This window comes from Panthera pardus, unplaced genomic scaffold (assembly GCF_024362965.1).
Source record: "Panthera pardus isolate Hobbes unplaced genomic scaffold, ASM2436296v1 HiC_scaffold_17, whole genome shotgun sequence".
Lineage (NCBI taxonomy): Eukaryota > Metazoa > Chordata > Mammalia > Carnivora > Felidae > Panthera > Panthera pardus.
Window position 1 is genome coordinate 11,402,122 of NW_026526732.1, and position 144,179 is coordinate 11,546,300.

Sequence of the window (144,179 nt, forward strand, 5' to 3'; positions counted from 1 at the left end):
ACGCGATAATTTCCTGATCTCCACATCTTTAATTTAATCGTTATCTGCTAAGTCACCTTTTCCATGAGAGATTACGTATTCACAGGTTCTGGGGATTAGGGTCTGTACATCTTTTGGGAGCTGTTATTTCACCTATCACAATGACTTTGTTCTATCTATTAGTATTTGCTGAAGGGATTATAATACACATCTTTTATTTATCATAGTCTAGCTTGCATTAATATTTAATCACTTTGTGTGTCATTATGTGTTAGGTAAGAACTTAACAACCATATAGTTTTATACCCTCCAATCCTTTGTGATACTGTTCCCACACATTTTACTTTTCTGTGTGGTATGCCTCCCAGAGGCATGTGGTATGCCAATAACTTTGTTATTATTTTTTCTTTAAACAGGAAATTTTCATTTAAAGGAATTAAGAGACAATAAAGAGTCTTTTATATTTAACCATATATTTACAATTTCTGGCATTCTTCCTTCCATCAGGTGAACCTGTTTCTGTCTTATACAATTTTCCTGTAGCCTGAAGAAATTCCTTTAATCCCATTATGAAGGTCTCCTGTTAACTAATTCTTTCAGGTTTTGTTTAGCTCATAAGGTCTTTATTTCACTTTCATTTTTGAAGAACATTTATGCTGAATGTAGAATTCTAGTTTAATAACTTTTTTCCCTTTACCACTTTAAAGATGCCATCGTATTGTCTTCCTGCTTTGCATGTCTGATGAGACTGCATTCATTTTTTTTGTTGTTCTTTTGTATAGAAGGTGTCTTTTTTTTTTTTTTTCTTTTTGGTTTGTCTGCATTTGTGATTTTCTCTTATTTTTGGTTTCCAGCACTTTGAATATTATGTATCTTTGTGTGGAATTTTTGTATGGGTTATTGGGTTTCACTGATTTTTTTTGGTTCTGTACATTTGAAATTTGGAAAAAAAAATGGAAAAAATTCTGCCATATTTTCTTAATTTTTTGTATCTCAATTTTTCCTTCATTGTTTTAAGTTCCAATTACATATATGTTAGATTTTTTGATATTATTCCACATACTATAAGGGTCTGTCCATTTTCATTTAGTCTATTTTCTCTCTGTGCTTCAGTTTCCTTGGTTCCATATTTGTCTTCAAGTTCACCAATATATTCTGCAATGTCAAATCTGCTTTTAATTCCATGCAATGAATATTTGACTTCAGATCTTTTATTTTTTAGTTCTGGAAATTCCATTTAATTGTTTCAAATATTTTCCCTTTCTCAGTTTAGATCCCTTATCCATGGAGTCATTTGTTCATATTTTCTTTTAAATATCTCAACATATTTACAAACCTGTTTTACAATTTTTATCTGATAATTCTAATAGCTATGTCATCTCTGAGACTGTTTATATCAATGTTTTTTTCTACCAAGGATTATGAATCACATTTTCTTGCATTTCCATATATCTAGTGCTTTTTGATTATCTGCTGGGCATTGTATATGCTAACCTATCGATAGTGTGGATTATGTCCTTTACTTATAAGGAATATTAGCTTTTGTTCTGTCAAGCAGTGAGTTAAGAGGCTTAGTTTAATACAGAGCAGAAGCGCTCTTAAAGTGTGAACTTTCATAAGTGAATGCCCAGGGTGTCCATCTTGGGATCTCCACTTTGCTCGGTCAATGTCCCATGTCATACCATGATAAGACCTCCAGAATCTTGGTTGGACCTCCCCATATGCTAGGCTTTCTGAAGTCTTTCAGTGAGCACGCACTGCATCGTTTTGTTTGAAGACTCACAGTGACCCCATGCAGATTTCTGGGAATCCTTCACTTTTCGCCTTCTCCTGACCTGCAAATTCTGGCGGCCGCAGTAACCCCAAGCAGATATCTGTTTCCTTTTTCCAGTGAGACCACCAATCTCTGTTTTGGTTTTACTTTCATGTGCTGCACTTTGTCAAGTGCTTCCAGGCAGAAAACTGGGGTAGATGTGAAGTTGATCTCTTGTACTTCCCTTTTTTCATGGATCACAGCCTTGTGATTTGTAGTGCCAATGTTTGAAATTATTTGCTTCATACAATTTGTGAAGTTTAGTGGCTGTTTACAGTGGCTGAGTAAGTCTGATACTCATTCCTCTATCACGGCCCAAACTGTAAGTCTATCATCAAAGCTATTTGAGTTTAATTCCAATTATGAAAACCTGCTAGTTCCCTTCTTGGTGGCTAAACCACCACAAGGTGCAGAGTTGACTAACAGTGGGCCGGCTACGTTGTATGTCATGTATCTATAGACAGATCTTATTTCACATGTGATTTAGTGATGGGCCTAATAGTGTAATCTCAAACTATTGTTGAGTATAAATATTAAGACATCTGCAATAACTGTGATGGGATTCTTATTGATGATAAGATCACAGGCATTGCTAATATTACTTGACTTATAATTTCTATTTGGCCTAGTTTCAGGTTCATTGATCTTTTCTTCTTCAGTGTCCAATTTGCTATTAAGGCTATCCAGTGAATTTTTAATTTCAGATATTGTATTTTTCAGTTTTAGAAATTCCAATTCTTTTTTTGCCCCCCACTCTCTGTTTTTATTAAGATTCCCTATCTTCTAATGCTACTGTGGTTTGCCGTCTACATTGATGGTTAAAGGAAGTGCAAAATCTCAGTAAGGGTACATAAATGTATTTTTTTTCCTCTCCAAATTCACGGGTCGCCTGGGCTCTAAAATATTAGTAACAGTTACCTCTGGGTGAGGATTATGGGAGATTGTTTTTTTCTTCTTTGTTATTTTCTGTTTTTCTCTCCTAACATTTCTTCAATGAGCACGTATTACTTTGTAATTATAAAGAACAAATGTAGCTGAAAATCTATTAACACTTAAGTGGCATGTAATATTCTTTTCAATAATGTTAATGTGAATTGAAAGTATACTGTATAATTTTTTCATTATTGTATATTCTATTTAAGGTGAAATGATTAAACAGACATGTCAAAATGATGGTGATTTTTCTTAAGGATGGAAAACATAGAAAAAAGCAATATGATTAAGATCATATTGATATCTTTTGTAACTGTTTTTTCAATTTTAACATATTTCATATCCTCTAATAAATTCATTTCATATATAGAAAAACCATTACTTTAAAAATGATAATTTATATGACCAGTATAACTGCAAATACTATGTGGTATATATGTGCATCTTTAGTCTATTACATTTTATTTTTCAGTGTTGGAATTCATAATAATTATGTCTTGTCATTGAGAGGAGATAGTTACTTGATTATTCATTACAGTTAACCACAAGTATCTAACCGGATTATTTAAAGGTATGAGTTATGTCGTGGGAGTAGGTTAAACTCTTGAGAAGTGAGTATTTTTTCCTTCAGGATATGTATTAAATCACTATTATGTGAACTGAGGTCATAAGCCAGTACTGATTAACTTCCAAATAATCATTTTAAGCAATCATTACTTAATATAAAATGATGCCACTTTCCTTTAGCTGTGTGTCTAATCCTGCTAGGCTTGGGCAGTGGCGTAGACAGAATAGATGCTGAAGGAAGCGGCATTTCTAGATAAATAGTGAACTCTATTTAAAAGGTGACCTATTTACAGATTTAAAAACACGAGACAGGTGACTGTTAAGTGAACCATCCCGTGGGACTTTAATAAAAGCACCAAGTCCTTTCTCTGAAGGTGAGCCCTCTTACAACTTGGGGTCTGGGGCAGTCCGTGGGATTCCAGCAGGTTCCTCAAACACTGCCCTTCATGGGGGAAAAGGTGCCCGAACTCTGGATTTTGTCTGCCTCTCCAGTGCTTCACTGCCGTGTTCTGGGTGCCATTACTAACATTACTCGGTTGTACATGGCTAAGTGATCCAGCCCGGGACCATTGGTGCATTTCCCTTAGCGCATCTGGCATACAGATTCATTTCTAGGGGTATGGAAACAGCACTCCATCTTGAGCCCGAGCCCCAGTGATTTGTAGTACATTCTGTATTAATTGCTCACTATTCTGGGAACTTCACATATCAATTTGACTCTGTCATATAGTGCGATCATTCACCACAAATGTGTTGGAAATATATCCTTGCAGCAGCAACTGCTGAAATGAACAGATATTCCTTTTTATCGTAAAATGAGTTATATCCTAGGCCCTCAGGCTTGAAAGGGGGTGTGTGCAGCCACCTACATCAATAACAAGGGAAAGAGAGACCTTCATGTATAAGTTTAGGTGAAACATCTGGCAAGTGGGCGATATTTAGATTGTAGGAAACATAGATGCTTGGCATCTTCCACGGTGGAGACGGTCAGGTCCTCCAGAAGCACAGTCGGCTCACAAAATGTGGTCGGGAAGCGTGCTCTCTGCTCGTCTCAGGAGAGGCCCCAGGACAGTGAGGGTGGCTGGGAGATTCCTGGGGCTTCGCATCACTTTTACGTCAAAATGAAGAGCAGTGAGAACAGGTTCCATCACTATTTTCCTCTCCAAGGCACTCCAGTTGCAAGAACTTTCTGGAATTTCTGTCAGGGCACAAATTCCCAGAATTGCATTTGGGCCCCTCACCTGTACTTCCTCTCTCTCCGCTGACCTCAGAACGCAGGTACCTCTTTATTCTGGGTCCTCCACAAAAGAGGATACGCCGTCTACTACTCTTAATCATTCAGACTCCCCTTTCTTGAGTATATAAAGCTGTTGGCAGGGGCGCTTGGGTGGCTCAGTCGGATGAGCATCAGACTCAATTTTGGCTCAGGTCGTGATCCCCACATCAGGCTCTGTGCTGAGTGTGGAGTCTGCTTAAGATTCTCTCTCTCTCTCTCTCTCTCTCTCTCTCTCTCCCCCCTACTTGTGCTCACACACTCTCTCTTTAAAAAAATAATAAATAAAAGCTGTTGTCTTGCTGATAACTACAGGGAGAGAGATAGGTATAGTATAAAATGACAAATCAGAGAGCTCGTAAGAAATCTAAAAAAAAGTAGAGTAATGGTCCCCCCTTCTCTCCTGGTCTACACAGAAATAAAAGGTGAGGCAAGATATCTCTTAGGGCTTGCCTATTTCTTTGCGTGTTCCTTCCAAGTTATTTCCGTCCACACCCCTCCCTTCTATTCTTTAGGATGAGCTGAATCCTGATTTTGCCTGACCGCACAGAACACAGCTTGCCGAACCACCCAATTATAGGAGATAACCGAAGCTCTGGGCAAAAATATGGATCGAAAGGCCCCACTCATGAGGTAAAACGTCAGCCTCTTCAGAGGAGAGAATCTGCTTGTCTGTGTTTTAAATAATTGCTCAGGTAATTTATATTATCAGAGAAACTTGGGAAACATGGTAGAGACCGGCTCTTAGCACCAAGTAAAAGTCCCTCTCCACTTTTCTATACACTTCTGGACTTCACACGGAGTGGGGGAAAGGTAAGGCTACACAAGCTGGTGTGCAGGGCACCTGGGCGGCTCAGGCGGTTCAGCGTCCGACTTCGGCTCAGGTCACGATCTTGCAGTTTGTGGGTTCAGGCCCAGCGTCGGGCTCTGTGCTGACAGCTCGGAGCCCGGATCCTGTTTCGGATTCTGTGTCTCCCTTTCTCTCTGCTCCTCCCCCACTCATGCTCTGTCACTCTCTCTCAAAAAGAAAATAAACATTAAAAAAAAAAAAAAAAAAGGAAGAGTAGGCCTGGTGTGATCTCCTGTCGTATGTGTGGAAATTGACGGAAACGTCCGTGAGAACACAGCCCCCTGTCACTGGGGTGCGGAATGGGTTTGGGTTTTGGTCTATGCAGTTCAGTCTTTGATGGTCTTCTACCCATATGTTGCAATACACAATAAATATTGTCCCTATTTTTAGAACTAATAAGAGCTTTTAAAAAAGACAGTCGCCTTTCTCAGCAACAGCCTGTTAAGCTTTCTCCACCTTCAGGAGGCCAGCACAGCCATTTGCGACTGATCACAGACAGCAGCTGAGGCCACCCCTCTGTGAACTGAATTTGATTGACGCTTTCATTCCTGTGTCTGGTTCCTTTTTGGCCATGATTAGATTTTCTGAGCCTCTTTTTTTCCTGTGGCCTTTTCAGGGAGCTCTGCAGAGGCCCCTGCTTCTCAGGAGAGCCATTCAGGGAGCCTGGAGATGGGCCGGAGCAGGGCTGCATGAAAAAAAAAAAAAAAAAAAAACAACAACAACAGAAAAAACCCAAACGCCAAACTGCATAAGAAAACAATCTTCCTGCCATCCAGCAAGTAGCAAAGTGCTCTTTTAATTGTAGCCGTTGCTATAATTTAAACGGAAAGTATTTTACATCCATTTTTCTCAAACTGCTCTAATCATAGTAGTTTTCGTTTTGCCTTAATGTAGCAAATACATCCGACTACTTAATTTTGCTCCTTTAGAAGATCGCACTTTACAATTAAGCGTCGCAGGCTGCTCTTGTGTGTTTCCAGAGTAGAAATAGACTGAGACATCTCCCTTAGTTATGCTATGACTTTAAAAAATTAAACTGTACTTCCAAATGACTTACTTCATTCAACTCCAAATGAAATAATGGCTTTAGATGTCTCTTGTATTTTAAATTTAGATAATTAAATTCAACACAAATCACATCGGGTATATAATAGTCAAATATCATTTTAAGAGATTATTATTTGAATGGATCATTTTCTCAGGGGCTACTATTTGTAGCTAAGTGAATAACACTGGATTCTGCCTATCCTTATTAATGCCTGGGTATCTTTTCTTGTTTTCAATCCTACAGATAAAAATCTTTTTCCAAAGACAGATATATAGGGAGAGACAAAAATTCCCACGGGGATATTGTACTTTTTTTTTTTCTCCTAGGATAGATAAATTTCTCCATACACTTATCTTGAAATATTAGCTTACCCATTGTCCAGAGAGTGGCACTAGATTGAATGATTTTAAGTGCACTTTGAGATTATAATTTTTCCTGTAAACATTGTGTTTCAGGTTAATCAGCATCATGGGTGGGTCCTCAAATGATCGCAGATCCCGTGCGCCGTGGGGGGGGGGGGGGGGGGGGAGGGGCCGGGGCAGAAGTAAGCAATCACGTTGGACGGGAGTCTGAACTTGATAATGTTAACCTCTCAAACTTGATGCAGTCCTCTTCCGATTATTCTCTTGCCAAATCTGGACCAAGAGCCTGAAGAAGTGTAGCAAACCTGCCACAGAACAGAAGACTTGCCTACGGGTGTCGGTCACGGTCGGCCACGTCGTCTTGTAACTTTTGCGATAACCTTACGCTGCTTGACGTGACTAGTTTACCTGTCTGTTCTCACTCTTTTCATTTGAATTAAAATTTATGAAATGCACGAAGAGTATAATTAAGAGAAGTTAGCACCATTGGGCACAGATGTCAGCCTCAGGCCAAAGAAAGGACTCATACCTGAAGGTAGAAGGTCTACACTTTTTCATTTTTCTGTGCTCATTGCGATCTGGGGAAAGGCACTGAACATTTCAGGGCTATGTCCTCCTCGTCTGCAAAGTGGAGATATGCTGGTGTGGCCCACGATGGACTTCACCTCTACCTTCACATCGAGCTAGATCACTTTTCCAACTGTGGTTCCCCCTCATTGTGTCCTACCGTGAATTGTTGTTTAAACATATGAAACAAGTCTAAAAGCGTCTTTAAATATCTATCGAATGCAAAGCATTGCCTTTAAGAGATTTGACATAGATCTTGGCCATCTTAAAAAAGATAGGATTTCGAGGCAGGATTCTGACATGAAGAGGGGAGAGGCAGTTATTTTTGGAAATCCTAAAAATTAAGCCTTATCTTTCCTGAAGAGAGAAAAATAGCTCTTAAATTTATGTTGACATGAATATTAAAAAAAAAACAAATTCCTCCTTTGGTTCTGCAGGCAGGCCTCAGATGGACTAGGGCTGATAGGCAGTTTGCGGCAAAGGCTTTCATCTGTAGCTTGGCTTAACTTTTTCTGAATTACATTAAAAAAAAATCGCTAAGCAGGTAACAAATTTCCTTAACTGGTTGGATGCAGCTTTTGCCTGTATTTAGGGTGTGTGATGCCTATTTTTAAAAAGCAGGACATAAATAAAAGATATAAATAAAATATCATTTCACTAACGTTTTTCTTTTTCTTTTTTCCTCCGGCTTTTTCCAAGGGTGTTGAAATCTGCTGAGATTTATTTTGATGAAGGTAAGTCGCTTCTCGTTATCAGGCAGTAAAGATGTTCTGTTATTGTTTACTGTTTCAGCAGCTCTGAAAGGTGCCATCTGAACACTTGTGGTTATAATAGGCAGAAACAATGAAAAGCCATTTTTTTGCTGGTTATGTCCAAAGCTTTGATTTACCTCTTCAGAAGGTGAAAGATCTATTACTGACACCTAAGGTGGTTTTGAAAGATAACGGGTCACGGAGCCTCGTGAGAGACTTTCGAGGTTTGATCTTGGGAACAATGGTTAGTAGATGGAGGACGGTTTTCAGAGATGTAGATCATGGTCACGGACGCTGTGAGGCTTGTGCGGACCAGGCGACCGCTAGGTATAGTAATCCAGGTCAAGCAGAGAAGGTATAAAGTCATCACCTTGAGTTGCTTCTCGGAAAATGCCATGTGTTAAAGGGAGCACGTGTGTCTCAAGGGCAGTAATGCGGCCTGATCGTGTCCATATATAACAGACAACCCTAGACTGGGGAACAAGAGGACCTACCTGGGTCTGATGCTGGCCATGTATGTGATCTTGAGCAAGTTGTCTGCATTTTCTGGAACCCAACCCGGACTAGATCGATGACCAGGGAGCTCAAATCCCCCAAATGAATTCATTTTATTTAAATATGCATTTATTGAATATCTAGATGTTAGGCATCTAAATGTGAATAAAACTCGGTTCTGGTGGTGGTGTTGAGCTAGATACAAAGGTGAATATGGACAGTGCAGTGTAGTGAGAGACATATTGGAGAATGGATATGGAATGACAGACACACAAATTTGGAAGCCATTTCTTTAGGGGTAAAAGGACTATTCAGGGGAAGTGAGGTTGCTTCTGGACGTCCTACGTGATGGTTCAGAGAAAACAGGCTAACAGGGAAACAAAAGTGTTTCCCATAAAGGGCCAGACAGTAAATGTTTTTGGCTTTGCAGGCCACTTGGTTTCTGTGACAACCACTCTACTCCGACATAGCACACAGGCAGCAATGGTAAGCGAACATACGTGACCGTGTTCGGATAAAACTTTATTTATGGAAACAGGCCAGCTTTGGCTGGCTTGCAGTCTTTAGTTTGATGACTCCTGCTACACAAAGATGATTTGCGAAGATGAACTTCATCAAACACCCTGGTTAACTCATTGTGGCGCTTTTTCCCATCTTTGGGATTTTTACGAACGTGACTTCACAGACTTGTATATGAGGGTGTATGTCTAAACCTGGGCACGTGCATCAGGAAACTGCTCATATCCTTGCAGCACTTACAATTTCTAGGCGTGGGAGCCCCGCTTCCCTCTCCCACACTTGCAGCTCATTGTCTGCCAGAGCTATGAGGCCATGCATGGGGAGCGGGGCAGGCGTGACTCTCCCCTCCCCTAGGTTCTCAGTCAGTGACTGACTAGACGTGGCGGAGGAGTGTCTGGGCTCCTGCCCCCTGGGGGGCGGGTTCCCTCTCAGCATGGGCTCCATGGACTGTGTCTGAGCTCTCCAGTGGGATTAAGTCCAATGGCCCGCTGTTGTACCTTGCGTCACAACACGCTCTTATTGGCTTATTTCCTCCCCTGTGTCCCGTACCTCCTTCGCCTATACGTCCACGCTTATCTCCTAAAGCACCACCTTGTACTCAAACCCATACACTGACATTCGTTCTGGAGGAATGCAAACCAAGACGGTATTTGGGACATGAAGGACATAAACTCACCTCTATGTGATTACTTAGAAACTCCTCATTTAAGCGAGGCTGTGGGAAAACAACAACAACAACGACGACAACAACAACAACAAAACGGTTCATGAGTTCAAGCCCTGTGTTGGGCTCCGTGCTGACTGCTCAGAGCCTGGAGCCTGCTTTGGATTCTGTGACTCCCTCTCTCTGTGCCCCTCTCCTGCTCATTCTCTGTCTCTCAAAAAATAAATAAATGTTAAACAAAAATTTTGTTTTAAGAGATGGTGTGGAAAGCCCTTCTCCAAGTAGGGTCGCAGTGCCATTATTGAAGATTTTATTTGGATGCAGAGACCCAATATTTTTCTTAACGATTGACAATTTCCCTACTTATTGGTTAGGGTCAGTAGCAGAGGCCCCCATGATCTCCCTCTTGATGACCCCCACCCCTGCCTGTGGCTGATGATAGTACCCCCCCTGCCCCTCTCTCAGGCACCTACATTCATCTCTTTTCCTCCTTCTTTAGGGCCAGGCACAGGTGCATCCTGGATATGTTGAGTGATCAGGGTTGGAGGAGGTTTGGAGAGATGGGGCTTACTGGGACGGCTTGGGAGGAGGTGAGGCCGGACACACTGCAGAGGAGGGGTGTGGCCGTGATGGGCCCCGAATGACTGGCTGAAGAACTTGGATTTCATCTTGCACCTAAGTTGAGCTACTGGCCATCTTTGAGGACAGTGGCAAGAGAGCTCAATAACATTCAATAAGTACTTGTCGATGACCGACATACGCTACAAATAGTGAACAGGTGCAGCAGCGAGGACAGGGAGATGCTGAAGCGTCATCTTAAAAGTCACTTTAGGAAACCCCTCCTGATCCTGCAGGTAGACGGCACCCCTCCGCATCCCACTGTTCCTTCTAATATGGCACCTCCCTCACTTTGGTGCATTTATGAAACACCACCCGTCTCCACCCCTACAGCCTGTCTTATCCACTTCCGCATTGAGCTTTGTGCTACAGTTAGCCATAATTAATGGGCTTGCCCAACTTTTTTTTTTTTCCTTTATGTGTCACTAGGTTAATAAAAACATTGAGCTCAGACTCTAGGGAGAGAGAAGTCATAATCAGTCAACACGCTTCCTGAGAGGGGTAGTCTTCTTGCCCAAAGATCATCGATCATCTTTACCCTAATGCCCGAGACCTCAGGGCTCTTTAAGTGGAGCTTAGTTAGTAAGCTGTCTCTTTCTCCCTCTGCCAGATAAACGCCCAGAAAACTCTTAGACCCCTGGTTTATGGATCTGCAACCTTTTTGAGTAAGGGGAACTCCATTAAGTATTCATTGTGAAGATTTTCAAACATACACGAATGTCTTAATAATGAGAACAGTAATAATGAATCCTCATATGCCCTTGACTCAGATTCAGTTGTCCAGAGTTTCCCTTTCTTGTTTCCTCCATTCACTTCTTTTCATTTTTGCTTAAGTGTTTTAAAATAAATCCCAGCCAGTTCTCATTTCACCCATACATACGTGAATATGCAGCTCTTAAAAACATGGCCATTTTCGGGGCACCTGGATGGCTCAGTTGGTTGAAGGTCTGACTCCTGGTTTTGGCTCAGGTCACGATCTCACAGTTCCTTGAGTTTGAGACCCATGTAGGGCTCGGCCCTGACAGTGCAGAGCCTGCTTGGGATTGCCTCTCTCTCCCTCTCTCTCTGCTCCTCCCACACATTCAGTCTCTCTCTCAAAATAAATGAACTTAAACAAAAAAGAAACAATGGCCATTTTCTCTCATGTTACTAACAAAATTAAAAAATTAACCATAATGGGTATCATCTAATGCCCAGTACTACACTTGTTTCCCTGATTTTTTTTTTCTTTCCTTTTTTAAAGTTTGAATCGGGAATTAAATGAAATCCACATGTCATTTCCTTGTGTTTTCCTCAATTTCCCCTCTGTGAACTCAGCGTTCTCTGCGATGTGACCTTACTTCTGCTGGGGACATCTAGACTTGTGACAATCCTTCTGTGACAGTTTTTCTCCACCTCCTCTTTCTTTTTGCCCTTTCTTAGTAGCAGAAAATTAGGCTGAATGTAGATCGTTTGGGCGGGGTACTGAATTTGAACCTGTGTTTTTATGTTAGAATGCTGGTTCTCGTCTTTGAAGATTTGGCCGGAAGGTTAAAGCATCGTGAAAAATAAAACTACAGGTGTAAACCTGTAGTCTTTTTACCCCTTACAGCTTTGGCCTTATTACCTCAAGCAATAAGTCTGACCCTTTTTCCTTGGTGTATTGAAACTAAAGAGTAAGTAGTTGATCCCCACTGTTCTTCCCACAAGTTTTCAGCAGGGTGAGGCCAATTCACTGCTTGTTTTAGGCTTAAAACTGCTCCTGACATGTAGGGATGAAAGGTGGTGTGTAATTGAAGTCGCTGGGTATTGTGTGCCTAAGATGGGAGAGTGAGTTGAATTTCATGGGCTTTTCTGAAGCTTGCTCTCTTAACTGAAAATGTTGGCATTTTCTGCGAAGTCCGCTGTATGTTTATGGAGAAAGAGAGACTTCTCTTCAAGCACGGTGTGACATTTCTACAAAAATCAATGATTTAGAGGTAGGTAACCGAAATGAAATGTGCAACTTCACTTTCCATCTGTTGGAAAGCCTGCTGGGCTGGTTTTGAAATCTTCATATATGTTTGGTGTCCCTTCGGGGGGTAAAAATTATATTGACTCTGCACTTTGGAACATGTAACAAATATCTTTCGGAATGTGGCAAGAAATAGAACAGCCACCTAGTCCTATGTTTTCCAAAATGGATTTTGTAGTAATGTCTTAATTAAACGAACAAACAAACAAACAAACAAACAGAAAAACACCCACTTTTAGGACTAGGGTTTGCTTTTTCCTTTCTTCTTGAAAGATTTTCATCTTTATTAAACCTGATTACCTAATCCAGTGGAGGGGACGGTCATGAATGTGGCTCAGCACTGCCTTATCCGTGTGTCAAGCCGAAACTTGCTCTTTGATTATTAGAGGTAGTGAAGCTTATAGGAGCATGATGATGTTTTAATTTGAATTTTGAAAATTAAAAAAGCCTGGCGTAACTATTGACACAATGAACAGGGAGAGCTCAAGCCGCTTTGAAATCCAGCCCCTCCCCCAGGATCCTCGAGAGGTTTTATATCTTCTTTAAAGTCCTTAAAATATAAAAGGATTAACTTCTAAAGTGACTGATAAAGCCAGAGAGAAAAATACGGAAGAGTATGGAAAGGGTCTAATGAAAACTCAGCACAGGGCTGGCACTTAATTCCATCTCACAATAATAAGAGAAAAAGCATAATGGAGAGTGAGAAGCAGAGCCATTTACATAATAACTTCCTAGCAACAGCTGTAATGAACAAATACGGGCAGATGAGTCAATTCTCCAAGACACCACCTCACACCACCTCACATCAGAGCTTAGAAAAAAGGGGGAAAGGAAGGCACAAGTAAATATGGAGAGCCCCTGAATTCGGGTTCTTTTCTATGCAGTTGCAGACTGGATCGCTTGCTCTTTGCTATTGTGGCTTAAAACCCGTTTGGCAAAGGAAGAAGCAATCTGGTGAGAGAGAGAGAGAGAGAGCGCGAGCTTCCTGAGGCCATCCAGGCCCAGCTGCGGGGGACGGGAGCTTCCAGGGGGAGGTCAACCTTTGCTGCAAGTGGGTGTTTAGGGCTGATGGCTGTGAATTTCCTGGCTTGGCCTCCAGGGGCACTACATCAAAATCCTCCCCCTCCTCCTCCCCCCTCATCTCAATCCTCAGCCATCACAACCATCATGTGCTGAACACTTCCTCGCTCGGTCAGGCACGGGCGCTCCACGCTCCACGTCTGTTTCTTGCAGACCTCGGCAGTGCTCCTGTAAACGTAATATGATCGTCGCCACTTTACAGATAAGGGAAGCGGAAGCTCAGAGCAGGAAAAGCGATTGTTGGTGAAGTAAAAATAGTTCACTTTTCATGGAGCGTGTGTCCTGACCCGATGTGCCCGGCCACCGTGCCGAGCGCTTTCCACGGGCTGTGGGATGCGACCGAGCTCAGATGGTAGATGAGGAAGGAGAGACCCCGGGAGGGCAGATGATTTGCCTGATGGTCGCATAGCTGCTCCCGGTGAGAGCCGAACTCGAATTCAAGCGGTTGAGTCAGGAGGGGGCAATGTTAGGAGTCAGACCTAAGGGTGCCTGATGCCAGAGCTGGCGCTGGTGCAGCCGCTCACAGGGCGTGCACTCACATTTGGAGAGTGTAGCAGCCAACGATCAGACTGGATGTCCTCATGGCCACGCCAGCGGATGGGACAAGATTATGAGCGGGCAACCTGGGCTTCTGACATCTAAGTCCAATCCTGGCCAAAATCATAGAGTGTGCGTGTCTCAAAGTGTGGGGTGTGTGTGTGCTTCTTTTGGTGGCACTCCAACTAGACAGTATCTCTCACCCCGGGACTTACCGTCAATACGTACTTAACTCACCTGTGCCTCGTTCGAGTAACTGGCCGGATACCCCGAGAAAACTCTTTGTGCCACAACTTTAACAACTAAGAATGGATCAAAGGATTCTCCTTCCAAAGTAGCACACACATTTTTTTTTTTTTTAGATGCAGATGTTTTCAGTTGCTTTAACCAAAGATACGAACTTCAGGCCCTTGACGGGGGAGCAGGGGATATCTTGGTGTGGGTGTGTGTGCGGATGCACAGGGGGAATGGCTCAGAAAGGAATTTTCTGGGCAAAAGAGAGACCTGAGTCTCTCTCTGTCTCAAAAACTGTCAAGCAGGCCCCTGTTGCTTATTCCGTCTACGTTGTGTGATCCCCAGACCTACTCTTTTTCTCCCTATTGGTTAACAGGAAGATTCAGCGAGGGGCAGGGATCTGGGGAGATGTAGCCCAAGGAAAGTGGGTCCAGTAGGCTGAGAGACAGGGGACAAATCCCTATTCAATTTCCTAGATTGTGCCCTTTGTCAGAGTTGCCTACAGATACGTTGCCTGTGTTCCAATTTTGCAGAATTACCTTCCCTGGTTAGCACCTACCCCCCCCAACCGCAGGCTCTGCAGAAATCCTCCCCGACCTACACCCTCTTCCTTTCCCCTCTCCTTCAAGCGGTTCATCCTCCTCCGGCTCTGCCCGCGATTTGGGGTATCTGAGGGAATTCGCCGTTTATCGAGCAGGTCCTAAGCACAGGGTGAATGTCTCCACATGCCTTATTTTAAGCTGGCTCCTTGTCCCAGGGCACCTCTGAGTTTCTCTTCACACAGGCAGGCTCCTCGGCCTCCCCGCCACCTGGAGGTGGGGGGTGGGGACTGGGGCGCAGTCAGCAGCCTGGGCGCGGGGGCCCTGGCGCGCAGGGACGGCCGGTACCCGGCTCCCTGTGATCTCGGCCCGGCCAACGCTGCTCCACGGGGCTCGCTGGTACTCACACCTGAGGCCATTAAAAAAGGCCCAAGGCTTAACTGGCTGGCGCGCGGGGGGATGAATTACCCAGTAACCTCAGGCGCCGGGGCTGCGCAGAGACAACAGAGAAAACTGGGACAGCGGAGGTGGGCGGGTGGGCGGACGTCCCCCGTGGAGTTCACCTGGCGTGTGGGGCACCACCTCCTGGCAGCCTTCCCTCGCATCCGGGGCGGGTGGAGGCGCTCCCCCTGCGGCTGCAGTCCTGGGGTGGCGGGGACGCGTGGGGTGACAGCTGCCGACTCCGTTCTCCAGCGCTGGTGTCTGAAGGTCGTGAGCTAGGACTCTCTTAAACATGTTTTTCTTTTTTTTCTCTCCCTCACGTTTTCCCTCTCGGTTCCTTGCTAATCCTGGGATTGGAAAAATTCTTTGATTTCTAGCCTTGAAGATGGTCCGGGGTGGCGGGGGGGGGAGGGTTGGGATGGGGGGGGAGACCCATCAGGCTTGTTTTTCCAGCTTTTGTTTGGGGTCCATAGGAAAGGTTTTGCATCGACAGAATGGTGCCCTGGCAAATTTCTTCTTTCTTCTTTCCCAGGTGGGAAAAAAAAAAAAAAAAGTGCAGTTTACCTTCACAGTGAGAACCCCCCCCCCCCCCCTCTTTTGGAGAATTTCGTTCACAGCCACTAGCATCCTATATTAATAGACCAGAAAGGGCTACATTTCCCACCATGGAGGTTTCCCTCCGAAGCGACAGTCCCGTTGGGAGACTGTGGTGGGGGCTTAAACTGAGCACCTAAGGTCCTGGGCCGGCAAGCACTTCCCCACCTCTCATCTTTTTCCCTAAAACCTTTCAATGGAACTTACGCTTCTCTGGGTAGGAGCAGGGCTTCCAGTTGGAGTTCCATGGCTTAGTTCGGTTCTTTAGAGAAGATTCTAAGACCCCCCAGTTGCATCCAGAGATGCATTGGCGGGCCTGGGTTTCAGAGGAAAGCGTGAAGCCTCACGCACATGCTGCGCACCGTGGTTTCAAATCGGGGCTTTGGAGATGAAGCCGTGAAGCCTCCCAAACCCAAGCCCTTAGCCGAAATCACCGGCTTCGATTTGCACGTTGGCTTTGCCACAACGTTTTCGCTCAGCCCCGTTCCAGGGGCTGTGACGTCTGGCGAGTAAGAATATTTTCTGATGTTTAAGCCCTCTTGCTCTTTCCAAAAGTCAGCTGCCTGAGACAACGGAGGCACCTGTGCTGTGGTTTGCACGGTATTACTTCATGTACTCAGGGGCTCGCTGTTTTCTCCAGCCTAAATAAATCTGGTGTCACCCTCTATTAAGTTGAAAAAAAATATCTTTCCGCCGACTGAAATACGAAAAGAAAATGCAGAAAGCTTGGGCTTTTCCTTTTGTTGTGCCTTCTCTTTTCAATCCTTGCAGAGGGTTGAAATACGTATTTCGGTGTTCAGCCAGTGAGGCTGTGTTTTATTAGCGGCGGTTTGGCATCGTAGGCTTGAATTTACCATTTGCTGTAGGGTTGATTGACCCGGTCACAGCCAGGACCGGAGGAAGCCACTATATTTCGCTGCACCTGTCGTCATCTTTCCCCTCCCTTCCATACCGGAAGGCAAAGCAATGTCTCTAATTGCAAGGGGTGAAAAACATGCTTATTGGTTTTTCATTAATTGGTAAAAGAGAATTAAGTCCGTTGGCAACAGGTGCCTATTCTACCATGCGTCGGGGAGGGAGGCACCGGGTGACGCGGGCCTTTGCCTGTGCCTGTGGATCTAGGGCGAGCCGAAATCATAACCACTACCAACCCCCTAGCAAAGCCCATTTAGTTCCAGCAGTTGGCTCATTTGGCAACTGTTTGAATCACTACCCAGGGTTTCACAGATGCATTTCTGCTGCAGAGACCCTTCTCTTAGTCACACAGTAAAAGAAAAGGAGAAGAAAAAGAAAGGGGAGGCTATCTAGCAGGCGCACTGCTCATTGCTCAGGGTTGAGCACCCGCAGGCCTGATTGTTACAGAGTTTGTGGGAAGATGGCCTTTTCCTCCATGACCAAAACTGGTAAAGAACTATCAGGTGATGAGGAACCAAAAAGAAGGCTGGCATCTTTGAAATTTTTATTATTATTTTTTAATGCTGAGTTATTTTTTAGAGAGAGAGCGAGAGAGAGAGTGAGCCAGTGGGGGAGAGGCAGAGAAAGAGGGCGACACAGAATCTGAAGCAGGTTCGAGGCTCTGAGCTGTCAGCACAGAGCCCGACGCGGGGCTTGAACTCACAAACCACGAGATCATGGTCTGGGCTCAAACTCACAAACCACGAGATCATGACCTGAGCCGAATTTGGATGCTTAACCAACTGAGCCACCCAGGTGCCCCTGAAATTTTTAACTAAGGGTTTTGTACTAAGAGCGTTACATGAGGCCCAGGTAGCTTAAGGCCCCTTTAGACCTTTCTGCTCTGAGAGCCTTCTTTTAATTACTTACAGGAAAGAAAGCTCTTCGACTGCTGGTTGAAATATATGTAAACAGATCAGACATCCCACAAGTTTTTGATCTTGAACACTGCTGTAATTGAGTATCCCACATAGAATGTTAAGGTGAGGGGTCATTCTTTTTGAAATATATTCTAAAATCTCTGATGCAGAAGCATTCGTCTCCTTGTTAAAGATGTTAGTCATGAAGGAAGTTCTTATCTTGGAGACTTTGATAGTTGATACAAATCTTGAAAGCTCTATTTTCTTGAACTGATTTTGTCAAGGCAGATTTCATTTGGAGTAATAATTGTCCACCCTGGTCTAACGATATCTCAAGGCACCACTAATTCTTTGGTACTGAAAACTTTTCTGTTTTCAAAACTTTTCATAGATCTTTTCAAGACAACATTTTGTCCCATCACCTTGTCTCAAGACTTTTGATGGTTCTCCATTGCCCTTTGAATCTCGGAATGGCAGGGACCATCGAAGGTGGAAATAATCTCCCCAATAATCTTTTTTTCTGTCCCCAATTTATCGTTTCCAGCACTAGGGACTTCGCTACCTCATGAAGTAATTGGTTTCATTTTAGGCAGTCTGAGGTATTAACATATTTGATTTTGTATTGTGGTGAGCTCAGTTCCTTGAAGGTTGCACCAGTTGGACCCGATTTTGCCCATGAGAGCAACTATCACAATATCTGATCTCTTTTAGATATGATATTTGAAGACCTTACTCTGTCTTACATTATTCTCACCGATGTGGGCTCGGAGTCCTTTCACTATTTCACATGTCTGGTGGCAAGACTAGGAAAGCCCTGGGGATGGTTTCATTCACCATTGCTTCTCTCAAAGTGCACAGCCACATCAAGCCCACACTTACCAGCTTCCGAGAGCTGCCCTGCCAGCCTATTGTATCTTATCCACATTTGTTTCCAGGACTTCCCAGTACAAACCCCCCCAACTCAGGCTGTCTCTTCACTGTTGCCTACATATAGGAATGATAATTCTTTTTGGTCAGTCTGTAAGAAACAAGAGAAATCTAAGTTATGGTAATATAATAACATCATGATTTCAGGATATGTGGAGTGCTGATGCTGGATGAATGAATCATAGTCTCTGCCATCTTGGGGCTAACAGTAAGCTGCTTAGATGGACGGTAAAAAAGAGAACAAAGAGATTAGTGATTGCAAATTTCAGTAAGTAAATTTCAGCCACAAAGCTGAGAGCCATGGGGCGCTGTGCTGGAGAGTTATGCCTTGGGTAGGTTTGTGTATAGGAAACCCAATTTAGATAGGATTGTCACGAAGGCCTCTTTAGGGAGACAGTATTGAAGTGATGTCTGAAGGATGGTAAGAAGCTGGGGCTCTCAGAAGAGTGGAGGAAGAAGAGGAGAGGAGAAAGAGAAGGAGGAGGGAGAGGCGAGGGAAGAGGAAGAGGAGACAGCTGCAGGTGCAGGCATCAGAGGCTGCAAGGGCGTCCGTGCTCTAGGAACCTAAAGAAGCAGCAAGGGGCTGGGGTGTGGAGAGAGTGTTAAGGGCAGAGGCCAGATCTTGAAGGGCTTTGCAAGCCATTGGAGGATTTGAATTTGTCCCTAAAAGCAAAGGGAAGTTCTACTCTGAAAGTAATAAAACAAAAGTGTGCGTGCGTGTGTGTGTGTGTGTCTGTGTGTGTATGCATGCATGTGCGTGCTTTTGTGCAAGAGGGAGAGGGGAGGAGAGAGGGAGAAAGAGGAGGTTCAATTTCAGAAAGATTACCCTGGCAGCAATGTGAAGAAGGATTCGTATGTCCAGCCCTGAGATGGGTGCTATGGTGGGGGAGCCTGGCCGTGGAGGGGGCGGTGGAGAGCATGCCTGTCTGGTCAGAGGTTGTCCTGAGAGTCACTGTGTATGAAGTAAGAGCACTGCAGGAGAGCTCAGCGTGCGCCTGCCCACCAGGCGGGGCTTGTTCGGAGGAAACTCAGGCAAGAAGAGCTTGCACCTTGGTAAAGCTCCATGGTAAAGAGCTGGCACCTGAGGTCTGGGACCGTTGGTCAGTTCCCTCCACTGTCTTGCTCTCTCCTAGGGACCTGGAAAGCCACCTGACAGTAGGGTCTTAGTGACCCCAGAAGGAAGGATTGCTCTATTTGGAGGAGGAGATAGACTTGACGACAGGTGCATACGTGGGTCTTCCTGAGTTGTGGGTGGGAGGCACCCGGGAGAGATGTCAGGTGAATGGAGACCAGACTGGCTTCCTTCAGTCCGTGCCCCTAACCCTCATCTTTTCAGTCTGGCTTCCTGGCTTCTCAGAAGTTCGGTGACGATCAAGGTGGTGAAGAGGGAGGGTAGGTTTGTTCCTCACCCCAGCCTCAAGGAGGGGTATTCCTTCCCTAAGCCCCCTCCCCCATTTCCTTCCCATTGTTTTCAACCCCCTCTGGCCCTTCCTTAATTGTACCTGAACTATAGTCCACACCACAACCCAGCGAAATGAAAGGAAGGATTTAGGCGTATGCATGCCTCTAACCTTGACCTCTGCAGGGAGGGCCTCACTCTATTAAGCAGACATCACAGGAAGAAAGAGTCCTTGTTTTTAGTTATTAGGCTTCTGCACTTGAGGAGAAACAGCCTGCTCTGGGTCCGAGTGGATGAGGCCCAGGGAGAAGGGCAGTTAGCGGTGGGAGAGCGGGAGCTTAGAAGTGGAGAAAAGCCATTGAGAAAGTTCATCCAGCGGCTCCTGGGTTGGCTCAGTGGGTTGAGTGTTCAACTCTTGATTTCAGCTCAGGTTATGTTCTTACAGTTGTTGGGATTGAGCCCCGAGTTGGGCTTTGCGCTGACAGTACGGAGCCTGCTTGGGACTCTCCCTCTCCCTCTCTCTCTGCCCCTCCCCTGCTCATGCTGTCCCCCTCTCTCAAAATAAATAAACATTAAAAAAATCTTATCCGTTTCTGCTGGGCGGCTTCTGTAATGAGACTCCTCCCCTATTTCTCCAAAAGAAAAAAAAAAATCAGCTGAATATAAATTTCCCCCTGATCTACAGAATTGGACTTCTCTTTGGCTGCCATGAGTTAAAATGCTTTTTGCCAGCTCGATGCCGAGGGCAGGGTGTGTCTGTGGGGCGCTGTGAAATCAGTTCACAAACTTGCGAAATAGAGGGTGTGCCCGCCGCACGCACATGTGTTTATATTGGTTTTGTCTTGAGTTTTGGTTGCCTACAGTTTTTGGTTACTCACGAGGCCCGTGCGCCTTAAAATTCTGCATTATCGTTGATTCACGAAAGAGAAGAATCTGGTACTTCCAGAACCCTGGCACGGTATTCTGTAATTGCATTATATTTCATAATTGTTTGGAGCTGGATTATTTGTCCAATTCCATCACACATGATTATTTCCTTCTCTTGCCTTATAAATTGGATAAAGCTCTTATCAGTATTCGCTCAGCCATAGGAAACAGACTGAGTTTTTCAGGCCCTCACATCGTGCTTAAAGAGAATTTTAACGTATCTAAAAATACCAGGCCCGGCGCTATTTGTTTAACACTGTTATTGCAGAACTTTTTTTTCTTTTTTTCAACTAAACCAATCCCAGCTGCAGAAAGCAAAGATTACAATGAATGAAAATCCAGAAATCGGGAGCACTGCTAGCTGGCAGATGGTAGATGGAGAAAACTCAGCGGCTGCTGCCTGGGGTCAGTAGACAGGGTCTTTGGCACAGAAGGGGCAGCTCGCCATTCCCGCCGGTGGACGGCCGGGAAACCGGCCTTCTTGGGTTTCCTCGTGGAGGGTCTCAGAGCCTGCCCGTGTAGGGACAGAGGCACTTTGTGTGGCAGGCAAGGCTCTGGACCAGTGGGGATATTGGTACCATGTGGCCCCGACGTCCATCTCCAACGATCTCTCCATCACCTGTATTTATAGACACCGTGATGCACGCTCGAACATACTTTTGCTTCCCACCAGCCTTAGGGAGGATGCAGAGATGGTGGGATTTCTGTGTACAGATGAGTGATTCCCGTCTACAGGCTCAGAGAGGGCTCATAGTACAAATGCAAGTCGGAGACTTCACCGGGCCTTGAACCTTTGCTTTCTGACTCTGCTCTGAGCGCTCTTTCCACAACATTTTGCTGGCTTATTTTGCTCCCTGGGGCAAATGCTTCTAGCTGTGCAATAAAAGCCTTGAGTCAGGGAAAGGCTGAGATGGCTGGGTTTGAACATTCTTGACGTCAACAGAGATTTTAGCAGAGAGAAAAGAGGAGGGTTTGGGCTTTCACCCAAGGGATTGGCTCAAGCTGTTTTGTGGACGTTGTATAGACCAGAACATTCAATAACGCGGCCTTGGATCTGGACAGGTGTAGGTAGCTGAGACCCACACCTGGGCTTGAGGTGACATTTGCATGACGTTCCTTTGGATTTGGGTATTCCTAGCTTCACGCCCTGGGTGTTACAAAGTAAGTAAGGATTTAAAAATACCCTGAATCGTGAATGTTCACGATAAGGGCAGCAAATCCTTTTAACGGAAGGAACCATGAGCACTGCCTGAGTTCGGGAAATCTGATATAATTTCAAAGAGAACACTCACTATTTTAATTTTTGTTGTTAGCTGTAATGTAATATTCTTAACAATCCTAATGTATCCCTAACCAGTTTTTACAGAGTTAAACAGTCTGGTTAAAAAAAAGAAATGTCAAAAAAAGTTAAAATTTCTAAAACGGATTCCTGGGTTGGATTTATTTAAACTCTACTTATGTATTAGTATATACAAATAACAAATATAAACAATGTCACAAAGCAAGAAACACAACCCATGTTTAAAATTCTATTATTATTCAACTAAGAAAAAGCTGTTCTATTTTTCATTTGAAAGAACAGCTTTCCTAAGTGAGGAGTCACTAAGATTACTGATAATATAGCATGATGAATTTCACAATGTTACAAGTGCTTCTTAATTTCTCTTGTGTTTCTTCCCTTCTGCTTTTCGACTTTGCCTCCCATTCAGTTGTACAAGTTTTCTGTTCTTTTCTGAATGGGCCATCTTTCTTTTTTTTTTTATTAAAAAATTTTTTTTAATGTTTACTTATTTTTGAGACAGAGAGAGACAGAGCATGAACGGGGAGGGTCAGAGAGAGGGAGACACAGAATCCGAAGCAGGCTCCAGGCTCTGAGCTGTCAGCACAGAGCCTGACACGGGGCTCGAACTCACGGACCGTGAGATCGTGACCTGAGCCGAAGTGGGACGCTTAACCGACCGAGCCACCCAGGCGCCCCAAATGGGCCATCTTTCTGTGTTTTCATCTCTGCTTCCTGTCCACCTTGGGCCTGGCTCCCTCATTGTAAAGGTCCTTGATTTGTATATGACATCTCCACTCTTCTTTTAGTAGCTACGACTGGTGGAACCATCTCGACCGTGGATGTGGTCCCCCCTCGAGGATAATGCTTTGGTCCCCGGCACCTGAAGCCTCAGGTAGCTTTCAGCCTTCGTGGCATTCACTGCTGACCTGCCCTGGGATCTGAGTTCCCCGATCAGGGGCTTGGCCAGGTCTAGCTGACCAATGTGATGGATGGCGCCAACATTTCCTTTGTTCTTCTCTTTCGAATTCAAAAGGAGACCTCAAAGGGAAATCAGAGCTATTGCAAGTCTCCAGGCGGACAGGTTGCAAATCAGGAAGACTTTTAAATGAAGATACAACCGAGGGTGTCTGGGGGGCTGTCAATTAGTATCACATGGAAAGGTGTTTTGGAATCTAGCCTAGACCCCTCTCGACTTCCACCGAGAATCTCCATGGGGGCCTCCGCTTTGGAAAAAGTTGTCGGGGGATGCTGGCCGACCTCACATTGAAGAGCCACTGGTTTAGAAAAAATTACCCCTCGAGTTGTCTGGAGGCCATCGGACATCTGGGCTGTGGGGGTATTCCTCCCGGCTTTCATCCCCTGCGGCACACATTGTTTCCTAGGGCATCAAGGTATCTCTCACTCAGAGCGCCTGACATAGTGCTGGAGGGCGGACCCGTGGGTGCTCACTCAGGAAAACAAGTATTCAGCAAGTTCCGTCATCCTTCACTGTGCAAAAGAACGTAGGCACCTTCACTGGGGAAGGGCTGGGCCGAGAGCCATGGGCTGGTGATAAGCAGACAGATTCTACTCCCAGCTCTGTTTTTAATTAGCTCACTTGATTTCTCTGGGCTTTGGTTTTCTTGCTGCTAAAACGATTAGATTGAGTAAGGGTAAGGTCCTCTGAAGTTCTAGGCTACTTTGAGTTCAACTTAAAAAAAACCTTAAAGTGTTAGACAATTGACCTATTTTTACTGTAGAAAACCATAAAACGTTGGGGTAAGCAAAAAGGAAAGAAAAACCTCATTATCCCATGACCCCGCCACCCTGAGATGACCTTTACATATAATTTTTTTCGTTCTTATGCGATGATAAACACAGATTTGGATGTGTGCACATAAACATAAAAATTCATATATTTTAATGTGATAGTATTTTCCCAAAAGGTGTTCGTCCTGTGTGCTACCTTATGATCTGTCTTTTTAGTTAATATAATAGGAACACGGGAAGACCTTTCCAGGGCACTAAATGCACATTTGACACCTTTAACTTGGGGGCAGATAACTTAGTGATCAAGAGCCTGGCCTTGGAGACTATCACTGGCTCTGCTGTTCACTAGCTGTGTAACCTTGAGCAAATCACTTCACCTCTCTAAATCTCAATGTCCTCCCGTGGAAAATGGCCATAATAATAATACCCACTTCATAAAGTGTTCTGAGGGTTAAATCAGACAGTGCATGTTAAGTATTCAGTGCAGTGCCTAGTAAGGGCCCATAGCAAGGACCCAATAAATGGTAACTAAGAATGCTGCATATCATTTCATTTTGTTAACGTGCATAGTTTAACCAATTCTCTATTATTGCTTATTTTCCTTTGCAATTATACACGATGCCGCACTGATTGTTTCATAGATAAATATTTGTATCTATTCTTAAGGCATACTTCTAGAGGCAGAATCACTATGCTAAAGGACACTTACTTTTAAAGATGTCGATATGTAAACCCAACGGGCCCAGTAGAAGGTTGTAACAGTCTAGGAGAATGCCCATCCCCCACATCTGAGGGGCGCATTAGTTCTCCTTTATCTTAATTTATATTTTTTTCAAATGCTTTTTAATTTTTTTTAATTTTATTTATTTATTTATTTTTTGAGAGAGGGAGAGACAGAGCATCAACAGGGGAGGGTGACACAGAATCGGAAACAGGCTCCAGGCTCTGAGCCGTCAGCACAGAGCCCGACGTGGGGCTCGAACTCACGGACCGCGAGATCATGACCTGAGCCGAAGTCGGCCGCTTAACCGACTGAGCCACCCAGGCGCCCCATATGCAAACAGAAGAAAAACTGGGTGAAAGTGCCATCTTTTAATTTTGCATTTATTTTCGTAAACACACTCACTTTGCCCAGGCTTCTGCAGTGTTTGCCTCGTTATTGAGGATTCGGGACGATGTTCACCCATCTAGAGATGCAGCCCTTTGCTTCAGGTATTAATTCATGAGCGTGAGCTCCGCAGTCAGGGGCTGGGGTAGGCGCCGGTGGTGAAGACAGCAGTCCCAGGTCCTTGCCCTCATGCATGTAAGGTTCAGGGAGGAAGTGGATATTAAAGGAATAATTAAAACCTGCGACAAAGGAGGAAGACAGGACCATCCTGGGAGACTTCCTGGAGACGGTGATGAGTGAAGAGAAACTCAAGAGGACTAAGGTAGGTACAAATGGGGTTTCAGGCATGGAGAAACATTTTCCTTAGTTGGTTCTTTGCTTTTTTTTTTTTTTTTTTTTTTTTTTTTTTTAACTTGGCTCATGGTCTATGTTGAAACCTCAAGGTTTTTAAATGAGTAAAATTTATAAATGTTTATATTCATGTGTATTTTCCACCTTTGGTGTTTTGCTTGGCAAGCATATCCAATTAGGTTTTTCTTGTAAAATTTTGATACTTCTAGAACCTTTCATCCTATGTGAGACAGATGCATGTTTAAAAGAAACACCAAAGATTGTACTTCTAGAAGTATCTTGTGGGGCTAGGTTCATGGACAGTAAGACTAACATTTAAAACCTGTGCTCGGTGGTGACAGAAGCTGGATAAGAGGGAAAATGTGATTCACAGGAGACCTGGGAAGAGGAAAGTTTATTTTCAGACCTCTCTCTTTTGAGCTATTTGATTTGTGGTACCTCATACTGTTAACAAATCTCTATGGCCCCAGGTCTTGGTGCAAGAAAGTTTTCTATCAAACTAATTCATGCTAACATGTGAATGGCTGAATAAGCTGTCTGTTTTTAGTCTATTTAAATTTAACAGAGCACCATAACGAGGGATCAAAGCTTACCCAAATAAATGGGAGAATTTCAGACATCCAAGTCAGACTGAACGTAGGAAATAGTTTTGGATAAACGAATCCTCCCTGTATTCCTAGACCTATCCACGAAAGCATCAGACTTACTCACCTTAGATGCTAAAGGCTGAGAGGTATTGAGTATACTGGGTAAGAGAATGAACCCAAGAGGCAGAATAGCAGGGTCTGGTTCTAGGTCTTTCATTGACTCATTATGTGACTGTGGGCAAGTTTATTAATCTCTCTGTGCTTCAGCGTCCTCATCTGTGACATGACAATGAATGTACCCATCGCATAGGAATGGTGAGAAGACTGAATGACTTATTAAATGTCTGGTACCCAGACCACTGCCTGATACAAAGCCGGTGCTCAACAGATAATAGTAATTGTTGGGGCGTCTGGGTGGCTCAGTTGGTTAAGGGTCTGACTGTTGATTTCGGCTCAGGCCATGATCTCACAGTCATGGGATCCAGCCCCGTGTCAGGCTCCACACCCTGCTTAAGATTCTCTCTCTCCCTCCCTCTACTCCTCCCCAACTTGTGCACACACACATGTGCATGCATGCTCGCGCTCTCCCCACCCCCCCCCAAAAACAGTAATTGTTATTTCGACTGAGGACCTTTCCTTAAGGAAAAACTAGAAAGCTGGAATCTTCCCTTTATGCATGCCCTGGGGATTTCAATATTTCATTCCCTTGGTTTTCCTCTTACCTACCTCTTTGTTTCTTTGTTTGTTTCTTTCTTTTTTTTCCTTTCCTCCTTCCTTCCTTCCTTCTTTCTTCCCTTCCCTTCCCTTCCCTTCCCTTCCCTTCCCTTCCCTTCCCTTCCCTTCCCTTCCCTTCTCTTCTCTTCTCTTCTCTTCTCTTCTCTTCTCTTCTCTTCTCTTCTCTTCTCTTCTCTCTTTTTTTCTTTTCTCTCCTGACTCCTCCGTGCCTCACACTTCCCTTGCACATGATTTACACAACCTGATTCTTGTCATCTTTTATCCCTCATTCCTCTCTCCCTGGACCGCCCTTGCTCTCTCACTTCATGTATCACCTCTTTGAACTGGTTTCCCAAATGTGTATGACCAGCCCACGATACCAGTACGTAGCATTTGGATATTTTGTCAGTTAATTAGCTGGAAAATCCAGAATATATGGCTTCAGGTATGGTTTGACCCGGGGGCCCCCATGGTATAATGAAAGCCCTGGATTTTCTCATGTTTGCTCTGGCCTTCCCTGTGATTGGATCCATTGTCTGACAGCCAGGAGCTGAGCTAGAATCAACAGAGTGCTCATGCTTCTTTGCCTACCATACTACTGATGGAGAAGGGAGAGCCTCTGTCTCTTATTTCTGAAGGGAACCAGTTTTGCCACAGTGCACAGCTTAATATCTGGGCACTGCTTTATGGAAAGAAGTGTGAATGGATGCCGATGTGCAAAGCAGCAGAAATTCCCTGCAAATGTATCGCTTTTCCTCAAATTTATCACAACACAACCAAGAGTGTACTTAATTCCTCTGTTTTGACTTGGCTAATTCTATTGGGGCAGTTATCATTATCCATGATCCCATAGGTTCAAATGTTCAGTATACACATTTGTGTTCCCTTCTTGATGACGTCACTTGTGTTCCAGTTCGTAGATCCTAGAATACACTCCCACCTTGATGTTGATGCCTCACTGACTGGTCCCGTTCAGTATAAGACCTATCTGCTCTGTGCCGTGTTCTGTGGACATTAGGATCCACACTGAATTCATCTGCCCAACTCTTATAACAAGGATATTCATAGTATTCATGCATTTCTTATTCTATTCTGTTTTATATTATTATTTATCTCTACCTTATGTCCTTTCCTACTGTTACTGCCCAGTTGGACTTGGAATGCCTCAGAAGCATATCTCCTATTTCCCTGAGTCTTTCCACACTGTCTGGTGTAAGCTCTCTGTGGTATGGAGACTCAGTTAAAGCTCCTGTTGACTGGGAGAGACCGGACCCCATGGAAGCATGCTGGGGTAGGAGTCTCTGCAGTCAGCATGTACTTTGGGTCGGCCCAAGTCTTCACAGAGCCGCCCAATGATGTGCACTGTGGAATTGTGTGTCCACAGCATATGAAGAGATGTGATCTGGAAAATGTTCAGGGGTCAGATATGTTGGAGGAACGGCGTCTCAAACAAGGTTAGCATTTTCTTCACTATATGAGTTTTCAGATCCTTGATAGTGTAATATGTGTGTGAATCTGCATAAAAAGGGTTGTGATGGCTAGACTGTATACCCCCCAAATTCATATGTTAAAGTCCTGACCCCTTGTGGAACGTGACTGCACTTGGAGTAGGGTCTTTTCCCCCAAAATGTTTATTTATTTTTGAGAGAGAGAGAGAGAGAGAGAGAGAGAGCACACATGCCACAAGTAGGGGAGGAGGAGGTGGCAGAGAGAAAATCCCAAGCAGGTTCTGCTGTTGGCACAGAGCCTGATGCAGGGCTTGATCTCATGAATCATGAGATCATTACCTGAGCTTAAATCAAGAGTTGGTCATTTATTTTCATTTTTTCCCCATATTTATTTTTTTAAATTAAAATCCACGTTAACATCCAGTGTAATGATGATTTCAGGAGTAGAATTTAGTGACTCATCACTTACATATAGCACCCAGTTATGATAATACCCAGTTGAAATGCCCGTCACCGATTTAGCCCATCCCCCCACCCAACACCCCTCCAGCAACTCTCAGTTTATTATCTGTATTTAAGAGCCTTTTATTTAACAGCCTTTTGCCTCCCTCTCTGCTTTTACCTTATTTTTTCTTCCCTTCCCCTATGTTCATCTGTTTCGTTTCTTAACTTCCACATATGAGTGAAATCATATGATGTTTGTCTCTCTCTGATTGACTTATTTCACTTAGCATAATACACTCTAATTCTATCCATGTTGTTGCAAGTGGCAAGATTTCATTCTTTTTGATGGCTGAGTAATACTCCATTGTATGCTGATACCACGTCTTTATCCATTCATCAGCCAATGGACATTTGGGCTCTTCCTATAATTTGGCTATTGTTGACAGGGCTGCTATGAACAGTGGGGTACATATGCCCCTTCTAATCAGTATTTTTGTATCCTTTGGATAAATAGTAGTGCAATTGCTGGGTTGTACGGTGGTTCTATTTTTAATTTTTTGAGGAACCTCCATACTGTTTTCCAGAGTGGCGGCACCAGTGTGCATTCCCACCAGCAGTGCTAAAGGGTTCCTCTTTTTCCACATCTTCACCAACATCTGTTGTTTCCTGAGTTGTTCATTGTAGCTATTCTGCCAGATGTGAGGTGGCATCTCATTGTGGTTTTGATTTGTATTTCCCCGATGATGAGTGGCGTGGAGCATCTTTTCACGTGTCTGTTAGCCACCTGAATGTCTTCTCTGGAAAAGCGTCTATTCATGTCTTTTGCCCATTTCTCCACCGGATTATTTGTTTTGGGGTGTTGAGTTGGATAAGTTCTTTATAGATTTTGCATACTAACTCTTTATCTGCTAGGTCATTTGCAAATATCTTCTCCCATTCCATTGGTTTCCTTTTAGTTTGGCTGACTGTTTCCTTCACTGTGCAGAAACTTTTATCTTGATGAGGTCCTAGGAGTTCATTTTTGCTGTTGTTTCCCTTGCCTCAGGAGATGTGTCAAGTAAGAAGTTGCTGCAGCCAACGTCAAAGAAGTTGTTGCCTGTTCTCTCCTCTAGGATTTGGATGGTTTCCTGTCTTACGTTTAGGTCTTTCATCCATTTTGAGTTTATTTTTGGGTATGGTGTAAGAAAGTGGTCGAGGTTCATTCTTTTGTGTGTCACTGTCTGGTTTTCCCAACACCATTTGCCAAAGAGACTGTCTTTTTTTCCATTGGATATTCTTTGGTGCTTTGTCAAAGATTAGTTGGCCATATGTTTGTAGGTCCATTTGTGGGTTCTCTATTCTATTCCATTGATCTACTTGTCTGTTTTTGTGCCAGTACCATACTGTCTTGATGATTACAGCTTTGTAATACAGCTTGAAGTCCAAAATTGTGATGCCTCCAGAATTGTTTTTCTTTTTCAACATTGCTTTGGCTATTTGGGATCTTTTCTGCTTCCCTACAAATTTTAGAATTGTCTGCTCCAGCTCTGTGAGGAACACTGATGTTATTTCAATAGGGATTGCATTGAGTATGTAGATTGCTTTGGGTAGTATTGACATTTTAACAATATTTGTTCTTCCATTCTACAAGCATGGAACGTTTTTCCACTTCTTTGTGTCTTCAATTTCTAACATAAGCTTTCTATAGTTTTCAGAGTAGAGATCTTTTACCTCTTTGTTTAGGTTTATTCCTAGATATTGCCTGGTTTTGGTTGGCCATTTAACTGACTGAACCACCCAGGCACCCAGAGATAGGGTCTTTAAAGACACTATTAAGTTACATTGGGGTCATATGGAGGGCCCTAATCCAAAATGACCGGTGTCCTCATAAGAAGAGATTATGGCATAGACCTGCACAGAGAAAAGACCATGTGAAGACACTGGGATAATATGAAGAATATGGTTGGTAGACCCCAACCCTGCCTACACTTTGCTCTTGGACTTCTAGTCTCTCGAATTGTGAGAAAATCAATTTCTGTTGTTGAAGCCTCCAGTCTGGGGTACTTTGTTATGGCAGTCCTAGCAAACAAATACAGGGGTGTATTTTAGTGTGTTTTTCCAATGAACTTGACCATACAGTTCCTCTTTTGAACCAACAAAATTTCCTAAGGTGACATCTGCTGTCATTCCTTAGGCTGCAAGAGTTGTTGGCACTGCTGGGCATGGCAGATGCCTCCTAGGGACAGACTGACTGGTGCTGTGTGCTCTGCCCTTTACACACGTCCATACACTTGGGAGCTCTGCTGTGTCTCATACCCACATTCATGTTCTGATAAGCTGTAGAAAATGGTGGGTCCTAGTTTTGATCTTCATAAGCTATGGAAGACTCTGATTTCTACAACCACACAATCTTAGTTGGGAGTCTCTGGGAGTCAGAGATGGTGTTTACTATGTATGCTATAAAGTGGACACTTAATCCTGAAATTAGGAAGGAGATTTAGATAGGCATGCAATATATTTCTTTTTCAAAAAAGATCTGTATTAAAATCCTCGCTTTGAGTAGAAGTTTCTTTCTTTTCCTTGACCAATGTGTTGTCCTTCTGGAGCATACTGTCTCTTTTTTAGTGAAATGTTTGCCCTATGACATAATGGAAAGGTTGAATGACAAGGAGATAAGCTCTTTTCCTTCCTCATGAATATTTTCTGTTCACCAAGATTTCTCCTGGTTTCTTTCTTGTCGTTGTTGTTCTGTATTTCCCTATTTGCTAACAATAATGGTAGATTGGAGGATGGCCAATGAGACAGAAAAAAAAGACGGTGCTATTTATTTATCAGAATGTGTCAACGGATGTTTGAGAGTGGTGTCAATGTCGAGCACACATGGTAAGTAGTTTTTGTAAGACTTTCATGGAGGAACAGAGAGGCTCTTAAAAACGAAATAATCGTTGCTATTGGAAGTATAGCGAGAAGAGGTGGGACTCCTGGTTTTCTCTGGTCAATGCAGCACTTGTTCATAGGGTCAAACGAACTTCTCTAGAAAAGTCACAGCACAGGCTTCTCCGGAGAAGAGAGTCAGGTAAGGACTTTTACTCTCTTTTATAAGTGCACGGCTGCATATGTGTTTATGGACTCAATGGAAAATAGCACCTCCAGTGAGGATGTTGATGGTGGAGAGTGGGACCAGGGAAGTGGCTGTGGACACTGGGTTTGAAAGGTGGTCCCCCAGCCTTCTGGCGCTCATATGGGGTGACCGGGACTGACCAAACACAACTCAACACGGACGGTCTCTGGACGTCAGGAAATTAAGATGCATATCAAGGTTTGTATATCAGTCTTTTGAGGTCAGACTACTACACTGAGCTGGAGAATCACCGTTGGATGTTTGTTAAAATACAGATTCCAGAACTCTTCTCCCCAAGATTTGGATTCGTTACATTGGAGTCTGCATTTTTAGCGGGTGCCCAGGTTATTTTGACATAGTGAGTCTTCAGACCCAGCTTGGAAACAACTGGCCTAGAAGCTTCCATTCCTGGGCGGTGGATGGGCCCGGCTGTCTCTCTCCTGCAGAAGGGCTGCCGGGAAACCAGGCAGCCTGGCTGTGTTATTGAGATAATACTGCAAACGGAACCCAGATGAGTCATATGTAAACTTATTAAGTTCAAATGTTTTCATAAGCAACTTGTCCTTTCCAAAAATCAGGTTATAATAGATCTGAGAGGAAGTCTTTGGGTTTGCTTGTCAGAAGCGATACCAAATGTAGATTTGGGGACGTTGCCACCCGAGCAACGGATTCTGTCATCGTAAGAGCGCAAATCTTTTTGGCAATCAGATGACAATTACACTGGACTTCTCTTGTAGGGGCCCAGCTGCGTGTTAACACATATTTGTGGCCTCTTATTTGGAATGCAATAAGCTAGATGCCTATTAAAAGCCCTTCATTCACTTTAAAATGGTCTCAGGAGATTATTTCTTTCTGTCCCACAGAGTTTAGAGACTTGCCTGAGGAATGGGCCTCAATCTTTGCTAAATTAGCTCTTCAGGTATTATTCCTCAAGAAGGGGCATCTAAGTTGTTCACAAATGACAGAGTCCGTACTCGGTGGGTCCCTTATGTAATTTGCAGCCCTGTGTTTAACCTAATCCTAAAATGGCTTAGAGTTTATGCAAAACTAGTTTAGTACTGATCACTGCTGTACTCTCTTTCAAGCTGCTGATAAAATAATGTAAGAAAATTACAAAACTTTTCTTAAGGTTTCTTGCTGTTTCATTGGTCTTTAACACCTAGACAGGATTTTTTTTTTTTTTTTTATGGTTTTTAAAACCTCAACACGTATCTCAGGCCATGAGGGTTTCTCAAAGTCCAATTCGTAATGCTATTGCCAAAATCAAAGTGGGAGAGACATGTTTTTTGTCAAGTCAAAATCCAGTTTAAGTGATATAAAACAAGGCCGTTCTTCGGTTAAGCATGTATGTAAGTAGTGATGCAGGAATTAGATAATTTGGATGCTTCTCTATCTGTCATGGGAACTGAGAAGACACATACCCACTTTTATGTTGATGACATAATCTTAATATCACTTATTGGAACAGCTGTAAAACACTGATGAGCCTGTTGGCTGATTATTATCAGAAAGAATCACTATCAACTAAATGAAAACTGAAGTTGCCGTGGTTGGCCGAGATGTCTCAAGAGTTGAGCCGGATTTTGTCATAACTGGAGAGTTTTAAATGAAAAAGCAACTCATTTAATGTTAAAGAATGATAATGAATGAAGGTTTTGTCACATTAAAGAGTGTTTTTGTATTCTTGGGTCTACCTATGGGAGCTAATATTGTGGTGGGCTCATCAGAATTCTGAGCTATCGAAAATCAGAAATTCTCCTGGGGCCATGTTGGGATTTAAAAATTATTGAGGTAGCCAACCAGTAAGACTTAAGCTTAAAAAGTTTCAGACCAAAATCTTTTGTTTTCTTTTTTGACATAGAAATTTGGGAGTTGCACCCCAAAATCTATGGGCACTTGGCAGGTTAAAAGTCCAGTTTTTTGAAAGTCTTTGGCCCAACATCTAGGCCATTGGTTCTTAACTGGGGTTATTCTCCCTACCCCCAGGGACAGTGGACATTTTGCTTGTCACACCTGAGCAGAGGTACTACTGACATCTAGTGGGCATCTAGTAGGATACTAATCATGCTACAGTGCAGGGGACAGCGTTCTCTCTGCCCTACCCACCTCCCCCCCCACTCATGTCCTAGAGTTTATCCCCGCTCTGTGTCAATAATACCACAGTGGAGAATCCCTATTCTAGTCCATTGTGGGGCCACACTGGGTGTGGTTCTGGGCTGGCATCCCCTCCATGACTTACTGATAATGAAGACCTTGTCAGCGACGTTCACTCCAAAAGCGATTCAGAATTTGCCAAAAGGTCAACTGAGTTTTGATTTGAGTGGTATGGTCCAAGGAAAATTTTGCCCATTCACTCCGCTAGAGTCTCTAAAATCTTTCTCTGCATTGCATAGATGTTGAGAGAAAACAAGCAGACAAACTTAACATATGTGCATTTTATTATTAGTTTTCCAAATATTTCCTAATTGAGGTGATGAGATGATAAGCCCCTAGGATGGATTCAGTTAATGAAGGAAAACTGTAGAGTGCTCTCTGAGTCTCCTGTTGATGATGATGGTGGAAGGTTTTCTTATAGCTTTTTCTGTGGCGGTATTTAGGAAGACTTCATATGAGGAAGATTTCTGTGACTTTATACATCCCACATGTATAACTGTATGTATCCTACAAGCTAACAGTGTTGAGTTCCTGAGAGATACAGCACAAGGAAGATTCCAAGCCTGCTTTCCACATTTATTAAATCTCCCCAGGTGACACAGGAACCTCAGTGGCCTTCATAACCTGGACCAGACCCAGCCTCGAAGCTTTAGACCTTTACCTTTCCATCCCCAGGTGCTGGCCTGGCCCAGTGTCCAGACCCAAAGCTCTTCATAAGGGATCAGCACCCTGAGTCCCAAGTTTCATCTTCCAGAGAGAAGGCTGAGGAAGCTGGAAGTTTCTTTAACCCGCAGCTTGCTTCTGAAGATTCTGCGGCAGGCATTAGGTGAACATGAGGCCATAACAACCTCTCTGAGAGGCCTTTGTGCGGAGTTTGGGCTGAGGTGGTGAGTAGGGTGTGGGATGGAACCCACATTAGAGGTGGAGACATCCCTTACCTATCACTTTTTATATAAGCATGCCAGCAGTAGCATCATCCTGGAATATGGTACCTGGAAGATCAATTAATCTCTTTTCAGTGTACTTGGATAGTTCCTTCTACTAGGAAACCAATGTCAGCTAATAGAAAGCCAGTTGGAATGCATGGTTGTAGCAACTGATTAAACTCAGATGCCTGCCCCTTAATTGGTTTTGATCTGTTTTTTGTTTTCTGTTGTTGTTGTTGTTGTTTTAAACCTCGAATTTTTCTACATGATTTAATGATGTAAGACAACCTATCTAGTTGGGAGTGTGAGCAGGGTAGAAAGGATAAGTAAGTGTCAGGTAAAAAAAAGATATGAAATTTTTCGTTTGTTTTCTGAGAGAGGGTGCAAGTGAGTGAGGGGCAGAGAGAGAGAGAGAGAGAGAGACAGAGAGGGAGGGAGGGAGGGAGAGAAGGAGAGAGAAAAGCAGGGCTCACCCAAAGCGGGGCTTGTGCTCACCCGAATCGGGGCTTGGACTCATGAACTGTGAGATTATGGCCTTAGCCAAAATCAGATGCTTAACCAACAGAACCATCCAGGCCCCCAGTGTATGAAGTTTTAAAGTTAATGCCTTTTTAGTAACATGAAACTAACCAGGAACTTTTGCTAGCTGTGGTATGAATAAGGAAATCATGGATCATTTGTGTAATTTTTTTAGGGTGCGAGTGGTTCCCATGGATGTGAATGGCTTCCCCAGCGATACTTTCTTATCTGCCTTGCTCATCTCTCAGGGACTGGATGCGCTCTGCCATTCCTACTGTTAGTATTCTTCTCCCTTCTCCAATTCTACTTGTACCCTTGCCCAAGCTTCGATAATTTTAAGACCCACAAAGCCTTGAAATAGGTTAATTCCTTTGCAGAGAAGATTGGCTGTTGGTTGTCCCTACGCTTGTTACAAACAGCACTGCAGGAGAGCAGAAATCATGTTCAGGTCCTCAGTTTCTGAGATGACTGGTTTTAATGCTGCCAGTGTGGACTGGGTCCTCCTCTTTCTATCCTTAGCATCTTCTGCTGCACTGGAGCTTCTCTTTCCCTTAATTCTAGTTCTATCTGCCACAAGGAACCTTGGGGATTACCCATCCCCTCCCGTTGGATAATGGGACTAAGGCCCCCAAAGCATGAGGACCGTTGTAAATTCTTCTTGCGGTCTGATGCCCTTCCTATAATACTCTGCGGGACCAACTCCCAAAGCATTTGAAACTGAGTTCTGGCCATTGTTATTTCACAGAGCAAAGTCATAATAATTCAGGTGTCCTAAAGTTAGAATTTATGGTCACTTACCTTTAGTTAGCCAAAGTGTAATCTTGTGCCAGATATATAGAAAGGGTTTGCTAAGTCAGCATTTCCTACGGTGTGCTATTCTGTCAAATGCTGGAAAACACAGTTTTATCATCAAATAAACAACGTGTGGGAACCACTACATATTATGCCTAGCTCTTAAGAGATTCAAAATGTACATTATTGGTACATTATAGGCTCAGAGCATTCTTGCAGAGTTCGAATTTATGTATTTATTTAACTCCGTATTTCCCAAACGTGCTTAACCATAACTTCCTCTACCCCCTCTCTATCCTGCCCTCCACCCCTCCATATATATATAATCAGCTAATAACATTCTGGGAGTTACGATTCCCTGGAACACAGTTTGGGAAAAGATGTTCTGAGCAAAGACATGGGGGGACTCTCAGAGTCCCTGACACTGTAAAGTTATCTGGAAAACCGTATTTTGCCATTCTGCATGGAGTCAGCCTGCATTTTGCATCCGTCTCCACGTAATAGAACATCTACACGCATCCATTTTATCTGGATACTTTGAGGGCTCAGTATTTTTCTGGTCCATAATCTCTCTGATGGCACCAAGTTATAAACAACTGGCAAGACAATGTATTTTAACCACAAAATGAAACTGCAGTTCCTGCAAAAAAAGCCGGGATTTCATGAAGTCCATGAAAGTGATGTTGGAAAACAGCTCAAAGCTTATGGAAAGCCACCTACAAATGAAATTCCGTGAGAGTTAACCTACATAAGAGCCAAAGAAGAAAAACTCAGGAAGAATGAAGACTAGACGGATCTTCCCAGCAAAAAAAGTTCTGAATCTCCAATGAATTCGAGAGGCTGCAGGCAAAATCCATCATTCCATTAAATATGTTTTTGCAAGATGACCTTCTTCATATTCATGCTTTGGAACTCAAATGCAAAATAAAGGGTATCAGAGAATTTTATCAGAAATTTAGTAAAATTGGTCTGCTCAAGGGTCATTTGCTGTTTATCCTAAAAATTCATGCCTTACTAGTTTACCTCCAAAATGAAGTCTTCAAAGCTATCACCTTCATCATCATTGACCACTGAGTTTTGGCCACTGCATTTACTTTAAGTGCCCCTTTCCCCCTGGTATTAACTATCCTCAAGGGAGAACGGTGGGTTTTGAGAAATAGTACTTCAGAGGACAAGTGGTTTTAGGGACTCTCAGACGTTCCGTATGTTACCTGGGGATGTTGCTGATTTAAAATGGGTATTATTTTTTTTTAAATTTTTTTGTGTATTTATTTTTGAGAGAAAGAGAGAGAGATAACATGAGCAGAGGAGGGGCAGAGAGAGAGAGAGGGAGACACAGAATCTGACGCAGGTTCCAGGCTCTGAGCTGTCAGCACAGAGCCCGACGCGGGGCTCGAACTCACAGACCGTGAGATCATGACCTGAGCCGAAGTCGGCCGCCTAACCGACTGAGCCACCCAGGCACCCCTAAAATGGGTATTATTGAATGCCGAGGCAGCTCCACTGAGTAGGTGTTGTGTGGTGATGGTGAGCATGGGCCTCATGGGAGTCAGACGGTGGCATTCAAGGCCCAATTTCATCCCCTGCTGCTTCTGTGACCTCGGACGCTGTTCTTAGTCTCTCTGAGCCTCAGTTTTCTCTCTGAGATGGAACAGGAAAAGCACTCGCCGGATGGGAGCATAGTGAGGATTTAAGGAATCACCTGCATTGGTTTCCTAGAGCTACCATAGCAAAGTGCTGCCAACTGCGTGGCTAAAACAGCGGAAATCACTTTCTCCCAGTTCTGGAAGCTGGAAGTCTAAGATCAAGGGGGCAGCAGGACTGCTCCCTTCTGAGGGCTGTGAGAAGTCCGTGAAGCCAGGCTTCTCTCCCAGCTTCTGATAGCGTTGGCGAGTAGATGGTGTTCCCGGTCTCTTCAGACCATCTTCTTCCTGTGCACATGAATCTCTGTGCCTCGATTTCCCCTTGTATAAGGGCACCATTCATATTGGATTAGGACTCACACCAATGACCTCATCTTAGCTTGATTACCCCTGTGAAAACTCCACATAAGGTCACATTCTGAGATGCAGAGGGTTCAGAGGCCAATGTATCTTTTTTGGAGGATACAGGTCAAACTGTAATAATGTTTAGGAGGAGGTGTTAATAACACAACACGTGGTAAGCCTTCATCAAATTTGAATAATGATTCTTGGGTTCATCCACATGAAATTGCTGATATTGACCATTTTGCCCTATAAAAAATGCAGATATAATATAATTAACCTTTTTTTGCTTTCCTTTACTTCCCGTGGTCTCCGGCTAGACGCTCTTTGTCCTTGACACAGATCCCTGCTTTGGGCAACCGGCAAGAGGCAGGCTCTGCTAACCGCAGAAGGAGAGAGTGCTGGACTGACTCCTTTTGCCACTTGCATTCAGAGGCATTCATCTGTCTCGGCTCTGGAATTTCTTCTCAAATCTTTACCTCCTGAATGTAATAGATGTACCATGAAGCTTACCTGTCAGGCCCCCCCACTTGTAAGGGATCTTTCCAAGGCCCTGGGAGAGGCTCCCCAACATGTATGTGTTTTTGTAAAATTTGCAGAAATAACATATTTCATCCCGGCCAGATTAAGATCACCATCTCTTTGCTCTCCAACTTCTGTCACGCTTTCCCTCATCTTGGGTAGCACTAGGGTGGCCCTGAAGAAATTTTTAAAAATAAAACTTAATTTTGTTAGAGCGCCTTTGGTTCACAATAAAATTGAGCCCCAAGTGCAGGGATTTCCCATATACCCTCTGCTGCTGCCCGTGCACAGCCTCCCCCACTGTCCCTCATGAGTGGGACGCTTGTTACAACCAGTGACTATGTCAACATATCCAAACCCACAGTTTACATTAGGGTTTACTCTTGGCGTTGTACCTTCTCTGGGTTTGGACAAATGGATAATGACATGTATCCGCCATTATAGTATCATACAGAATAACTGTGCCTTAATAATACTCTGTATGCCACCTGTTCTTCCCTCCCTTCTCCCGACACCTGCCGACCACCGACCTTTTTCCTTTTGGCACAGTTTTACCTTTCGCAGAAGGTCATATGGTTGGAGTCATACAGTATATAGTCTTTTCAGATAGGTTCTTTCTCTTAGTAATACGCATTTAGGGTTCCTCCATGGCCTTCATGGCATGATAGTTGGCTTCTTTTTCAAACCGAGTACATTCCAACGTCTGGAGGTACCACAGCTTCTTTCTCCAGTCACCTACGGAGGGCATCATGATTGCTCCCACGTTTTGACAGCTATGAACAAAACTGCTATAAAGCCCTGGGCAGTCTTGAGGTAACTTGAAGGAAAGGAGACGGGAGCGCATGTACAGTGGGATTCGTGGGATTCACGTCTATGAGTTGCGGTCACGCCACGTGTCACCAAGCACTCTTAGCTATCCTGGTGTAGGAATGTGCCAGGTCGTGGCCCGGATGTGCCGGGGTGGACATCACCCAGCCATAGGACTGTGTTCTCCTTCCCTGCTTCCCGAAGTGTGTGGCTCGGGGGGGAGAAACCAGATTTGAAACGTATGGAGTCAGAGGCCAGTTAGTGAAAATTTCATCAGATGTATGACCTTGTAAGTGGAGGAGTTGGTTCTTATCAACACCTCGTCAAATGGAAGTTCTCTCTGTCAGGAATATATCTGTTAAGGCAGCACCTTCCTATCAACTCTGCTAGAGGAAAGATCGAACTATCATTCTCTATGTAGAATACATATAACCTTTTTGTCTTGTGAAGAGGTGCTCAAAGAACATCCAGCCCCCCCCCCCAAAAAAAAAGTGAAGGAAAAAGAAAGTATTATAGAGTTATGAGAGTTATTTGGCTTAAAAAAAATATGGTTTTGTTGGATTTTCATCCTTGGTATTTGTCAGATTAAATTACATAATTTGTTGAGATTTCTTTTCTCAGTTATATATTAAATATGCTTACATAGAAAATTTTAATTTTGTATTCTTTTTTCTTAAAGAGGGACTCAGACTGTGGAGCCTTCTAGTCTGCTGAGCCTAGATCCTTCTGTGTCCCTGGGCTCCTTTATCTTAAGATCTAGCTGCTTTTTGTGTGGCATCTGAACAACTCTTTTTATTACATCTGGGCCATTTTAATACCCAACAATAAAGCAAATATTAATTTTAATATGCTCTTGACTTACAGAGAAAGTAAAGGCAACTGTATATAAATTTGTGTGTCTTTGTATGAATGGAGGGATCTGTATGAATGGAAAGATGGAGAAATAATCTTTTATCATATAATTTTACAAATGTTGCTGTTATGCTCGTGGAACAATTAAACAATGCTTCATAATTCTGTAAAACTCCTATATTTTCTTGATGTTAAGATAAATCCTTGATCTTTTATCACAACATAGGTGAGGTCTACTTTTAACTAGGGAATATCTGACTCTGGTTAACTATATTTTAATTTATTTAATATAAACTCTCTATACCTGCTTTTCAACTTACTCATAAAATGTTGAAAAAGATCATATAAATAATGACGTGGTTTTGTCTGTGGAGGATGCTGTTAGGACTGGCCCTAGTTCACAGCTAGTAGAGAGATGGTATACATTTCTAAGTAGCTCTGTTCCCCAAGCCCCACTTTTGTTGTCATTTATTTGTTACTTGAGATTCAATTTGGTTATTTTACTTGAGCTGAACACATTTTGGCCTCATTTAGGGGGGCAGCCTTAGCTGCAGATAGATGAAAATTTGCATATTTTCGTTCTAGAAAGAGACACAATAAAGGATTTTGGATATTTATGTGGCTAGTTAAAGTTTCTTTTAATGTTTATTTCTGACAGGAGTGTGAGCGGGGGAGGGGCAGAGAGAGAGAGGGAGACACAGAATCCCAAGCAGGCTCCAGGCTCCGAGCTGTCAGCACAGAGCCCGACGTGGGGCTCGAACTCACAAACCGTGAGCTCATGACCTGAACCGAAGTTGGAAGCCTGACTGACTGAGCCGCCCAGGCACCCCATTGTGTGGGGTGTGCCTAGAAAAAGGCTGGGCTCCCTTTTAGTTCTGTTAGTTTCCTGAGTATTACTGAACGTGTGCAGCCAGCCTTTGTTGCCAGCAGCAAAGGGACCGCTGCTGGTTTGCATCAGTCTGTGTCAGGACATTGAAACCTTTGCTCCCATTCTTCTTTCCAGAGTGGAATGCATATGGTGTCCACGTTGTATCTCATGCCTTTACCGTAAGAGATGTCGACATTATACAGAGCCAGTGAGGATTGCAAATCCGAAGACTCCTGAAACACATTTTCTGGCATTGCCTTCAATTGTGCAAATCTTACAGAGTTGTCCTTAAATTATGCAAATTGTGTTATAAAAAGGAAACAACATAAGAAGAACTATGTCGGTGTCACATCAAAATGACTATAATGCCATATAAAAGAAAAACGGCTTTTAAATTTGATTTCATTCACTCATTATTGGCAACATGCTTTGAGGTACAGAGAACTTCTCTAGTCACACAGGCCTAGCTGGAGTTCTAACCCACAAAACGTGGCGGGTCCCAAACATCCCTCAGGGGTGGTAAGCAAATCATTAATGTTTTCAATTCTCAGCTCCTTCCTGAGCCACTGCTGTATGTTTGGCATGGTTTCCAGCCCTACAGAGGCAGTGGTCAGTGTGGCACAGAAGTCCCTGTTCTCAGAAGGTTTCTCTTTTAGCGTGATGGGAAATAAACCAGTGAACAAATGCGTGTGTCACACAGGCATCACACAAGCAGGGTGAGGGAGCGGAGACTGAGGGAGACGGTACTTTAGGGACAGCTCTCCAAGAAGGCTTCTGGGAGGTGGTGACATTGGAGTAAGGAATCTACATGCAGGAAGAGAGGACGTCATGTATGTTTCTAAGAGAAGAGTTTTCCAGATGGAGAGAACGTCAAATGTCTTGAGGTGGGAACAAGCAGGGTCGTTTAAGGAACAGCAAAGGGCTGGCGTGACCAAATGGAGTGTCGGGGCTGGTGATGTAGGCGGAGAGGAAGCCGGGGAGGGGAAAGGTGCGATTTATTTGGTTTTCAGTTTAAAAAGACGGCCTGCTGTCCTCTGGAGAGGATGTCCTATGAAGAGGACACGACTGGGAACGGTGTTTATTCGTTAGTGTTTGCAGATAAACCATCCCAAGATGTGACAGTTTAAGGCAATAGCCATGTATTTTGGCTCCCAAGACTGGGCGATAATAATGTGGGCTGAACTTTGCAGGTCGTCTCCTCTGTGCTGAAACCTTTCAGATCAGAAGGGCAAGGTATTCATGAATGTTGTGTGGGTAGAGAGGCATAATGCGGGAGCTGGTACTTGACTCTCTCAGACAGATGTGGCGGGTGTGGACAGTGTGGTGAGGGCCTTTGGGAGGAGGGGGAAGCATGAAGAAAGAAGCTGAGGGGTGAATGCACATGGTGTGTTGGTCATAGGGTGGGAAACCAGTCCAACTGGAGATGATGAATCTCGGCCAGTGCTGCATAGGTGGGAGGGTGTGGCCAGGCTTTGGAGACACTGGACAGCAAGAAGATTTAGTTCTGAAGTCAGAGGAAATAGCCACAGAAGGCTTTTGACTATGAGAGCCACATAGAAGATGAAGGGGAACCTTGCCATTGTGCTTGATGATGGGGACTGGGTGGGGACTAGGAACTTCCCCCGCCGCTGGGAAGCCTGGCACTGAGAGAGCCCCCCTCCCAGGAGTGATCACCATGGAGTTGGGAAGAAGATAGGCAAGCTAACTGGTAAAGTGAGGCGGAAGGACTTGCCGATGCTGGATGAGAGAGGGAGGGGAGGGGTTCACAAGAGGTGATCCTGTGGCATTCCCGAAAGTGTGTTCTCTGTTCCATAGTATAATGCTATGTACTGCTGTTCTCATATCATCATGATGGTCAAATACAAAGAAATGACTCTAGGGTGTTCAAGAAGGAAGAGATTTAATACAGGGAATACTTAGCTTTTAGAGAGACGGGAGGTTGTAGGCGTCTCCAGGAACCATCAGAGGCAGCTGCCTCCAGCACAGAAAGTTTAAAAAGAGAGAAAAACATCCCTGTCTTGCCAAAGCCCTCACTCACCACGCCCCGCCCGTCAGAGGAGCACTACCATGATGACGGTTTCTCTGGTGCTTCCCAAAGCATGGATGAGTGCTCCTCCTGGGTAGAATCTGGCTGGGAGTCCTGCAGGCAGAGATTCTGGAATTGTAGGTATTAGATTTCCAGCTCTGAAACTCGGGGGGATGAGGGCAACAGAGACCGATTCATGTGGGTCATTCCTTCCTTCCTTTCAATTCCAGTTGCAATTCCTGCAGAGAGCCTTGCCATATTTTGTAAGATTTCTTTTAGCAGAGTTTGGTCAAAATCCACTTTGGCACTTCCATCGAAGTTGCAAAGAAGAATTTAATTCTAAAGACCATTCAGCGGTGTTTCTTATTGTTTCCTCTTACGGAGCAAGGCTGGATAGAAAATTTGGTGAAATAGCTTATTGGGTTGGAGGTAGACTCATTTGTACCTGCCCTATATGTGTTTTCAGCATGTACATTTGTGTATCTATACATCTCTCTCTATATATATTTTTATATATTGATTGAAATAGAGATACTGATTTTTAACTTGCTAGCTGATTGAATTTCAGACTCTCCTGCTATGGACTGTAACATCAGAACGTACAGAGACGGAGAGGCGTTGCTCAAAAATATTTTTATAGAGCTCTACAGGCCAGCTTTCCTAATTTTTTTCTCCTTAAAGCTTTGGTGGAACAAGAAAGGAAGAATTAATAAAGGAGAACAGAGACTAAGAAAAGTTAGAAAGAAGGCTCATCAGAAACCAAGAGTGAGAGGTAGATTTCTGGGGCGCCTTCTTGAATCTTCATTGCTATTAAGTGTGTCGAGAATGCTCAGTGGTCATTCTCACACCGTCTCCCCCACCTTGATTTTTCTATCCCTTCATTTTACAAATGTTTATTAGGGGGCCTATTGTATGCCCAATATTGTGTTAGAATTGGAAGTTGAAAATCTAGTCTTAACTCTCAAAACCTCAATTTAATGCGAGGGAGTAGATATATTGATACATAATTACCATACAGTGTGAGCCTCGCATAGCAGGACCACAAATTTACAAATATTTCAGGAGGGTAAACTTAGCTTCTCTGTGTTCTATTAGTGTCTTCTCTGTAAGTCACCATGATGGTTAACTTTATGTGTCAACTTGACTGGGCTATAGGATGGATGCCCAGAACATTATTAAACCATTATTTCTAGGTGTGTCTGTGAAGGGTGTTTCTGGATGAGATTTGAACCGGTGAACTGAATAAAGCAGATGGCCCCTCCAGTGTGAGTGGGTATCATCCAATCCTTTAAGGGCCAGAATAGATCAAAATGCAGAGGAAAGGAAGGGCAGCTGGGTGGCTCAGTAGGTTAAGGTCTATGCTGTCAGCGGGGAGCCTGCTTGGAATTCTCTTTCTTCCTCTCTGCCCCTCCCCCACTTGTTCTCTCCCTCCCTCTCTCTCTCTCTCTCTCTCTCTCTCTCTCTCTGTCTCTCTAAATAAATAAACTTAAAAAAATTCAGAGGAAGGGTTTGCTCTCTTTCCACTTGAGCTGAGATCATCATTTTCTCCTGCCCTTGGACATCAGGGCTCCTGGTTCTCAGGCTTTTAGACTCAGAACAGGACTTATGTTGGTCCTTGGTTCTCAGCCTTTTGGTCTGGGACTGAATAACTTCACCGGCTTTCCTGGTTCTCCAGCTTGCAGGTGGCAGGTTCTGAGACATCTTGCCCTCCATCATCGTGTGAGCCAGTTCCTATAATAAATCTCTTGTATCTACTTACCTACCTACCTATGTATCTACTTATCTACCTATCATCTGTCTGTCTATAATATATCTATCAATTATCTATCTATCTATCTATCTATCTATCTATCTATCTATCATCTATCTATCTATCATCTATCCGTCATCTGTCTGTCCATCTATCATCTGTCTATCTATCATCTATCTATCTATCTACCTACCTACCTACCTACCTACCTATCTATCATCTATCCGTCATCTGTCTGTCCATCTATCATCTATCTATCTATCTATCTATCTATCTATCTATCTATCTATCATCTATCTTATTGGTTCTGTTTCTCTAGAGAACCATGACTAATAAAGGCCCCATCCAACTCGATCTGTGTTTGTGTCTGTGTGTCTCTATGTGTTTTAGACTCTAACGGGCCAGTTATCTCAGTCTAGCTAGTTAATTTCGTTACTAAATTAAATAGTAAACTAAATACAAAATACTACCAGTTAGGTAAATTGTCTCACTTTCTTCTAGCATAAATAATCTCTTACGAGTAATTTAATTCCTTTTCAGTTATATGTTTAACCTTTTTGCTTTCTTCCCCCCATTGCCACCCATTCTAAAATGGCATGAGCACATGGTTGCTGGTGGTGGGGAAGAGAAATGGCTCATAGGCTTCTGTACTGGTCCCTCTGTGGTCCTTTATGTCACCTGGCCTCTTCATGTACTATCTTCTCTCTGGGACAGATGTTACTTTGGCCCGGTGCTCTTCCCTCAATGACAGGGCTCCTCCTCAGTGCTCCCCGGCGTTTCCCCCAGGCCTTGGCAATGTAGTGACTTTCCCCCAACTTTCCCACATTACCACCCGCCCCCTCCCACCCCCCCATCTCCTCACCTTGCTAAGAAGCACCATCAGCAGCTACCTTCCATTTCCTGATGGGGCAGGTGGGAGCTTCTTCTGCCTAGAGAGGTAGAGGGAACCATGGAGGTAACCACTCAGGTTCTCTTTCCTTTACCATGGCGTGTACCATTTTTACTCAGTGCAGATACCCCACATTGCTAGCGGGCTAGCCTGCCAAGCATTTCCTCTTCCATTTTTATTCCAAATAGAAACTGGGGCACAAAGCCCATCTCTTTTATTTTTTTTCTCAACCTAAGCCTTCAATCCACAGGTGAGAAGCCATAATCTGTATATTTTACCAATTGTACCCTGTCTTCCTCCAGTTTTTCTTTTTCTTTCTATCCTTTGCTAGGCTGGAAAGGTCAGGATTTCCATTTCTTCTTATCCCTGGAAAGGACATCCTCGTTGACATATGCTCATTCTTGCCATGGGAAATAAGTTTTATTGGCCTGACTTCAATGGTAGATGGTAGGCAGGGAGAAAACGAGGTTTACCACGGTTTACCAATATGTGTACAAAGGCACACATCTTGTGAATACTGAATCACCATCTCTGTGGTACATGCTATCTGGGAGAATCAGTGGGAGCTTCACAGAACAAGTAATTCTTTATTTTTTTTTTTAATATTGATTTTTGAGACAGTGCAAGCAGGGGACAGAAGATCTGAAGTGAGCTCTTCGCTGACAGCAGTGAGCCTGATGTGGGGCTTGAACTCATGAACTGTGAGATCATGACCTGAACCAAAGTTGGATGCTCAACCAACGGAGCCACCTAGGTACCCTCAGAACAAGTAATTCTTAAATTGGGACTTGAGGAATAAGCTAGAATTTTCTAAGTAGACCAGCATAGGAAGAGCATTCCAGGATAAAGCACAAATATTTTCAAAGTCCTAGAAGTACACAAGTTTGATAAGCTCAGAAAAAGAGTTTTTGGTCTCTGTTATTTCAGAAAGTCCTGGACAAGAGTCGGTTTTTGTTGTTGAGAGTAAACCAGGCAGCACAAATGAGCTGAAAATCAAAATGTGTGGCTCCAATTTAAGACAGACTCTGAACTTGTGCATGCCTCTTTCTTCTCCCCAAAAGTTGCCTTTCAAATGACAATAAAGGGATAGCAACAGCAACGATAATGATAATAATACAGAAACAAATGACAAAAATGTAGGAATTGCCTTTTATGACCTGACCCTTTATATTTTTAAATTATAGTTCCTGGAGTGAAATCTGAGGGAAAAAAAAAATCACATGTAACACCTGAACCCATAAAACATTGAAGAGAAAACATAGGCAATAAGCTCCCTGACATAGGTCCTGGGGATGACTTTTTGAATCTGTCACCAAAACTAACAGCAACAAAAGCAAAAATAAACAAGTGGGGCCACATCAAACTATAAAGCTTTTGCACAGCAAAAGAAGCCATCAACCAAATAAAAAGGCAACTTACTGAATGGGAGAAAATATTTGCAAGTCATTATGTCTGACGAAGGGTTAATATTGAAAATATATAAAGAATGCATATAACTCAATAATAACAACAAAAATAATCTAATTAAAAATGGGCAGAAAGTCTAAATAGATACTTTTCTAAGGAAGTAAGATAGATGGACAACAAGTATGTGAAAAGATGCTCACATCATTAATCATCGGGGAAATACAAATTAAAATCACAATGATATAGTACCTCACACCTATTAGAATGGCTATTATAATAAAGAAAAGAAAGGCAAGTTAGGGGTGCCCGGGTGGCTCAGTCAGTTAAGCATCAAGACTCTTGATTTTAGCTCAGGTCATGATCTCACAATTCGTGAGATCAAACCCCACGTCGGGCTCTGTGCCCGATAGCATGGAGCTTGCTTGGGATTCTCTCTCTTCCTCTCTCTCTGCCCCTCCTGTGCACTCTCTCTGTCTCTCTCTCTCTCAAAATAAATAAATTTAAAAAAACAAAAGGTAAAAAGTTTGGGCTTTGAAATTCTACAGAACTAGGTTAGAATTCTAGCACTGCACATAGTAAAGAAAAAAATCATAAATAGTAAAAGAGTGAGTGAGTTTTCCTTGGAAGAAAGAGAATACCCCTGAGAGCCCTTTGGCATCCACTACTCTCTTGCTTATTCCCCCCAGCCAGAAGATGGGTAGTTTGACTTCTAGGGTCTCAGTTTCTGCAGTTCTGCCCTCACCTCTCTTCCCGGCCAGAAATACCCTGCTAATCATTTATTCTCCAAATACTGCTTTTGTATATTTTATTTTTGAAAGAAATTTTTTTCATGTTTATTTATTTTTGAGAGAAAGACAGAGTGTGAGTGGAGGAGGGGCAGAGAGAGAGGGGAACATAGAATCTGAAACAGGTTCCAGGCTTGGAGCTGTCAGCACAGAGCCCGATGTGGGGCTAGAACTCGTGAACCATGAGATCAGGACCTGAGCCGAAGTTGGACACTTAACCGACCGAGTCACCCAGGTGCCACTGTGTATTTTATTTGTAACATAACCTTCAGTCCTGTACTGTCTCTGCTCTTCTGAACCCTGAAGTCTCTTCTGGCCCCATAGTTCCACTATCTGACCTATCCTGGACTTTCAGCCATACCTCACTTTCCCTCTCCTTCCTGTTTCTACCTCTTTCAACCCAGAGTTGCTGAAGAGTGTCACCAAAATGTGTTGATTGAGTCTCCTGAGAGTTCTTTTGCTACATCATACAGAAAGTGGGAGTGTTCTTTTTCCCTAGCTAAATTCTTTTTCTCAAACTCTCAACCCAATGCCCCTCAAGCTTCCATGGAAAATGGCCTTGACTCAACTTTAATGTGAAGAGTGTTCCCATTTATTTATTTTTTAAGTTTATTTATGTATTTTGAGAGAGAGCATGCATGCAAGCAGGGGAGGGGCAGAGAGAGACAGAGAGAGAGAGAGAGAAATAGAGAGAGAGAGAATCCTAAGCAGGCTCTGAGCTGTCAGCCCAGAGCCCCACGTGGGGCTCAGACTTATGAATTGTGAGATCATGACCTGAGCCGAAACCAAGAGTCAGATGCTTAACTGATTGAGCCACTGAGGCACTCCAAGAGTGTTTCCATTTACATTTGGCTCCCTCAACATCTTTCCTCTCCAGCACTTGTCTGTATTTTCTCCTGTCCTTTCCTGTGTCAAGGGAAGAAACTGCCGTTCACTCTTACACCCTCCTGTACCCAAGCTGTGGGTTGAATTCCCTTCTACCTTCTAGCACAGCTGGCACCATCAGTGTTCTGCACTTTTAACCCCTTTCCTCAACCTCTCTCTTGCCAGGGCCTGTTCTTTGTCTTTATATATATTAAGATTTCCCAGTCGTAAATCTTCCCTGTACTCTGCCATCTCCTTGAGCAACTCTTCTAAATTCCCCTTCTTTCTGCCTCCAGAATTCTTGAATGACTGGCCAACTCTTCCTGTTCCTTATCCTGTGCTTCTTCTAACCCTTAAACATTGGCTTTGCCTCCAATCGTCTATTGGTATTTCTTTCTTGAAGGCCATGAATGAACTTGACTTTCCGTATCTACGATCTTTTCTCAGGTATAATTTCCCCAGACCTTGTTTTAGCATTGGATATTGTTAATTAGCCTTTCCAGTTTTAAATCCTCTCTGCTCTTTGTTTCCGTGGCAACTCATTTTATATGTTCTCCCCTTTTTGTTTTCTTTCTTCTTTTTTTCTTTTCTCTTCTTCCCCAAATGAGCACATCTGTTTATGATGATGATGATGATGATGTTACTAGTATTGCCATGATTATTATTACTAATATATTTTCCTTGAGCCCTAAATATCCACCAGACACCCCTCCAGGTGCTTTCCATATGTTAGCATAGTTAATAACGACCACAACCCTTGGTGACTACCATTATTCCCCTTTTACAGATGAGGATACTAAGGCGTGGAGAGGTTAAAAAAAAAAAGCCAGGCATTCTGACTCTGAAGTCCAAGTTCTGGACCATTTTGATAACCTTTTGTACTCACCGTGACGTTTTCCAGGCTATCTCCTCTCCTTCTAGGCTTTGGCTCTCACTCTAGGTGAGTGTCACTCTATTTAATAGACTCTAGGTGACTCTCACTCTATTTAATACTCCTAGGTGTATGGTGAGCATCTGTACCTTTTTTTTTTTCTCTCTAGCCTCACACTATGACCTCGACAGTGCAGCTTTGACACCCATGTCCCATCAAGACTGTGTATTGCCTCCCCCAACAGTTTCACCGACCTGACATCATTACATTTGTTAACAGTCCCACCTGCTTCTAAACTTGTCATTGTCACTGATGTTTCTGCAGGTAATCACACCTGTAAATTCATCTCATCAACATTGCTGCCTCTGCTGACATCATCAACTTCATGCTCAGTGTTCTTCTCCTTCTAGTGGCCTCTAGGCCAGTTTACCACTCACAAGAAAGCAAGATTGATGATGTCTGAATAAAATATATAGTTGCTCTTGAGTGGGCTCTTTGGCCAATTTCTCTGTGTTTGATATGTCACCAAAGGGTTGCTCCCATTTTAACATCCCTTTTACTCAACTCTGTGTCCGTGGGCAAGAGCCTTAGCCAGGCCAGGTCTTAAACATAAATGTTTACAACTTTGGAAAATAATCTCCCATTTGCCTCCACAAAAAGGTGCCAACAGCTCCGTGAGTTGGCTTCCAAACCCTCTTGAAACGAACGGATTTTGTGTGACTGATAGAAGACTGAGACAAAATGTCTTCCCATGAGATGGAGTTGGCTGTATGCCAGGCTGGAAGAGCAGACCCCGTTGAGGGGGAACCATGGAAGTTGGTCTTCATGATAAGTCCTCTCGACAGTGTGCTGAACCCTGACTTTGGCCTGTTGGTTCAGCTCTTGTTCTCATACCTAGTTGTGCCCGGGGCACTGTATCTTGGATTTCCCTCCCCATCCTTACCATTGTGGCACATGAGTCTCCTTCTCTAGATTCTTAACCCTAAGGTTTCTTTTCTCAATGATCTAGTCTAGTGTATAGAGTACTGTAGTGTATACACTAGACAGAGTGCTCCCTCAGAGCCTGGGGAACCTGGGGGATCCCATCTAGCCCCTGCCTTCTCTCTACGCAGCTCTTGAAGAGGCCTTGGTAGGTGTGAAAGGACATGAGTGTGGAGGAATTATTTACGTGGAGTCCTTGGTGTGGGGTTTCCTTCCTTGGTGTCCTTGGGTAAAGCTCTCAATCCCCTGGAACCTTGGTTTCCTCGTGTTTATGACTTGTCTAGTAAATAACACTTGCCTTACCTATCCATACCTTAAAGGATCTTATAGGTAAAGTCTTTTTTTTAGAGGATAATATTAAAAAGGGGGGAAATTCCTGCAAAACTAGGAAAGGTTTTGCAAATTTTAAATGCTGCATTTGGATTAAAAGAACTTTCCCAAATTTAATCAATATTTAATAAATGAATAGGTCTCTATAATTATTTGTCGCTACTTCTTTCCCATCGTGGCTCCTTCAGTAAACAATTCCAAAGGTTACTGTTTTAGGCAAAAACACTATAAATGTGCATAACAAATCTCATTCTTTCTAATGTGAAATGGGTACACACTAGGGCATATTTTGTGTTATAACTGTGGGATGCTTTGAAAGTGTAACATTGACTGAAAAATACAGGTTCTTATTTTTGTTTTATATTTGTTCTTATTTTTCATGTTCTACATCTGAGAGCTACAAGAAAAAATGCCCCAAGACCAAGGTAATGGGGGCTCGTTTATGTATTCAGCCCTTTATGCCCTGCAATATAATTCAATTGCTTGAATGTATTTTGCATGATTTTCCCATAGAGCATGCTGTATTTAATAGCATCTGGCACATCTCGGAGAGCCCCATTGCATATCATGAGATGTTTAAATTGTATTGAATACTTTATAAAAGCAATTTCCATTCTGTTGTGTTCTTTTTGCAGATGGTGATCTGAAACAGTTAACAGTGATAATACTCTTTACTTTCTTATTTGTGACTTATCACTGTTGCAGATGAAGAAACAACATTTATGGATCACTCTTTCTATTCCCTGATTTTGAGGCTGACTTCTCCTTAGACAATACACCGGATTTCACATTTAGGTCTCTAGTGCCAGATGGAAGCTAGGATTTGTGCGTGTGGACTTGATTTGTACCTGTAATAGTCAAGTAGAGTGCTCGATTTAATAATGACTGGTACCTACAGAGACCAATGAACTCGATTCTTAAGGTAGTGGAACCAACACAAATACCATTTGAAGAATGTGTCTGTCTTGCCCAATTTCAAATGCCCATGAGCACACACTTATTCAACGAACATTGAGCAAAGTGGTTGACTCTATGGGGATGTACTGTTAATAAGGCGCACTTCCTGCTCTCAGGGATTATATAATCAAGCAGGGAGGAGTTAGGCAATGATAACAGATATATATCAGATGCCTCCTTTGTGCCAGGTATTGTATTGTTCAAGACAGTACACTCGTATTTTCTTTAGAATATTTCAAGGTAACTCAAAAAATGCACAAGTTGAAGCTTTCAGGGGGAAAATAAATGCTATGAAAGTCACTGTGATAGATTTAATAGCCTTACCCAGTAAGCTCTGTCTTGGTAAACTGGACATTCTGGTTGGCAACCCAATCGTCACCTATTAATTCATTCACCAGTTACCAAAGATGTTTCCAACATTCTGCTTCCAAGATGCAGAAGCTAATGTTTTGATCTAGGGAAGAGAAATAAAACTAATATAAGGAAAGTTTCTTCTAATTCATTTAGAGAAATGTCCAGATTATTTACATCTTCATGATGGGATTTTTAAATATAACTGCATATGTATTCACACACACACATGCTAAAATGCTTTTTGTATATAAAGTGTAACCATATCATAATGAAGTTGATGAAATACAAGAACACACACACACACACACACACACACACACACATCTTCATATATATGTATGTATTTCTATAGCTCTCAAATGTCCATTGTCATTCTATAGGCAGATAGATGTTACTGAAATCACGCAGTTGAGGATAGAGAAGAAAAAATATGTCAACATTCATCTATTTGTTCATTCCATCATATAGTCTTTAAAAATATGTACGGACTAATACATATAAATGTTTAAAGAGTATCTATTATGTGCTAAGTAAATACTGGGTGTTGGAAAGAGAAATGAATTAGGCAACATCCCTGCCCTCAAGGAACATGAAAACAAATGCCTTTAATACAGTGTGAGGAGAATTTTTGCAGAGGTGAGCAGTGGACAGAAAAGGATGACTTCTGCCTTGAGGGCAGGGTGAGTGGTGTGGACCATACGAGTTAAGCTTTCTCAGAAGAGAAGATGGCAAACGTGGGACAAATCAGAGCTGTCCAGGCAGGTAACAGGTATGAATGCACTTGGGTGGTGGCACTAAGGTGCAGTGTGTGTGTGTGTGTGTGTGTGTGTGTGTGTGTGTGTGTGTAAAGGCTCATGGGCTCGAAATCTCACTCTGCGTGTCCCATGGTGGGTCATTAGATCGGAGCACAGGTGACTGGAGACAACTGGCCAGAGATGAAGGCCAGATGATGGAGGGTTTGCGCATGGGTGATGCTGAAGAATTTGGACTCCAGGAAGTTCTCTAGGCAATGAAGGGCCAACAAAGTGTTTTAAGCTATGTCATGTTTTCATTTTATAATGATGCCTCTGCGAGTAGTGTTGAGGATAGATTCAGAAGGGGTACATTTGCAGACAACTATTTAGTTAGGAAACTGATCAAACCACAATTAGTGAAGGGCCAGGGGGATGTTCAAGAAGGGGGCATTGTGTAGGGATGAATGGGTGGAGGCTGGGATGAGGGAGAGGAAGGTTCTTAGGGCAAATGCCTGATTTTGGAAAACCAGAAGGGTGGCGGTGTGTATTTCTCAGGAGAGAGAAATGGCGAGAGAGACGATCTTTGGGTGCAGGGTAGTAATTGAGTTTTGTGTCTGTTGAGGAGAAGGGGATGCCGGGCCGTGTGGGAGAGAAGTCCTACAGGCAGGGTTTGCAATATATGACTCACTCTACTCTGCAGCCCGGGAATATGAAGGTAAATAAAACATGAGTTTCTGCAAGGAATTCACAGCTCAGTGGAAGACTGAGTGTCCACATTCTAGAAGAACGCAAGCCCAGGCTGACCCTGAGCTATGATGGAAGACATTCCCAAGCTTCTGCTCCTACTTATCTTTCTGCCTCCAGCCTCTCGGCAGCTCTCCAGCTCCCTGAAATCCAAGCCCCAACCCCCGGCCAGACTTTGGAATACATATTTAATTACATCACTCCCTAGTTAAGAAAACCCTTTGATGGCTCTCAATTAACTGTGGGAGAAATCTCACACTCCTTAGTGTGTCCTTTAGGGATCCTCAGGGCTCACACTCCACGCACCCCATAAACACGGATAATTGGATTCTGCATTTGACAGGCTATCCTTGTGCTTGTGCAGTTCACGATCCTGAACTTGGCCTGATGCCTTTTCTCGGCTTGGCCGGGCATCCCTCGCTGCTCCGCGGGGACAGTGGTCCTTACTGACACTCGGCCTTGACTTCTGTCGCACCTAGAATAATTGCTGTGTAATAGAAGAATATGTAATGAGGGGTGGATACTAGTTGTGAGACCCGGGTTCTTGTCTCGGCCCTGTGCTTTCCAAATCACATGGCCCGTGGTCAGTCATTAAATTTCTTTAGATTTCATTTCTTCATCTGTAAAATGGAGGTAAAAATGCTCTTGCAGTTTTCCCTGGGTGATGGAGAAGTTCAGAGTGATAAATAGACATAGAGTAACTTGGAAACGAAATGCTTTATAAATGTATTTTATATGGACATTTCACTTTAGGCATTGAAATGCCCATTTCTAAATAATATGGCAAAATGTGCAATTAATGACGTCCTTCAATTGCAAACCTTTTTTCTTCCTGAGACATTTTTGATGAATGCATACTGCAAATAGGGAGGAGCCATCTATCACCAGCCTAAATCGATCACTTGCTTTGTACTTGGGGCCCCGCTAGGTACTGAAAACTTATCATTTATTTTCTCCTTTTGGAGATTATGCGTATTTATATGTCGCAACTGACTAAGAGACCGTGTTCTCTTCTATTTTGGAGAAATTCAGCTTGATCTCAGATTCCACAACCAACTTTTCCTTAGATGTGGCTGCACCATGGGTAATAGATAAGTTCTGGTACTTTGGCTGGCTAGTCCTCAAATATTTATGATTTGTTCTTCTTCTCCCTGCGTTGGGAGAAGACGCATTTAGCATATGATGGCACTTAGCATATCCCTCCGTGAAGACGGTGCAGCTGGAACGACGGTGACGGGTAGCCCCCTTGGCAATGACATTCAACTTTTTATCTGCTTGTCCATGCATTTGCAAAAGTGAATGCACAAACACGGAGAGAGAACAGACGACGAGGCTGCTGTGCAGATAAGCGTTTGAATGTGTCATCTGAAATGCGAGTCCTAATTGGCCCTAGACAGCTGTTAAAAACATTCCTGTGCCTCTGAGTTGACCAGAGCTTCTGCGTCGGAAGTAATTATTTCTTTTTTCTTTCATCTAGGTTTCTGCACCCACCAGCAAATATACGCGAAATATACGCACATCTCCGTTTTCTGAAAATTCGTGTTTTCACCCGCCACCCATCCTTAGCTGCTGACCTTTGGCTTCCGGCATCACTTAGCAACACTAATAGCAACACTTATCTTACCAATATCGTAGCTGGTTTTATCGAACATTCCACGCGCCAGGCTCGGTGCAGAGTGCTTTGTTCGCATCATCTCTTTTATTCTTACAATGTAGGTCGGTAGGAACAATTATATTAATAGATAAGCACTAGGATATCCCTACTTTCCTGATGAGAAAAAGGAAGCATGGAAAAGTTAAATAATTTGCCCAAGGGCCCCCACCCTACACCAGGTAGGGGGAGGGCAGAGTGGAAAATCCAGAACTTTCCGATTCTGAAGCCCGGACAGCTAACCACTGAACCCACACGAGGTCCTGGGGCCCTGTTTAAGGGACGATGCATTAGTTTACGTCACAGGCTGCTTCTCTCTCCTCCTGTCTTTCTCTCTGCCTAATTAAATCCCAACATGCACCTGCCTGAAAGCAAAGCGTCTGAACCGGAGGGCTTTGAGTGGGTGACCAGGGGTGATGAGTGATCCCCTGTGTCCCTGGGGCTGCCAGGCCTGTCCTAAGGTGGCTGGTGGCTCGGGCCATCGCTGGCTGTGAGCGGCACCTGTTTACTCCACGAGGTACACAAAGTTGAGGGTCGGTTAGAGTCTACGCCAAGTCTGTCTCCTTCGGGAAAGCCTTCCCGGAGTTGTGGCTCCTCTGCTCTCATGACATTACATTCACTGAATCCAGCTGCGAATGGATCATTGTTCACATTCACTGATCTTTCTAGAGTCTGAGTGTTGACTTCAATTAGAATAAAACTTCCTGAGGGCAGTGCCAGGCACATGGGAGTTGCTTGTTGATAGATGAGCATTATTAATAAATAAGCAAATAAGCTTCTGCCCTGTACAGTGACCTGTTATCATCCTGTGACTAGGTTTCTAAGTCAAAGCGAAATGGAAAATTGAGGTAATTATCTGGGCAATTTAGCAGGAAAATAGTGGCCGGCTAAATTTTTCAGATAATGTGTGAGTGCTTCCCGTATCACTGAGATTAGGGGATCTGCCCTATGTTTGCACACCTGGTCCTATATATTAGGATTCAGCTTTCAGCCCTTTAGGAGAGGACTCTGGTTGTTTATCCAGAGAATTCATCTAAATTCACGTCTCCAGCCTGGCCTCTAGGAACGTCTGCAGCACGGTCATGCATCACGCAGTCTGCAACAACCCTTGACCGCCCTGTTGGAGAATCAGGTAACCCATGTATAAATATACATGGGTCACATGCCCCCAAAATGTTCATATACGGTGGTGGGGGGGGGGGATGTTTGCAAATGCCGTGATGTGCACGCCACACGTGGCCTGGGTAAAATGCTTTCTTTATAGAACCATCCCAGGCGCAACAATCCTCATCTAATTAAGGCACCAAAGCCCAGTCCACCAATAGCAGCAAAGGACACAACAACACCGAAGCATCTCTTTCTCCCCAAAGGCACGTTATTTTGTGCTGGAGACTCTCCATAGGTGGAAAAGCACAAAGAGAGACAGCACAGCATTTGGGCTCTTCCATTAGGGCAGAGCGGTGGGGGGTATGAGTAGGGCAAGAGGGTGGGAGACGACTTATTTCTGTTTCTAAATCACACCTGCCACTGGCCTCTTTCCTTGTAGCAGTCGAGATACCCACGGGCGTTTCCCTTCCTGCCCAGCTCTGCAGTTGGGTATTTCCTCTTTGATTTCTCAGATCAGTCTGTGGTAGCTGGTATAAGCCAAACAGATCCTTAGAGCACTTAATAAATCCAGAAGAGGCATATAGGGGAGCCCTTATAAATATATAATAGCCACCTCTGGATAACACTTAGACATTTTAACTCCCTGAAAGTGATGTATTTGGAGGGTCCCCAGTCGCAACCTCATGAAAGGAGCTACACGGGGGACGTGGAAATGGAAGAACATAATGCATTTAACATGGCTTTTTCGGACCACTCTTTCATCAACTATTGATTTGATTGCAAAAGCCTTTAGTTAGTGCAGGAATTCCACTGGTAATAATTAAATTTTCAAGGGATCCGCTGGTAGAAGCAATGAGGGGAGCAGCGGAGGGAGGGGCTGCATTGTGGAGTGGGTTCCACGAATGTTAATGACTCTGTTAGAGTTACATAAAATTAACAGAAATTAGATCTATGGTTATTGAAGAGCCTCCTTTATATTGAGAAGAGCCATTTAAGTATAACGATTGGGGATTATGGTTCAGTGGAGCCTTTTAACTGTTCATTTGCCTGCCTAACTGACCACCGGGCGGGCGCGATAAATTCAGGATCTTGTCAAGCGGCCCCCGGTTTCCCTTTCATTTGGATCCTTTCCCCAGTTCTCTCCGGAACATCACAGCGAGGGTCAGGGCCGGGTTTTGTCCTTTGCTAAGTGGGGTGCCCTGCAACTAGTAATTCTTGTGGAGCCTACAGTAGTGAACTGTCCCCCCAGCCCCATTTGCCTGGATTTCTGTCTACAGGACCTTCCCCCTCATTTCCGAAGAATCGAATGGGACTGTCGCGTTCGTTAGGGTTTCCCTCCCACACGGCCCCACAATCGCTGTAAAAGGTTACCATGATCCGATCGTGCCTTATCTCAAGGTGGAGGTGGGTGAACGTTCTGACTGCCAACAGCAACGTTTAAGACAATGGAGGGCAGCTCCTGCAATCGATGGGGTTTTTTTTTCTTCCTATGGAAATATTTCGTATGCTAATGTGTGCTTCTGATGGCGAGACCCGACTTTTTACTGCTAACTTCAGCACTGCTTGCCGAGTGTGTTAGCTCAGGTTTCCTGGGAAAAGATATTCTTTGTGAGTAATGAGCTGAGAAGTGAGGGGAAGGATGTAATCTGACTGCTCATGATGGAGACTTGACAAGAAAGAGTTAAAACCCAGTCTATTGTCTGAGACGCGCTGAGTGTTAGGAAACTGGGGCATATAGATGAATTCACTGGGGGCCAACTGTTTGATTTCTCTCCCTGCTGCTTGGCACAGGAATGAAATTGTAGCTGCCTTAATAGCAGAAGGTTGGATTATATTCTCTTTTGTAGGAATTAAACCCCACAGAGTAATTTATGGACAGCCAAGCAAAATTAAGCCAAAACCTGCAAAGAGAGGTTGGTGGAGTTATCTTGAGGCAAACGCCCTTGCTTTCGGTGTTAAACGTGGGGTCGTGGTGAGTGCCATCTTTGGATGACCCGTGTCCTTTGGGAGAGAAATGTATGCAGAATCTGCTGTCGCCCCTTGCGTGGGGTTCTCTTTTCCACTTTTCTTTCTGCCGGAAGCCAGGGAAGCTGGACTCCTTCAGAGAATGGACAGACTCTTTCACGGTGCCCCTAGGATTCACCACTAGCTGACGGACATGATGCTTTTACTGGGATATGAGTCCATAGGAAAAAGTGTGTCACCCATGAGCCTGTGACTTAATGTGCATTTACCCAGGGTAAATAATTCAGGTGGTATGGGGGAAAGCTAGGTTTTTACATCAATGTTGAAGGATCTGCTTTAATTGCTTATTGTGCCCAGACGGCCGCCACCTATTAGACACGCGAAGGCCAACGTTAAAATGATGAACTAAGGCACGGGATGACTATTGTTCTAAGGGGCTGTGCCAAGAAGCGTCAGGAGGATGAAAGGAAGATCAGTTGCGGGACATTAGTTCAGCGCCCCTCCCCCCAGTATGCGATGCTGTTGTAACAAGTGCTCCCCAAAGTACTTAAGTGGATGCGGCACTCATTGCCAGACACAAAGGAAACCTCCCTCAGGAGGGGGCCAAGGGCCCTGGTTCTAGATCAGGTTTAAACCCATCGGTATTATTGTTCTTATTGTAAAACCACAGGCGATTTTTTGGGGAATGTGGTGTTTTTTGAATTGAGGAAGAAGCCCGTCGTTGCCAAAGAGCTGGGGTGTGAATGCGTATATGTCCGTTCTGCTCTAACGCTTGTTTTGAAACCTCGAATTTATTCCAGCGCCATTGATCCACCAGGGGACAGGTTGAATACCCAGCGAATTCTGTTTATGTTGGCTTGCGCCCGATTTCGTCAGCAAGGGACACTAGGTGGATGTGGGCAACTGTGCCCAGCTGAATCAAGCCGCATCGGGACCCACGAAAGGCACACGCCTCAAATATCTGCCACCGGGCTCAGTTCGCCTCGTGTGTCATGAGCCACGGCCACGCACAAGGAGAATGGCGGTGCACCTCCCCATCCGGTTCACAAAACCTGCAGCCATCACCTGAGAGTAATATTCACAACCTTCGACACCCACAACATGATGATGGTAAAATGCCTTTTTTCACTGTGGTATGCTTGTTTCTTAACCATCTCCCCTGGGTGCCACTGTATTTCATAGGTTCTTATTGAAAACATTTTGAAAAACATGTCACTAAGTTGGTTTTTTTTTTTTATGTCACTAAGTTTTTGAGTGTTGTGTCCTAATCTCATTTTCCCCATAAACCCTCTGGTGTTTATTGTGTGATTTTGCATAGTGCAGTGCTATTTAGGAACCCATATGTCACATTATAGCAGAACTGACCATATTTGTTCCAGTCATTCGGCAAAAAGTGAAAATTTTTGTTCTCTCTCTCCCCTTTAAAATATGTGTTTCCTGGGTTCATTAGAACCTCTCCTAGTTCTCAACTAGCTGAACATCAAATAACATTCACCATCACCCATACATTTGGTTTTATAAAACCATAGATCTCTTCATATTGAATAATCTCAATAAATGTTCGTTGAAATAATTTGAATTGGCTTATCCACTGTTTAAATAATAGAACCCGCAATTAGGGATGCTAAGATTCCTGCCTTAGATATCTGTCCAAGCTCACCACACTCATGTGCGTGAATCTTCCAGATCTTATTTGCAGAAATAAAATTCTATGGAGACAGCAATATTTCCAAGGGTTGGATTTCATAATCACCCACTGACAGCAAGATTTTGGTGACCAACGGTGTAAGGATCAATCCACCTTGCTTTCTCTGTGGCTTGTAAATGCTCTCAGTCACAGCTTGATCTGGAAGTGGGCTTACCAGGAGCTCTCAGCATGGTCCTTCCTGTGTTAAGTTCATTCTCACCTTGGCGTCGGCCAGGGCATATACCTGGCCACGGCTCTAGCATTGCAGGCTGGATTGACAAGGGTAGTATGAGGAATTGTGTGTGGAAGTACCTCACACATGGTTTATGAATAGATGTCATTCTCGACTGTTTTCAGTTATTTCATAATTTCCTTCCTTTTTGCAGAGGAAGAAAAAAAATGCGGTAAGTATGAAAATTCCCAATACTTTTTCTTTTCCCAGTATGGGAAATAAAAGTTTCCCATCCTTGTACAAGAAGAGAGAAGCACTTAAAGCAGATATTCCCACCAGTTAGAGGCTCAAGTTTAAATTCGGTGACCTCCTTCTTCCTCTGGGGTTACACCAAGTGGAGGTTAGGGCAATCCTGGAGCAGATCACAATGTTCTATTTGGTTGACGAGTTTCTTAGAACAAATGTCTTAAAAAACTGCATTTGCTGTCAGTGAGGTTTGAAGCATTCAAAAATATTTCTATGAGATTTTATTCTTAAAACATTAAATTAAAAACTTTAAAAACATTTAGAAATTCAAAATTCAAAAAAACACACAACAAAACTTTTCCTTTAGGGTGATTTCATTTCCTGGCATTTTCTGTCATTTTTTTCCTGATTCTTTTCTTTTTCTTTGCTATCTTAATATTTTTGTATAGCTTTTATGCTAATTCCTTTTTTATTACTGCTCCTAACTATTCGCAAGGAGTTCCCGTCATGGAGAGGCCAGAATCATGGCTATCAGCCATGATATTCTATGGAATAAGGAATAGTTCTCCTTATTCCATAGGGAGTATGTGAGAGAAAATTCTTTTACTGCTTACGTCTCTTCAGCCAACAGAATATGGAGATTGTAGACCTGTTTACAATCTGACTCTCTCCTTCACCATAACTCATTGACAGATTGCTTCCTACAAATATGACTTGTTTGTGTAATTCTTTGTTCAGACTTAGTATTCCACATATGACTGAATAAAGCTAGAGAGGAATATTGCCCAATGGGAAGTCGACATGCTGTCTCTTGGATGGTGGAAAAGAGAGATTGATTTTAGGGAGGCACTCAAAAATGTTCATAATACTCTCACATAACTTGGAACTAATTATACTCAAATTCTACAGATAATTCTCCAAATTGATTTAATATTTTCTACTCCCCCAATACTGGGACTTCATCAGAAGGGTCACTACATTGGAAAGGGACTGACGGTTCTAGAAACTCCCTTTTCCCCCCCTTGTCACATACTCTCTGGAAAAGTATTGAACATAAGACAATAAAAAGACAATAAAAAGAACAGATAAAGGGAAATCAAGGCTGAGTACAAAATCCATAAATTAAATCCTAGTGTTCTCATAAGTGATGAACTGTCTTGTATTTTAGTTAGTAAAGTGGAACAAAAATAAATATGAGGACCATTGGAATAGACAATGGATCTAGGAATTAAAGAACTGTCAGCCATTTTCATTACTCTGGCTTTTCTTTCATCTAGTTGTACAGTCTTGAGTAACTGTGTCATAGTCTCCCTGATCTTTATTTCTTCATGTATATACCTTGGTTTTTAGTGTCAGATGCTTCTTTAAAAATAGAATATGTTAGGAGCACTTGGCTTGCTCAGTCGGTTGAGCATCCGGCTTCCTTTCTGGTCATGATCTCGTGGATCGTGAGTTCGAGCCCCATGTGGGCTTTGTGCTGACAGCCCAGAGCCTTGAGCCTGTTTTGGATTCTGTGTCTTCTCCTCTCTCTGCCCCTCCTCTGCTCATGCTCGCTTGCTCTCTCTCTCTCTCTCTCTCTCTCTCTCTCTCCTTCTCTCTCCTTCAAAAATAAACAAACATTAAAATAATTTAAAAAATCAGAATATATTAATAAACTTCTCCGCTTGGTTTGTGTGATAAACAGGTTCGAAAGTCGTTCTAGGAATTTCAAAAATGTAGAGTCCTAGATATCCACAATAAACACAATATGCATACTGAAAAAAATGTGTTGGTGATGATCTCAAATGTTCAGAAAAGACTAACGGTAGGCAGCGGATGTTTAGAAATCGCAAATAAATTTCCTCAGCCAGGCTTGTTAACTTGCTCTCGGTTTGCCAGGCTCTCCTCTCTCCCACAGACAGACTGAAAGTCCAGCAGATAAAATCATTCTGCAATACAGAAGCAATCACACCAACATTGTGCCAGATAATAGCCCTGTTTAAGTCTGCAGGTGGGATACTTTATTGACTGTAAACTCTTCGAGCCTACGCACAAATATTGGCAGGCAGGTAAGCAACTAACAGTTGGAAAAGGTAGGCAAATAGATGAGGTAGAATCAGAGTCTGAAAAAAAAGGCCCTCATTATATGGCCATGTGAGTGGAGACTATTTTTCCTTATTCCTTTGCTCTTACCCACAGAATAGCCATTCAGTCATTCTTTCTCCAGTGATTGCTTCTGGCCACACCTTTGGTCTACACCAGTGGTTTTCAATCTTGGCTGCACATTAGAATCACCCTGGAGGTTCTGAAAAATACTAACGCCTGGTCGGTACCTCTGGAGATTCTGATTTACTTGATGTGGGATGGGGCCCGGGACTCAGTGAGTTCTAAAGCTTCCAAGGTGACTCTCATGTGTAGTCGGCATTGAGCGTTACCGATCCCATCAGTTTCTTCGCACCGTAGAGGTTCTCGGGTCTAGAGGAATGACTCTTAGCCTTGGCCGTATATTAAAATGACCTGCGCAGCTTTAAAAAAAATGCCTATGTCCAGGGTACGCCCCTGAGCAATTAATTCTAAACCTCTGGAGTTGGAATCCAGGGATTATTTTCAAAAGCTCCTTAGATGATTCAGCTCTGCGGCCGAGGTAACGCACCCCGGATGGGGAATGATGTGGGGCCACGCAGGAGAAGAGTCCGGGTGTGAGAGATACCTAGGCGTGGAAGGATGTACTCTGACGGCGTAATTGGCTCTGTCATAGAGAAAAAGAAAATCCCTAGCACCTAACAACACATAAAGAGTTGAATTGAGTTCCCTACTTTGCGGTTTCTGGAGCTGCAGCCCAGCCGTATAGGAATATAGGAGCCATCTAGTTTATTCATGAGAAAATAGAAGTGCACAGAGGAAAGTTACTCGTCCAATGCCACACAGATGATTAGTGGTGAAGTCGTGATTCAGATCCTGATTCACCTGAACGCCAGCCTGGTCTCTCCCTACCCCACCGCCATTTTCTCGGGAGGCTGCCCTGATGAATGGGGGTAGGGGAAACAATGCCATTCTCTTCCTGCCCCTGCCACACGTGGGGTGCAAGTCACTGCAAGTCCTTCGTATGGGCTCAGAGTCTGAATGCGTCATCTGTCTTCTCCCTGAGACCTCCTGCATTTAATTTCCTTTAATTTTGAGCTTTTTGTATGCATGCCTGCCTCGAAAGGAAGGATTCTACAACTGAAATAAAGTCCCCAAACTGCAAGACTAGAGGATTTCCAAGGTTGTCTCCGTGCTCCCTCCCAGCACTTTGGTTTGAAAATTCTAGATCTCAGAATTGGCTCTGAGGCCCCAGATAGAGAACCGCAAATCCTCTTTGCCGTGATTTGGAAGGTGACCCTTCCTCTTCTCATCTCTGACCTCTCATGACCAGCTTACAGAGGGCAGAGGAAAATTCTGGGGTGCTTGCGCTTGGGTGTGGCCATAATTTCCTGTGATCAATCATTTCCTGTGATTTATCAGCACAGGAAAATAGAAGTGGAAGCTCCCATGTGGGGGACTCACAAGAAGACCATCGTTTCTAAATGGGTGAAATCCCCTTTATTGGAGGATGGTAGGCAAAGATGCGTGAGAAGGAATTCAGGGCTATCATCTGTCTCACTTTATCAGTCCTGTTTTTCCTCTTGAGCCTTGTCACTTAAAGCTCAGCTTGCAATCTGCCATATCCGCATCACCCAAGAGCTTGTTAGGAATGCAAGACCTTGAGTCTACGCTAGACGCACTGAGTCCACATTTTCATATTAAAGATTCCCATGAAGTTTGTGTACACATGAAGGTTTGAGAAGTCTTGCTCTTGAGAAATACTGAAAGCCACCGTCATGTCGGGTCAGAAACCTGTCACAGAGGGAGAGGGCGGTAGACGATTGGTCTTCGGCGTGTGATGGCCCGCATAAATCCAGTGAAAATGCATTGCAAAGCTTAGCAATCGCAAGGACAGGTTCTACTGTACGATGCAATTCCCCTTTCCTCCTCTCTTTCTATGATTCTAATCCATAGGCAGACGCTTGCTGGAATGCCCAAGTTGGGTGCGATACGGAACTCTATGTTGGGATATAACAGGCAGCTCGGCAAGGAGGCAGAGCCGTTTGGGACTGGTTGGGGCCAGGGGAGAGAGGATTCTCCCGGTCGTCAGTCACTTCTCAGTGTCTGAACAATAAACCTTGGTAGGATTTGGCCCAAACTGCAGGAAATCTGCTGCTTGGTTTAGAAATAAATCGCGCGGGATTGCGCTTCCATGAAGGCTGAAGGTCCTTAGTACCTGTGGCTCTGCCAGATTGGGGATGGTGGGGGCTGACCCCGGTCTAGGGTGAGCATCAGTCACGAGATTTATGTTGCTGTTTTCAGAAGAAGAAATCAGACTAGTTGCCATAACAGACACGCCACCTCTCAGTAATAGAAGCTTATTTCTTGCTCATGTCTTAGTCTAACGTGGGTCAGGTGGCTACCCCCCCAAGCTTCGCCTGAGGGACCCAGACTGCTTCCTCTCTGTGGCTCTGTCCTCTTGTGGCTTCAGGTCACCTTGACCTCGTTCAAAACTGAAGCAAGGGTTGTGTGAGACGCTTTCATGTACCAGGCCTGATTGGTATCCATTGCCTCTACCCGTCATCCAGAATCTGGTCACATGGCCCTACTGAATTAGAGGACAGCCTGGGAAATATTGCGGAGAGGGAGGAGATGTAGTGGCCATCCAGCAGAATCTGACATTGTCTGAATATATAGAAGAATGAGTACTGCCTCACTCATTGGGAAAGCGATGAAAAAAAATCTCTTTTTCCTGTGTTTCTTTAGGTGAAACCCATTTGTCTGCGGTAAATGTATTTTGATGCGTGTGTTCTATATAAGTGAGCGTGGGGGATACAAGTTTGACAGTGTCCTAGAATTGATGGGTAAAGAGTGCACGCTGGTGAGTTCATCTGAAGACCGTAAGGAGGAGTTAGGGATCCCGTAAGAGTCCCGTATGCCTCCTTGATATGGCACTTAAAATCAAGAGGTGGCACAAGTGGGCACTTTTTTAAGATGATCATGTATGTGTGTAAATGGTGGGAGGAAGGGAAGAAGGAAGGAGGAAGAGGAGAAAGGAAAGACTGTTCTCGCTAGCTTGTTCATACAACATGCTTCCCTGGAAGAATCCCAGTTGCTGAATTGGGCTGGCTCAGCTTTTGACTCCTTGTTTTCCTTCCTGGCTGTCCACCATGACTTTGGCCACGTGATTGCTGTCTACTTGCCGGCTCTATACCTCCCTCTACCCTTTTCCGATCAGGTATGCCCGCTTTCCTACAAAGAACCACACTTCCTTTCTGCCCCAGCTCTGCCCTGCTATTATTTCCCTTTCTTCTACTTCTTGATTTCATTTTGAGTTTTTCATTTTCATACCTTGACCGGTTTCATAGTGGGAGGAAGGAAACCAGTCCTCACTGAGTACCTGTGTGCCTGGGACTGTGAAACTGGCACAGTTTTCCAGTCAGTCATTGAGGTGGGTGTTAATAATCCCGACTCTGATGCTGAGAAAGGGTAAATAATCTTTCTATGGCCACGCTTCCAGTAAGTGCTGGAGTGAAACTCTGTAAGAGCGGGATGTCTGACTCTAGAGACGGGCCTGTCTATTCCGGCTCAGACCAGCCTGCTGTGGACCCGCATTACCACCAAATGGGAATGTTTGTCTCCATCAGTGACACCTCAGAAGTTCAGTCCTGGTGTCGAGAAGCCTTCTCAAGATGTGGGAGAGTCTGGGCCCAGACTGGGGTAAACACCATGATCCTGAGACTCAGAGAAGAAGAGGTTAAAAGTCAGGCACAAGAGCTAGCATGAAGGGGCAGAGCCTATATCTTTTGCTTCTTCTGAAGACATGATTTACGTGTGGGAAGCACTTAATAAATTGTTGTTCCATGAAGGAAAACCCAGATCTCTAAAACAATAGCCGCGGGGCTGACTAGAGGTGAAAACCCCTGTTTGGGTTTCTCTTGGTGGCCTCCCCTGAAGCAATGGCAACCAGGGGCACAGAAAATCATGGCAAGATCATTGCTGTCAGGAAGCAGTGTGCAGTAAGCCCTTCTATGTGCTGCCATGTGCCATGGAACCTTGCGCCATGCAGAGAAGCAGTGTGCCGACAGAAAAGCATATGAGTCTGGAGAAACACAGGTAGGTTTGTGTCTGGCTTCGCCACTTCCCGACAGTGTGACTTTGGGTAGGTCACAGAACAGATCTGAGCCTCAGTTCCCTTAGTTTTAAATTTTGATTAACAATACATTGCAAAGGCTGTTGTGTGGAGTGTCTGTGTGCGTGTGTGTGTGTGTGTGTGTGTTGGCAAAGAGCAAGCTCTCGATAAATTGTAGCTATTATCTCCATTCCGAGCAGACGTAACTTCTGCCCTGTAGAAATGTGTGCTCTGAACCAGCTAATATTTACTCCGATTCCTTATTGAAATGATAAATGGCAGTGATCGGACAGGGTCGGCTTGATGTGTGGTAGGAGCTAGTGTCGTCTAAGGCTTTGCTACTCAGCGTGTGGTCCGTGGACCAGCAGCCCTGGCATCACCTGCGAGCTGACAAGAGATTTAGGCGCTCAGCCACCGCATCCCTGCTCCAGACCTCCGAACCAGAATCCGCATTTTTAGCCAGATCTCCTGGTAATATGTCTACACGTTAAAGGCACTGGCAGGATCTGCAAATCTTACATCCACGTCTTCAAACTAAAAAAAGGATAACTGTTAACTCATAGCTCTAGGAAATGTCGTCATTTTCTTAATTTTCTCTCTGGGGGCAAATATGTTTGTCATGTGGTGTGCTGGGTAGCGTCGTCCGATGGCTTTTCTTCCATCACATGAAAGAGGGAGCCACCATATTTCCAATGTTTATTCTCGGTCTGGTAGGGAGATGGAGAGAGGAGCTCCCGGCTGGCGTCTACTTTTGACCTCGATCTAAGTGATTGCTTTTGGTGGCTTGTGGCCGGGGTGTGTGACCGGTGCTGCTGAGTCAGGGCACGTTGGGGAGGGGAAGAGGGCATGCGTCTGCTGGTGGTGGCATCTGCAGTTGTGACCTGTGGCCTCCATGGAGCACAGTGCAACGGTTGCCATGGTAACTGCAGCGCGTGGCCAGGGGTGACTGGCTGCGCTGTAGGAACTGGACCAACGGCCCCTCCCCAGTGTCCTCTTGTCGCTGACACAGCAGGACAAGCGTGGTTTGGCTCTGCCCGCGTGGGAATTTGACAGAAAGGCAACGAGCCTCTTGGTCCTTGTTTTGTCATACGTCCTTCACTCTGGGGAAAACCAAGAGCCCAAGAAATTGAAATGAAAAGAAATTAATATGAACTCGAAAGTATTCTGCGAGAATGAATACGAAGCACACACAATGAACATGGAGCATGGATGGTACATAGGAACTAAAGGCACAAAGGGATGGACCCCCCCACCTTGCTCCCCGAAATTCCCGCTTCAGAGCTAATTGAGATGAAAGTTCAAGGGGCTAAGAGGTCGCTTTCTCCAAGCCCTCCATTTTACGGATGACAAGTCTGAAGTCCAGAAAGGGTCAGCAATTTGCTCAACATCACACAGCAATGGGCAAATAAAACAAGCTCAGTTTATGATCTTTACAAGCTTAAAAGAAAGGCTGATTCTAGAGCTGGTTCCGATTCTAGAATAAGGGTTCCTTATTCCTAGTACAGTGCTCTTTCCAGTATCACACACAGCCTCTTTGACTTATTATTTGTGTTCTTTGGTTCTCAATTTTCCCCAAGCAGAGGAGAATAATGTCACCTGTCCTCTGCTGTGTGGTGATGTGGTCCCGAGGAAGGGCTGTGCCAACTTAGGCTCCAGCCCTGGTTCTGATACCTACGAACAGTGGCTTTGGTCAGGTTATCTTCCTGCTCTGAGTCTATAGGTATAACACGGAAATAATAAAACCAATAGCTAACTTACCGGGATGTAGAGATCATGGATGGAAAGTGCCTGGAATAGTTGGTGTTCGATCAATGTTAGTTTTCATTTCTGCCCTAGCCTTGGGGTGGAAGGGGCTTCCCCTTTATGTACATGACCTAATTGCTCTAGAAAATCTGTAATATTGAATGAAGTGCATAATAAATGCATGTCATTAGCGTGTGATTTCAGACAATGAGGAAGTGGGGGGCCAACAGCAAAGGGGTTCTAACCTCTAAACTGCCAGCAGTCTGTGGTTCCCATGTAACAATAGCTGGTACTTGAAACCACAATGATAAAGCAATACAAAAATGTACCAACAGCTTTGAGAGGTGTGAATAGAATATATTGAATTTGAGTCAAAGAGAATTATTCTACCATTATATGAAAGGGCTAGCAGAGTCTCATTTTGAATATCATCTTCAATTCTTATCACTTTGGTGTAAAAAGGATGTTGTAGCAATGAAGAAGGTAAAGCAAAAGCAGTGAAAATCATTCAGGGACTAGGGGAATTTGGTCATATGGAAAAGCCAAAGGATCTAGGTTCTTGTCGATTAAAAAAAGAGAACATTCCGCTGGTGCCATAGAGGCGGAGGCAACTGTTTGGAGACCATGAAGAATCACTACTCCAGAGATACTACGTTTGTGCTTATGTGAGGAGGGATGATGCAGGGGGCAGAAAGTAAGTTTTGTGCAACAGAAAAGCAAATTCCCAAAGATTCTGGGGGTTTATGTACATGGTATACCAGCTTTCTCGGGCTGCCAGACAAAGGACCACAAACTGGGTGACTGAAAACAATAGGGATGTATTCTCTCACAGTCTGGGGGATTTGGGGTCCAAAGGCAGCACATAGAAGGGCTGACTTACGGTACGTTCCAGAGCCTTCCCCCACATGGCCCACCGCATGGCCCTCAAAAACCCAAAATCAAGGTGTTGGCAGGGCCAGGATCTCTGAAGGATCGAAGGTGGAATCCTCCCTTGCCTTTCCAGCTTCTGGCCTCTGGTGGTGTTCCTTGGCTGGCACCCGCGGTATTTCCGTCCTTGCCTCCATTTCCATGTTGCACGCGCATGTGCGTGTGTGTCTTCTTCCTATAAGGACGTCGGTCCTATTGGATTAAGGGCCCACCCTACTCCAGTATGACCTCACCTGAACACATTACGTCTCCTATAACCCTGTCTGCAAATAAGATCGCATTCAGAGGTTCCAGGGATTAAGACTTGAACACAGATTTTGAGGGGAACACAATTGAACTTACAACATGTAGAGATAATTCGTTGAGTTTTCTATTGAAAATTGCCCTCTGCTACCAGGAAGGTAACCTGGTAGAAGGAAATCTGGTAGATATTTCTGACTACGGGGCTGTTGTTATTGTTATTATTATTGTTGTTGTTAGTAATTATTGTTAAACTTGAGAAACGCTTTCATTTAAAAAATTGTGGTAAAAACACAAAATAGAAATTTTACCATCTTCCCCATTTGGGAGCGTACAGTGCAGTCGTGTTGTCATACGTGAGACCACAGGGTTTTTGAGGGCCGTGTGGGGGAAGGCTCTGGAATGTACCGTAAGTCAGGCACCGAAAATGTGGGCAAGAAACTGACTTTACTCCAAGCAATGGGACTTCCTTTTTGGATGAATATTGATTGTGAAAGTTGGAGAATGGGCAAGAAAACACCCAGAGATGAAAAACGAGAGCTGGCCAAAACAAAAGTAGAAATACATTGAATGGAGAGTAGAGGTGGCGATGTTTGGATGTGATCCCAAAAGTAGAATTGATGAGGAAAGCAGCAGAGGCCTCCTGGGCCACTCATTCTGTCAGCTCTGGAAGCTTCCCCTCTGTTGGTTGGGACCTCTCCCACACCAAGGGTATATGCAGTGTGCCACCAGGAAAAGTAGGAGGAGGAAATGAACACTCTGAAGATCCCAGACCTGCTTCAGGACTTCCTGCTTTGGTCAGGGTTGGGGGATGGGGAACAGGGATCCCTCGTGTAGAGAAAGGACTACCTTTTTCTTTAGCTGGGCTGTGGGAGTTGGGGGTGGGGGTGGGGGGATGAGAACCAGCCCTAGAATGAAAAGAATGAGACCAAGAATGAAGCTGGTACTTTCTGTCTGCTTGTCCCCATCCTACTTTCCTTTCCACTGAATAAGAAAACCTGGTCATTCTGAGAGAGAGAGAGAGAGAGAGAGAGAGAAGGGGGGACAGGAAGGAGAAGAAAACCATTACTCTGACCCCCCCCCCCCCCCACTTCTCTTTTCTTTCAGGTATTATAACTGGGTTTCAGGAGACAATCATGATTATTTCATGAAGTAGTTTTGAAGTCTGCCCAGAGGCGGTTGCCATGTTTTGTGTTGGGATGCAAAGGTGACTAGCAACTTTACAGGACAGACTAATAAATGTTTGAATGGGAGAGGGCCCAGTGCTAGGAAGCCCAGAGAAGGCACATGTCCATCTGGAAAATGAGGCGTTACCTAAGCTGGGTCCTGAGGGGTGAGTAGGAGCAGCCAAGTGAGAGGTGAGGGGAGTAGGGTGTCCTGGTGTGAAAGGTGAGTGGGTGGGCCCACTGCGCAAAGGGTAGGGTGTGGGACCCCCGTGGGCAGTGGAGGACCGCGAGGCTGGAGGGATGAAGTTCCACGCTCTATTGAGAGCTCCTTATGCAAAGTATCCAGAGAAAGACTTTGGTTAAGGGTAAAAAACAAATGAAAAGGCCGTTCTAGTAGGTTACCTCATGGTAGGTAAACTCTTAGCCAAGAATTACAGGCTAAATGTATTCACTCAAAATTCGAATGTTGACGCTCTAACCCCCGATATCATGGAATTTGGAGGTGTGGCCTTTGGGAGGTAATTAGGTTTAGATGAGATCGTGATGGGATTCGTGTTCTTTACAAGAAGAGGTAGAGACACCAATGTCCTTTCTGTCCCTCTCTTGACATTGGAAGACACGGAGAAGGTGGCTGTCTGCAAGCCAGGAAGAGGGCCGTCAACAGGAACAGAATTGAACCTTGATCTTAGACTTCTCAGCCTCCAGGACAGTGAGAAGTCAGCGCGTGTTGTTAAGCTACCCAGTCAATGGTATTTCCTTACGATGGCCTTAGTGGGCTAATCCACAGAATTTGTGATTGAGTTTAATATAGAGCTCAGACCGTAATTGGGAATGTGTAAGTCTGTCTGAACGGGCAGAAAGAAAAAGCCCCTTAACACCCATAGCGCGGAAACCCTATGGCTTTGAACCTCATCTGAACATTTCCAAGTCCCATTGCCCTGCCCTTTACTGCGCCTTTCTGTATCTCTGCATCCCTCTGTTCTCTGGGTCCAAAGTCAGACCTGCATTTGCCTGTCATCGGAATCCACTCCTCCGCCCTCACCATTTCAGCAGCGCGTGGAAGGCCAGGTCAAATTTTAAATACTAATGGTTTGGAACTCTTTCACAGAACAAGTCGGGGGTGGTCCGGTGAGCCTCCCCCTCTCCTCCTCCTCTTCTCTGCCTCTCTCCCGTTCGGTCAGTTCTGAGTCATCTGAACTCCTCAATGACCTGTCGATGACACCTCCCCGTACACCTCATCTCAAAGCTCACGCACAAGGTGCCGGCCCTATCTTTTAAAACCCTAAGCAGAGAAGGGGTGTGAGGATTGTAAATGAGTCTTTCCCACCGCGTGGATGAGAGCTAACCTCGCTTTCAGAAGCAGCCTCAAGCCAAAATAACTCTTGGCTGCCTGGAGCCGTGATTTCCCAGGGTGTTGTTGACAGTGAACACATCAATGCACAGCACTTGCTGACATCAGGAGATGTAAATGTGCAGGGAGAGGCAGGCCAGGAGGCAGCTGACTGGGGAGCTTAGCGCAGGGCAGATAATAGTGCAGCGTAGTGAATTATTTTTACGTGGATAATTAATACTGGAGAAACAATATAGCGACAGAGAGCCTCCCACGAGAGAACACTGTCAGTCTCCTTATTCATTTATTCTTTTCTAACCAAATTGATGGGCCAGTCGGCCGCCTTTCTAGATCCACACGGATGATGAAATTGCAAACAAGTTTCATTTAAATAATGGGCAAATCTTCCAATTAGTCAAAGCCTAATCCTCGTGCCTTAAAAATGACAAACTACTCTTACCACCGCCTCTGTTTGTTGAAAAGATAAAAAAAGGCGGGGGGGGGGGGACCTCAAATGAAAACATTGATTGAAAAAAAAAATTTAAGATGCACAGATTCTATTGCACATTAATCTAGGGGGAGCTTTACAAAGTCAATAATTGTCATAAAGATTCATTGGTCAACGTTTAAGACCTAATTAAAAAAATATATATTTTTTGATGGTTTTATTCCTAGAGCCTATGCACTTTCTGACTATCAGAATATTTTAATTTCTCTGTAAAACCAAAGGGGAGTTTTCAATAACGGGACAGGTGTAGCTGATATAAATAAGTAGGCATTTAGAAATAAGGACTTCAAAATGAATTTATTGTCTATGTGTTTAAATGTCTCTGCTGCTGACAAAGACAAAATGAATCTTGTACTGGGTAACTATTTGGCTTCTGGTCTAGAAATTGCTCCTAAATGTGCAAGAGAAAATCACCTTCCACATGTTCTTTAGTTATTCCTGTATGTATCCAGCAAGCGTTAAACATCTATGATGTAGCCGGCTCTCTGCAAGGAACCTGTTAGCCACAAAAATGGCTGTCCTCAAGGAGAATGATATGTAAATAAGCAACTGTTGCACTATTATGTTGGCCAGTTCTCTCATTTCTTGTGCTTTTCAAATTGTAATGTGAATAGGAATCACCTGAGATCTTGTTAAAATGCAGATTCTGAGTTAGTTGGTCTGGAGCAGGACCCAAGCTTCTGTGTTCCTATCCTGCTCCCAAGGGATTCTGGGTCCCACTTTTGGAGGCCAAGGTCCGAAAGGAGAGCCCCAGGAGGCGGGAGAAAGGAAGAGGGCACCTCGGCAAGTGGGGAAGAGGCTGGGGATCAGGAGAGGGCTTCCTGGAGTAGGAGACGGGTGACGGGTGACGTGGGAGAAAGGAAGCAGGAGGAAGCCTGGTTGGGATCCTGTGGGAAGATGGGCGTGGCCTCATGTTGCAGCCTCCATCTCTGAGGTTAGAGAGAGAGCTTGTGTTTGGAAAACTTGGATCAGCTTGATCTGGCTGGAATGGAACTCCTTGAGTTATCCATTGTATGTGCCTTGGTGTTCTCTCCCCTCCTTTTCCCTTGGCCCCAACCCTGAGCAACACCACACGTGCTTTCTTGAACTAGTACGAATTGGTTTCCAGTCACTTTGAACTGAAAAACTCCTGAGACGGTGGGGTAAGTGTCAGGGGATGAGGTTGGTGAGTGGTCAGGGGCTGGGAAAAGTGTTCTGAGTTCATCTTAACGTCGTTAGGATGAGTTTAGAGGTTGAAGTCGCTTACACAGTCATTGGTGCCACACTTTGTGTGTGTGTGCGCTTGGCTTTGCAGTTTCAACCCCAGAGGAGGCGAGTCCCACTTGTGTTTCTCTAGAATGTGATATGAAAGTCTACTGATCCCTTTAGAAGGTAAGGGTTACAAGCGGGCGGCTGGACGGTGACTCAGGAGACGGAGAGGCTGTGCCACACCAGCAACTGGGCAAGATCTCTTCTCTTGGTGTCATTTTCCTCATTTGTGACATCTCTTTTATTTACGAAACTTTCCACCCAAAAGTTACAACCTCAGACATGCTTTCACTGACAGCCTCCCGCAGTGCTGCTGGTCTCTGGGCCCCGCCTGTTCCCCTCCATTTACACTGGGTCAGGGGAAGTTTTCCTGCAATACGTCGTTTAAAAAAAAATCATTCACCCTTCCGGCCAGGATCTCTCCGTGACTCTTTTTCTGTTTAAATATTTAATCCGAACCTCTTGGCCAGCTGTTCCAAGTTCTCCTTAAACCGCTTCTCAGCTTCCTCCTTTTCAGACATCACATCTGAATACCTGTGTGCCCTTTTCATCCCATTTCTGCTGTTTTACTTTGCCTGTCCTTCCTCCAGGCCGTGTCAAATCCTCAATTTCCCTCCTCCGTCCTCCACTCCCCACTGCATCTAATGAGAACATCTAAAGAGAGCCTGCCATGGGATTGGACATCCTGCAAAGCATTTTGTACCTATGGTCACATTACTCCTCATGGCCATCCAATGGAAAAGATACCGTTATACCCATTTCATGGCAGAGGATACTGAGGCATAGAGAGATAATACTACTCGTCCTAAATCATAGTGCATCTATAATCATACCAAAACCTGGCAGAACCAGAACTCAAGATCAGGTCACTTGCTCTCCAGAACTGGTATTTGTAACCGCTAATGATTCTATCTTCCATATCAGGCTCTTCTTTGTATACACAATAACTTCTATATGACAAGTCTTTCCTCATTCCTGCTCAATCTTTGTCTCTTTTTGCCCTTCAAAATTTGGCTTCCAAGAGCCTTTCTACTCAGATAGCCATGCCATTCGGATCTTTCTCGCATTCCATATCCCTCTGCTCTCCATGGTGGCATTGGGGTCTTGTCTCATACCCAGGCCAATGTCGTTCCATAACTGACCCCTAGATTTTCATCTGCAAATGTCTGTCTTTTCGCCTTTACTGTGCTTTGGACTATTTTTATACACACAAATTGCTTTCATTGATGTGTGTCCAATACTTGTCAGAGAAATGACTTATTTTTGCAGTGTACTCTTGAGATGGATATTTCCTCTTGCACATACATAGTGGGAGGGACTGGGGAAAGCAAAATCTTTCTGTAGATATTCATGTCTCTAACTATATTAATTTTGTCTATATAAATTTGCACAGGATAGGTTGACTTTCAAAGTGTGATGCACACATCTTTTGGGGTCCCCAAGACTATTTAAGGGGGGAAATCTGTGGAGTAGAAACTATTTTCATAATAACCTTAGATGTCATTTGTCTTTGTTGTGACATTTGCACTAATGGTGCCAAAGCAATGATGGGACAAACTATTGGTGCCTTAGCAGGATCAAGGCAGTGGCCCTAAACTGTGCTACTATTCATTGCATTCCTTACCACTGAACGCTCATAGCAAAAGACAACAAACAAAATAAAACCCAGTGAAAACCAAATGCCAATTTCACATAAGAAAGTTTTTAACAAAGCATTAAAAATTATTTTATTAGATCTTGGCCATGGAGTATGCATCTTTTTAAATACTAGGTGTAAAAAAGCAGGAAGTACAGGGGTGCCTGGGTGACTCAGTCAGTTAAGCATCGGACTCTTGGTTTCCATTCAGGTCATGATCTCACAGTTTGTGAGTTCGAGCCCCACATCGGGATCTGTGCTGACAGTGCGGAGCCTGCTTGACATTCTCTGTCTCTCTCCCTCGCTGCCCCTCCCCCTCTCACTCTCTCTGTGTCTCTCTCAAAAAGAAATAAAGTTTAAAAAAGGCAGGAAGTACACAGAAAACATTTCTCTTGCATAGTGAGGTACAATATTGTCTGGAGGAGAAATAGGTATGTGATGGAGCTGTGAGCTGAACGAGCTGCTCTTTTCATGAAACACTAGTTTTTACTTGAAAACGTCTGACAGGCAAACTGGTTATTCAAACTTGAATATTTGGCAGACATTTTCTTTTAAAAATGAATGAGGGGAGCCTGTCACTTCTAGGAAAACAACTGACAGTATTTGTTGCCAATGATAAAATCTGAGCTTTCAGGGAAAATTAGAATTTTGGAAAACCTGTACCTGCCATTATGAGGTTGACAGCTTCCCAATGCTTAAAGGCATTTTTGATGAGGTTGGTGGTGATATTAATGAATGTGACTTTTTTGATGTTATGTAATGACAGAGTCAACAATTGGAAGACTTGCATAAATTAATGAACCGATCTTTTCCAAATAATCAATGCATGAGTCAAAGATCCATTCAAAGTACAGAATAGATGAATAGATTTTTATGTAACCAAGTAGGGAAAAGTTCATCAATATAGTCCCCCGATTCCATATCACAAATAACTTTTAAGAAACGACCAGTGTTGAGTTTTGGTATAGTATTGAAGAATATCCACAATTATCTGAAAAAAGCTATGAAATGCTCTTTTCCAACTACGTAACTGTACCAGACTGCATTTTCTTCATAGGCTTCAACTAAAATAAATATCTCAACAGACCAAATGCAGAAGCGGAAATGAGAATTCAGCTGTGTTCTATTAAGCCACATATTAAGAGAGATGTGCAAAACCACAAAACAATGTCGTTCTTATCACTCTTTTCTGTTTTAGAAAAGTTGTTTTTCATAAAATTGTATTATTTATGGTGATAGGTAATAGACGTTTGTTGTTTTTTAAAAATGAGTTGTAAGTATTTTAAAATATTCATTTAAAAATTTAAATATATTAATCACTAGACATCATCCCCACGAATAAAAGCAATTTAGCGTTCTGAATGAGTTTTCAGAGTCTGAAAGGGTCCTGAAACCAGGCATTTTGAGGATGGTTATTGTACACAGTTGTGGACACAGAGGTGGGAAAGGATAGGTTTTATTGCTTCCCCTACCGTCTATTCGTGAACAAATGTCATTACATAGTTGCTCAGACCCCAAACCTAGAAATCACCCAATGGTTCTCCGTTCCCCTCATCCTCGATGCTAATCAATTACCTGGTCCTGCGGGCTCCACTTGCTTCTTATAATAGAAATCCATCCACTTCTCACCGTTCCCATCTCCATTCCACCACCAGGGGCAAGGTCGCAAGAGGGAGGTTGCAGTAATAGCCCCGTGATTCTTTCATGCCTCCCTGTATCAAGCCCTGGAGTAGTTTTCCTGTTGGATGATTCTTGGCACGGCCACATGAATTGCTTTGACTAATGGGATGATAGCAAGCATGATGTCGAGCGGAGACTTGAAAGTCGCTTGTGTTTGGGACTTGCTCTCTCTGACTGCTTTTGGAACACCGTGAGTACCACCACACGAATCAGCTTGGATGGTTAATCCGCGGTTTGTTCCCCTACATCACCTCCTTAACTTAGTCACACCAGTTGACCACAGATCCACATCCTAACCCAGCTGAGATCGGCAGAACTATCCAACTGAACCCAGCCCAAATTGCTGACCCACAGAATTATGTGCTACATAAATGATTGTGTTTTAAATCTCTAAGTTTGGGGGGCAGTATGTTAACCAGTAAGGGATAGCCGACGTATCACAAAACATGTAATATGCTGCTGTGTTCTCCAAACTTGCACGGACGCAGGAATCACTAATATTAATAAAATACGCAGTTTGGGTTCTATGGGATCAGAATCGCAGGGGAAGCTGCCTGGGAATCTGTATTAAGCAAACACTTCAAGTGATTTTTATGATTAGCAAGAAGGAACACAGGCTTGGAATCAAACAGCATCAGTTTTAAATTCTTCCCTGGGTCTTACTGGTTGAGTCATCCTATTCTCTTCCTCCCTCTGTCACTCATTCATTCACTCACTCACTCCCTCCCTCCCTCGCTAATTCATTTAATAAACCTTTAGTGAGCACCTACTATGTTTAGACACAGCTCTTGTAAAGCAATGAGCCAGTGGGTAAGGTGCCTGTTCCCATGGGGTTACTTGAGGGGAGACAAATAAATGAACAAGGTAATTTCAGATCAGGTAAATCCCGTATATGGGATGAAAAGAGATACATAAATCAGGATGACGGAATAGGGACTAGAGGGTGCTTTTAGATTGGGTAGTGAGGAAAGGCTTTTCTGTAAGGTAGCCTTCGTGTCGAGTTTGAATGACAAGAGGATCCAGCCTGGACATGAAGTGTCACTAAAGCATTCAGTCGGAAGGAACAGCGCAAAGCCCCTGGCCTCAGTGAGTCTTGATTTCTTCATCTTTGAAACAGTAGGAACCCAGTGGTGGTGTTAGGTTATGAAAGAGTGTTGGAGAATACAGTATATCCAGTGCCTGATGCATGGTCGTTATTAGCAGATGTTATTTTCCTTCTCGCCTGGGGGCAGGAGCTGAGATCATTTCCTCCTTCATTTCTTCAACAAGTGTTTATATGTGTGAGGCACTGAGCATAGGAGGGTTTCTCTCCTCGAAGGACTTGTAGTCTAGGAGGTAAGCTAAAGCAAGTGTATAACCTCAGGCAAAACAGAAAGTGGGAAATGCTTGCAAGTTATTCCTATTGTCAGCGGAGTTTTGATGGGACCAAGGGGGCAGTGAGATGGGGTGGGAAGGAGGGAAAGATGTGGGGATAGTACGATGCCCCAGACCCTCTTAGGGTGTTCATTCCAGGGCTGTGCATAGCTGAAGTCACCTGGGGGTGTTGAGAAGGTTCTTAAAGGACGAGAGGTGATTGGAATGGTCTTGAAAATGACCTTCACCTGCTTATTAATTTGCTTTTGACTCCCTCCCTCCATTTCCCGCATCCCTCAAGGTCCTGAGAATCACTTTCCAGAAAGTTAGAGTCCATGTCAGGGGCCAGTATCCATCAGGGAGCCCCTTGGCTCCTTCTACTCTGTGCCTGCCCTGGTTCTTACCATCTGTACACAATCCAGTCACCGCTGCTGGGGGACACGGGCTCCTTCAGCTCGTCAGCAGGCAAAGGGGGGAACAGGAGAAAGGGCAAAGGTGAGTCCCCTTCCCTGCCATGCCCAGGTGACAAATATCTCAGCAGGCCAACAGGGCACGTCATGTACTATTTATTTATATTTCTAGTATTATTTCTAGGAATTTGGGTATGATTAAAATTTTTTATCATTAAAATTAAAAATTAAAATTTTTTACAGCTGTAGACACTGAGGTAATATAATAGGTAATGGAAACCTTTCTCCCTTAGGTTGATTAAGGACAGGACTTTATTTTCAGTGTATAGATTCCTTCGTAAGCACAGAACTGAGATCTTGTGATGCCACAACGGACGATGGAGCTGACCATCTTAGTTCAACAGCTGCTTCGGTAGGGCAGGGGAATCAGGTATTTGATGGAATCAACTTGCAGTTGAGAAGGCAGCCTGGTGTTGTTTAGAAATATGGCTGAAAACTAGTAGCTTGGTGAGGGTAGATTCCGAGCCACGTGCTTTATTTATGTCATACGATACGGTTATTTTGGAGGGTATGTCTATCGGATGGACCACCAGGCAAAAGGTGGAAAGCGCTTTGATAAAATGCTTCAGTGAAAGAAGAAACTTAATTTCATTAGAAACGCGGGAAGCAATAACGGTGAAGCAAGTCTCTGGTAGGATCATGAGCATTTTGGACTTTTGAATCACCAGACTGGAAGCCATTAATCCTTGTGATACTATGGCTCTGAGCCAACCTCAAGGTTGTGAAAATTATTGCTGTTTTGCCAACTCAAAAAGACACCGCTGTATGCATGTTTAGCATCACTAAATGGCGTGTTTGACTTTGATCAAAATTACTATTACATTTTGCATAGTACTCATTATGGTGATAAGTAATAATAACATTTAAGCATCATGAAGTATCTCATTCCAGTTGCACTGACATTTGATATTTTCCTGTTCTTTAATTTATATTGCTATTTTGTTCCCTTTCTCTCTCTCTCCATATTGATATTGATACCCATCTATCTCATCTGTCTGGTTAAATTCCAAGTTACTTTTTATTACCTAATTGTTCACGGAATGCTACTCTTAGTGGAAAGCACCCTTCTCCTGTAAGTCTCACTAAATTTTATGGACAATGAAGGCTAGTGCATATTTAGAAAGGAATGAGCGTTATTTAGAATTCAGAGAGGAGTCAAAGTAAAAACAATGGAGCACAGCAAAAGAACCTTGACATTCGTAGAAAATAACGAGCTGTATCTTTCAACTTCCAGAGCCTCCACACACGTAATCAAGCGTAACACTGGGGAGAGAGGCGTTTAACCAGCAAAACTGCATGGAATGGCGCGGTGCGGAATAGCAATGTCACTAGCACTTTGCGCTTCTAAGGGCTCCTGTTACAACCTCGGACCCAAGAGCATTCGCCTTAAACACAACAACACCCTCCTAGACTTTTCGATCTGATGCTGCCTCTAATAGCTGTGTGTGATTTGAGGGAAGTCAATTCACATCTCTAAAATCTCATGTTCTTTCCCTTTGAAAAAGAAAGAGATTGGATCAGCGCGGTGTTTTGCAAACTTATTGTAGCTGTCAAAGGTTTTCTTACTTCTGTTTGCTAGGACGCAGGAGCACTCCTTACGTAATGGGGGGGGGGGGCGGGGGCAGCTCTGGCTGCAGGATGAGGGTGAATGACCCTGAAATTCCTCGGAGGAATGTTTAGGGTTCCAAGGAACACAGTTTGAAGATGCCTGGGCTAGTCAGGATTTAGAATCCTAATACCCCATTGAAAATAGGCATTGGTAACATACCTTTTTACTACTTGTCATGTGGTTGGCAAAGTATACTAGTATACTAGTAAGAAACTAGTATAGTAATTATCCTCACCATCCTAGTGACGTTCTACAATATTCAGGTTTTGACTCACATCTTGGTTTTGTACAACAAAATATAAAGCTTTGAAACAATGGACAGAAATATTGTGATGATGCTTTTCCAGTCGTGGCTCTGCCCTGCGCCTTAAAGCAGGGCAGTGTCATGCGGGAAAGAGTTTGGGCTTGGGCCCGAGTGGACCTGGGCTTAAATCCTAGCTCGCTGCTGATTGATTTTGTGATTGGTCTATTCTTTTACTAGTGTAGGGGGCAGTACCTCAAAAGTTTAGATGATATTTATATATAAGAGCTTCTAGAAGGAGCCGTGAGTAAAATAGTGCTCAATAAAATAATATTAGTAATAGTAATATAATAATAATAATAATAATAATAATGATAGTCATTGTTTGGCCCAACCTTTCTTTTGGAGTCATCTTATTGTGCAGGCATGAACAACACAAACTGTTTTAATTTCTATTAAAAAAATCACTTGTTCATATTATATTAAAAGTGGTATCACCTCATCCTAATGCCTCAATAAACAAGGGAGAAAATTAAATGAGGGAAGGGTGTTTTTTTATCGTATTAAAACACATCACATTTTTTATCGTATCTTTATTTTTCTTGAAACATAGGCTCTCTTAGTCAATCTTTCATATTTTTCACTTTTTCTAGAGATACCGGTACAAGAAATACATCCGTATCTTAGCTTCCATAAGAAAATCATTGGCCAGAACATGAAAATAAAAGGCAACTCTCTCCGGTCTTGGTAGCAGGAGAGGTTGGAGGTGGGACCCCTTGAGGGGAAAACAGCCCCCAGCCCCGCTCTGCCCCAACCAAATATTGCCACCTGTGAATCAGGGTCCACCTGTGAATCAGTATGTCTAGACGGCACAATTTTTAAAAAAGGAGGTGGAAATCCAAAATTTTGTGTGGAAGCTCCTAATTTTAAATGTTGACTCTGTTTTTAAAGATGTGTTACGTAACAAGGAGATCATCTGTGGGCTGCTCAGATTCAGCAGCTAGAAGCTGATAGGAGACCAGATGGATGTCATGGTGCATTGGGTGTCATGGCTGGATCACTACTGGACACCCGGGTCTGTCTAACCATCCCTCCTCTGCCCTTTGGGGTTCCTAAGGTAGAGATACAGATATGGGATAATACCTGGATGGGAAGTGAAGTTCAGCAGTATTAGCAGGACAAGCTCCTGGCCCCTCTAATACAGTCTGGTGGGTCCTCAGGCTGGAGGCTAAGTGGGGTCTTCCTCTCTCTTACTCTCCCTGCTCTGCCCTTCCCTGGTTCCCACTCCTTGAGGTCTAGTCCTGGGGACCAGACACTCCCGTGTGCCCACAGTGGGACAAAGACAGAGAGGCTGAAGCCCTGGAGGGCCCAAGTCCACTTTTGCCCCCAGCCAGATGGGCCCTGGAAGGGGCCGGGGCTGGGGGCAGAGCTTAAGAAGAGTGAAGTTTTAGAAAGAACACTGCCTCCTTCAGAGGCACAGCAACCCCACCCACCAGCGCATGTGGCCCGTTCAAATCAATACCTCCGGCGACTCTAGCAGTGTGATGATTAGAGGCTTATCCTTTCTGGGGGAAGGGGTGTAGAGGGGGTTCACAGGGAAAATGGGCAGGAGCAGGGTTCCTGTGGTGAAGAGGGAGGGCACGTGCGACCTTGGGTCCCATTTTTCTTCAGCCTTTAAAAGAAGTCTTTTGGCCAGTCTTGTCACTTCATAACTTCCAATGTCTCGGAGCCACATTTCTTCAGCATCCCCATGTCTGTGACCTTAGCCCAAGGGGTGGACACGTCGTGCCTGGCGTGGTTCCGCATGGCCACTCTCTCGTCCAGCTCCCCTTATTCAGTGACTTCTCTGGGCTTTCCGCAGCTGGGCTTCTTCAGCGCATCCTCTTGGCCAGTAACAGCGGCTTCGTGTGTCTTATTGCGACCAGCATACACCCCCTCCCTGTTCTTTCCCCCCATTCCCCAGTCTGGTCCCATGCTGCTCTTTCAGGGTTGATTTTCCATTCCGCTGCACTCCTCTTGGTCTGACCAGGCAGCTTTCTTCCCAAGGAGATGCTGAAGCCACCATGCTTCACGCTCGAAGGCCAAGGCTTCCATTCTCTCCGTTTGACTTTGGCCAAGCATTGGGGAGAATGAACACTGCCGCTCGATCTCTCATGACTTGGAAAAAAAGCTGGATGCCAAATTTTATAATTACCGTAATTACAATAAAGTGTTTACATGTGGGGAAATCCTGGAAAGAAGTTTTTAAAATCGCGTTAAGCGTGTTAGAGGGTAGAAATCAATAGGAGGTTTTCTATTGTGTAACTTTTCTGTAGCGCTCTCGTATCGCTTTGATAAGTACACCGAAACAAAGGTGATGAGTTTTATTTTTTAACGTAGTTAAACTCTGCACCGATGAAGATCTCTATTAACCCAAATTCTCCAAAAATGTCAAGAGGAAACGAAAGGGTGATTCAGTTCACGGATTGTTTGTAGCTCTCTGCAAACACAATATTCACATATACAACCATAGCTAATGCAAAATAAGAAAAGATGAAGGTGAAAATTTCTCTGTTGAGTCAAGAACCCAGATGATGAGCTATAATTATTTAAGAAAGGGGGTGTCTGGGTGTCTCAGTCGGGTAAGTGCCCAACTCTCGATTTCGGCTCGGGTCATGATCTTGTGGTTCGTGGGTTTGAGCCCTGTGTCAGACTCCGTGTTGGCAGTATGGAGCCGGCCTGGGATTCTCTCTCTCCTTCTCTCTGTGCCCCTCCCCTGCTGTTGCAATTTCTCTCTCTCTCAAAAATAAACCTTAAAAACAAGCAAAAAATAAGCATTCGTGTGCCAATCTTTGTGCAGACATGTTTTCATTTAAAAACAAAAAAGTGGGGCATCTGGGTGGCTCATTGGTTAAGTGTCCAACTCCTGATTTCGGCTCAGGTCAGGCTCTCATGGTTCATGAGTTCGAGCCCCACATCGGGCTCTGTGCTGAGAGTGCAGAGTCTGCTTGGGATTCTCTCTCTCTCCCTCTCTGTCTGCCCCTCTCCCACTCGTGCTATCTCTCTCTCTCTCTCTCTCTCTCAAAAATAAATAAATAAACATTTCAAAAAATAAAAAAAGAAAGAATATTATATTTCTGAAAAAAGTTCTCAGCTATTTTTTTTTAACCAAGCGTGGTATTAGAGACGAGCTTTCAAGGTTTATCCTTTTATTTGTCTTTTTTTTTTAAACATACTAAGCCAACTTTAAAAAAGGATGGAGAAAGAAAAAAACAGCCTCTGATAGATTGCCCAGTAGAGAATTATTTATATGAAAAATCCTGCCTAAGCATAATTTTTTGAGATAACATGTGCTTTGAAAATACAACGTGATTTCATCTTGAATGTAAAAGTCACTGTCTTTTTTTTTTTTTTTTTTTTTTTTTTTTTTTTTGCTGACACCAAGTGATACAGAACCTGCTGATGTAACACGGATGATAGCTGACTCAATCAATCCGAACACCTATAAATCTAGGTGTTCTACAGCGGACGGTATCGTATTGAGGGAAAGATCACTGATTTATGTAATTGCAAATTTGAGTAATACAGTTTTACTCAATTACGTTTGGTTTTCCTGCCCGAGAGCCTGCCTCTCTGATGAGTGGGGACGCGGTCACGATTCGCACAGAGCTGCCGTTTCCTGCGACCCGGTCCCTCTCTGGAGCGTGAGTTTGGGTCTATCAGCGCTGCCTTTGTGGCCCGCTGAGAGTGACATGTGCAACGGGCTGCGAAGTGAGGAGGTGCGCGGGTTGCAAGGGTTCTTCACGCAGAAAGCTCCAGCACGTGGCACTCAGGGAAACAAAAGCACAACCGGATCAAAGCGGGCCCGCTGACCAGCGTGCTGACAGCACAACCTCAGGCAGGTACCAGCCTTACCTCCGTACAAATGGGCGTTTTCGTCGCGTGTGATCTTTTGCTTCAGGAAGGATGCTTGTTCTCTGTTAGCTCCTCTCGTGCAGAGACTGTGTGCTCCAGACCTGTTTATGGAGTGAACGACCTTCCTCTCCTGGGAAGCCCACACTTCTGCCAGGAACACCTTTCTCAAATCACTTCCCAAACCTCAAGTGGTCCCGCTGCCCCCAGAGCCCACACTCATTCCAGGTTCTTTGCAGTTTGGGCTCCCCCTCCCCCTGGCTTTCTGACTTTGTCACCTGCTCACTGCTGCCCCGGAGAAGCCCCCGACTGTGCCTGATATCCAGCTCCCCGCGGGCTCTGGAGGGACGGGCCCTACCAAGAGCTGTAGCGGAAATCTTCTCACCCTTTTCCCTCTTCCTGACATCAGAACTTTCCCTGCTTAATCCTGAATCCTGGCTGCTTCTATGAGACTTTCCCTTCAGCTCCCCACCCATAAGTGGTCCAGCCCAACCTGTAAGCGGTCCCTAATGCCTTCCTTTAAAGTCGTACCGCCACCGGCAGCAGCAGGAGCAGCCGCAAAACTTTTCGTTTTGCCCTGAATCCCGGGCTTTGCTGTGATAACTGTGCAATTGCTAATGTTCGTGTGTCCGTCGTGCCGCGTTCTCCGGGGCAGGAAGCGTGATCCTATTTGGGATCCCCGACAGAGCCTGACGCGGTGCTGTGTACGGGGACATGTACCGTGGGCCGAACTGTGGCTCCCCCAGATCCCGATGTTAAAGTCCTCATGACGAGTACCTCGGAATGTGACTGTATTTGGAAATAGGGGCATTGCAGATGAGTAGGTAGTATGGGCCCCTAAACCAATATGACTCGTGTCCTTATAGCAAGGGGAAATTTGGAGGCAGAGATACATACATACGGCAAAAGCCACGTGAACACAAAACAGAGATCAGGAACTCCCGAAGCTAGGTGGGAGGCGTGGAACAGATTCTCAGAGCCCTCAGAAGGAATCAACTCTTAACTATCCTCTGACAGTGGCTTTCTAGCCTCCAGAACTGAGACAATAAATATGTGTTGTTTACACCCCCCAACTCGTGGTACTTAGTTAAGGCAGCTCCAGGAAACTAATATCACATACTTAATAGGCATTTATTAAATCACGGTGGAAAAGAGAAAGGGGCAAAGGGCTCACTATGGGCTTTTTATTTATTTATTTTTAAGAAAGCAATGCGTTTGTCAGAACAAGACTTTTAAAAAATAGACTATTTTTGGAGGTGTTCTAGGTTCGTCACAAAATTGAGCGGATCAGAGACCTCCCACACTCCCTGTCCCCACATACAGGCAGCCTCCTCTACTATCAATAGCTGTACCAAGTGGTACATTTGTTACCATTGATGAACCTACGTTGACACATCATTATCATCCAAAGTCTATAGCTTGCCTTCCGGTTCATCCTTGGTGTTATATACTCTATAGGTGATGACAAAGGTGTAATGAAATGTATCCATCGTTCTAGTAGGATGTTCGGTGTTTTTACTTCCCTAAAAATTCTCCGTGTTTTGCCTGTTTATCTTTCCCCCCAGCTCCCCTCAGCCCCTGGCAACCACTTAGCTGTTTGCTGTCTCCATAGCTTTGTCTTTTCCAGAAGGTCACATAATTGGAATCGTACAGTGTTGCGATCTTTTCAGATTGACTTCTTTAACTTAGGAAGTTTCTTCCATGTCCTCTCATGGCTTGATAACTCATTTCTTTTACTGCTGAGTAGTATTCCATTGTTTGGATGGGCCACAGTTTATTCATTCACCTGCTGAAAAACATTTTGGTTACTTCCAAGCTTTAGAAACTACTCCTAAAGCTACTATAAGTATTCACTTTCAGGTTTTGTGTGGACATAAGTGTTCAACTCATCTGGGTAAATATTGAGGAGTGTGATTGCTGGATTGTATGGTAAGAGTATATTTACCATGTATATATTTACCAAGAATATGTTATAGATTTGTAAAAAAAACTGCCAAACTCTCTTCTAAAGTGGCTGTACCATTTGACATTCCCATCAGCAATGACCCAGAGTTCTACTTGCTCTGTACCCTCGCCAGCATTTCGTGGTGTTAGGATCTTGTCACTCCAATGGGTATACGGTGGTATCTCATTGTGGTTTTAATCTGCATTTTCCCAATGACCTATTTTAAGCAGTTTTTCATACACTTCATTGCCATCTGTTTATCTTCTTTGGTGAGTATCTTTTCAGGTCCTATGATCATTCTTGAGCTGAGTTGTTCATTTTCTTATTGTTGAGTTTTAAGAGCTCTTTGTATATTCTGGATACCAATCTCTTATTAGATACGTCTTTTGTAAATACTTTATCCCAGTCTGTGGCTTGTCTTCTCATTCTCTTAACAGAGTTTTTGCAGAGCAGAAGTGTTTATTTTATGCAGCTTAGTTTATCAATTATTTCTTTCATAGATCCTGTCTTCGGTGCTATATTTAAAAAGTCCTTGTCATAAAAGCCGAAGTCACTTACGCTTTTTTCCTATGTTATAGGAGTTTCCTTTTGAGTTAATTTTTGTGAGGAGTGTAAGGTCTGTGTTTAGATTTATTTTATTGTTATTATTATTATTATTTTGCACAAGGATGCCAAGCTCTTCTGGCACCATTTGTTGAAAAGACTACCTTTGCTCCAATGTAGTGCCTTTGCTCCTTTGTCAAACATCAGTGGACTCTATTTATATGGGTCTATTTCCGGGCTTTCTCTTCCATTCCATTAATCTATTTGTCTATTCTTTCACCAATACCACCCTGTCTTGATCACCCGTAGCTTTAATGTAGTGAATCTGAAGTCAGGTCTTGTCAGTCCTCCAACTTTGTTCTTCTCCTTCAATATTGTGTTGTCTATTTTGGATCTTTTGCCTTTCCATATAAACACTAGAAGCAGTGTGTTGATGTCCAGTGTCCCCATGTCCTTAGGTGGGACGTGATGCCTCGAGTGGGCTGGAGTTGGGTATTTCCCTTCTCCCAGGTCAGTTAGGCTCTGATAAAACTCCACTATCTTAGGCAACTTAAATAGTTTCTCTTGAGGACAGAGAAAGAGAGAAAACTTCTTGTTAAGAACACAATGCTCTGGCATGTTTCTAAATCAGTCCTTCCCCTTCTCCCATGCCAGAAGCACAGGTTTGTTTTTTTTTTGTTTTTTTTTCTCTGATAGTCACCGTAAGAACCTGGTCCATCTCCTGGAGGTAAAACTCACAAAAGTGCGGGGCGCCCCTCTGACTGAGTCCCCCTGGAGTTTTTCTCTCTCTGACTTGTCCACACCGAACCTCCAGCGATTTTTCAACTGTAGTTCAAGTTTCCCTACTCCGGGACTCGTTCCTGTGAAGGTTTCTGCTCTGGTAATTGTGATTCTCTGTATCCTCCTGTCTGTCTTTCCAGTTTTTGAAGCAGTGGTTTGCCCTGTGACCCCACTTCTTTGACTTGTTATCAAGAGTGACAACTTCCAGGCTCCTTAGATGCTGGACCAGAAACCAGAAGTCCTGTGGACTGTATAATTACCTGCTTGAGTCACACACAGCTACTCTGGCTGTGCGTTTAAGGCAGAGATGGACTCCCTGTGTTTTGAGTATTGATACAATTTTAAAATTACAATCTGTTATTGGAATTTCAACAGGAGTTCATTGCACACAACAAGAGCTTGGATTAAAATATCACAAGAGAAGGTTTTGCAAGTAAATTAATTGCTGCAAGAAGTGATCAAATTCATGAAAACAGAACAAAACACAAATTAGGTAAATTTAATCATTTGTATTTCATTAAGAGCCAAGTATATACCTGTATATATATATATATATATATATATAAAACATCATTCATTTTCCCTTTTTCTGCTGTAATATGTGGCATTCAAAAATACCTCCATTAAAAAATGAGCACAGGGTATTTTAGCATTTTTAGGATCACATACTCATCTAATATCAGAGGTCAGGCTGGATCATCATGGTCGGTGTAGACTCAGATATTCCTCTGCTCTCACCCCCTTTCTTCACTCATAGCTCAAGAGTATAAATCTCATTTCACAGGACTTTCTCTTTAATAAATGGAAGAGAAACATCACTGCACATTTTACAGTGGTTGCATTTTTTTTTTTTTGAATCAGGTTGCTCCAAAAATTAATTGGTTCCTCTTGTAGAGCTCCCATCCTGACTCTTTAAGAAATGGGAGCTATAGTTTATCTTCTTTGAAGTATTCCATCACTTTGCTTGTTTTGTTCAGACAGTTTGAAAGTGAAATACGACTTTTAAAAATATTTTAATGTCAAATGTCTTTCAGTCAGGGAAACATTTAATAGTAATATTAAATGTGCAATAAACTGCAATGTCCCAAATCTATCTTGAAGTATAACTATATAGTACCATAGAGGAGAGGTAAGTGGCTCACATTCATACATCTGGTGGTTTCCCATGCTGTTCTGGGCATGCCTACCTAAAGGCATTATTATGTATTTAATATATAATAACAATATATATAAATATAATTGCCAGTTTGGACTTTTATTTTTCTCTTATTGTCACTTTGGTCCACGGAATGACTATTGCTGACTCAAGGAATGCTGTTTCATCAGGGATTAGCATTCATGGTGGGTACACCCAGATAGGGTTTATTTGGGTGGTATAATTTATTTGTGTACTTGGAGAACTTATCAAATTACACTGTGCATATACATATTATATATGTATAATATATACATGTTATATTGTATGTACTATGTATATAAATGTAGTATATATGTATAATATATGTACACGGTATAGCTATGATTCTTTGGAAGTGGAGAAAGAAATCTCTGCACTGGGATAGAGTTAAGCTCTGGATATTGTCAACTTCTTCTCTGACTTGTTTCTTGATTTTGCTGCTTCCAATTTGATGAACTAATGTTAGCCCCATGATTACCCATGTCTTCGAAACTCTGTAGGAGGCAAGCGCTTGATGCTACGTCTAGAAAACCCCGGGCCCTTCGGAATTGGCAAGGTCTTCCCGTTTGACTTACTCTAGCTCAGACTGGTTGGTGTGCACCCTACGTTCCTCAGGGAGGAGTTTGAACCGTTACCTCATCTTTACTATGGAGACGAGGCTCAAACAGACAAGCATGCCTCGTTTCCACTCAGCATGTGTTCTGTTCTAGCCTCTCCCTCAGTTGGCCATACCCCATGTCTCCTGTGGGGGAAGTCCCAGAGATGAGTTTACAAAGGACAGTTGCCCAGGTCTGCGGCCATCAGTTAAGCCTTTCCCTCCAGCCCTCAGCATAGCATGGGGTGCGACCTGTCTGGGCCACATTATCCAGAAGAGAGGAAGGCAGAGTGGAAAGTTGGCACATGTATGGAGAATAATGTAATCACGCCCTTTGCCAGTGTCTCCTCCTATCTGACTTTCCTCCAATGAAAGAATGGGAAGATCTTGGTGAAGGTAGATATTCCAAACTTTTGTGACCCATGCAGCAGTTGCATTTTCTTTCCCTCGGGAAAACTGTTAGCCGCAGTTGTTGGATGAAATGAAGCTTTACTTCTGCCTCTCTCCGGTTTCGCCAAGTAACTTTAAAAATTGTGCCGCTGCTTTTAGGATCCTGAGTATGCATGCATTCAATATATACCTCTCTGATATATGGAGGTGGTTTGAGTAATTAGCATCATATTACATTTTATCACTCAACCCTCCAGTATTGAGTTATATACTATCAATTAAATCATGCAACCTGACAAAAAATTCTAGAGAGTGGTTCTTATTAACAGCTGGTGTTTGGTGCAATGCAAAGAATCAAACTAGCATAGACCTAAGGTGCACGTTTCTGTTGTTGCGATAGATACTACTCTCCCGGATTCCAATAATTTTTTTCACGTTTGAAAAATATCAGAATAGCCTTCTCCACCGCTCACCAGCCCTCAGTTTCTTTTCTTTGTTTTGCTACACACCAACATTTTTATTTTTGAGGATGGAAATACACAGAGATGCTGACATATGAGAAGGAGCTTGTTCTGACAGAGTTTCCAGATTAGTTCAGTGGATGAATTTCATGAGAACAATCACTTTTATAAGAATTCCGGGATTTCATCAAACTGGTCAGGGAAGGTAGTAAGGAAATGAATGTCCACCTGCAATATTAAGTAATTTTTGCCTTGTTCTTCCCTTTCCAAGACATATAAAACCGGGAATAAACAAGTCCCTGAAAAAAATGCTAGTGTGTGTGAATTTTTTTTTAAGTTTATTTATTTTGAGAGAGAGAGAGAGAGAGAGAGAGAGCAAGAGGGGAGTGGGAGGTCCAGAGAGAGAGAGAGAGAGAGAGAGAGAGAGAATCCCAAGCAGGCTCCACACTATCAGGGCAGAGCCTGACCTGGGGCTGGATCTCACGAACCGGAGATTATGACCGGAGTCGAAATCAAGAGTCGGGTGCTTAACTGACTGAGCACCCCCATGCGTCCCACCGGTGGTGTTTTGCCTTGGAGTCCCCAAATAATGAAAGGTACTGGGTTCATAACCTGCAACGTCCTCCTTTCTTGCGGAGTGCTTCAACAGTGCTGGCACCTTCCCGCTCCATTTGTCGCCGCCCAGCAGGATCTGAGCCGTTTTGCTCTCTGACTCCTTCCCGTCTGCTCTCCAGGGGACAGGTGCCTCAGAGCAGCCTTCTGGTCTCCTGACCAACTTCCAGGGGTGGGGGAGAGGCTCTGTGAGTGCATCTCAGTATCGTACGTGAGAGCTCAGCTGTTCTTGTCAGATAAAACTCGCAAGGACTTCAGCTGATTCCTTCCCCAGAGTAAACGTTCTGCTACCAAAGAACATCTTTCATTAGAGTTTGGGAAGTCACTTACACTTTTTAAATTTATTTTTATTTTTATTTATTTATTTATTTTTAATTATTTTTAAATGTTTACTTATATTTGAGAGACACACACACACACACACACACACAGAGCATGAGCAGGGGAGGGGCAGAGAGAGAGGAAGGCAGAAGATCCAAAGCAGGCTCCATGATGTCAGCAGACAGCCCCATGTGGGGCTCAGACCCACAAACCACGAGATCGTGACCTGAGTCGAAGTCGGACGCTTAACCGAGCCACCCTGGTGTGTCCCCCACTTTTTTTTTTAGAGAGAGAGTGTCAGTTCTGGTGTTCAGAAGCCCATCTCTCCATCCAATGTTTTCTTCACCTTCAGAACAAAAAACTAAAAAACAAAAACAAAAACCCAAAACCAAAAGACAATTCGAACCTACAGATTAGGGTTCCCTTTTTGTTACAACTGAAGCTGTCCGGGTTATAATTAGTGATTAAGAAAATGAGTGTGCAGGTACATCACGAGTAATCCCACAAACTGCAATATCCATCACTCGTCTACCTAAGACCAATAACAACGCACGCGGTTACCACGTTTCTGGACTATATCCTGCAGTGAAGAAAATTTAGAAGGAAGATTCGTCTCACTAAATCATCTGTACTTGCTTGTAGTGGTTTACAACGCACACATGTGTTTGGCACTTAAAAATTCACTTTGCCCTCATTTTCTGTTTCTCAGTGCTGCTGAGTCATTCATTGATTTATTCAGTATATAGGTGTTGAGTATTTGCTACATAATTGCACCGTGTTCTGTGCTACAGACCCCAGAGTGAACCAGAGGGACATGAATTTGAACTTACAGCCTTGTAGGCTAGTGACTGTAGATCACATTAGTAGTTAAGTTCATTCTAACTGCCCATCTCAACTTAGAAATGATTATCTTTAGCCACCTGGGTGGCTCAGTTGGGCAAGTGTCCGACCCTTGATTCTTGTTACGAACCAGCACTCTGGTTACTTTCAAGGTGAAAGCAAATTCTATTCTATTTTATTTTATTTTATTTTATTTATTTTATTATTTATTTATTTTATTGAGAGAGCGAGTGAGGGAGTGCGAAAGCGTGTGTGCACAAGCAGAAGAGGGGCAGAGAGAGAGAGAGAGAAGGAGAGAGAGAGAATCCCAAGGAGGCTCCATGTAGTCAACACAGAGCCCAATGTGGGGCTCGATCTCCTGAACCGTGAGATCATGACTTGAGCTGAAATCAAGAGCTGGACGCTTAACCGACTGAGCCACCCAGGCTGCTCAGAGAACAAACATAATTTTAAAGCACAGTAGTCAAATAACTCAGAGAGGTGCTGGTAAACGTGACTGTTTGAACAACGTTAATTTGTAATATGTTCCGCCTTTGGCACTATGCTATGAGACTTGTCCAGAACCGTATCTGCTTATCAAGGCACAACGGTTCATTGTAAATATAAGATGCTTGTTTTGTATAAAATGCAAATTGACATGTCAATAATACATTTGGTCTTTCTGAGAAATCAACGTGAATCGTAGAATGCTGTAGGGGCCCCGAGAATGTCTTATCCCAGTCCCTCATTTCACAGAGATTCCCAATAAGAGGGGCGCAGTGAGAGCTCTCCCCTACACCCTGCTTCACACGCAGGGTTTAACTGAGATCAGCTGGGCCCGAATGACATCGCCACTGGCTCCAACGATAAAAAGAGAATCGCAGAGGAAAACAAAAACTTCAAAGAGGAAGCTGGGCTGTCTCCAGAGAATTGGTCTAGTACAAAGCCTTGTCCTCCAGGATGGCTCAGAGGCAGAAGCCTAATAAAAGAGAGGAGGTCTGCTTGAGATTTCCAGGAAGAGGAGACAGACACCTCTGAAACCCTCAAAAGTAAGATCACCAGGGGCCAGGTCTCAAAATTTCACTCTAAAGGTAGAATTTCCTTGGGAAGTCTAGCCATTTAAGAATAAAACGCAAAATGCTTTAGAGAGAAAGAATCGGCTAAAATAATTTATTAAAAGGCAGTTATCCATTTCATTAATTCTAAGTCACAATTGCTTTCAAATGGCCTGTTATTTTATATACCACTAAGAAGGAAAAATCACTGCCCATTAAACTATGATGCCATGCTCTCTCATCACTTAGAATTTCTTTAATACTCACAGAGCCCTTGGAACGAAGACATGGGACTTTGTCATCTGTCACTCTTTTGTCGACAGAAAAAAAAGGAAGATATAAGGGAAGTAAGTTGGTTGAGGTGTCCCTAAAGCTTCTTCACCTCCACAGTCCTGGTCTCCTGTGTCACTTCTCATTTATTGTCATTGCTGTCCACGTTTGCGTATATATCTGTGCCTTTGAAGATGCCGACGACCGCATCGTTTCTTAAAGAATCCATGAGATAACTAAAAGCCATTGGTGCAGAATATTTTAGCCGGCTCTGTTAAGTAGTACAAGCCTGTTTTGACTCCCAGGTCAGTACCATTTAGTACCATGGTACGATGACCATTTAGTACCACCACAGACCCGCCCCCCCACGAACACTTGACTGCGCGCTCTTTTACGAAAGTGCATTTCTCATTTCCCAAGAATTCTTCTCCAAGTTGCTGATGTTTGGTGATGCTTGGTCAATGAGAATTCTGTCAAGATTGTCACAGGACAGACAAAGACGGTCAGACACCGACTCTGAGACACGTCCCGATTTTGGATTTCGGAGACGTAAACATGTAAAACGAAACGTGACTCTCAGAGCTAATGAAATATGGCACTAAGAGATTCCTTGCCTTTAAAGTTTCCTCCCCCCCACCCCCCCCCCCCACCCCCCGTGTGGTATTTGACCCATTTTGTTGCACACAAAGTAAATTAGCTGCTTCAGTTTTGTTATTGCACATAATTGAGTTTGGGGTTGTGTGTGGTATCTGCATGGCATTCCTCTTGGTCGGCATTTCCTACACTGCCTTTTTGGAACATGGGTGATCTTGGGGAGTTGTTAGGACGTGTTCCATGTGGAAAGAATTCTGTGGTTACAGAAGTTTGGAAGATGCCATCCACCACATTTCTTTCTGCGAGAAGCACGATTACCATGAGCATATTAAAGCCTCTGAGAAGTCCTGTAGTGAAGAATCCCATTTAAATGCTTACTTCTGTGTTCTCAAATTTATGTGACTGTAAAAGTCTTCCCCCCATTTTTTATGAGTGTGTTCTAGCAGAGTTTGAGAGATTCTCCTCTAGGGTATTTTACCGTTCAATCAAAATAGCTAAGCCTGAAACACCACCGAGGGCCTTCGGTAAGGTCCTAACATTTATTACGAAGCCATTGAAAATGGCTGCACCCCAGGGGAAGGGCATGTCCACAGAAGAACTAACAAGTCCCAGGGGATTTTCCCTGTCATCCAGCAGCATGGGACTGTCACAGAAATAAGACTTTCTTCCCCCAACACTCTTTTCCAGAGAGTCTTCTCCTCATGCACACCTCTCCTCTGAGACTTGGTGGCTGATGCCTCTTATAGACTTCCTCACACATCTGTCCTCACCTATGGTCCTGCACACTTACACAGCTTTCCTGGATCATCTTCTCCATGTCAAGACCTCACTGCGGTCATCGTGCTGGAAATTTCCAAAGCTGTTCTCCATCCTGGATATAATCTGGAGCTATCAATTTGGTGATTGATAATCCTCAGGCCAGCATTTCACATGCCCTTTGACCTCAACGTGTCCCGAAAGAAATTAATAATATTCACATTTCCCTCAAACACACAGTTCTTGGGTTCAGTCTATTGGTTAATAAGCGTCTGGGAGATAAGGTCCCCATCAAAGCACCTGCCTTAGTCCCCCACTGTCAGCCTATGAATTCACACTCATGGATCCCTAGGCTGGGTCCTTCCCTGTCTGCCCACTACAGCCTTAATTCAGGCCCTCTTTGACTCCAGCTGGAATATTGGTGCCCTTGGAATTCTTTTTTGTTGAAATCCAGCTTCCTTGCTGCTCGGGTTGTTTCTTCACAGTTATATCAAGCCATTCCTCCTCTTCAATTTTCAAATTCCCATTGAATGAGAATACCCAGGATAACTTGTTTGGAAATCATGAGAGGGGTTGGCTAAAAAGAAAATGACATAGGCACTTATAGTAGGGTACTAAGCAGACTTTTAAAAAGTTGTACTTTATTTTTATGTTTTAAAAAATATTTGTTTATATGTTTTTGAGAGGGAGAGAGAGTGCAAGGGGAGAGGAAGAGAGAGGGAGAAAAAGAATCCCAAGCAGGCTCTGCACCGTCCACACTGTCCACGGGGCTCGATCCCATGAACTTAAACCAAAAATCAAGAGTCGGATGCTTAGCTCACTGAGCTCCCCAGGCACCCCTATTTTTATATGTTTTGACATAGAAATATGCTCGTGCTATATTTTTAAGTGAAAAAAGTCAGATCACGAAATAGTATGTATCACCAAGAATACATTTAAAAGTTGTTTATCTCTTGGCACTGGGGCCCCAAACGGTTTTAATTAATTTTTTCTCTTTTTGCCTGTGTGGTTTTAATTTTTGAACAGTGAAGTCGTATACTTTTAAAATAAAAAAAAAATGTAAAAACATACCGTTTGAAAGATTTGGTGCTAACAAAGCTCTCCTCTGTGAAAGCTTCTCTTTTCAGCACTCACCACCCACATGCTTTGTTAGTTGGAGAATTCTCAGAGCACAGACCAGGAGGTGCTGAAGTTGCCTGCTTCCATCTGTGGCCTGAACTGGGCTATAAACTCCTTGAGGACAGAGGCCACACCTTGTTCATCTTGCATTCGGATATTTAGCCCAATCTGGCCGTTAGTGACCGTTCAGTAAATATTTAACGAATGGTTGAGGCTGACGTTTTGTTAAGGAAGACTGGAATGAAGATTCCCTTCCTGCTGGTACACAAATGGGTGTGTGTATATATGCATGCATATGCTCACGATAGGCTGCACCCTGTTCTAGGCATAGTGCGTGCATTATCTTTGAGGCAGAGAATGCGATTATTATTGCTATGAGGAGGGATAAATGGAGGCTTGGAGGTTAAGAGTTGTCTGTGGATTTGCTGTGAGCTAGGTGGGCCCCGCTTGGAAGCTTGCTCTTAAAAACTGTTGAACCGTCTCCTAGGGATCTACTTATCACACAACCATTTTGGAAACAAACACGCTTCGCCACAGCTTAGGCCACGAGACAGACAGTGGGCTCCTGATGGAGGGGAGGGTGGTTCTGACCAGGGTGGAGACTCAGCACTGTGTTTCTCCTGCACAGTTTCACTCAAAGCTGGCTCGTGAGTCGAAACTGGTACGGACTGGAGTCAATGTGCCGTCCTGAAGCCACATCTGTGTCTTTCAGTTGGCTCCGAAAGGTGTGCTCCTGGCAATTCTGAGTTCCTAAGACCTGAGTAGCAAGAGGTCTTGCTACTTTGGGGAAAGCAAAGCAAATAAGTCTATACTTTTCTGTTCTGATTCAATATCAAATGGCTTTATTACCTTGACCTGAGTCGGCAGAGTGGCTCTATAGATGAAAAAGAAAACACGGTTCCAACACAGAGTTACTCTTACCTTTGCATGGAGTGGGGGAGGGGGTGGTTGTTTGGCCCTCCAAATTTAAGGATCCAGAGCAGCTCATCAGGCAGAGGTGATTGGTTTCCAGTTGGTAGGAAGAATAGTGGCTCTGGTAATTACTCCCACATGGGCAGCATCTGCAACATCCCCGGACCTGGTTTCCTCTGTGGTGACCAACCATCCATGTTTGCTTGAGACTGAGGGATCTTCTCCACTTTAGGGCTTTCAGTGTGGAAATTGGGGTGGTTAGTCACCCACCATCTCACTCCCGTATAACCCCAACGAAAGCTCCTCCTTGCCCCTTCCAACACAGACACACACACACACACACTATTTATTCTTTTCTCATTAAAAATTAATACATAATAAGAGGTTTGGAGAATATAGGAAAGTATAATGAAAGACAAAACACACATGCACACAATCCTACCATTATCCAGGGATAGCTGCTGTTGGCATTGTGATATATTTTCTTTTAGTCTTCTTTTTCTATATAGACAACCTTTCTGTGACTTATTTTCACATTTCATAGCTGCCCTCAATACTCCTTCCAACTGGATTATCTTCATAACATTATTTGCAGGAGTGAGGGAAGCCTAGTCTGATTTATGTCATCCTATATTCCTGAGATATGGCCCCAGACAGATGTCGAAGGTGTAACAAGGAGTACCAAGGACTTCAGTATCAGGTAATTAAATCCTTAACAGGGGTCAGCTCCCATTTTTGAGGTTTGTAGATAAAGGAAGGTAGGTGACGTTGCAGAACATTTAGCAGAGAACCACAATACATTTGGACTCTTTCATTATGAGATCGCAGAGCCGATTCTATAATTATTATCAGTATATGAGTATTTCTTATATGAAAGAGAGTGATAAATTTTTCCCCTTGCCTCTAGTGAATAGTTAGACAAGAAAAAAATGAGTCTTAAGCATAGTGTGAAGGATTTAGGCTAGATAATAAGAAAAGTTATTAACTACCTTAGTGGGTTAGAGAGAGTATAAGAAATCTCCTCTGAAAGTCTTTAGAAACGAAAGAGATTTTCCTATCAAGGAAGGATTAAGCGTGGGTCTGCCTAATGCCGCAGAATAAACAAAATAGCCTGTCAGGGTCTCAGCCAGGCCTCCGGTTCTAGGATTCTGTATAATAGAGAACACAGAAAAATACGGGTAAAATTGATTTTTATTTTACATTTTTCCTTTGAGGAACAAAAATAAATAGATAGTGATATTTTTAAAGTCTGAGTTTGATTTTCAAACGGTTACGCAGCGACATGTTGCTCTGGGTTGGACGGTAACATCACGGAGGAAGAAGGCGCTGGAGTATGACGACGTTGACTGTCATTATTTTCCCAAATTGCATTCTTGTTGCTTTCCCTTGAAACTTTAAAATAGGTTCATTTAGTTTAGTGACTGTCTTAGCTGGGATTTTAAACCCCATTTGTATTTCAAGGGATTAAACCAAATCTACATGGCTTGCAACACCACGGGTGACTTCCGGCCTTTGCTTCTTCATGCCTGCTATGTTGCTCATTCTTTTTTTTTTTTTTTTTTTAAATTTTTTTTTTAACATTTATTTATTTTTGAGACAGAGAGAGACAGAGCATGAATGGGGGAGGGTCAGAGAGAGGGAGATACAGAATCTGAAGCAGGCTCCAGGCTCTGAGCTGTCAGCACAGAGCCTGACGCAGGGCTCGAACTCACGGACCATGAGATCGTGACCTGAGCCGAAGTCGGACACTTAACCGACCGAGCCACCCAGGTGCCCCTGTTGCTCATTCTTAATTGTTAACAACGTTCACTTCAGCACTCTTTATATTTTCTGCCGGCCTTTCTTCCTCTTGCACATTCATGCGGATAGCGTATTCGTTGTAAATACGGTCCGTAGAGAAAGCATCCCTTTCTATGCAAATTGGCAGCTCAGGGAATAGTTGGGAGCTTACAATGTCATTGAAAGTCACACAAATCAATTGGCAAAAATTACTTTCTGCGATTATCTTGTTTTTGCAGTTACGTTTTTAATTTTGACAGCTTAAGTGTGTTTAGGGTTCACGGTAGTGAAAGGCCAACCAGAATGTGGGGCAGGTCACTGCTGAGATCCCCATTGCGTGGCTAATGAGGTTTTCTTTGGACTTCTGGTGTCATTTAATCTCATTAAGATTGAAGAGAGATACTTGAGAACAAAACAAACGAACAAGTGTTTATTGGGTGCCTATGATGTGCGAGGGTCGCATTAGTAGAGTGGGGCATGAAAATTAGGAGCGCTTGCTTTCAAGAGCCTTACTATCTAATTAACAGGAAAATAAGTAGTAATAAAATAAAAATATGGAGCACGTAAGAAAAGGTGCCACAAAGCAGGGCACGATTGAATGTCAATTGAATTATACAGGTGAAGATTATTTGATTTTGGAGAGAAAATTGTGTCAGGCTCCCTTCCTGCAGGTGATAAGCTATGGGTTGGTCTCAAAGGCCTTGGCTAAACAGAAAAGGGGCCTTCCAGCGCGGCAAATTAATGTGTGTAAAGGCTGAGTGGGAGAAAGCAAAAGGTATGTTTAGGAACCAATAAATACATTTTGTTTGGAAAGAAGACTTGGAGCTGAAGAACAATGGAGAAAGCTTGGGGACCCATTCTCAGTGAATACCAAGTGTGTTCTTTTTCTTTTTCTTCTTCTTCTTTTTTCTTTTAATATTTATTTATTTTTGAGAGAAAGAGAGAGTGCGCGCGGGAGCAGAGGAGGGGCAGAGAAAGAGGGAGACACAGATTCCGAAGCAGGCTCCAGACTCTGAGCTGTCAGCACAGAGACTGACGCGGGGCTCGAACCCACAAAGCGTGAGATCCTGGTCTGAGCCGAAGTCGGATGCTTTACCGGCTGAGCCACCTAGGTGCCCCACGTGTGTTCATTTTCTATTGCTTTGTCATAAATCACCGTAGATTAAAGAACGTTGAACACCACCCATTTAGCATCTCATAGTTCTGTGGGTCAGGTACAACTGGGTTCTCTGTTTAGGTTCTCATAACACGAAAATCAAGGGGTCAGTGGGCTTAAGCTAGAGGTTCTGGAAAGAGTGCTTCCAAGCTCATTCAGATTATTGGCGGAATCCAGGCTCCTGCGGCTGCAGGAGTGAAGTCCTTGTTTTCTTGCCGGCTGTTGGCGGGGCCCGCTCCCCACCCCTACAGGACACCCTCAGGTCTTTGCTCCACGGTTCCCGCCATGTCAGCAACAAAGAGATTCCCTCCTGTTGAATGCCTCTCCTTCTCCTGATCTGTCTTCTTCTACCGCCACCAGCTGGAGAAACACAGTGTTTAAAGGTCTCATTTGATTAGCTGAGGCTTTCCCACACAATCTCCCTTTTGAGGAATTCAAGGTCAGCTGATTAGTAACCTTAATTACATCTGCACAGCCTCTTTCTCCATGTAGTGCAACATAACCATGGGTGTCACGCAAGGGGATGAAGACCAAGGGGGCCAGCTTAGAACTCTGCCTACCACACCAAGTTGTGAGATGATGCTGCCACGTCCCTTTCTGTTGCCAGAGGGCGCCGACCTCAGGGTGTGTGAAGAAGACATGCCTGGTTGAAATCGTGGCGGATGTGTGGCGGAATTTCACATTTTTGTCAGCTCTGCTTTATTTCCAACCAGATGTCCTTTGCATGGAGGAAAAACGAACATGTAAGGAAAGGTCTTAGATGGTTTTCCATTCATCTTTCAAGGTTATGAGCATGTGAAAGGCTTCCTTATGCCCATAAAGACTTTGGCAGCGTTACTGACTTGACCTAGAGGGGAAGACGAACTTGAAAGAGCAAGAAAAATTCCTCTGAGGGTGTGTATACTATTCACAAATCCCTTTTGTCTTTCCCCGGACCAAGTATCCTTGCCTTTGCTACATTTTAAAAGAGTCACGTCATTCCAACAAAAAGTACAAAATCTTATCGCAAGGGGTAGGCGGTAGAGTTGGTGTCAGAATTCAGTTAAGAAACAATAACTCAGACGTTTATAAGTAAAATGTACTGTAGTAATGGTATTCGCTTTTCCAGCATGGCTGCACCATGTTGATTCATTGAGGGAAGAAATGGTATTTATATTCTCTCACTGAGTCATGGCATCCGCTCTGAAATTTGACAGTCATGCGAGTGGGCAGAAGAAAAGGGGAAGGCTGAGTACCTAGTGCGGCAGAACAAGGAAATAGTCTCTTGTCCAATAGCCTTGGAATCAGTTGCTGACAGTGTAGCCAGTTGGATGCAAGTAGGATAAATACTGCCAGTCAACACATTCATAATGCTTTGGGCAGAGCCTTGGGCAGAGCACTGCATAAGGTGTTGCTGGGATTTTTCAAAATTGTCCAAGTCCTTTTTGACTATGAAAGGAGCTCTTTCCTTTCATTGGGGTTGCTTAACTTCATTTAGGAAGAGTGTTAGGACCTTTCTCATAATCTGTGAATCCCAGCTAATGGATGAATGCAAATATTGTTATCATCTCCCATCGACAGAGGACTCCATTGTTACAATGGACAGAAGTGTTAATCCTTTTGTAATTAATACCTTATTGGGGTCTGCGTAGGTCAAGGATGTAGTTGGATTTTGGTAAATTAACTTTGAAGTCATTTCCTTAACTCCCATACTCCCATTTTTTCTTTTCTTTATTTCTTTTTTAAAAATAACTATTGCATATAACTTTGTTCTTTTTCCTTTACCAATGATATAAGACCTAGTATATATGTTGAAATGAAACTAAACTGGACAAAAGGCAAATATGAAGGACACATGTCTTTTTCTAGAATACATGCTAACAAATCACATAGATAAATCCAACACAGAGGAATTACTGTGCTCATGTGGTAAAGATTAACCACCGGCATGATGATTTGTGGTTTATTATATCGGTCTCCCCAAGAGTGATCAGAAAGAATGTTTCTTCTAAATTCTATCACTGACAACATTCTCTTAAATCCAAATGGAAGCTGAAGCCCAATGTATTATATTAACTAATGAGCTCATCAATTCATGAATATTTGTTCCTTTAAGGATTGTGTGACATATATTTTTCTGTCTTGGTTGTAACGTGCAACTGGGGCCATGCAAAACCAGTGAAGAGCCTGATGGTGTGTTTCAGTTCATGAGTGCTGAGTGTGGCTCAGAGATGAGAGACAGGTGTCTGGGAAGGTGCCCAAGGGGAGTGGACATGAAGGAAGCCCACTGGGGAGTACGATCTGGATGGGTGGGGGCTCTGTAGGGTGGGCTTAGCAGGCCGGGAATGGCAAGAGCGAAGGCAGGATCACAATAGCATTGTTATAATTGAGAACCATATGTATGTATAGGTGGCGTACAAAATAGTGAGGGGCATCATGGGCTTAGCACACAGGAAGAGCTTGGTTTAAATCTACACCATTTTATGAAATGCAACTTGGGCACATTACTTAACTGCCTTGGATTTCAGTTTCCTTATCTGTAAAATGAGAATAAAGACAGTAATTATCTAAAGGTTGTGAGGAAGACTGAGTGAGATATTATCTAGAAAGCACTAAGAATGCGTCTAGCATGTGGTAAACATTCAATATCATTTAGCTTCTATTATTATTATCACGATGATGATGTAAAAATAGGGGGATGATCAACCAAGAGCTCTGTTTAGCACATGGATAGAATTAAAACATCTAACAACTGTTGAATGCTCACTACATGCCAAACATTCTTTGGGAGTATGTGACATGTATTATCTTATTTACCACTCACACCAATGCTATGGGGTAGGCAGCATTTTTATCCCCATTTCACATATGGGGCCAGGAGAGGCATGGGAACTTATAGAAGGTCTAACAGTTTGTAAGAGACAGGGCTGGGATTTCAACCCAGGCAGTCCAGTGCTGGAATCTGGCTAGTCACTCTTCTGGACCACTCTGAACTCTCACTCAACTGCTTCTTAGGGAGCAGGGGGGCTATCAATGATTAATTCCCTGTCTGCAGGGAGTGTATTGAGCGTCCCCCAGATTGTGGGGCACCAACTCTACCTCAACCCTTACTAAAAATGTCTATCCTTTATTAACTATACTAATGAGTGGTAATGGGTTCAAACATTTTGAAGAATTAGGAACTTTGTTTCAGACGAAGAATTAAAATAAATTAAGATATAGATTCTTTGAAATTTCTTTATTTATTTTGAGAGAGCATGAGTGGGGGAGGGGCAGAGACAGAAGGAGAGAGACAACCTCAAGCAGGCTCCATGTTGTAGTGTGGAGCCTGTCGTGGGACTTGATCACACAAACTGTGAGATCATGACCTGAGCTGAAACCAAGAGTCGGACACTCAACTGACTGAGCCCCCCAGGCACCCCTAGAGTTTTTTTCAATAAAATTTTTAAAGAATTGTAAGAAGGGGTAGAGAGGGAAATAGAGTAATATATAGTAATTCTACAAGGCTCATGAATCTGTTGAAAGTCCATTATTTAAAAAAAATTTTTTTTAACGTTTATTTATTTTTGAGACAGAGAGAGACAGAGCATGAACGGGGGAGGGTCAGAGAGAGAGGGAGACACAGAATCCGCAACAGGCTCCAGGCTCTGAGCCGTCAGCACAGAGCCCGACGCGGGGCTCGAACTCATGGACCGCGAGATCACCACCTGAGCCGAAGTCGGCCGCTCAACCGACTGAGCCACCCAGGGGCCCCGAAAGTCCATTATTTTATTGCTTGTGTTGGAAACGCTTCAGCATACCCAATTAATGAATGTAGATGCCAAGCATTTGCCATGTGCCAGCCACTGAAAAAGGCTGGCCAGTCTCTGATTCTCAAGGAGTGGCCAGTCTAGTTGAAGATACGGAATACTAGAAGAGAGTTTGGTATCTGCACTGTATACAGACCCAGACCTGAAGCACAGGTTCCCGACTTGCTAGCTGTGTTCTCCAGGCTTTGATGTTTCTGAGATTGACGATGTTTTGATGATCGTTTGTTTGATTTCTTTACAGGGAAAATGGCGATAATAACACCTACCTCCCAAGGTTGTTAGAAGTAAATCCACTGAAGTAATATCTACAAAGCCTCTGGTACCATTCTTGGAATGTAGTGATTCTTATTAAACAATATCCATTATGATTATTATCATTTGACATACATCCTTATATACCTCAGAAGAGTAACCAGCCATGACAAGGACATCAAACCAGAGGTGCAAACAATAACTAGGCATTCAGTTCCCAGAGGCGAGAGAAAGGGAAGAGAGTGTCCAGAGGTGATTTTTCTGAAAAAGGTGGAGTTTGGAGTTTGGAAACTCTAAAAACTCCTAATGTTTTAGGATTAAAAGGGTCCTGAAGTCAAATTTGTTTAGGCACCACTGGCTAAAAAAGGTTAAACAGGTTTCCTCACTGTTTGATTTCTCAGGGCCATTTCATGACAATTACATAATAACTCTCCAAACAGAAGATTCAGTATGCAGTGTCCCCAACATATTCATCCTTCTGTTCTTTCATGGAGCTCCCATGGGCTGGGGTAGTGGAGCAAACTCTGGGAGATGTGAAGGGAGACTGTATCTGCAAGGATGGACGGCCAAATAGCGGATGGAGATGGGGCAAAGGGCATGGAAGGAGGAGAGACAGGAGTGTGATGAGCCACCAGAGACCGTGCTTAAGGGGAAGACTGGGGACACACTGGGGAGAGAACTGTATTGGAGAATTGGGGAAGGAATGGAAGGTTTGTTTTGTTTTTAGAAGTATTGTTTTTCTTTTTTTTCTTTTTTTTTTAATTTTTAATGTTTATTTATTTTTGAGAGAGATAGAGTATGAACTGGGGGAGGGGCAGAGAGAGAGGGAGACACAGAATCTGAAACAGGCTCAGCTCAGAGCCTGATGCGGGCTCAAACTCACGGACTTCGAGATCATGACCTGAGCTGAAGTCAGACGCTCAACCGACTGAGCCACCCAGGCTCCCCGAAGTATTGTTTTTCTTAAGGAAGATTAATCAGACTGATGGTCCAGAATGTTCTGGATGGGCTAGGACTGCAGCAGGAAAGCCTGTCAGGTTTTTGAGTTAATCCGAGCCTGAGAGGACCAGGTTCTTCTCAACCTTGTTTTTATTTATTTCATTTTTTAAATTGGAGAGAGAGAGAGCGCGCGCACGCATGACTGGGGAGAGGGGCTGAGGGAGAGAGCTCGAGAGTTCAAGCAGGCTACACGCTCAGCGTGGAGTCACTTGGGGCTTGATCCCATGACACTGGGATCATGGCCTAAGCTGAAGTCAAGAGCCGGATGCTCAACTGACTGAGCCACCTAGGTGCCCCTCAACTTTGTCTTTATATTATGATTTTTTAAGCTGATGATTGTGTGTTGACTGATGGGCTTGGGTTCTACCACTGCCAAGTGTCTGATTTTATCATAGGCACCCAGCATTTATACCACATCTCCAAGGCAACACCTTCATTAACTCATGGATGTATCTTAGAACATTTCTACTTCTCTAAGCACCCCCGCCTCTCTCTCTCTCTCTCTCTCTTTTTTTAACAAAATCATTAGGAATAATAAAAAAAAAAAACAACAGGTGGAGACATTCACAGTTAGGTACACAGTTTCTGGCCAGCCTATCTAAACTTCCAGAGGCCACACACCCTTTATGGTACATTTCGTGTTTGCAGGTCTGTCATTTGAAATGCCTCCTGGACAATGTCGGCAATAGACCAAGCAGAGCACGCAAATGGGATGGCCTACCAGCCTTCATGGCCCATTGAGTTATCAAAGGAACAAAATCCGAGTTTTTTCAGTGTGAATGAGAATTTAAAAGAGAACGAGAGAAAGTGCCGATAAATCACAATTTACAATTGCTGGAAATCCCAGCGAAGCAGGGCTCGAGGACTGTCTCGTCTCGTGATCTTCATGGAAAGAACAATGATTGTTTTTGTGGAATTCTCCCCCTCCTCCGCACTTCCCATCCCCTTTCTCTCTGCCCCTCTCTGCTCCTCTCTCTCCATCCTTGTTGGGATTAGCAGGCCTGCACCTGGTGAGTAATACATGCTGGATGAACTCCCTGTCTTCTTCCCCTCATTCACTTTGACCTTGACCTGGAAGATAGCCTTCTACCGCGCAGGAATTTGCAGCAATAGTTTCGCACTGTTTGATCACTTGGCTATTGGGCATGTGAATTGCTTTTTAAAAAATATACACAGAAACTTCTATTTCCTTGTTTAACAAGTGAGGGGTGAAATAAAGGAGTTCTTCCTAGATCTAGAGATTACAAACAAAACAACAACAAATTCTAACCACCTTCCAGCCAACAGCTGCCCAATTAATGTCATGTGCGTTTACGGCAAAAGTGGCCAGTGACAACATAGCAGAAGGCAGCTCAGGTCACAAATCCAGAACAGGAAATATATTTTCATCTTGTTATTTATGACCCAGCCTTAAAGGAAAACAGATGGTACTACTTTCAGGACTGTTTTGCTCTTGTTTCAAATGGCTAATTCAAATCGAACACGGGATTCTATTCTTAGTCAAGGCAGCTGCTGCATTGTCTGAGCCGCGTTGTTTTTCCCAACAACATCCCCTCCCCTGAACAGAGCAGCCCAGCCGAGGGAGACCACAGCTACGTCACCAGCACACAGCAGCCCTAGGAGAATTGCCTCTGCTGGCAGGAGAGTCTCATACCGAGGGGGACAGCACTTAGGGCAAAATGTGGCCCCCTTTTGAGTGTAATTCACAGCTTCCACTCTCTCCACTCGTGCAGGGAATCCCGTCAAAGGCATGACTTTCCCTTTGAAAGCGGTAGTTCATTCCAATTTTAGAGCAGAGTGACCTCTCAGGGACCCTTCTAGGATGGGGAAGATTGCAAAGATGGGAACAGAAGTCAGAGAGGGCTAAGAGGAATTGGAATGTGAGAGAAGCTCCTACAAGACAAAGGAAAAGGCAGATACTGCTGAAGTGCTTCTCCCTGGGTGGCCATATTGCCCTGCTGGTTTTCTTTAGCCAAAGGCTGTATTCAGGAGACTCACTGACAAGAGGTTGAAAAGTAAACATTTGGAGGAACCATTCTTCTAAAAAAAATCAATTTTTGAAAACCATCGAAATAACATATGTACATAATTTTAAAAATAAAATACTTCCTGTTTTTTTTTTTGCCACTCTCTGAGAGAGAGCCTCAGCTTCATCCTCCTACTAGGCATCCCCTCCCTGCCATCTTACACACTAGAAACAGTCATCTCAGATTCTTCCAATGTCAACTCCAGGCATTCCATATTTCGGAGAAATATGCTTATATTGTTGACGCTTTAATTTTAGACAATATATCTCAATGTTCTCTAGTGGTGTTTGAGGATTTAGCTTGCCTACAACTCCTTGTCTACAACCTACTCATTCTCCCGATTGAGTTATAGTACACTTTTGGTTATCTGGCGGTTTTTATATTATCATGAGTAAGTAAATCTTTTTGTTGTTGTTGTTGCCAAAACATATAGCATAGTATTACTAGACTTCTTTTCTCGTACAACTTTTTGCTTTTCCTAGAGTTGACTGTCGTGCAATTTTAAAATTTACTTATTTTTATGTGTTTTTTTAAACTAATTTTTCCTCTTTGGAATTAAAAACTTGTCAAATGCATAACCATAATTTTTTTTTTCAAATAATCAAACACATCCAATAATCTACTAGCTTTCCTCCCCCTCCAGGCCCCTTCTCTCTGTGAAATTTCCCTTCTCCCTCATGCCTCTTGCTTTGATCTATTTGTTGGCTAGGTCCTTTGACTAAGGCTTAATTTAGGACTTCCTGTTACTTTTTCTTTCTGTTGGCTCCTTTTCCCAAGATTCCATTTCCTATGAAAGCATACTAAATGCAGATATGCATGGGAAGCAAAATGTTTGATTCCTTACATTCCTGAAATTATTGTTATTTTACCCTCACATTATACTATTGTAGCTTGACATGGCAGAGACAATGAGAGTTCAAAACTAGTGAAGTTGAACATATACCAACAGAAATCCTTCAGAATAAAATGGAGACTTAAATGTAAAACCTAAAATCATAAACTTCCGTATGAAAACTTAAGGGGAAAGCTTTGTGATCTTGGGGTTAGCAAAATATTTCTTAAATATATAACTGAAAGCATGATACATTACAAAACTAAATTTTACCAAAATAAAATTTATTTTGGACTCATTCCATAATTAATTAAACAGGAGGCCGTAGACTGAGGTTGCTCTAATGCCTTGGAAGCTGATGTTAGCAAACCAAAATTTAAGCCTGGTAGTGCTTCTAGGTTAAGAAATCAAAGCCTAATGGCAATCAACCACAAAGAACCTACTAGCCTTTTCCTAATAAGGCAAACGCTTAAACTACATCCAACCAAATAATATTGCTTCTGTCCTTTCTCTGTACAGGTCTTTCCTCTGACTCCTGTTGGTAGAGTGTTCCTAACGGCTTCTGGTTTGGTGCTGACCAATTGGAATGAATTTTTGTTCAAATAAACTCTTAGAATTTTTAATATACCTCACTTTATCTCGTAATGAACTGGTGTCACAAATGGAGACTCCTGATGGCCCCCAGGAGCAACAAGTAATGAAGAGTCATAAGGTACCCACTGAGTCTGTGGGCTTACTGCTTTCTAACTGTCTCTGGAGATCATGTCAAGTCCGTCTTAGATATTCAAGCTCAACAGCTTTTGTGTTATAAGCTCTTAGACTTTGTATGAGCATTTCTTTTTCTGGAGTAGATCGGGAGTCAGACTGGGTTTGGTTTAACATGGATAGGGTCCAGTGTGAGATCTCAGGTTACTCAAATTTTGTTTTAGGAAAAAAGAGGACAGAGGGAGGGATGGGGGTGGAAGGAGGAGAGAGTCAGAGACAGAGAAAACTCAGTTCCTCTGAGTCCAAAGAGTCTGGGAATCTTCCCTGTTGGACTCTGGCTAACTATATGTATACAAATGATGGGCCCAGACCTGTGTTAGTCTGAACAAGTGGGTTAACTTTACAAAGATAATTTAATTTTTTTAAGTTTATTTATTTTTCTTTTTGAGAGAGAGAGAAAGAGAGCGGGGGTGGGGGGGTAGGGGGCAGAGAGAGAGGGAGAGGGAAAATCCCAAGCAGGCTCTGCACTGTCAGCACAGAGCCTGATGCAGGGCTGAAACTCACAAACTGAGATCATGACCTGAACTGAAATCAAGAGTGGGACACTTAACTGACTGAGCCAGCCAGACGGCCCTATCAAAGATAATTTTAAATTACAATGGTCACAGTGGGAAACTTTTAACCTGAATAAGCATATCCATTTACTAGATGCCCTAGAGAACACACTGTAAAGGGTAGAGAGAAAATTACTTTTCTTCCTCTATCGTTTCTGGTGACTAGGTTGGGACATGCTGAGACACCACACTCAACGCTGGAGCCTGCAGATAAGATCCTGGGAAAACTGGCAGAAGCCGGGAAAGGGTGAAAATCCTTACCAAAGTCAGCTCTCTTGGATCTTTGCCTGTAGTGCCTGGTTTGAGAAAAGAAAGATGATGTTTCCTGTTGTCCCTTACTTTTCAAATTCAGACTCTTACGGATTTGGGTTTGGGGTACTCAATGGTTATTGATCCTTTCTCTTCCAGGAACAGCTATCACTTCCTTATGTAGTTCTGAGAACTTAGCTGGGCTTTCTGCCTGTCATGCACATACTCCATTTGTGGCCAGTGTCCTATGGACTGTTGACACCTCTCATGGGACTTGAGACTTAAGGACTTAAGTCCAGATTCCAGTGGTTCTGGATCCTGGGAAGACTACACATTTGTACCCTCTTTGGGGAAAGTCTATGGGTAAGCCATAAAAGGCTTATTGGTTTTGGTTGGTATACCGTTGGTTTAAAAGAAAAAGGAAGTGAATAGGGAGTTCAGTACTGCCAGGAATATTTATTGTTTGTCCAAGCTAAAATGTGATAATAAGATATTTTAAAGGACTAAGAAAAGAGTGAGTTCCGTGGTCAAAAGGTGACCAAATTAGAAGCTTATATTGAAAGTCTGATAGAAATGTTTTTAGGCCTTTTCCTTTGAGCTAAAATGAAACTATATGCCCACGGGAAAAGAAAACATTCTGCCATTATGGAAGGATTTAGTAAAACATTCCAAAGACACACAACTCTGAATGAGAACATAGGAATCTTTTGATTTCCATCTTAATTGGAAATCTTCTCCCTAATAAGCAAATTGAAAACACTGTAGCTGGATGGGTGGGTCCATCCTTTGAGATCATTCAGGTTGCAACTGAAACCTTTGAAGAATTAAAAATCACTTGTCTTACAAATCAAGTCCTTACAAGAACAGAAATGTGGCTCTAGGAGCAATTCAAGCTCACCTATCCTTTTTATTAATCCCCAAACCTCTCCTATTCATCTCTGAAGGCTTGCAGATTGTAAGAGATCTGGACTTTGGAAACAGAAGTCCTTCTTGGAGAAACTTACACTTTTTCTCTGCCTTTGAGATGTAAATGTTCTACCGGGGTTTCTCCAGGAACCAAAAGCCACCTCTTATAAATGCAAACTTTAGGGAAGTAATTCTTATCAGAACAACAAGGACAACACGCTATTTGGAAACTAGGTGAGTGGAAATATTAAAAGTCTTCTCTGCAAATATTAGTAAAAACTTATGCCCTCTGAGCAGGAAAACTTAACTTACCTCACCTGCCAGAAACCAATTTGGATCCAGCTGTTCTTTTATAAACTAGCAAGATTTGCATGATCTTACCTGTCTCATGACTAAAATTTTAAAATGAAAGCTATAAGATCTTTGTTTGTATCTGACTGTTTAGTTATGTCTATATATGTATGTTATGCATATGTTATAGATGAGTGATTTTTTCCCCTTTGGATGGTAATACCAAAATTTGTAAAAGATCTCTATTTAATTGGCTTAAAGAAAAATAAGCAATTATATACATTAAATATTTCCTCAGAAATGTAGGAACTAACCCAAATGTTTTTCGAGTTCACATGATCTGGGATAATCTTCAGTAAATAAAACCTAACTTAAATTTGCTGCTTTAATCAGAATATGCATGTCTTCAGAGTTATTAAGATTAAAAACAGCACATCAGTAATGTGACCTTAATCTACCTGAGTTTCTTAAAAGTCAAATAAACGTGGGGTGCCTCGGTGGCTCAGTTGGTTGAGCATCTGACCCTTGATTTTGGCTCGGGTCATGACCCCAGGACCATGGGATGGAGAGCCCATGTCAGTCCCCTCACTGAGCATGGAGTCTGCTGGAGATTCTCCCTCTCTCTCTCTCTCTCTGTCTCTCTCCCCCTCTGTCTTACTTGCGCTATCTTTCTCTTAAAAAAAATAAAGTAAAATACGCTCATGTTATCCTTGTTACAAATTTTTCCATCAAGAAAAATAACTTAAGATGATGGTTAGCTGTTTAATATTTTGTGAGATTTTCGTGAGTCAGCTAAACATAATTTGTTAAGAGCAAGTAAATCAAATAGACGTAAGTAAGATAAAAATTTATAAGTGAACATTTCAATAATAATTTAATGGTATATCTACTTGAAAATAGTTTCCGAAGTCTTTTTGGTAACTTGAAACCTTAATGTTACAGTAAGTTTATTAAATGAAGGTATTCATGGATTGTCTAGAGCATTTCCAAATAAGATAAAATTCTTAAACATTAATTTCTGGACATAGATTTATCTATTTCTGGCTTCTTCTTAGAAGAACTTAACATATTGGCATTTATTTGTAAACTTATACCAAGTTGAAAAATTTACTCTAAGGTAGAATAGACTTCTAGAAATTATGAAATGTATTTATAAATTTTCCAATGCACTGTTATTGCTTATTGTGGTGTCTCCCCCAATCAGATGGAGGCCCCCAAATGTGGGGTGAATGGATCAGGTGGAATATGGCAGCGTGGGTGGTGAAAGAATTCATCATAGGCAGAGCAAAGGAGATAGAAGTTTATTGAATAAACTGCAAGGCAACGACAGGTAAGACAGCAAAGCAGAGACTGTCTGCAACAAGGCAGTGGGTGGGGACCATATTTAAAGGGGGAAGGTGAGGAGGTATGGGAATGTATGGAATTTTCCTTTTTTGGTAACTGTGCCTGGCTGTAAGTAGCCCATTGGTCAGCTAGGGCTTATGGGTATTTTGAGGTGGGTCACCAAATAAGTCTGTGTGTAATCAGCCAGGGGGTCTTACTCAGGTTTCCATTGCTCAAGCCTGTTGCCTAAAAGTGGCCTCTACACTCACTTCTTAGTTTTTATTAGAAATTAAGGTTTCTAAGGGTTAAGAATTCTAGTCAATATATGTAATTAAAACTTGTAGAAATAATAAGGGTGAAAGGAAACAACTGTGTATGAAAAGCAGATAAGGAAAATGGTGGTCCTCTTTTTTGGATAAAGAAAGGTACTAAGGGCATTTTTGTTGTTTTTGTTGTTCAGGGAAAACGGGTAATTTTGTCCTAATGTAGGATGACTGGTTGTTCCAGAGTGAGAAAAAGGAAACATATAAGACAACAGATGTAAAAAATTGTAGCAGGTTTGTGGAAAAGGACCCTTAGGAAAGGAATTTCATGTGTGATCAAGCTGGCTCAGATTAGAATAGATTTATTTAAAGAATAGGCCTTAATACCAAGAGTATCCTGGTACAAAATCAGAATGTGGTTTTCTCTTGTTAAAAGGACATAGTTTTCTTGGACTATTGGTCTTGATAAGAGATTGTGAAATGATTTTCTTTACCTTTTTGGTAGTCTGCTTAAAAAGCAAGGATTTTATCTTACCAAAATAATTTCCTGGGCTTAATGCTGTCTTTCTCAGGTCTTCAATTACTTGGGAGAACACAGTCTTCTCAATATTAAAAGAGCTAATTTCCCCCCACAACTATGTCGCCTTCTGCATTTGCCTTTAAAATCTATTGTCACTTTGGTTAAAAGATTAAGTATTATTTCATAATGATCTGTCACCCTATTTGATCAATGTTCAAATATTTTTCCAGTTTGAAAACTTTCCCCAATCAAATTCCAAATGGAATCTTTCTGCCCATAAACTAGCTTGGAGATCTTCTCGACGGTCCCTGGAAAATCTAAAAGGATTTGTCTCTCACCTTATAAAAGAGAGATATTAAATGAACTAGGTTTATTTTGTATGTTAAATTACATGGAAAGCATTGTCAAATAAGTGATGATAAACTTTCTTAAGTTACATGTGTATGGATGTATGTTACTAATATAGGTATTTCAGAAAGCTTTTACAATTCATAGAAATTTGTCAATACTCTGATTATTATCTTAAATTACCGAATGCCATAGAAATAACTAAATCTCCTTATAATATGAACTCTCATCAAATTTCTAACCATGTTTTACTTTGAGGCTTTTGCAAAAGTGCTTTTTCTTCAGAGAAAGCCATGGAAAGGACTCTGATAAGTACTCTAGAATATATGTTTCTGAAAATCTCGAGACTGTACCATTGGCCTGGGTCAGAATTTGTAGAACTTTTTAAAGGGAAAACTAGGTTCAAGTAAAATAAGAGTTAATAACATGGATTGACAGAACAGGTAAGGATGAACATAATTTTCCATGACTCTTTGTTTGAAACATTGCCGGTTCTTTAATGTTTTGGTTTTCCAGGTGTAAGAAAATCTTTTGCTCTTTTCTTTTTAACCTATCTGTGCTTTACAGCAGTTTGGCAAGGTATACTTTTATAAATAGGATTGAGACATTTATTTTTTCTCTTTACTTAATCCCTCCAGAATTCAGAAACTTACTGAATATTCTTATTCTCAGGGCATTGTAGTTATTTACATAAATTTAGTAAGAATCTGTTTTGCTTATATACCACAGGCCACAATTGGACACTTTGGTTATATTATACGAAGGTTTTGACTGAAATGTCATCTTTGAGAATGATATACATAAAACCAGATATGACCAGACAGTTTTAAGAAACTAAGGTTGACTTTATGGAACCAATAAAGCTCTTTCAAGAACCCACCTGGTATCTTGCTTACAGGGTTCCAAACATTACCAAGAAAGGTGAGGAAGAAAGGTCACTTCTTGGCAGCCATAGGAAACTCAGGATATTTGGGGGACTTCAAAACAGAGAGGAATCAACCAGATCTATAGGTATTGTAGACAAAGTTTGATGCTGAGGCCTTGGCTTGGCTTCTTAGCCATGAGAGGCTTTTAAAAATCCAATGTATTTATGAAAAAATTCCAACAAAGATGACTTCTACAGAGCTGATGTGGTCAATCACTATTCTTGCTGCCCTTACATAAATAATCAGGCCAAGTTTAACGAGACTGGAATTATTTTGCAAACAAATTAGTCTTCCTGTGATTATCTTTGGTAGAAATGAAGATGACTGTAGAGAGAAAAAAAATTTTGTTTCAGTAGGAAACTATAACACAATCTCGTGGGTACTAACATCCTGTAAACCAGTCCGGGTCTGGAATTCTTCTGGTTTCCTCAAATATCTGGCTATGACTCTCCAAACTAATGTCTCTTATGTTTTCCAATTTTTCTGATTTGCAATCACTAAGAACAGATGCTTCCCTGGAGCCTTGTTGGGAGGGACCATACCCGGTCCTCTTCCTTACTGTGATTGTAATACAACTTCAAGGTCTTGAACCTTGAATCCCTATCTTCCAATTATACGGGGCTCCTCTAGACTCTTGGAACTCCCACCAACTGAAGATCCAATATTAAAATTAAAATACACTAAGGAGGTTCCTCCCCGGAAGCAGATGACACCTTGAGAGGTGGGTAGTTCTACCAGGATCATGGATCCAGATCCTCATCTCTGATATGTAACTATTATTCCCTTTGCCTTTTCATGACTTGTCTCCCTTTACTCTCTGTTAATGCGTGGGAAGACAATATTCCTTAACTCTGGCAGCTATCACTAATTCTACTGTTAAGGCTACAGCTGTGCAACAAAAGTCCCTAGGCTTTCTCGCCAAGGTGGTTTTCGATAATAGAATTGGTTTGGATTAGTTCTTGGCTAAACAAGGAGGCGTCTGTGCCATGACAATACCCGGATCAATAACTCTGGTTTTGTGTCGAATGCGAGAAATTAACAACCCCCCTACTTGGCTAAATTGGGTTGATGACCCTTCAGGCACATTCTTTGATTTGTCTGATAACCAACTGGTTTGGTTAGTAGGAGCCCTGGGTAGGGGAACATAATCCAGTCCCTTGGTTTTATCCTCCTGATAATCATCATTGTATTCTCCCTGGTGGGCTGTGTTCTCTCAAGGGTCTTGCATGTGCATTTGCAGCCACATCAGATGGCCTCGCTGTGCTTGGAGAAACAAATGAACAACTAGAAGGTCAACAAAAACAGCTCTTCCGTGCACCTGACATTATGACCCATGAATTTCCCAATGAGACAAGAACAACTTTATCCTGATGGTGACCGAGAGTGGCACTGATGCCACATTTGGGGCCAATCGCTCATGTATGAGAGAATGACCAAAAGGGGGAATTCTTAAATTCTCAACAAAATTCTCCTCTTAAAAGGAGGCCATGAGACTGATGTGGTTCTAATACCCCGGGAGTTTGTGTAAGCAAACCCAAGCCAAAGCCTGTAAACGCCTCAAGGATAAGAGATCAAAACCTAAGGGCAACGAACCAGTTGAGCTTTTCCAAGTCCAGCACACTGAAGCTACGGTCAATCAAATAATTTCCTTGCTTGGCTTCCACATCTTTTCTATAAAAGTCTCTCCCCTAGCTCCTGTTGGGGGAGCACTTCTGACCAGTTCTGATTGGGCACTGCCTGATTTGAATTGATTTTTACTCAAATAAACGCTTAGTATTTCTAATATGTCTCTGTTTGTCTTTTCACCATGTAAAGAACTCTGACATTCAACAGTCAGAAAATACACAACGCAATAAAAACTTGGCCGAAGATTTGAACAATTCACCAAAGATCTACGGATGACAAATAAACACACGAAGAGAAGCCCAACACCAGCCAATAGGCGAACTTAAACAAAAGTCACAGTGAAATACCACTTCACACCTATCAGAATGAAAAATTAAATAGACTCATCACAGGAAGTATTAGCAAGGATTAGGAAAGCTGGAGCTCTCATCTACCGCTGGTGGGCATGTAAAATGTTCCAACCGCTTTGGAAAGCAGTCTGTTACCAAGTTAAACTTACACTTACTATATGGTCAGCCGTTCCACAAATAGATATTTACTCCAAAGAAAAGAAAGTGTGTGTCCATTGATATACATAACATGAATGACTCTCCAAGTAACGATGCCGAGTGAAGGAAGCGAACAAAAGCGAGTGCGTGGTGTTAAGTCCATTTATATAAAACTCGAGATAATGCAAATTAATCCCTACTCACAGGAAGCAAATCAGAGGTTGTGGGGGAGGGGAGAGGACTTGAGGGAAGGATTTTAAAGGGCTCCTTGTGTTGGTGCGGTTACGGTTTCATGGCTATTTACAAACGTCAAAACTTATCTAATTGTCCACTTCAGATGTGTGCTGTTTTTAATGTGTCGTCTAGAACTCAATAATATTTTTTTTTTAATTTTTTTTCAACGTTTTTTATTTATTTTTGGGACAGAGAGAGACAGAGCATGAACGGGGGAGGGGCAGAGAGAGAGGGAGACACAGAATCGGAAATAGGCTCCAGCCTCCGAGCCATCAGCCCAGAGCCTGACGCGGGGCTCGAACTCACGGACCGCGAGATCGTGACCCGGCTGAAGTCGGACGCTTAACCGACTGCGCCACCCAGGCGCCCCACTCAATAATATTTTTGTAAAGTTTTTAAAGAGAAAGCACCCCACAGATGTATCTGGAATCATGCATTTTCTTAATTCTATGAATACTTTCAAATCGCTGGTATCTATTCATCCATCAACATCTATTCAGCCAAGCACTGAGCAAAACCGGCCCTGACTTACCTGGCTGTCTGTCTAGTGGGGGAGAGAGTCAATTGTATATATAAAATAATAATGGTATGTTATGCTTACAGAGCACCTGTATTTGTGAGGCGGTAATTAAAATAGATTTTACTGATTTTACCGATTTTTTTGTTGTTATTTTACTGATGAGGAAATGGAAGCAGGGAAGGGTAGGTACCTCACCCAAGGTGGCTCAGTAAGTGGCAGAGTGAGATCGGACCCCAGGCAGCGTGGCCACAGGGGTTGGATCCTACCCAGCTCACTGCTCCACCTTCTGGGTGGCAAACTGAGAGGTGCCTTGTGGTGTAGAGGCCAAGATAGGTCACAAGGGCCCTCTGCCTCATGCAGGTGCCACCTGGAGGAGAGGCGGCCTCAGGGAAGCGAAGGGCAGTGAAGGCGGGTAGGAGCCACGCAGGTGAAAGAGGCAGCCTCACATCAGACTTGGTTCTGTGTCTCTGGTCACACTCTCCATTTCTCTCCCTGACTCTCACTGTCCTTCTCTTTCTCTGAAATGGGTAGGCCAGGGAGAGCATCTCTGCCTATGCTCTCGACCACTTCAGGAAACAGAACCAGGAGGGTCCCAGGGGCTGGAGGGCGGGCATTCCTTTTGCATCACTCTTTTCCGCTGGAGTCTCTGAAGGCTTGACAAGAGCAGGTGGAGAGCCGTAAGTGTTGGCCCAAGACCTTGGCCTTTCGACAACCAGGGGCGTTCCTGCCTTTTCAGATACTCCCGTTGAGCCTTCTGAGTCCCGCAGCTACTGAGAGCTGCACCCAAAGCCAAAATCCGACTATTTTTTTTGAGGTAAATATGTAACTGATTATGGTATGGCAATAGCATCATTCGTGGCTCAATCGGTTAAGCCTCCAACTTCAGCTCAGGTCAGGATCTCCCAGTTTGTGAGTTCGAGCCCCGCGTCGGGCTCTGTGCTGACAGCTCAGAGCCTGGAGCCTGCTTCAGGTTCTGTGTCTCCCTCCCTCTCTGCCCTTCCCCTGCTCGTGCTCTCTCTTTCTCTCTGCAAAATAAATAAACCTTAAAAAAATTCAAAGTACTGGGGTGACCTTGTACTGTTCGCATCATAATCTCCGATTTGCAGTCACTAAGGGCCAGAGCTGATCGTACCCAGCTCCCCAAATCTCTAACCTAAACACATTACAGAATTAAAATTGACCATTAGCAGTGGTCCTGAAGAGGGTAGGGTACTACTGTAAAGGCTCTGTAACCTGCTGATATTATTATAATTGTTTTCAAGGAAAAACTGGTTGGAGATGAGGCAAGGCAGCACAAAGGCCATTCAGTTTTGGTGGGGGGTTGAGGCAGGCAGCTCAGGGGCCCCACTCAACCTCCAGTCCCTGAAAGGTATATTGTTAATACTACATGACAGATAAATCATACCATGAACCCCAAGAAATGCCTAGAGGGAAATCAAAAAAATGCCGTTAGCAGACAGACTTTTTATGATTTTCCCAGGATACCGTTATGTTTCCAGAAACTCAGCTCGCCGCCTTACTGAATCACATACGTCACATTACCAGAAACAGTTGCTGACAAATACTTCATTTAAATGCTATTGAGATAAAGGCAGGAAGGCTGCGAACAGTTAGAGGCAGAAAAGTAACATATGTGTCCATTGGTATATTGTCCCAAATGGGGAGCACTTTTATCATTTTTTTCATTTGGTGTTGCTCTGCCAGGGGACTGGAAGACATATGTCACTTTTCCACCTTAACGGGGCATTTTCTAGTTTGTTTGGATTTATGTCACAAGCTTAATGAGATTTAAATGGAATTTTTGTATGTGAATAATACGAAGCATTAATGCAAAAACTTTAGTTTGCTGTGCTGCTGGCAGAATTTGCATAAGGGTTTTTAAATATGAAAGAAGAATATGGAAGGCCCTTATCAATCACAAGGCATGAGCAATACCGGAGCCATAGAGGGAGCAGATCAAATTATGTAAGTAACTATAGTTTCGGAAAAAAAAGGTGACGTCTGCAGATTTATGAAACTTGCCTCTGTGGGAGAACGGCAAGGTGGTGCCAGCCTGGATGGGAGACGAGGCACCCGCGAAGGACTCCCGCATCCTTGATAGGACTTTCAAGTTCTCACCTTCATCCAGACCAGCTTCCAACACATAAATGGACAGCCGTGCGCTCCTGTTTCGTACTGTGCTGGGTAGACAGGGTTTCAAGGAGAGCACCCGGGGCCATTAACTCTCTTGGGAAAGGGATACACCTTGCTCCGCGTTTGCAAACAACTCAGCATTTGCAGTTCTGAGAACCAAGGCACTTACGGGAGCATGGAGGTCATTTGACAGCTCCCTTGACAGCCTCAGGGTATTCTAAGCCGTCTTTCTTGCACCCCCTGGGCCTTGGGGGATCTCCATGACGTTGCCTTATTTGCTTTAGCCTTGTCACAGTGGTGCCCACCCTGGCATTTTATACGCCCCCTCCAGCAGGGCTCAGGAACAAAAGTAGGACCTTTGATCCACTCTTGGGGGATCAGAAGCTTTGCCGTCGAAAGTCAAGACTTGCCTTTGCTTCATTCCCCTTCCGCGCTATGTCACCCTTCGCTGGGCAGTGAGTGGGAATGCCCTGCCGAGGCCCGACAGGCCAGGGCGAGAAAGCGCACGGTGTGCGGAGAGGACAGCCTTCCAGAATTTTTGAAAGTGCCCCCCATGCTGTCTTCAGTCCGAAGCTATAGCTTAATCAAGTCAGTGCAAGTCAGGGTACAGGGTGGCGCCCCGAGGCAGCCTGCTGGAAGTCTGTGCCCTCCCAAAGCTCTTAGGGAAATGAGATTATGATTTCAATCTTGATCACACGGCAGAGTCCTGATGTGAAGCCACATGAAGTCACTGTCTCCCCGGGACAACGGGAGGAGAATTAGAAGGAAGGCGCCAGTCTCTCTCACCAGTCGCCCTGAAGTGCTCCTAAGGGGTTTTGCTGGTTGAACCTCCCTGTCCGGGTCTCAGGGGCTGGAAGATGGCCATGTGCCCAAGGAGACTAGAAGTCTAGCCCCGGAATGTTAGAGGTAGATGGTGTTTAGAGAGGATCTGGTCGGGAACAGACCTGTGTCAAGACCAGGAAAATCAGTAACCCTCTCAGCCTGTTATTATTCAATTGAAGCATTTGATATTTTGTTCATCATGGATTTTTTTTGCGTGAATTTTTATTTTTGGAGCCCCTGTACGTTTTGCATGGGCGGTGAATGCTGAGTCCCGGACCTGACTCATATCTAGCTCCTTTGTTTTTCGGATGAGAAAACGGAGGCACAGAGCTCAAGGTGGCTTCTCCAGAGTGGCATAGATAATTAAGGAGAATGTGAATTCATGTGTATTTTCAGTCTGGTGGGTTTTTTACTTTTTCTTCTACTTTACTGTGCTGCTCCTTCACTTGCTTTTTTTTTTTTTAATTTTAATGGAAGAAAAAATTTCCAGAAGTCTAAGGAAAGTTTCCTTCTCATAGAGTTTAAGGTCTACTGTTTGGGGAGCAAGAGACATGACAGATGTTCTGTAGGAGGGAGAGACCTGAGAACCCTGAGCTGGTTTTACAGAGCAGGTCTCAGTAGAACCTACCTTTTCTATAGCTACAGGTTATTTCTTCTAAGGTAGGTCAAGTCGAATCTTTAAATGGCTGCTTCTTCAGATTTATAGCTATTTTAATTTAACTCCAAGTGCTCAGAAGAGTGCTTTTATTTAACTTCAATAGAGTATAGCTTTATTAAAGTCAAATAAGAAACAGGCAAAAAAAAAATGAACCCAGAGAAAATATGCCAATGGAAATTCTCATTTGAGAAATGTCCAGATATTACATGTCTTTCATTTTAATTTATTTCTTAAGCATTGAATGAAATTTTAGGCCCACCTGAGAAGCAAAATAAGATTAGTCTACCGAACAATAGGTAACCAGGTTAAAAAAAAAAGACAGCAAAATTTGCAGAGATAAAAGTTTAATTATGTCCTAGTTGCTTGCTGAGATCTGGAAATCAATGTAGTTATTTCAATATAATTCTTGGTGGGCTATCAAATGACATGAGGGATCTTTGTACCCCTTCTGTTAAAATATAGCCACCATAAAATAATTAACAATAATGGAGTTGACATTAGATTAATGTAGCTAACCTCAGGTTGGTAGTGGAATTGCTTTTTGAATGAAACAGAAAAAAAAAAATTAAGAGCAGACCTCTGTGTGAGTGAAATAGCAAGGAACGTGCTTAGAACTCTGAAGACATTTCATCCTTTGTCTCAGTGTGGAATAAAATTCTGTACCCTGCTTAAACACTTCTTCCAGGAATATTTTATGGAAAAATATCTTAAATGGAAAAACCTGGGTGGTGTGAAATTGATCACTTTTATACATCTTAGAATAGATCCAAAATGTTTAATATACCATATCGGAAAAGCTGATCAGCACATTTTCTTTTTTATGGGGAAGTAGGAATGGTGGTGGTCATGGGCAATGGACATAGATTTGAATCCACCTTGAGGCACTTAGCAGCCAGACAACTGAGCCTTTGGTTTTTTTTCATTATATAATTGTGATAATAATGACACCAACTTATTTATCTTTCAAAGTTGTTGTACAAGGCAAAGTCCCGAATCTTCTCTCTCTCTGTATGTGTGTGTGTGTTTATATGTAGATACATGTGTGTGTACATACTTCTATTATTTATTAAATATTTATTAAAGGTAAATATTTTGGTGGATTTTTGGAAGTTAAAAATATCTGCAGAGGTACTCGGTAAACTGATTCAAATAGTCAAGTAATATCACGTGGTTGGGATCAGGACACAAAGAAAGGACATTTTATTAAAAACGAGAGAAAAAACAAACAAACCTTGCAAGCGTTCTGTGCACGTGGGCATTCAGCTGGTTAGCTGAGTCTTAGCAATGAATTTTCCTGTGTTAATCCCATGAAAATACCAGTGATTTCCATTGATATCCTGCTACTTGACTTGTAATGCCACACTTTGTTTTCTGAACTTTCTGGAATCAGATTCCATGATATCCATTCCAGAACCAGCTGCTTTAGCCTAAATACTCAAGAAGCTTCCCAGGGACCTAAAAATGTTGTGGATGTAGTTATTGTAAATTCCTTAATCTGCCCACTTTGCTAGGAAATGCTTTGGACTTCTGGGTCCAACAGATGTCTGGATTGGTCTTTTTGTACATCATTACCAGCTTGGTGAAATTATTTAAGTATGTATTGGTCAGAGAAGTAAAAGGAAACCTTCCATGGTTTAAAAACAACAAGTACAACAAGCCTGGGGTAAGAAATGTGGAACCAACAGATATAGGGGATACTCATGAATCATTGGTCTTCTAATTAATTTATGGATTTAATGAATATTTATTGAGAACATACTATAATGCCAAACACTTTGCTGGATGATGGGGATACACTGGTGAGTAAAATTCAAAGGCAGAATCCTTGCCTTCATAGGGCATTCAGTACAGTAAAGAAGACAGATTTTAATAAAAGAATCACATATGTGAACGTAAAATATGACTCTTGTAATTGTGTCATGGAAGGGACCCATGGTGGTTTGAGACCATGTGATGGAGGACGAGATCTAGACATGGATGCTGACCAAGGCTTGCTTGAGGGGGATATATGTGAGTTGAGATCTAAAAGCATGGTTATTACAAAAAAATGAAAAGCAAAGGAAGGGTAGAGGGGAATAAGCATCCCGGGAAGGGGGCACAGCAAGTGCCAAAGCCTGTGGTGGAGGGCACGGCGTGTTAGAGAAATTAAGGGCGGTCTGGGAGGCCAGAACACCCTGTAGGATGACCATGTGGAGGCATAGAGGAGCCCAGCCATGTTGATAGCCACATTAAAATTTTTATTCTTGATTCTAAGACCAATGAGAATCAAATGGTTTAGTGCCGTTTGTGTGGGGTGTGCACGTGTGTGTGTGTGTGTGTGTGTGTGTGTGACTTATATTTTAAAAAGATGACTGTAGTTCAAATATGAACAGAAGATTGAAGATGGGCTCAAGTGAATGCAGGGAATTTTTTAAAAAGTTTCTTGTCATTATCTAGGGAAGAGCTGATGGTGGATGAGCTTAGGGTCAGTCGGGCTGGGGTGGGGAAAGGTAGAACATTTTGAGATACTTAGGAAGTAACTTGGTAAGACTCAGTGGGAAGATAGGTGATAGGAAGATTTAGGAAAACCCATTTTCTTTTACTGATTTTTCATTTTTTATCATTTCAAATTGTATGTATGTACGTATGTACATATGTGTGTGTGTGTGTGTGTGTGTGTGTGTGTGTGTGTGTGTGTGTATTTAAGCACACCTATAAGAGTCAAGGAGTGTGTTCCGGGCACCTGGGTGGCTCAGTCGGTTGAGCGTCCGACTTCGGCTCAGGTCATGATCTCACAGTCTGTGAGTTCGAGCCCTGCATCGGGCTCTGTGCTGATGGCTCAGAGCCTGGAGCCTGCTTCCGATTTTGCGTCTCCCTCTCTCTCTGTCCCTTCCCTGCTCATGCTCTGTCTCTCTCTGTCTCAAAAATAAATAAAAACATTAAAAAAAATACAAAAAAAAAGAGTCAAGGAGTGTGCAAGGCACTGGAGATTCCATGAAGAGCCAAAAAAGATATGCCTACCCTCATGTACTTACAGCTGAATGATATGGTCACTGTCTTGTTTTAATTTTTTTTTTTTTTTATTTTAGAGAGAGAGAGAGAAAGAGCAAAAGTGAGCATGGGAGAGGGGCAGAGGGAGGGAGAGAGAGAATCCCAAGCAGTCTCCATGCTCAGCTGTAGCCCCATATGGGGCTCATTCCCATGACTCTTGGGATCATGACCTGAGCCAAAACCAAGAGTTGGGTGCTCAACCGACTGAGCCACCCAGGTGCCCTCAGTCACTTTCTTTATAGGGACACCATATGCTCATTTCTGTACTGACATGTTTTATAGGTTGCCCTCAACTGCACCTTACAATGTCATGCAGACAGTTGGGCACTGTGACATTTGCCATCATGAATTGTGCTGAGCTGCTGAAATCTGGTCCACATACAGAGAATCAGGTTTCTTACAGTGTTTTCATTTGTGGGCTTCTGCCTTGCTCTTATACTTAATATTCTTGTTCAGATATATTGAAACTTCCCTGTGGTCTCAAAAGTGCGAGACATCTCATCTTTTTCCTTTGAAAATATGGTTTTCATCGCTCAAGCGACATCCATTTCCAGTGGCACTTGGCATCAGATTTTGAACAATGATGGAGAGACTGGGTACCCAGTACCTTAAATGAAGTAGATTGGGACGCCAAGCTATAAATGGAAAGTTGTAATATTAAATCTTGACCAAATAGCTCTACAGAATTTAACCTCCCACTGAGCGGTTCTGATATGTGAGGGATGAATTGTGCAGGCTGTTTTTTGGGAAAAACTGTCTCTCTAATAGCTACTTCAAAACCTTTCCCCTTTGACTGGTATGGAGTCTTTGTTGTTAAAAACAGAAGGAAGCTAACAGTGGGAAGAATATAAAATAAAGAATGAAAGGTACTCTTTTAAGCTGTTTGCTAATCACAGTAGGGACTGTAATATCTGTCTATCTCTCTAGTTATTATCTATATAAATTTTAAGATCTTTATTTCTATTTAGTAGAATAAAAAAAGTTAAACATCAAATTTGTCTCTATTGGAAGCGGAATGATTTTCTCATAATACCCTTTCATCTATCTCTGCTTTATTTAGATGGACACATTTAATGACTTCCCATTTGTTCTGATCTTGAAAATCTCAGTTTTTAAAAAATACCACTTCTATTGGAGTTTAATTTCTCTGGGTTCTCATGTGGGAGAATGCTTTCTGTCTGTGATGCATTATGCTTCTCCTACTTGATCTCTCACAAGTGATCTGTCTCTACTAGGGGTCCTCAGAGCCACCTGGCAATTGTTAAAATCCTTTGTGCCAATGCCCCATTAAGTCTGGGATGAAGCTAAGGGATATGGTTTTTATGTAACGCCCAAGGCGACTCTCTTGTATAGCATCCTTGGACCACTCTTCGAGAAAGGACCTTTTTGACCAAGGTGCCACCTTTTAAATAAGGCAGTCCTGCATATATGGCAAACTTAGTGCCTATTTTAAAACGTTCCTGAGATGAGGTATCACTGGAGTGGCACCGGCTGTCTACACAGTTTTGTTCCCCTAGTTTCTGGCATACTGCTGCATGTACAATTCATCCGGTTGAAATGTCATTCTTTATTTTCAAATACTCCTATTGGGAAGTTTTTCTCCCTCTGTCTCTGGGCACCCTATTATAAGAGAAAAAATAAATCTCAATATTCGTTCAATAACTTAAAAATATGAGAACATTAAACCCTGAATTGAGTCTTCAGATCGCTCAGCCCATTGCTAATTTTTGTGCCGTAAGTGATGTAGAGTTTCCATTGTTATCTTTTTTATTTGATAGATCTGTCATACGGCTGTCACATCCCAGGCTTGCATTTTGCCAAACTTTCTTTAAAAATACTTCACGTGGATGAACATCTGTAATGACAAATTTATCCTGTGAGTACGGAGTATCCTGAGCCATCATCCAGTAGGAAGTTCTGTTCCGCTGGCCACCATGCTATGGGGATCGAGTTGTATACAGTGATCGCTAGAATGAAGAGAACAACAGCAACAAAAAATCATTTATTTGCTTTTGGAACGTGCTCCTGGCTCCTGCTTGTGGGACACCTGAGAACCTCAGGTGACACACAATGAACATGCCGTTTGCAACAGTCCGGTAACGCTTTCGATCGTCTTGCTATTGTTACCTATGAGAGGTAATTATTTCCAGGTGCATCTTGAAGCCCTCATTAAAACAGCCCCAGATGGGTTGTAATTGATTAACTGGAACAGCATCTTCAACCTGTGTCTCCTGTGAGCAGTTGAAATAAACTGGCACGACTCACTCACTAACTCACACATGTGGTGGTTTCTAGAATTTTGAAAAGATATTTTCCAAAATGTTTTTCTAAGGTGGGACTCAAAATAGGTAAGAGCAGAGAACATGAATAAGCTGCTTATGTTTGAAATAATCCAGAAGCAGCAGTTCATTGGGGGAGAGGGTCCTAGGATATATGGTGAGTTTTTGTTGGATTGTTTTGGCTAGTTAACTAAGAGTCTTGGCTCAGTGGTTGCTAAACTTATACTTCTCAGTGAGGCTGAGATTTGAAATATTTGTGCTGCATTTGAAAAATGGAACTAGAAGTCACTCATGGGTTTTTCCCTATTATTACCACGGGGAGTATATTTATCAAGACAAGGAACGCAAGCTGCCGAAAGAGCAACCTCGAAATCTTAACGGCTTTCCAAAATCAGGCTTTCTTCCTTGTTCCTGTAACAGGTTGGGACAGGTTGGGCCCTCTTCTGGGAAGCCCTTCTCTAAGAGATAGCTGGGAAGTCCTGCCCCGTCCAACCCGAGATGCCACCATGTTACACATGTGACCTCCATGGATGCAGAAGGAGCAGAGCCAGAGTGGACAAGACTGGAAGGTGCTTTCTGGCCAGGTCTGGACAGGGCTCACGGTTAGTGGCCAGAACCTGCTCTCCTAGGCCCAGCCTATGTTCAAGGGGGGCCTGGAGTGTGGTCTCCCCAGGTAAGATAGGTAAGCCTCAGGCCGGTACCCACTGGGAGAATAGGGAAAACTTTCTTGGTCTGATACCTCTCCTGGGTGTGGCTGTGTTTTAATAGAAAGCAAAGAAATTAACCTTAAAGTAAGGAGTTGGATTCTGTTTTGGGAAAGAAAGCCTTCAGAGTTTGATGGTCTCAGGTTCCACTTACTCCTATGTGGTGTGGGATACATGTATAACATGAGAACAGTATCAGAATTTGGTTCATAAGGTTGGTATGAGAATTAAGGGAGTTTAGTGCTTAAAAGTTGCTTGTATATCCTCAATAATAATAGTAAATATTATAGATAATTTATGTTATATACCATATATACCATATGATAACAAAATACAACTAATAATATAATAAACAACTAATTATTATTGCTAGTTGTTTATTTCCTCAGTGACCTGAGAGGAAAGAGGTTTATGCAACAGTGGTTTTCAACCCTGCCTGCACAGGGGAGTCGTGAGTGAGGGTTTTGGGGGGCGTGCCACACCCAGCTGTGTTGAATCTGAACCTCCCTCCATCAGTGTGTTGAGAAAGCCACTCATTGTGAGCTGCTACACAGCTGGCATTCAGCAGGTGGGTCTGTATCTGGCACAGGATGGCTGAGAAGTTTCCAAAGTCTGGAAGAACAGTGTATTGGGGGAAAAGCCTGCCCAGTGTGAGTGTTTATGGGGAGTCAGAACACAGAAGATGGAGGAAAACTGGGGGCTTTCATAGTGGAAAGCAGGTCCGGTGTCCAGCACTACATGGCATTCCAAAATGTCAAGGAATCAACCTAAAGGTTATTGGGAGACATAGCTGGTGAGCCGATCCATCCATCATGCCTGGTGTTGGCTCCTCCGGGCCTGACAGTGCCCTTTGGTGTTCCTCCTTCCAGGCCTGTCTCATGATCCAACCTTATCCAACCTGAGCCATCTGCCTAGGAGGGCTGTGTCGGTAACTGGAGAAAAGAAAATCTTCCTCTCCCTTGTAGGGTAATGGGCAGAACTCCATATGCTCTGGATGTAAGAAATCATCCGTCTTCTTTGAAACATACAAAAAGTTCACATCAGCTAAGGCCCCCAAACCCAGCAGAGGCCTGCTGAGGGCTTTCATTTTCTACTTCTTCTCGATTCTCTTCAGACGGAAACCGCGGGAGCATTTCAAGAGTGAAGGTAAAAGAAAGTATCAGTCAGGATAGGCTTGGTTATGCCGTAGTAACAAATAGCTCCAGAATTTCAGTGGCTTATTTCATCCAAAGGTTATGTCTCGCAAGGTCACATGGGAGCTCTGCTCCATGCTGTTCTGTCTCCAGGACCTAAGTGGAAAGATCACCCACTGAAGAGAATATGGTATAATTTTGAAAAGGGAATGCTGAGCATGTCCATGGACAATTAAATGCTCCTGCGTGGACAACACGTTGGTCTCAACTAGGCATAGTCCATTTCCTCAGCACCCCACCAGGAGGTCAGGAAGGTAGGTCTTTTGTGTGACCAGAATGACAGGGGAACGGGATGTGGTTGAGAATTATTAGCCGCTGCAGAGATTCAAAGTTCAAAACTACATTTGAATTTCAAACACCTGCCTAAGAAAGCAAAACTATCTGATTAAAAAAAAACCCGAAAAACAAAAAACAAAAAAACAAAAAAACGGCCATCTCAGGCAAATATGTCAAGGCAGGTCCTCTCATCTCAAACCTACATTGAGAAATCACTCATTTTTTTTAAGAGGGGTTATTTTTTTCTAAGGTTTGTGAAATTGGATAAAACAGAGATTGCCAGTGACTTGGTCTTTGGCTAAGAGCTGAATTCTCCTAAAGATTTTTATTTCTCTATTTTCTTTTATCTATTTAAAATTTATTGGGGAGTCTAGGGAGATCTTTCTTGACTTTAAGAACAAATGAGTGGACTTTTTGTTTTAGGGTATTTGTTTCTCTGCTCCATGAGGGTGGTGACTCTTATGAATTTTTAATTCATGAGTCCTTATTGCCTACCCAAATGTGCCCGGCATAGAATAGTCAATCTATTTATATTGACCAAAATAAACATTTAATGATGAGTGAGCATGAAAAATGAATGAACATTGGTTTTATAACATCCCAGCGTATGTCCTAAGTATTTCTTAGCAAGTTGTGAAAAATCTCAAAACAAACTTAATTTCGATTGATTTTCATAAAAAAAAAAAATAATGTGACATTTCTGATAATGTCACGATTACAAACAGTAAAACCATATCTGTTATGGGGTTTTGGGGATGGTCATATGAAGATTCCCTTCAACACCAGAGTGAAGATTGTATTACATCTTTGGTAAGAGATTCCTGCATGCATGTGGGCACGTTGCATAACAAGGTAGATATTAGGTCCTGATTATGTGGTGTTTCCCACGTCATCACTTTTCTTACTTGGAAAATAATTTGGGGCCTTTTCTGTTGATGGCTATTTTGTGACGTTCTATCTAGAATAAATGTACTTCTCAAGGAGAAGAAAGGAGCTTTCTTACATCCTTAGTATGAAAATCATGCCTGAAAATCAGGATACGTGAATACAGGTTAATTGTGGCTCAGTTCAGCATTCAGCTTGTGAGCCTAATTAAACAAATGAAATAATTTTCATTCAGAAGTTTCGTTTTTGAATTCAATTCCTCTTGCCTTTCAACATGCTTTAAGAATTCCATTATTCTTATTATATGCCTTCTGTATTTCATAATATTTCTCTCCCTCTTCATGTAAGATGTTGCTTTTCAAATGCATTCACAGTGCTCCCAGCTCCTACTCAGCCTAATGCCTCCTTCCTCGACAACAAACCCCCCACCCGCCCCAGCATTGGATTTGTCATGGCCATTGTTTAAATATTAGGTACAATTACCCAGTGTCATTGCATGTGGCCGGTTCAGCTTCTCCTCTCTGCTTTGGCCCAGACAGTGCAGTCATGCCTGAATGGGAGCCCCATTAGTCCTTCTATCCATAGATACAGAGAATAGATTGCATGGAAGCCAATTCTTTCTTAGCTTTCATTGTTCCCTGACTGTAGGCTTTCTTGAGGTTAGAAAGAACTAGTTTTTTAAAGAAGAGAATGCCTGCACTCACCAAATATGCTTTCAAGGTATGTCACAAATACTATATTTGTAACAGTTTTAAAGCTGAAGAAAACCATAGAAGTATTGCAACAATTAAGGGATGTTCATTACTTCTTTTGCTCTAGGAATGATATATTTTGTGCAACTATAGTTGGTGAGACTTAGCGGTCTCAGACCCACATTTTAGTTTCCAACTCCTAGAAGCGAATGGAAAATCACAGGCTTTGATGTGTAAAATAACTGAGAAAAAAAGGTGGAGAGCCTTATAAAATACGAGAGTTTAATCTGGACCAGCCAGGAGCAAGACTTGAAATCCTCTTACTCAGGAAAATGAACGTAAGCACACTTGCCTTTTGAGGCACAAAATAAAAGAAACCTATAAAATTTGTGTGGTGCAGTGTCCCAGAAATCAATTATGTAATTTTGTACAATCATATCAGGTAGAGTATCAACCCATTACTGAAACTCAGAGCTTTCAAACCTAATGGAGACTATTTGACATTCCTAGGCGAGCTGCCAAAGGCCCATTTCCAATTGCCAACATGACAATTATTGACACAGACATGTTCAGGCAGGGAAGGGTTTTCAAGGAAATAATGTCAATAATTTTCCACTGTGTTTTAAGCTAAAAATCAGTAGAAGGTGAGTGACTAGAATCCTTATGGAATCCATACATACAAATCCCTTGAGTCTTGGAATAGCGAGGGGAGTAATGGGGGAAGTGGGTGTCTACGTGAAATCCAATTAAGTTGGAAATGGAGAGTGAGGCTGTACATTCCGGCAGAGTTCAGAATTTGATTCATCTACTGTCCCTACGTGTAGAAGATTACACCTTCAAGTGTCTCCTTGCTCCATCCACTGAGCAAAGTATGGCCCTGCTGGGCCTTCAAGACTCTGATTTCATCAAGTTTTGCCCCGCTCCAGGGCTCGTAATGGCCGCCTCCTGTTGGTGCCTCAGCCTGCTTCCTGGTGTGTCGGTCCTTTGTTTTTTTACCTGTCACTGTTCCCCCGAAGAATCCCTCTCGCTATCTAAGCCCTTCTCCTGAATCCCTCCTGTATCTGCTATGCTTACTCCTCCTTCTGTGCTGATTCTCACGCTGCCCCCTCGTCCTGCATTACCCTCTCCACCCAACTTTACCATCTATTTCTGTTCATTCCTTGAGGCCATGCTTGAATCTAGTCATCTTTATTCTTAATACCAGCTCTTGCTTGCTCAGGGTTTACTAAGGCCAAGGACTGCAGTAAGGGTGGTTTGTATGTTGCGTCTATGATTTTGGTATCCTGTGTGGGTCTTTCTCTCATACGTGCGTGAACAAATGGATGCATGCAATTAAATACATTCTTTTTCCCCTTAGAGAAACGCATAATACACATACATAGTAGGTATTACTGTTCCCACTTTGCAGGGGAAGAAACTGAGCTTCAGAGGCGTTGAGTTTCTTATGTAAATTTGTTTCGATAGGCAAATGTAGATTCAAATTCAGGCCCCTCTGACTCTAGAACCCATGGGAAATTCTGAAGTGTTCTGTATTTCTGGCATCCAGGGATCTCTCTTTCCCTGACGTTTCCTAACACTTGAGTGAGAGCTGTGGTGGCCACAGAGCAGTGATGCCAACAGCGAAAGTTTGCCAGCAGCTTGCTTGATGGCCAGCCCTTTGCTACATTCCTGACATCCATTATCTCAGTCTGCTCTTCCAATGGAATGTAGCAAAGGGCTGAAATTGCAAGCGAAGGGCTTGCTATTTCTAGATGGAGCAACCGATGCACTGAGACGTTCACTCTTTTGCCCAAAGCCATACAGGTAGTGCTGAAATAAATTTCCAGGCCCAAGATGGAGCCACTCCTGCCTGGGGTACCACATCAGCAAGCCGAAACTTTGATAACTTTCATGGCCCTGTACGTGTTCCGAATGCCAAGCCGATGCTGGGTCTTCTCACCCCACACATGGGGGACTATGTGGCCCCAGCCAATCAGATATTTTCTGTTTTTCTCTTCCTTGTTCTTTCCTCTCTAAAAGCTTCCTGCCTTCTTTTTGCCCCATTTGGCAGTTCTCTGAAAGGAGACTGTCCATTTCATGATGTGTTAAATACAGTTTGTTTGTATCACCTAAATTGTCTTTAATTTCTTAACACTAGTAAAGAGTAAAGTCATTATTCACAGCCAGGCCTTCCTGACTCCAGAACTACTCTCTTGAACCCTGTACTATTCAGCCGGCCAGACAGTCTTGTTTTCTGGTTGTTCTTTCGTGCCATGCCTCCCTCGCTAGGCTCCTCAAGGCTGGGGGCACCGTCCTCTGCTCCCCATGTCCCTCCAGTCACATGCGTTTGGCCATACGAGATGTTGCCTTTGAGACTGACTCTGGGTATCTGGGGTTGGGCTTAAGTGAGCCATGAGGTCTCTGCAGTGACCTTGAACTCAAAAAGCCACATAGGGTTACTTTGGTCCAGAGCCAGAGCCCAAGCATCTTTCTGTGCTTTGGTTCTGGGCTCGTACAGGAGGGAATATAGAGTAATGGGAGTTAAAAATATGCCCTCTATGTGTTAGAGATACAGAAGAGCTAGGATAGGCTACAAATTATGAGGAAAATAAATACCAAGGATCACCTAAGCCAGGCTCTAATGAGCACTATACTGTGCTTTGTACCATCTGTGTGGTCGGTCCAGGGAGCTGGGCCCATCAGGCAACGAATGCTGTTTTGTACAGAGCAATGGGTCCTTCAGGGACCTCCTCAGAACTGTTGCTAAATAGAGTGATGTTACTTTTCTTGTGTTTTGCATGAGGAGGAATCAGATGAACTTTTGTTCGGCCTCTTAAACAAAACTGTTGAGGGACATGTGGTGGGGACCACTCAGACAATGCCCCTGAAGACCTTGTTCTCTGGATGATTTCTTTCCTTTCTACAAAGAGCCATACAGTTGATTTCTTTCTTCATGTGATGGTAGGCTTTTAGATATTACATGAGATACTGTATTACTCTATTAGATGGATAATAGTTGAGAACTCTATAATGCATTCATTTTACTTTTTAATGTTTATTTATTTTTGAGAGAGAGAGAGAGACAGAGACAGAGTGTGAGCAGGGGAGGGGCAGAGAGAGAGGCACACACACAATCTGTAGCACACTCCAGGCTCTGAGCTGTCAACACAGAGCCCAACATGGGGCTCGAACTCACGGACCGTGAGATCATGACCTGAGCCGAAGTCGGATACCCAACCGACTGAGCCACCCAGGAGCCCCCTGTTTTACTTTTTATCTTGGCTTCTAGGAAACCCAGAAGGACAGGTCTTTCCACGCATGGACCACAGGGTAGCCTTTGTTCCTTGAAGACCAGGAACATGCAGTTCAGACAAGGAAGACACCAGCAGAGTCAGAGAGAGAGCCCTCCCCATGAGTGGCAACACTGTTAGGGAGGGTCTGAGCACTGTGGTCATGATCAAGGGCTATCCTCAAGTGGCATCTGAGGTAGGGGGCACCAACAAAGGGTGGGGAGGGTTGAGACAGCCAGTAGGACACAAGGGTAATGAGGGGAAGCTTTTGAGAGGGGTGGGAGATTCATCAACCCACGTGACCTGCACCCAGACAAAGACATGTACATGTCATGGGGCACCTGGGTGGCTCAGTCTGTTGAGCGACCGACTTCGGCTCAGGTCTTGATCTCACGGCTCGTGAGTTCGGGCCCCGCATCGGGCTGTGTGCAGACAGCTCAAAGCGTGGAGCCTGCTTCTGATTCTGTGTCTCCCTCTCCCTCTGCCCCTCCCCCCCACACACTCTGTCTCTCTTTGCCTCTCAAAAATAAAGAAAACTAATAAAAAAATTTTTTAAAGACATGTACATGTCTTATACACGTATTTTATTGAATTATACCTATTTATTTTTCTTGACAATGTGACCTGATTCATACCCGCTGGTTGCTGAGGCTTGGGGAAACCAGGTTCACACCATGTTGCACCAAACCACGGATGGGCTGGTGTGGGCAGGAGGGGAAGGAGCACGTCAGGCTTCTCTCTCACTCCATGTGCGCTCTCTGGACCTTGTGTAACTCTAGCGAGGTGACCACAGGCAAGTCCCTGGGCCAGTTCCCTCACCTGTAAAATGAGAGGTCTGGGCTCGTTGGTCTTTAAAAACAACCCGTCTCTAAAATTCTATGTTTCATTACTCGGTACAAACGAGGGGTGCTGGAAATAAAGTGGAGATGAGACAACGACAAAAGGAGATGCCACGGGAGGCTCCAGAAGCATGGGGGGGGGGGGCAGAGAATGGCCCGGGGCGAGGGCATGCTGGGTGGAGTCTTTGATTCACCACTCATTCCTGTTAACCTTGAGCAGGTCACCTAAGCATTCTGCGCCCAGATTTCTTTCCTGTGGAGCTGGGATAGGAAACCCTCCCACAAACATGGGCGGTCTTACGGGCACGCGTGTGGGTGTGCTGGCTGCGCGTAGGTGGGGGGGGGGGGTTGTGCTCCTGACTGGCCACCATGGCACCAACTTCCCAAGCCACGCAGGAACCCTGTGACCTGGTGATGTTGGAGCCTGGTGACAATCAGGAAATAGCAAAGGGATTAGTCTTATTTCGGTCAGGAGACCTGGGTCTTTGAATGACCTCTCCATCTTTTAGAGAAGTTATAGAATATTCCAGCCCCTGTTTCCTCATCTGCAAAGTAAAGCACTTGGATAACAAAAAACCCTTCCTCCAAACTGTCTCTAACCCTTACGATTCTAAGATCAATAAGCTAGCTGGCCTCCTTGGAGATAGTTGCTCATTAAAAATTTAATCTGTGCGCTTCCCGCTACCTCTTGCACATAGTAGGTGCTGGAAAATACCGCGTGAAGGACCAGCAAGATGGCCCCAGTAATTGAATTTTGCCATCCTCAGGGGAGTAAGATTCCTCACTTAAAACCAAGGGATGCGAAACCTTAATTCTCTGAGTGCTGAAATATCTGAGTCGTGCTGTTTCAAAGATTCAGGCTCGTGGCCTAAACTGATAACAAATTCTTTCCATTAAGAAATTGCTCTCTCTGGTGAGCCTGACTTCTGAGGCAGGACAGACAAATGCGGACGCTGGCAGAGTGGCTGGGTCTGCGCATAAAATGATTGCAGCCGGGTGAGGCCGTCGGGGCGAAAGCACGGAACACCCCGACGACAGCAACAGAATAAAGCAAAGAGCTACAGCCCGACTAGGAGCCGGAGGTGAGGCTAGTTAGATACTTTCCTGAATGCACCTTGTCTCCTCTGCCTCAAGATTCACAGAACAGATTTGTGAGATGATTTTTTTTTGAGTAAATATTCACCTGGAAGCACCTGAGAGAAACACGAGGGGAATCTCACTGTCCAGACCATTTAGTTTTCGTGCTGAAGCGTTCGCAGACCGACAGACGCAGGGCAGGTAGACACATGGTAACACCGTCCTGTGTCTTTCTGGCACGGAAGGTTGAGCCGGACGGGATACAGTCTGAGGCCCTTGCTTTCCTTTTCGCCTCCTTTTGGGCAAGGTAACCATCAGGCCCCAGCCAGAGAGTCAAATCCGGAGCTGGAGGGACAGGGAAAGGTGTCTGTATGTCCGGGATTTTCCTTCTCTGTTGAGAGGGGAGAGGGAGGAGAGAAACCTCTGTCTTCCCACCCTGAACCTAGTTACTCACGTCTCTCCTGGGGCAGTGAGTCGTAAAGACTCTGCATCCATCACGGAGCCTGGCATTTGGCAGGGACCCTCTGGAATATTCAGTGCTTCCCATCACGTGGACGTCCCCATACCAGCGAACTGGAGGGGTCACCGGTCTCTGTTTGTTTTTATTTTTTTATTTTTAAGATCACTGGGGGAAAGCGCGCCTTCAAGGTTGCATCCACAGCAGAGAATGGCTGCTATTGACTTTTATCCACTTCCTAAGCACTGCATTTCTTTCAGGCCTCATCAAAGGCATAATCCTTCATTCAGAATCTTTTTCATCACTTAAAATAGCCCTCCCGCCTTTGTTGAAGTTTTCTGCCTTTAGAGAGACGAGGTCAAATCTGCTCCAACGGAGGAAATAAAACGGGAGAGGAAAACCGGCTGTAACCTTTGTGCTCAAAACCTGAGAGATGGCATAGGATTTTATTTTATCTTATTTTATTTTTAAAGCTAGCTGCTGCTTGGCTACCCTGATCTCTGAAGGAGCATCTGAAAAGAGAGTGTGTGGGGTTTTTTTTTTTTTTTTTTTTTTTTTTCCAAACAGAAAATTTTAAGAAAAAAAGTCTGGGCTAATATATATATTTCAACAAAGTTTCTAGAGAGAAAAAATGATCTCCAAATTGTTTGAGATCGTCAGGCTGGCTCTATTACATCTGTGTAGCAGTAGGGTATAACAAAGCGAAAGATTTAAGGCAATTTTGACACCTTCGAGGAGAACTCCTAGCACTGCTCCGGCTTTTAAACCCAAAGAGGATTCAGCCTGCTCACTTATTACTTTCCACATCTTCAAAAGGACAATGTCTCTTTTTTAATCTTTTGGCTTTGCTGCGAAACCATGGGAAGTTATTGACTTTACAGGCACTTTAAGTATACAATCAGGCAGAAAAGGGACGTGGGGGCACTCGGGGGGGCTGTGAGTTCAAATTCTCATCCCTTTGTGGCACTCTCCTCCCCGCTCAGATAGAATCGGAAAGGGCAGGGCCAACAGCGAGGGGCTGCGGTGGGTTTTGACGGGGGCCCTGTCGCGGAGTCAGGGGGCTCCTGGACTGGAGCCCTTCAGCTCCAGACGGGGCCCCTTTGTCGAGTCTGTTGTTGTTTTCTAGTCTTGACAGCTCCCGGGGTTCTGCTGGATGGTGTGCTCGGAGATGCCACGCTTCCTTGTAGCCCCTGTGAGCTAAAATAATGAACAAGCAATTAAATCTCATGCTTGAGGGCCTGTGCTGATTGCTTGCAGGAGAGGGGCCCGGCCCAGCCTTGTGCTCTGTGCGTGGGGCTCGGGGCCTGGTTCCTGGCTGTATTTCTCTCGGGGGAGAAGCCCTGTCGGCCTGTGGGTTGCAGGGGGGCCCAGAGCCCGCCACGGGGCTCGAACTCAAGAGTGGCGAGATCATGACCTGAGCCCAAGTCGGACACCCCACCGACTGAGCCACCCAGGTGCCCCTTTCTTTCTTTTTTAAAAATAATATCGTCTACAGCCAACTAACGTTTACTAAAGGCATTTCATTTTTGTTGACATTTATTCAAAAATAATGACAGAGCAGGAGCGGGGGAGGGCCAGAGAGAGAGGGAGACACAGAATCCGAAGCAGGCTCCAGGCTCTGAGCTGGCAGCACGGAGCCCGTCGCGGGGCTCAAACTCACGGACCGCGAGATCATGACCTGAGCTGAAGTCCAACGCCCAACCGACTGAGCCACCCAGGGACCCCATACTAAGGGCATTAAAAAAAAAAAAATTATTCTTGGTCCGTGGTAAAGACTGGGTTTTGCTTTACCTGGTTGCTGCGAGGCTGTCTTTTGTCCTGCTGAGTTCCTACGCAAGCTGCCCAGTTTTGGAGAGGGAGTGTTGGGGACGGTGGCAACTTGACCGACCTCACACAACGAGTAGGATTCGGGCGGTTTGCCTGAGGAGGCAGGGCTCTTAACCACTCTGCCGGTCTACCTCAATATTCATTAATTAAAGAAGTAATTAATAATTTAATAAATAATTCCATTAATAATGCAGTAGATACATATTGACATTGTTCGGGGGCTTTGCCACTGGGAATTCAAGCATAAGCAAGACATACTTATTTCCTGTTCTCCTGGATCGTACATTCTAGCCCGGGAGACTGACACTGATGAAAAGGAACGCGGTATTATACAATAGCCTGTGACAAGTGCCGTGCAAGAGAATTGTGCGATGAAATGGGACATCTAAACGAAGGGTCTAAACTAGTTTGAGGGGGTCATAGGAGAACTTTTGGAAGAATGAGCTTGAACTGAGATCTGGTGGCTGGCTAAGGGGGCAAGGAGGCAGGGTGTACAAGGGAGGGAACGCATAGGAGAGGAGGCTGGCCAGGCAGCCAGGTCGTGGGGGGGATCATCTAAGTCCCGTGAAGAATTTTAGGGGCACCTGGGTGGCTCAGTCGGTTAAGCGGCCGACTTCGGCTCAGGTCACGATCTCGCGGTCCGTGAGTTCGAGCCCCGCGTCGGGCTCTGCGCTGACAGCTCGGAGCCTGGAGCCTGCTTCGGATTCTGTGTCTCCCTCTCTTTCTGCCCCTCCCCTGCTCATGCTCTGTCTCTCTCTGTCTCAAAAGTAAATAAAAACATTAAAAAAAAATTAAAAAAAATTTTTATTTCTGATCCCAGGAGCAATGACACGGTGCCTGGGGAAGGGTGAGCCACCTGCAGTGCTGGAAGGCTTGGGCGAGGGGAGGGCTTAGGAGACACATGACTGTAACTCCCGCCTGTGTGGGAGGAAGAAGAGGTAGGTTTAGAGGCATATGTGTGAGCTACTTAGAAGCCGGCGTGGACGGGGCTTAGGATGGTTGGAGTTGAGGGCTGAGTGAGCATCGGGGAGGACTCCTTGGTTTCTGGCTCACACGGCTGGGTGAATGGCGGTAACCGCCAGGCGAAGATGGCAGCTGGGGGGAGGACTCTCCCTTTGGGAGGGAGTTTGAACTTGCTTTAGACCTACTGAGTGCGAGATGTCCCTGAGTGGAGATACTGTGTAAATCCTTGCACCCAAGGGTCTGAAATTCAAATTTCAGACAAAACTGAAAATCAAAGCCACCGATGAGGACGAGATATTTCCCAGAGAGCCTGTAAAATGGAAAGTGGAAAGTCTTGGGCGAAAACATGAAATCTGGTGGGAGGAAAACTCAGAGTGGAGGCCCCTGTAAGAGGCCGGCCGAAGCAGCAGGAGACGGGAGTGTGGGCTGCTCAGGGGGCAGAGACTTTCAGAGAAGGGCCGGCCAGGGGGACTCCCCCTTTTCTCATGAACACCTCGAGGTGCAGGAATGATTATTTTCTTCATTTACTAGACAAGGGAGCTGAGGCTCAGGGAGGTTCAATAACTCCGGGTGGATCACAGGATGATAAGAGGTGGGGCAGGATTTGAAAGTGGTTCTGCAGGTCAGACCCCTGCTTCTGTCCCCGTCTCCATCACTCTATTTCGTTCACATTCGAGTTCATGTTTTTCTCTCGAAAAGAAACGATATAATGTTATTTTGGTTTGTTAAGGAATCATGGTGAGAAAACAGAATGACAACTGACATTTAATGTGAGGCTTATAAACTGATGAAGGGTTTTAAATATATGATAAATACAGAGGCTTTAAAACCCATGTGTCTGACCCCTTATTAGGCTGTTGATTTCAAAACTGAGGGCACAGCCAAAACAGGCGCTGAGGGACCGCATATGTCTTCTGCCTCAATTACTCTCAGAGCCAATTTCGTAAAGATGATTTCTCTGAAGTTAGCCAATGCAATTCAAAACTAGCTAGGTAAAAAGGAAGGCCAGTGGTTGAAGACGTATGCAGAATGAAAATGAACTGAGGGGTTTTTTTCTTTTTCTTTTTCTTTTTTTCCCCATCTTTATGAAGATCAGAAGTTGAGGCAAAAAGGATAAGGTGAATGCCTGTGGACCTCAAAGATAATCTCAAGCACACTCTACTAGAAATTCACCTTCCCCAAATCATCCGTGGGTTAAGAAATGCAATCCGTGGGCTGCAGTGGGTTTGATTACGGGGGTTTTGAGTGTTCTGATGCTCCTGAGAAGGTGATGAGTCGAGGTATATATGACTTGCTGGCTGGGAAGGATTCAGACTGAGAAGTGGGCAGGTTGATCCGGTGTCTGTGGGGGAAGGTTGAGAAAAGGGGAAATATTTAAATACTTAAATGAAACTGAGCTCTGGAAGCACACAAAACCTGAAGAATAAGGAGAGCGAGACAGAGCCCCCAGGTGGGGGAGGGTTGGCCCTTTTTGAGGGCCCTGGGCTTAGCTCTACTCCTGCCCTTTCTCTAATGGCCTAAAAACTGATCTCCCTCACAAGAGCATGAGTTTGCTTACGTGTCTTACTCACCTTTGATTCCTAGCGCATAGTTGGGTGCCTAGTCCATAGTAGAGGGCTGTTAAATAGCTGAACATTTGTTAGGAGATTAAACACACGCAAAAATGCCAGAAAAGATTTGACAAAGGAGGCCAAGAAAAGGGAGAGAAGACGACCCTGGTCTTTGTGCGAGGAGAATGAGAATTGGGGAAATTGTGTGTTCACGGATGCCCAGGGGAGCCTGCCTCGTGACTTGAATGTAAGCGTAAGACCTGGACAAACCCAGTAGAAAGGTCTTCCAGTCTTTGGAAGTGAAAACACCAGAGGGCCACTCAAGAGTGGTTCGGGTGGAAGAGAAATTCTATCACGGATGTAACACAGTGGCGTTCGGTGTTGGGCGGGAGGCCCGAGGAATGCCAAGGCTTGAACCACCCACAAGGATGGGGAGCCCACGTGGTAGTAACAAGAAAACAGCCCAGTGGTAGTAGATGTCAAGGAGGTGAAGGGAAAAGACCTTTACTTCAAGGATGCGGTCTGTGGAGATGGGCCTCTCCTCCTCCCCCTTTTCTTGCTTTGGATCCTAGGAAGAGGGAAGTCCTAAACCTCAGTGATTAGTCAGATTATAAGCAAATCTATCCAGGGGTAGAAGTAAGAATTAAAAGCAAGCAAAAGATGACCGGTGTGATCTGCTTATTTGTAACAATGGATCTCTCTCCTAATTGATTCATTGGAGGCCCGTGTGCCGATTGTGCAGTACATTCTCGAAGACCTAATTTTCTTTGTGACCTCACAGAGGACATGCTCCCCTCAAGGTGGGCCGCCAGCTGTCCTGAAGTTCAGACACTACTGAAGGATCATTACGTTTCCTTCTCCTTTGTGGCCAAGAAGGTCTCTGGATAAGAAAACTTTATCTGCCAGGGGCATTGATTAATTAACTAACTAATTAATTAAATTAATTAATTAAACTGTATCATTGTAATTCACTATATTTCATATAAATTAGTCTGTTGAAGGGGGAATCATCAACTGTCTTGAAGTTGGTTGCTTTGTGGTTTTTTTTTTGATTCCTTAACAGTCTTTTAACAGTCTTTGTGGCTTCATGGTACAATACCCTAGGTTTAAAAGCAGTTGGATAGGGAAGGATGAAGCTCAAAATAAGTGTCATGTGGTATAAACTCATGAACATCAAAGTAGTGGAAATATGTGCTTTTTATCTGAATTACTTGCTATCAGGCTTTGGGAAGAGTTTCTATAAGTAAGATTTTAATGGATTTTTGATTCCAAGTTTTTAATGTTACAAAATGATGGCTTTTAGATGTTTCTTCAGTGCAGGGGAAGAAACAAAAGATAAGACTCAGTTCTCTGCACTAATTGAGAAGCCAGAGAAAAGGCTAGGCAGCTTCAGTGAATGGGTTTGGAGTCAGACAGCTATTCGCACCTGCTGGACCTTTGACAAGAGTCTTAACCTCCCTGAATATAGAAGATGGGAACATCTCAAATGAGTTTTGTGATGATGAAATGAAATAATGCGTGTATGATCCTGCCACCATACCCGTCCTGGTATACAAAAAGTGCGTAGTAAATACGGAATACGGACTGTTATTTTGTTTTTTTTTTTTATATTATTGAAATTTGTTATTAGAATATAATGTGACTTTCCTTTGTTGACCCTTTGACTCAGAAATTTACCCCTGAGAGCATTTTCATCTTTCCCTCTGTGTATGACTTTTTCCCCTGGATTTGTCGACATTGGTTGAATCCATAGATATTTTTGATAAATGTTCTCAGACACTGCCTATTATTTGAAAAAAAAAAAACAAAACATGGGCACTGTACCTTTGGAAATCTTAGATGTCATCGTAGATTGAATATATTAAAACCTTTTAGAAGACATTTCTGCTCTTAAGGAATTCATCCTCAGGTGACTTTCTTATTTAAGACATCCCCTTAAGCTCCAACTATAAGTTGCAGTTATCTTTAAAGAGAATTTTTTAGTCCTTTGAAACATTTTCTAAAGGGCTTCTCAGCATTGCATCATGTAACATCTCCTATCTGGTTGAAGTTATGTTCTGTGCAAAAATTCCCATGCTCCTCAAATAGATTTATCCTCTATTGCTAGTTGATATGCTATTGATCAACCCACATGTTATATGACAATTGATTGGGACATGGGCTTTACTTCAGTTGGTATGACAACAGAAGACCTTGACCACGATTTAATTTTTCCTGGGCTGCAGTATTGATGGTCCAAGTACAGGATTGAAGTTTGGACACTATTTCCGACTTTCAGCAGTTTCCAGTTTAATTTCTATCATTAGCTTCCTAAGAGGTTGGCATATGCCTGTTTTATCCCTCCACTGTTCTTTCTTCTTTCCCCCCACTGGTATTCAAACCAGCTGTTAAGATTTCAGAAAATAAAGCAGGTAGAACACATTGGGCATTAGGGGCTGGAAAATTCCAAGTTTCTGGCTCACTGTATGTGATTTGTTTGCTCTGTCTATGCCTGTCTTGGTTTCCTAGCGATTAAAAGACTTGGTTAGAAATGTTGCTACTTACCCACCTGTCAAGGATGGTGTGAGAATGAATAATATCTGTGCCATATTTTTGCTCCTTAGACGAAAGGTGCTATATAAATACGAAGTGTTATTCCATTAAAAATACTTGTATGATAACAGCATATGTTAAATTCAGTTTCCTTGACCAATTTTATAAATATATTTTGCTGTTACAATATGGTTGTTTTTATGGTTAGTATGTGTGTATCATACACTCTGTGTTTTATTTTCTATCTGGATGGTGTGATATATCAAATATTTAAGAAAAATAAAGACATCGTTCCAGTTAGACCGTGAAGCTAAATGCTCGTGCTAAATGTTATTTGCTTTTATGCATTTCTACTAGATGTTAGTGACATACCTACTAATATAGAAGATTTGAACTGTATGCCAATGTAACAGGGTATTATAAGAATGAAACTTGGATAAACAGTATATTTTTCTTACCAATCTTAGCTCTATGTGAATGATTAGCACCTCGCATGCCAGGGGCATTACATAGTTAAACACATGATCCTGGGTTCAGTGACCAGAGATAATGTTTCCTCGTGTCGCCGAGAGGGACATTGGAATTCGTGCTTGGCCCAGGCGAAAGGTCATCATTTCCTGCCTCAGATCACCAAGCCGGTAACTTCTCCTTTTGCAGGAAAGATGGGTTTGAACTTTTACGTCACTACAACATGCTCAAGGAGCGCAGGGGTGGCAGATATATGGAGACATTGCCTGACTGCAGCATGGCATAGTGATTTTGGGGGGATAATTTGTTAAAATGCAGAATAGGCGTTGTAGCAAGTCTTTGTTCTATCCTTATTTTTCTCAGCAAATGACTTGACTCCCTACCTCACAGGTGAGAGATCTCATCATCCACAACTCCCACCAAATTATTTGAAACCAGATCTATTTTTTTTTAACTTTTTAGTTTGAAATGAGTTTAGATTTACTAAAGAGTTACTAAGAGATTTTAGAGTGTCCCCATACACCCTCACCTGGCTTTCCCTAAGATTAACCCCTCACAAACCATGGCACATTTATCTAAACTAAGAGATTAATTTTGGGGTAATGCCATGAACTAAACTACTGACTTTATTTGAATTTACCATTAATCCACGTTTTCTGTTCCAGGATCCCATTCAAAATATCACATGACAATTGGGTGTCATGTCTTCCTAGGGTCTCCAATCTGGGACCATTTCTGTGTCTTTGTCTTTCATGACCTCAAACATTCTAAAGAATAATGGTCAGGTATTTTGAAGAATGCCCCTCAATTTGAATTTATCTGACGTGTTGTCAGACATATACTGGGGTCATGGATTTGGGGGAAGGATTTCACAAAGGTGATTGCCTTTCTCATTGTATCATCTCAATAAGCGCATCATATCAAGAAGGCTAATGACAGGTGATGTTAACCCTGGTCACTTGGTTAAGGTGATGTCCATTAGCTCTCTGCGCTGTAAAGTTACTCTTTCCCCCTTGTCGTAGTAGTCTGTTCCTTAGAGGCAGGCACTAAATCCGTCCCACACTCAAGGGAAGGGGAATTAACCCCCACCTCCCAAAGGGAGGCCTATCAAAGAATTTGGGGTTGTGTTTTCAAGCCATAGCCATAATTAGTAAATTTGAAGAAGGATACAAATGAATGCAAGTACTTTTCTTTCTTCTTAAAAGTTCACCCACTAGTTTTAATAATTATCAATTAACCTTGCCTGCAGCAATGATTATGGTGATGTTCCAGTGGTGATTTTCTATTTCCCTAATTCCTTCTATATTTGTTAAATGAAATTCTTCTTTCAGGAAGATTTGTTCTATCTCTTTTGTTTATTTATTCAGTTATTTATTTATATAAACATAGGCTTATGGATACTTCTTTTTTTGGAGATGATAATCCAATATATTGTTATTTATTATGTTGCTCAAGTCATA

At 43.3% G+C, this 144,179-nt stretch overlaps 2 long non-coding RNA genes across 2 annotated transcripts; both read left to right on the forward strand.

Moving 5' to 3' along the window:
- The first annotated feature begins 4,463 nt into the window (after positions 1-4,463).
- LOC109245343 (uncharacterized) lies at positions 4,464-117,201 on the forward strand. The gene is made up of 6 exons (XR_008422837.1): positions 4,464-4,570; positions 5,081-5,198; positions 8,092-8,126; positions 112,022-112,147; positions 115,438-116,671; positions 116,909-117,201. It is a non-coding gene; the product is annotated as an uncharacterized LOC109245343 (long non-coding RNA).
- Positions 48,742-50,211, forward strand: LOC109245345 (uncharacterized). Its single transcript, XR_002070826.2, has 2 exons — positions 48,742-49,794; positions 49,854-50,211. It is a non-coding gene; the product is annotated as an uncharacterized LOC109245345 (long non-coding RNA).
- Positions 117,202-144,179: the final 26,978 nt, after the last annotated feature.